At 38.6% G+C, this 144,179-nt stretch overlaps 1 protein-coding gene across 3 annotated transcripts; it reads left to right on the forward strand.

Moving 5' to 3' along the window:
* Positions 1-20,499: 20,499 nt before the first annotated feature.
* Positions 20,500-100,730, forward strand: LOC126269725 (protein SCAI). Of its 3 annotated transcripts, none has more exons than XM_049974014.1 (15): positions 20,500-21,078; positions 21,621-21,716; positions 21,794-21,880; positions 21,970-22,068; positions 22,161-22,257; positions 33,921-34,078; positions 38,674-38,767; positions 38,867-38,986; positions 49,292-49,439; positions 63,564-63,650; positions 71,981-72,071; positions 82,092-82,246; positions 82,329-82,499; positions 82,586-82,686; positions 94,570-100,730. In XM_049974014.1, exons 1-15 carry the CDS (start codon positions 20,948-20,950, stop codon positions 94,711-94,713), a joined length of 1,779 nt encoding a protein of 592 aa, XP_049829971.1. In that variant the 5' UTR covers positions 20,500-20,947; the 3' UTR covers positions 94,714-100,730. The 3 variants fall into 3 exon arrangements, with proteins under 3 accessions (XP_049829971.1, XP_049829970.1, XP_049829972.1); XM_049974013.1 differs by having other exon boundaries at positions 20,528-21,078; positions 22,143-22,257; XM_049974015.1 differs by lacking the exons at positions 82,329-82,499; positions 82,586-82,686; positions 94,570-100,730 and having other exon boundaries at positions 20,528-21,078; positions 22,143-22,257; positions 80,557-82,177.
* The last annotated feature ends 43,449 nt before the right edge of the window (positions 100,731-144,179 follow it).

The following is a 144,179-nucleotide window of genomic DNA, read 5'->3' on the forward strand; positions in this document are numbered from 1 at the left end:
ACTTATTTAGTTTGATAATCGAAAAAAATGTCTTTCACACAAATATTATAGCATCTTTGCAGCCTCACTATGCAGACGTGGAAACTCTACCTGAGGAAAACAATGTAAACATCCTGCTCTGTTTTAACATTAAAGGGATTTGTCTTTGAAATGAGATTTACCTTACAGGTCAGTCAGCTACATTTGGACATGTACAGGGGCACTTTCAACTGAAACTTCAAAAGGTCTGGAAAATATCTCGAAAACAGATGTAAGATTGACAGTGTTCTCGAAACATTTAGGAGACTATCCACGTAATTCTTTCAAGGCCCCAAGGAATTCTTCAAACGTCACGTTTTCTTCCACGGCAACAAGCTTAGAGAGCTGGACTGTGTTTGTCATAATGTAACCGTTCTACAACGCGATTTAATTTCTAAATGCAACCTCATCAAACCAGAAAGAAGTCCTTTCTAACCTTTCAAAGTCTTACTGTGGGCAGTGTGCAGTCAAAATGGTTCAAATGGCTCTGAACATTATGGGACTTAACTTCTGTGCGGAACCGCGAGACTGCTACGGTCGAAGGTTCGAATCCTGCCTAGGGCATGGATGTGTGTGATGTCCTTAGGTTAGTTAGGTTTAAGTAGTTCTAAGTTCTAGGGGACTGATGACCTCAGATGTTGAGTCCCATAGTGCTCAGAGCCATTTGAACCATTTTTGAACTTATCTTCTGAGGTCATCAGTCCCCTAGAACTTGGAACAACTTAAACCTAACTAACCTAAGGACATCACACACATCCATGCCCGAGGCAGGATTCGAACCTGCGACCGTAGCGGTCGCGCGGTTCTAGACCATAGCACCTAGAACCGCTCGGCCACTCCGTCCGGCAGTGTGCAGTCAAGTCCACTTAAAATGTGAGGTCTACAAACCATTCCTGATGTTCTTATTTTCATTCCTGAACTCATTTTTCGTTCATAAATTCGAAAATAGCGAGTTCTAAATCCAAAAATCGCTCCAGGCATGCCCCTTGACTTAATCAACGTACTTTTCAGTAACATATAAAGTCTCTATACTCTTTGTTCAGTTCCATCGAAAACTATTGAAACTGACAGTGGAATAATGGGTGCGATTTCAGGAATTTCACTAGTCTTACCGATAATTTCTTCACGTACTGCATGCCCTCAAATTTAGCACAAAATGCTTCTTGATGAACAGAATAATGAATACCTCCTCTCGATAGTTGTAATTTTTTGAGCTTTCATTGCATACGAAATCTTTAAATTCCTTCTGCATGGTATTGTGATGTCATTTCATAGCAAATCTGCAGTACGCATTGCTTATGCGACTGTATGATACATACCAAGAATTTCATCCTTCTCTTCTTTCATTCCCATTCATTTTTAAAGGCTTGTGACTATATGTCTATAGACTGCCTGTTTTTGTTCAAACAGCTAATAGACCAGTGAACATGCCATGAACAAACAGCGAAGGTTAAACAGCGCTGGCACAACGATTCTACCGAACTAAAGATAGTTGCACCGACCGAAAAATGCCACACCGCAGTATTTAGTGAGATGTCTCGTTATCCTGGGTACTTCCGTCAAGTACCGAGCAAAGCCAAGATAGGCCTAGTCTTGGCCGGCGCAAGGCCTGCACACCTTGCACGCTTGAAGTTTGGTGCGTCATGGGACGAGGAATTGAAAAAGGAGATTGTAAGCAACTACAGACTACGAAAAGAAATGAAAGAGGAACGTGGCTAAGTGAGTTATTCTCGAAGCACAAATTAGTTGTTGCAAACACACTTTTCCAACATCACAAACGAGAAACACCTGGAAGGCCCCGTGAGACTTAAGGAGACAACAAATCGATTGCGTTTTAGTGAAATCATGTTTCAGGAACTCGGAGGATTAAAAGAAGGCTGAGAACAAGCTAAGTCTGGTGTATGTACTGCAACAGAAAAGATACTTGGGAAAGCTAAATCCAAAGACGATAAGAAATGAATTACAGCAGGTGTTATTCAGCACAAATTTTTAGCTAGGTTTTCTGTTTTCTGTGCTTAATGATTGCCAGTCTTTCAGTTTCTGTTTTTCTTTTTACCATGTCTCTTTTACTCTTTTTTTTCTTCAGGCATTTCAATGTAAGTGAACCAGGTTGTTGTCACAGCCTATGTCTGCAGATGGATAGTTTCTACAGTCTTTAACTTGATATCTGAAACGTGATTTCACTAAAATGCAATGCCAGGTGTATTCCGATAGTGATGGAAAAGTGTGTTTGCAGCAGTTAATCGGTGCTTCGAGCAAAACTCAATTATCCGAGCTTCCCTTACATTTCTTCCCCCTAGTACGTAGTTATGTAAAATCGCAATAGACGAACAAGGCAAATTGACTACGTAATAATGGGAAACATATTCAGCAGAGAAGTTAGTAAAGCAAAAGAAAGTTTTCTTGAGGAAATGTGCAGAGAGTGGAAGAAAATATGCGAAATGGAAGAACTGATATCGCCTACAGGACAGCTAACAATTTTTTTCACAAATGCAAAACAACAATTTTGAATAAAGTAGAAGGCAGAGGGGAAAGTGCTGTTTGACAAAGACATGATGAAGAGTTAGAAAGAATACTCTATGGGATTGTATGATGGAACACTTTCATCAGATGATAATGAAGAGGAAGCAGGCGGAGATGACAAAGGAGACAACATTCCGCAAGAAGATATCGAGAAAGCTCTTAAAGATCTAAGGGAGAACAAAGAAACAGGCATTGAAGACATTCCTGAAGAACTAATCAAGAAAGCTGGGGATAACACGAAAATGATGCTATTTCTTAGGTCCATCTACAACACAGTAGAGCTGCCAACATACTTCCAGAAATGGATCACTGTTCACGTACCGAAGAAGGCGTCAACTGCAAACAGAGCCTTAAGCCAAATATCACACATGTCAAAAATTCTCTAAAGACTTAAAGACACGAGGGGCGTTTGAAAAGTCCGATCAAAGTCCGAGAGATGGAACCATCGGCGCATATCGAGGTCATGTTTAGTTAGTAGCATCTTTGGAAACAATACACACCATGTTTCAGCCATATTGATCTATTTCTTTGTGTTTCGCATTCGTGTGAATCAGGGAACTCAGGTGATCGTCAAAAAATGGACGAAAAAGAATTTAGTGTGGTGATTAAACACTACTTTATGAAAGGCAAAAAGGCCCAGGAGACTAAAGAGAAGCTTGATAAACATAACGCTGACTCTACACCTTCGATTAGAACAATTTATAAGTGGTTTCAAAATTTTCGGAGTGGCCATATGGGCACAAGTGATGCTGAACGTTCTGGACGCCCTGTGGAGGTTAATAAAATCCATGATATGGTGATGGATGACAGAAGAAGTTAAGGTGCGTGAGATTGCTAGTGCTGATGGCATCTCCAATGAACGGGCACATAATATTTTGGATAAACATTTGGATATGAAAAAGCTATCCGCAAGATGAGTTACACGATTGCTCACGCTTGATCAAAAACGGAATCGTGTGAAGTGTTGCAGGGATGGTTTGCAGCTGTTCAAGAAGAAACTGCAGGACTTTAAGCGTCGTTCCGTCACTGTGGATGAAACGTGGATACATTACTATACCCCTGAGACCAAACAACAATCTAAACAATGGGTTACCAAGGGAGAATTTGCACCAAAACAGACGAAGACCATTCCTTCGGCTGGAGAGGTTATTGCGACTGTCGTTTGGGATTCATAAGGGATAATCCTCATCGACTATCTGGAAAAGGGTAAAATTATTACAGGTGCATATTATTCATCGTTATTGGACCGCTTGAAAACCGAACTGCAAGAAAAACGTAGGCGATTGGACCGCAGAAAGTCCTTTTCCATCACGACAATGCACCAGCCCACACCTCAGCAGTTGTGGTCGCAAAATTATTGGAAACAGGATTCCAACTCGTTCACACCCTCCCTATTCTCCAGACTTGGCTCCTTCAGACTACTATTTGTTCCCCAATTTGAAGAAATGGCTGGCGGAACAAAGATTTTATTCAGACGAGGAGGTGATTGCAGCAACTAATAGCTATTTTGCAGACTTGGACAATTCCTATTTTTCGGAATGGGTCAACAAATTAGAACGGCATTGAACGAAGTGTATAAGTCTTAAAGGAGACTATTTCGAAAAATAAAAAAAGGTTTACCCCAAACACGTAAGTAGTTTTTATTTTTGCACGGACTTTTCAAACGCCTCTCGTAATTCTGAGGAGAAATGAGGAGAATGTGGAGGATAGGTTGAGTGAAGATCAGTTTGGATTCAGGAGGAGGCTGGAAACAAGGGAACCGATTCTTGCACTGAGGCATCTTATCAAAAAGCAAATATACAAAAGTAAACCAACTTACACTGCCTTTGCAGACGTAGAAAAGGTAACTGATAATGTTATATGGCAAGAGATAGTTACAATGCTGAAGAAAGTGTATCTAAAATACGAATACATGCGGGTGGTACTTGGCTTCTGTAAGAACGAAGTGGCTGTGTTTAAGAATTTTCATCAAGAACAAGACGCAAAATTTGGAAAAGGCACGACGAGAATATTCTCTCTCTCCTATAATATCCAATGCCTACATCCAAAAAACTATAGATCAAGTTCGCGAAACTACTGAGATGGATATCAAAATCAATGCGCTGAAGACAGACAAGCTGTGTTGTGCAGATGATATTGCTGTGGTCACTGAGACGAAAGATCTAGAAAATGTGCTCAGGACAATGGAAATGATTTTCTACAACCAGTACGGTGTGAGAATAAACAACCGAAAGACAAGTAATGGTATGCAGCGCCGAAAAAAATGTGAATCTCGGAGAATAAGAATTGGAAGCCAGCAAGATCACAAGGGATGAAATAAGCCGGAAAGAAATTGTGAGTAGAATACAGCAGTCTAAAATTACATTTTATCTGAGAAAGAACGTACTCGTCTGAAAGAAGATCACTCTTGAAATAGGGTAACGGATCATGAAAGCATTTAGAGAGTGGCCCTACATGGGTGTGAATGATGGATAGTAAGAAAACAAGTGAGAAAAAGGCTAGAAACACTAGAGATTAGGTGCTACAGAAGGCTGCTGAAGATCAGCTGGAGAAACAGAGTTACCAATAAAGAGATACTGCGAAGATTTCAGGAAACCAGAACTCGATGGAGGCACATCCGAACGAGAAAAGAGGAAATCGTAGGACCACATTTAAAGCATAGTAACACCAAGGGAGCGATAGATGAATGTACTACTGAAAAAAGAATCTCCAGGATCGACCAGGGATGCCTTACATGCAGCACATTATGAATCGCTTATGCGCTACATAAGCGCAAATGAAGAAGGGGAATAGCGTACTGCTGCAAACCATCGTCAGAGTTGAACACTAAAGAAGAAGAAGTGCACCATGCAGATCACCGCAGTTACATCGGAGCGGCTGTACAAACCAGGAAAACTATTCTCGGCGTAACGGAGAGTATCTGGCGCCCACCAGCTTGTTCCGGCTCAGAATAAAAATGCCAGTGCGCCTAGCGGACTAACACTTGCGTGTTGTCCCCTTCAGTATTTAGAGTCTGTGATCCGGCTATTGTAATTGCAACTGCGAGGGACTTAGACTTTGCGAGGATTACTATGCTGGCTGGATTCTCTCCTACAGCTTATAAACAACTTCGCCTCGACTTGGCTTCGAATACTGTGTTTGTGTTCTTTATATGCAGTGTACTGTGCTTAATGAACGAGCCGTGTACCGTACTGGCAACAAGACTGTACAAACTAGTGACCTATATATTAATTATAAGCCGAGGTGACAAAAGTCATCGCACAGCGATATGCACAATGCAGATGAGGATAGTACCGCTTACACTAAGTGTAAAAGGGCAATACATTGGCGGAGCTTTCATTTGTACTCGGGTGATCAATGTGAAGAGGTTTCCGACATGATTATGGCCGCACAACGGGAATTAAAAGACTTTGAAAGCGAAATGGTATTTGGAGCTGTACGTATGAGATATCCCATCTCGGAAATCGCCAGGGAATTCAATATCCTGCGATCCACAGAGTCAAGAGTGTGCCGAGAATACCACATTTCAGACATTGTCTCTCACCGCGGACAATGCAATGGCCGACGACTTTCACTTAACCAACAAGAACAGTGGCGTTTGCGTAGAGTTGTCAATGCTAAGAGACAAGCAGCACTGCGTGAAATAACCGCGGAAATCAATGTGGGACTTCGGCGAACATAATTGTTAGGACAGTGTGGCGAAATCTGGTGTTAATGGACTACTGCAGCAGACGCCGATGCGAGTGCCTTTGCTAACAGCACGACATCGCCTGCAGCGCCTCTCCTGGGCTCGTGACCATATTGGTTGGATCCTGGACGACTGCAACACCATGGCCTGGTAAAATGAGTCCCGATTTCAGTTGCTAAGAGCTGACAGTATGGTTCGAATGTGGCGCAGACCACACGAAGCCGTAGACCCAAGTTGTCAACAAGGCACTGTGCAAGTAGGTAGCTCCACTTGGAGTTCATTTGCAGCCATTCATGGACGTTATCGTCCCAAACAACAATGTAACTTGTGACCATGCAGATTTTCCTGGCGTAATAGTATATGAAATTCTTATCGGGTTTCCAGCCGGATCAAACTGTCTTCTGAGCACAATATTTCAGCTGTCCACCTGGCCGCCATCATCACGTCAGAAAAGCTACTCTGCTCTCCGCCCATAACTGATTCCACACGGAAATTACTGCACCTTTAAGTGCATCGGAAGTACAACAGCGCATGCGATCATGGAGCAGAAAGAACAGTCTTAAATCTGTAATAGCTTGCTTTGGTGTTTTATATGCAAATGTTACGGTGGGTAGTACTGTAATTCAATTTCTTTGTTCGATCTCAACATACATCGAGAGGATATCTGCCAACGTTTTATTAAAGCGCTCTCTTAGGATATTCGTCTATAGGTGGCAGGCAGGTGACATTCTGTGAGTGGTGTCGCAACGTGAATTTACCTCAGATAACAATCTGCTCTGTGTTTCAAAATAATGTCTTCTACAAGGAACCTAGCAATTCCCATTGTTTTGGCAGTTGGCACAGCGTTGGTGACAAAGTAGCACAAGAGGTAGTCGGTGCAGATTATTATCTACAGACCTCGTTTTTCAACTTCAGTAACATCCCTAAAACGTCGATTTCAGTCTGGTTTAATAGAGCTGTTGCAGCAGGAATTGGCCCTGAAGATAATTGCAGGACATTCTTCCATTACTGACGTTCCTTATTGTGGTTCATACAGAATCTAACGGATTGGTAGAAACCTACCTCGTGATATTTACATCTTAGTCTGTATATAGTCTTCACTAATCCCAGGTGGACATAAGTTAGAGAGTGGTGGAAATGCTTCAGGTTATCTAGCCATAGATGATGTTGGATGAGGAGCAAACATTTCCTCCCCATTTGATCACACAGTCCCTCCTATACAATGTTCTTTTTATTAACTGGAATTCTCCTATGGTTTTCAACAGTGTTGGAGCTTCCCTCTGGTCAGCAGCAATGTCATTTAATGCAGCGATGACTGTGATTTTATCATCGCTGCTGTATTCTGTCAAAGGATTCCTTGATAGGCAGTCTGCATTTTTGTGTTTGCATCCACTTTTCTTTGCCATTGTGACATCATACTCCTGAAGCCTCAGTCCTCCTCCAGTGTTTATTGTAAGGGACAGAAGTCCTTCATGAATCGCTGGTGGTACAAGCACATTCGGAAGAAATTTCGCACATCACGAATGCTGCAGGGAGTAGACGACCTGTAACTGCTCTCGTTTTCTCTAGATCGGAACAGACTCCATTGTCATTAACCAGGTGCCCGAAGATTTTTATTTTCCTCAGCTGCGAAGAGGCACTTTTTTTGGATTCAGGCAGGCCTGAAGTTTGGACCACACTTCAAAACAGTTGTCAGGTGGCTTAGATGTATTTCAAATGTTTTCAAAAAGGCAACATTATCATCTAGATGACAAAGCCACACCATCCACTTAAGACGTTGAAGCAAATTGTCCATTATATGTTTAAAGGTGGCCAAAACATTACATAGTCCAAACAGCATAACTTTAAACTAACAGTGGTAGTCGGCAGTTATGAAGGCAGTCTTTTCCAGGTAAGCATCCTCAGCACTGATTTGCCAGAAGCCTGTCTCCATATCCACAGTTAATAAATACTTTTTTCCTTTAAAGCAGACCAGGGCATCATCGATATACAGCAATGGATAGAAATCTCTGTTTGTAATTTTGTTCAGTCATTTTTAGTCAATGCAAAAATGCCATAGGAGGTGTGTGAGAAAAGTAATGAGATAGATTTTTTATCTACTGAAGCTTTTTTTCGAACAACAATATTGTCCTTTTCAAAGTAGTTACCCTTGGCAGGTACACACCAGCAGAGTCGTCTTTCCCATTCTTGGTAGCAGCACTGAAAAGCTTCAACTAGTGGAGCTTTTAAAATGTCTGTCACATTCTTTTGAATGTTCTCCAGGGTCCCTAAACGAAATCCTTTTAAGATATTTTAAATTTTTGGGGAAAAAAAGAAAGTTACAAGGATTCAGATAAGATGAATAGGGGTGCTGTGGAACAACAGGAAAACCTTTTGAGGTCACAATTTCCGTTATAGAAATGGTCGTGTGACATGGTACGTTGTCATGATGCACCGTCCACTTGTCTGCAATATCCTGTGCCACTTGATTCACCCTTTTCCTGAGCCTTTCAAGGACATGTTTGTGAAACTCTTTGTTGACAGCTTGTCCTGAAGGAAGCAAATTCTCTATGCACAGTAACCCTGCTGGCAAAACAGCAAATGAGCAATGTTTTGATTTGCTCATATGAGCTTTATTAAATTGAGGAGATGTCTCAGTGTGCCACTCCTCACTTTACCGCTTTGTCACAGGATCATACTCTAATATCTAGGACTCATTATCTGCAATCACAGGACTGAACCACTCATAATCATTGGCAATCCTTTCAACAAGATCAATGCATACATTTCTTCTGTTTTACGTTTAACATGTGTATCTGTTTGTATCATCATAGCTCCCAAATGAAACGTCCGATTTTAATACAGATTTATTAATTATTATTTCAAAACTGATTTAATCAGAATGGTTCTTAGCTATGTTCCATGAAAGACTGATCAGCTGCTTAAATTTCATCAGGTGAATTAAGTAAGAATTTTTTCACTAGCGCACTCTCTTGATGTCGCTGTGTAATACATAATTTCAATACAGATTTCTTATTTGAAAGTTAGTTTAATTGAGATGAAAGCCTAAATTAAGCAAAAATGTTTTCCTCCAGCATGGTTTCTTGATGTACACTATGTAATAAATAAGAGCTACTTCAAGTTATGTACTACTCGATTGTAGCGCTCAAAAACAGCTAAATAAAGCCCGAGGGTTTTTTACAACTGACCAGCAAAGACGATTCTTGGCTTTAGAAGTTGCCTGTTTCAGTACCTACAAAGCCGAGAAAGGTGATTGTCACACATCTACACAAGATAAACATATGCTCTCACAAATATTTTTGCAATTCTTTTTGCGGTCCAGAACTAAATCTAACGATTTTAACCTAATATTTTTGGTAGCCTTTTGCAAGTGAATGCACTGGCAGCTCACTTTCTTTCCACTTGATTTAGAACTATCGCCTCTACTTATTGCTTATGTTACATAAATTAGCTAAATATGTACTCAAACATAGTTAATGAATACATATGTGTGAGTTGAAAAAGAAACATGTAAATCAAATACATGAAAAAGATTTCACTTTGCAATTTCGTATTTCTCAGAAGAAAGCATTTTTGTGAAGGTGTGGATAGTGTGTCGATTGTACCATATCTACTAAAATATGAAGTTTAAAAAGTGTTAAATAAAACTTAGATTAAAAATTTTAAAAACACAAAACTAAAAAAAAATTATATGTATTGCCCCTTTAAGGTTAATATAAATATTAACATTCTGATGTAAGCAGGGGACTGCTAAGTAAGTAAAATAAAAACACAATAAATATAAGCATGATAAAGTATCATATTTCAATACAAGTCCGCTACATCAGCTGTATAAGTAAGTATCAAAACAGCAATATCAAATTGTAGAGTCTAAGTCTTAATTAATTTACTCTGAAAAAATTAGCAATATAGATACAATCATCAATGACACCTGCCCACCTATGACTGCCCATTTGGTTTGCCACACTTCGTCACTTCCTGCATACAGCATAGTGTGTACTGAGCTACTAGTGCTTTGGTTTCATGAAATGTGAGTTTGTATGCTATCATCAGCCTACTGCAAGACACAGGCCCCATAAGATAAATTCATCCATGAAACTAAGTTCATATGTAATTGCGTAAAAATATAATATAAAATAAATAATAGTTCTATTCTTTAACAATGATAAGCTAATTAAAGACTGATTGGTTTCTGTATTTTATATAATAAGTAATTATAGCCTCACTAGCTATTTTGAGATGTGGATGCGTGGTGCCAGGCCTGGAAGAGATAATGCCAAATAAAAGAGACTTATATCCAGAAATAATGAAAGTTTGCTGTTCTAGAAAGTTTGCTGTTAACTTCTATTTCCTTTTTAATTAGCTAGTGTTCTTCTTCGATGAGATTACGCTTGAATCAAAATTTTACTATTTACATTAAACTTAAAGGGGAAATACGTATTATTTTCTACTTTTTACGTGTTTTTTAGTTTTTAATTTAAGCTTTATTGGACAACCTGCTCACATGTGAAACACTTTGGTCAACATTTTATGTATGGTGGAAGTGTTTATCAGATCACCAATCATTCTTATTGTTAAATGTTGATCTGGTCTCACAAGAGTACACACACATTTGGTGTTTTCGTCGATTTTTTAAGCTAAAGGTTTCCCTGAGTAAAGGCTCATCTTCAGCACTTTCTCGGCTTTCCAAAAATGATGTGTGCCAGCGAGAAAGTTGTGCACTTAATAAAGAATGTTCCCCATTTTTTACTGGTCACACTGGCACATTCCCCAGGTTTAACACAAAACCTGATGGCATTTCACTGCTCTAAATTCCACTGTCCCATTTTCGTTATATGCAACAAAAACACAACATCACTGATGGCGCTTCCTAAAATTACATGACGGCTCTGTGGAGCTGAAACTTGGACTGAGCATCTGGAAAGGATGAACACACTGTTCTACACAAGTAGAACAACATGGCGATGCCAGATCGCTTGCGGTGTTATCAGTCTCATTAATTTTCTCACATACATCGTATGCCATCCTTCTTCTTCACAACGAAAACATCAGAATATCAAAGACTCTCTAAAAGTTCCGTGATGTTGTCTGGCAACATCTTGTCCACTTCATCCTCTTTTATGTGTGGTTCAGCCAGCAACAACCTATACAAGTGCTATGTGGTGGATGACCCTCTATGTTAGTACAATGTTTTACCATAGCCTGATTGCCCAGGTCCGCGATAGTATCCGAAAATTGGTGCAGAAAGGTGAACACTTGCTGACATTGATGTCAGATCAGATCCTAATGGCATTTCGATAGTAGCTTTGTCCCGTACATTGTCTGTTGCGGTAGTAGAGCATGAATCTTAGTTGATGGCTAATACCTATTCTAGACTGGTTTGACGAGCCCTGCATACATACCTTTAGGATAAGTTGTGGCTGATCGTAACAACAAGTAACTCAAAGTTTTCCTTGACCAACTGTGTTGTTTATGATCGTCGCTGGTATTTAGACTTCTTTGCAATCAACAAAAGCTTCACGTTTTAACTGAGCATCTAGATTGACCACTGGGACTCGCCTCGTTGTTGACAGCGGGATAACAACGTCTTCAATGGCAAACAGCCACATAGCATAATCTTCTATGTGCGTGCATGTTGGAACAGCTCCATATAACTGTGGTTCTAATTTTCCGTTCTCTATGACTACTTGTGATACCTGCAAGAAGTCCCATTCAAAAATGACATTGTGACTACATTTATTTAAAACGATAGATTCAATGAGATAAGGCTTGTCATTGATAGTTTTTCTTGCAGCATGTGTCCCTGTCGACTGTATGTGCTTCCCGTTTGTGACTTTCATACCACACAACACAGCCTTCTTTAGCTGGCGACCGTAAGCTTTTGACAGTAGAGAAAGAGAAGCCCCTGAGTCGACTGGCACCTGGACAATGGCAAAATCAGATTTCCCAACATCTTTCTGACTGTCGTCCGTGTAAGATTTTCATCTGTGGTGGTCTTGCTTCTATAGGTAGTCACCTAACTTAGTTTTCCTGCATTCAACAGCTAGTCAATCAGTTGGTACAACAGTACAATGCAGGAGCATATTGGGGAGCAATCATGTCAAAGGTACAGTGATGGGCATTGTCCGAGAGATCGACTATAATCATCTGCAGGTGACTAGCGTGAATAGAAGTGTTGTGGCTGTTGAAGTCTGACAGCTTAGTAATCTTCGAACACTCTTCTTAGTTCCCTGTTAGTAGCATACAAAGTGCTCAGAGTGCCCACATCGGAAACATACTAGCATGTTGACCACTGCCATCCAAATGTATGTTCTTCTATAAGGGATTATACTTGGCAGTGGAACAGGTTGTACCTGTAATGGTCAGAAGCAGGGTTATCATTTGATGGCTGTAGCTTAAATCTAACTGACAAATTGTATTTTCCCTGGAGTGTGCAACTGCTAAATATTGCAATACCCCACTGTGTGTAAGACAGTGAAATCTATCAGAGAAGTGGAAATACCCAGACTCCATCATGGTCCCATTAACTGTAAATTACGCAATGGACTCACTATTTTGAAATGCCCTAACATAGAATTATAATGTGGGAAACTGCAATAATCCTTCTATATAACTATCTATTCAATCGGTAGAATAACACAGTGAACTGAAGGGAACCATGTGCTCCTTCAATAAAAATGCAAATCAAGTATAACCTGATTATTTATTATATTAACCAATTACAAAGTATTTGCATCAACATTCTATGAAACAAGCAAAGTTAATTGCTGACAACAACTAACATGATAGGTAAGCAAAGGGATGACTTGGTTACTGTATCCTAGCTGCACATTAAATCATGAAACCACAACAACCCAACGACTAAGTTAGAAACAATGGCTTTTACCACTATGGGACTTAACTTCTAATGTCATCAGTCCCCTAGAACTTAGAACTACTTAAACCTAACTAACCTAAGGACATCACACACATCCATATTCGAAGCAAACCTGTGACCATAGCAGCCACACGGTGCCAAACTGTAGCGCCTAGAACCGCTTGGCCCCTCTGGCCAGCGACTAAGTTAGAAGCTCCAGTGGTCCATTGAATACAATATCAAACGATACTAAGACTTGAGTCTGATTTGCCAGAGCTGTGGCTCTGCCATTGTATACTCTCACTAATCTTGTAAGGGGTTGAGCACCCTGCTGGATCAAATGTAATTTCGATGTATTCCTCATGCGCTGCCTGCGACAGAAAATATCTTTGCTGCAATCGAGTGCAGGTCAGAGAAGTCTCCACAGCAGCTGCAGTCGCTCACTGCTACAGTACAGTTGTAGTCTGTCACTGGTACAGCGCAGTTCAAAGCCATGTATTGTAAGGTAAATTTTATAATTTTTTTGGCATGCTTGTAGTTAAGTCACTTGTATCAGATGCTAATATGAATCTGTCTCAATCTTTTTGTGATTCGTCAGCAGCAGTTGACCCAGATTTGTAATATTGAATTTTTCACATAATGGATTGCAGATCTTTATCAGTAATGTAAAAGATTTTCAGAATATAATCTTTACCAGTCAACAAAAAAAGGAAGGAATAATATTGCCTTAACTCATTAGCAGTCACGATACAGTCATTTATTTAAATTTAAATTTTTCAGAAATTTTCTCAGATTGTAGTCTTGTGTTCCTTAGTAATCAGATGACCAGCTGTGCAGCTATGTCAATAAGGAAAGTGAGTTTTTCTAATAATTCAGCTCTCAGATAAATGTCCAGTATTAGTAGATAGGCCAGCATTGCACGAAGCAGTGCCATTTAAGAGCAGATATATAGACACTGTTATCCGGTGACACCATCATGAGGTAATAATTTGATTGATTTCACAGGGACATGGTGTAGCGCTGCTTACGTCAAAATTTATCAGTTTTCATGAGTTAAAAATATTTAAAAAATTATCATTTTTATTTTTGTATGGGAAGGTTACACACTGCTGTGACGGTAAGTTGGAGGACCTTGGTCGTAGCAGAGAATCAGAATCTCGCTAGCCAGGACTCGGACACCTTCAAGTGCCATGACGTCTCGAACCAGCGACCTGTCTCCATCCACAATCAAACCAAGCTTCCGACTATAATTTGCGCCACAAATCCCAGTCACGGAAAATGTTACTGTTTTCAGCAAACAGCGTGTCTCCGCCACGTTTTACAAATTCCCACCACGGAATGTCGCCAATCATAGGCCAATCAGAGCACATCTTCCTCGCCAGTTTTAACCAGATATTCCTGTGATGGGCGAATCAGAGCATTCATTAACACTTCTGAATTTCTCGAGGCTCCTGTTCCCATCGTGGTTGGCCCCAACATTCAAAAAAGTGTACATTTCCGCCATAAATTGTGGTGTCCCTGCAAGCACTTGAAACTTTTGCCCTCGGCCGTGTTAAGGGGCGAGTCGTGCCGCAGGCCACTAACCCCTACTTAGTGAAAAGGACCCGTAGATTCCGTAAGGTTTCATTGATGACCATTTGACATGCACAAGCCAGCACAAAGCGCTGAGTGTCCACGACACACACGCTGCATGCAGAGTGCAAGTTGTGCATTTCTGACATATTCACTGACTGAAACTATTAGCTTCCTTACTGGCGAATGCTAAAAATTTATAAAATACATTCCCTGTAGTAAACCGATGTAATGAAACTTTAGGTATCTTGACAATCACCAGTAGTGACAAGAAGCAGGTAAATTTAGTATAAATGGAAGGAGGCAAGATAGACAGATTGTAACTTCTAGTATCGATCCATCTCTACTTCAACATTCTCTATTATCTCTAGACATGTAGGGTCTACTTTCATGTCTTCTATCTCTTGGTTATTTGGTCTGACAGATGTGGCTACCATAAACTGTTGCATCTCTTCTATGTGACATATGGGATAGGTAGTGGTCTTCCAAAGCTGTCGAAGTAACCACAACAGGAAGTCAGTCAAACTTCTCTCATCCAATTTTTTTTTTTTTGAATTTTCTCAATGTATTGGCACCACTTGATAAATTGCTCAGTTTTTGTGACATCTTTTACCAAAAGAGTTTGGTACATGCCATCTTCACCCTTTTCATCAAGTGTGATATTTTGTCAGCATCTGTCATATTTGGATTCACAGTGGGTCCAAAACATTCTGTGTGCAACATGGTGTAGTTTTCTCACGACACTGGCCCCTTTTCTTCAATTGTTCTTCCGCTAAGCAGGCTTGCTGCTGGTTGTGTTCAAAATGCTTTCTTCATTTCAGCCTAGAAATTACCCCATGGCAAAAGGTTATCATTTGTCTCACAAACATTTGCATTATAAGAAGATTTAAAAGATGTAATAAATCTAGAAATAAAATAGATAAAGATAAGTGGCTTTCAGATATGATAGCTATAGTGTAATGCTGCCTTCTAAGATATAGTTTGTTGAAATCGCATGAAGAGGATCAATGTGAAAATATTTATTAGCTATATTAATTTCTGTAGTTGTGAAGATATTGAAATACTGTTGTGTCATTGGATGTGCCTTATGTATCTGACATAGCAGATGTATTCATACTTGCTTTAATTCATCTCTGTGAATTATTATAGACTCTTGCAGAGCTGTAAGAAACCATCTTTTACCTTGTCTGACACTCTGTCACTTCTTGGAGCACTGTCTGTCCTCTTAAGCGATCAACACATCATCCAAATTTCCCATACCAAGATTTTCTCATTTGTCACCAAGCGCTCCTTTTCTCTGTACCTGAGCTCATCTGGGGTAGCCATGCGGTATCTTTGTCCCACCGTCTCACAACTAGCCAAGTGAGCAAATTCAGCTCTCATCAGTAACAGACCTAGGTAGACGAATAACTCTGCTACATACTCGTAACATTATATACATTTCCCAATTGGAGTTACATAGGTGTAGAAGTTTTAAATACCCAGTGTCTCCAACAAACACTGACACATTGTAATCATAATAAAATTCAAATCCGAAAGCAGGATCGCCAATGAAGTACAGCACTTAGCACTGAAAGCACATTATTATGAACATTAACACACAGACTGGACAAAACTATGGAGTGAAGAATACCGCTATTTATGCATCAAATGTTCCACAATACGCAATAGTTACAAATGTCATGTCTTGTATTTCGACAACTTTGAAAAAATGATAAATACTGTATAACCAGTAATTTGTGGTGGTTAGGTTTGAACTGGAAACACATCCATGCCAGATAGCGACACTAGCCACTACACTATATAGCATACAGCACATTTCTTTGCAATATGATTTTCATATTTAAATTTTCTGGTAAAACTGGACAGCCAACAGAACAGCAACTTCTGTTTATTCCCTTTTGACTATGATTTTCCATTAAGAAATGCAAGTACTACTTGTAATTAAGTCTTCAAACCAGTTACATATTTCTTTGGATGTACTCTATGGAAATATTTTGTTTACTAAGTAAATGTGTGAAACTGTATCAAAGGCTTCTGGGATGCCATTCCTTGCCTCACTATCTAATGCATTCTGCATCTCAGGAACAAACAGAGCAAGGTGGATTTCATTAGAGCTTTACTTGTGAATACATGCATGGTTTCTGAGAGACGAGCTGTTTACTTTCCAGAAAAGTCATCATATGTGATAACAAAATATGTTCAAATCTTTAAAATATAAGGGTCTATAGTTCTGTGCCATGTTTCTGCACAGCTTCAAGGTCTGAAATGACTAGCACTTTTTTTCCTGCCATGTGGCTAATTTTGTTATTCCATTGTCCTGTGGCAAACTGTTGCTAGAAGTTCTTGTGCAGGTTACTAGATACCTGGAAAATCTCGAACACACTTTAGATTTTAACCTACTGTGTGCCATCAGGGAAGAATTTTATAAAATCTCGAATCTCGTACATTCAGAGGATGGCCTTATGCACAGCAACAAGGATCTTGACAGGATCTTCTTTTTCCTTGATCTCCAATGGCATGAAATAATGAAGCTGTTGTGCTTTCATAACCTAAGATCTGGTGAGTTGTTCTTCAGATTCTCCTCTATTGTTATGGTATGAGATACTTTACTCCCTGCATTGTGAATAATGAATATATCAGCAACTAGGGCACACCTCTACTTTCCTAATTGCTTGGGAGAATCATCATATCTCCTTACATCATTTCTTCATTTCTAATTTTTTAAATGAATGAATTTAAATGAAAAAGTAAGTATGTATGATATTTGAAACTCTATTGAGCTTTGAATGAAAAACGTTATTACAATTGGTGATGTAGTGTGCAGAAACTACTTCTATGTCTTAAATTCGTTTTAGGAGCAAAAATCTAGGATCATCATCAAGAGGAACAGCTCAGATGTTGCAGCAACAGCAAGTTGAATGTTGTACTTCAGAACCACTAACACAGTACCACATGCCCCAGCAGATTAACCAGTATTTTGAAAATAATAACCTAATGCGTCCTACACATTACAGCTTTACATTTACTCTCTCTATTGCGAATACGCTTTACACCATCACAACAGAATTACATAACTCCTTTGAGAATAAATCAGTAACTTGTGCAACACTGCTGGATCGAAGGAAATCTTTTGATACAGTGTCACACAACATCCTATCAAGAAAGTGACAATAGAATGGAATAGGGTACAGTGCGTCCCTTCTATTACAGTCATACCTAGGCAATCGGAGACATTTTGTGTATGTAAACAACAAAAATATAGGTTCTGTACCTCTTACAACAGGTGTGCTGCTAGGCTTCGTTCTTAGGCCCTTTCTGAGGATCGTATGGGCACCAAGTAAAGGAATATGATGGCTGTAGCCACTTGTATATTGGTAGCAGCGTAGTATATACTAAAGAAAAAATGAATAACTGTGATCTTATCATATCAATACATTATCATAACAGAGGAAATAGGCATGCAATTGACAAGCCACAGGCACACTAGCAAAGCTCCACTCCTACAGTCATAAATTCCTTGGCTTCATGTATTTTAACAAAGTAACTAAAAATGGTCACTATCTGTCTCTGAAGGAGTTCAAAAACACAATAGTAAAACTGATAAACAGCAATCCATTTTATGCAGGGAAGATGGTTCAAATGGCTCTGAGCAATATGGGACTTAACATCTATGGTCATCAGTCCCCTAGAACTTAGAACTACTGAAACCTAACTAACCTAAGGACATCATACAACACCCAGCCATCATGAGGCAGAGAAAATCCCTAACCCCACCAGGAATCAAACCCGGGAACCCAGGCGTGGGAAGCGAGAATGCTACCGCACGACCACGAGATGCGGGCTGCAGTGAAGAAATTTGAATCCTGTATGATAGCTGACATGGAGTTTTGAATCAGGAGAAAACAAAATTATGAATTGTAATACTTCACAAAGGTATTAACACATATGAGACTGGTCTCAGTCACCCTGAATGAGGCAGACGGACTATTGTTTTAACACAATTTTTGAAAATCATAGCTTTTAAACTGTTAATGTGATAAGTTTGTGTGATGTTTCATTTGAAATGAAGAAACCTGATTTATCTACTCTTAAAGTCTTATTATAAAATTTTAAAATTAGCTGATATACAAAATGTTTTACTGAATCACGTTTATACTGAAAAAACTTGTACACACCACTTTAATACTTAGTTTACCTGAGTGTGGTCTGTTTTGAAATGCTCAGTCATACAGAGCGGTACATCACAATTTCGGTACCACCAGGATGATTTTTTTTTTGTTGTTGCTAATTTTGTCCCTTCTGGCTCTTACTGACATTGGAACCTTTTTTTTCAGACACATGTTAGCTGTGACTTTTTCTCAGTAAGTGGTATGTTTTGACAAAATGTCACTCACTAAGTCTGCTTGTTCCAAGAACTGCTGAAACACTCACATGTTGTTGCCTTGACTATCTATCATTTCCCAGGTCCAATTTAGAGTCCATTCACAATGTGTTAATGTGTTACATTGATGCATTGTGGTACACTGCATTAGATTTACAAACAATATTCAACATATGTGACAATGATCATTACTAAAGTAGTAGCTTGGGTAAATCCCCACTTGTAACATAATTGTAGCTTCATTAGACAAGCAGGCCTTCAAATATATTGAATTGTTGTAAACATAGATGCACATAAACTGTATATAACACTGACTGATGTAGATATATCTAAAGGTGAATAAATGTTGTGTTCTGTTCAGTTCAGTTGAATTCTAATCCATTCTTCAGCCCAGCCTATAAGGCTGATCAAAGCATTTGGCACAGTGGATAAATGAAAACAATAAAATAAATATAGACTTAGTGAAAGCATTTTAAAACAGTAGCCCACTATGAATTTTTTGATTGTGTTTGTCTAAAAACATTATATGTTAGTGTGCTGCTTTCCTGTACCTCCCAAGTAGGAAAATCGATAAATACTGTCAAATTGAACGAAACAAGTAATACTTCAATCTCGTGCTTTCTATCAGACTCTTTCAGAAAATCTACATTGAAATCCCCTCAACCAATAGTTTGCTCCCCTCTGTCTGACAGACAGCATAATAAAGAACACAAATTTTTCAGAAATAACTGAAAATGTGCCAGTGGAGACCTTTAAGAAAGTTGCTACTTTTCTTCCAATTTTTATTCTGCTGTACATCAGCTACACATTGTTCTGCAGTAAGTGGCTAGTTTCATTTTCACACACTTCCTCTGATACTGAGAAATGGCATGGTGAATCATTCAGAAATAATCAATATAAACAAAATAACCAAAAATAAGGCGAAGGCTAATAAACAGTCTTATTTTAGATTTTTGTTTTAACTTTACTATAATCTTAAAAATTTTCTTTAGATTAATTATCCGGTCTGTCAGGAAGATAATATCGAAACCAGCTGCAGGCAATTCCATAAATTCAATAAATTGCATTATAGTAAGTAATATATGAAGTTGTTGATGTTGAAATTGAGGAAATCGCCTACTTTACTGAAATCTTACATACTTTGCAGTTACGTTGTTTCATATTCGATTATTGGAAATAAGGTATTGTTCAGATTTGTATGTGCCAATAAGCCCTACGGTACGGTTTCTTTTTCATTTTGCATTGGCAAGTGGACTGTTTACTGCTGAATCGTCTAGCCTCCTAGATTACATCCTTCATTAAAATCGTTATGTGCTGTCCCATTTCCTGTATATATTTAACTCCGTATTACAGCTCTGTATTTGTTGAATTGCCGCAAAATTGATGCGCATATGATCCCTGGATGAATGTTATCTGACGATGATGCAAAGAATTTAATATCCGTACACTTTATTGAACATCTTTGAATACAACCTTATGTCAGAGTACTCAAGTGACATCTCGTGGTAAATTATCGCTACAGACTTTTCCCCTAAACGATCCTGTCGCCGGTAGTCCGTAAAGTTAAAGTGATGTCAATATTTGCATTGTGACATAAATAAACATACAGACTATACATTCAGAAGATTCATTGTGTATACGTTTCGTCCACTATAGCACTATGGATGGTTACGGTTACTTTTTCGACATCAGAATATGATACTGCAAAGCAATGAGCAATGTTTCTGTTTCCTCATACAGCTTCTCAAGTAACTGTTCCATATTGATGCCGTGAATTAGATTTCATGAGTTTAAGCTGCGCGTTGAATTAAATTCGACATATGCCAGCCAGCACGGAATAGTCGTTGACGCCAGAGCACATAGTCGATTTGTATGTTTTGGCAACGCTGATGCCCAAAACCACCCTATGTCGTCGGCAGTTAGCAATAGGGAGAGAGAGATGGTCGTTATGGCAGGGTTGGATGACCACGAAAAGAAGATAGTAATAGAATTTTGTCATTTATTAGAAAAATCCAAACAACTGTTTAACGGCCTTAGGTAAAGTACGAGTATTTTAATAACTTGTACACAGCTAATATATGTTAATTATAGTTTTACACACCTAATTGTTTCATGCACAGTACATTCAAATTTCGATACATTTGAAAGTTTTGCAAACTTGAGAATACTTCATGTGGTATTTAAGTCATCAGACGACAGATCAATCTTAAGTCTATTGTCTCTCACCCCTAGAGCCTGGAACTGCTCCATTTGCAACTGCACTGTGCCTTCTTTGTCATATGCATATGTCAGAAGCTTTGTTAAGTAAACAGTATGTTGCAGATTAATTATTTCCGAAAGTATGCAGCCCATGAAAATGTAGCATTATTTTGTGGAACAGGTTAAATGATCTGTGTGGTTAATGTCTACATTTTGTATTGCTTTAAATTGATTTGAAAACTGACTGTTAAATTGACAAATGTTTCCATTGTGCTTGGTGGTACTTAGTTGGATATGTAATTTGCTAACGCTTTCCTCTGGTACATATTTTGGTATTATAAATAGAAACTGATGACCATCTTAGTTTTTGTGTTTTTCAGAGATTTACCCCAGTATGGTCATAAACAATGGCAGGCATACTTTGGAAGAACATTTGACATTTATACAAAGCTGTGGAAATTCCAACAACAGCATAGGTATAATATGTGAAGTTATTTACTTTTCATGTTTTTCTTTTTGTGTAAATCTTAACATTGTATGGTCTTTTTCACAGGCAAATTTTAGATACAAAATATGGTTTAAAAAGATGGCAAATAGGGGAAATTGCTTCCAAAATAGGACAATTATATTATCATTATTAGTAAGTGATTGTTCTGCTTTTTTGTATAAACAATGTCCATAGGTGAATTTGTTGCTTTTTTTTCCTAAAGCATATTTCTTTGTCAACAGTTTACGTACCAGTGAAACAAATTACTTGAATGAAGCATATTCATTTTATGCAGCAATAAGAGGTAGAGCTTATTACTCAAGAGCTTCTAAGGAAGATAGGTAGTTACCAAGTATTTTTGCATGCTCATGAATGATCTGGAGTAAAACAATTATTTATTTTTTATTATTGTAAGTGATGTGCTATGTTGCAGGTCTGATTTGATGGTAAAGAAGCTAAGGTATTATGCACGATTTATTGTGGTTTGTCTCTTGCTCAAAAAGATGAAATTAGTGAGAGATTTGGTAATGGTGAGTGTTTTAGACTCCTTAGAATTCAAATTGTAGTTTTATACAGAACTCATTGAAATGTAGTTGTCAGTAATTTGAATTTAATAGTGCTTACTAGTATAATGTAAATCCACATAAAATTTATTGAAAACCGAACATAATCGCTGTTGTTACACAATTCACATTAAAGAAAACTTTGTTATATGATATAAATGAAGGGTATGTAGATACTATTGTAACTGAATTTAAAGTAGTTGTGCATGATCCTCTCAAAGGTTCCGTGTTCATTTCCATTATTCAGCTGATAAATTTCACTAGTGTGTTTGTTTCATTTGCCTGTAGTGTATACTAACAAACATATGTGTCAGTAAGTTTCTAGGGTTCAAATGCAGATACTTCGGAGTCTATCCCCTGTAGTTTTAGATTTACTATTGGCAGCTAATGTAGCTTTCTCTCATACACCTGCTCTTTGTAGGCTATGTTGCCTACTTAATGGTAACTTGTACTGGTTGTCGTGGTAAAGGATTTGTTACCAATGGTTGCAGAAATAAAGGGCTTAACAAACCAACAACTCTTGACATCACTATCAATCAAAACATTAAGCAGAATAAAATTAATGTGTTCAGAATTATTAAGAACATGAGAATATCAGGCCAAAGAGGAGAAAGTAATGGTTTTCATCAGTACTATAAATGTAACTATGGTAAGCACAACTTATATTTAAAGTAAACTGAAGATTTCCATGAGACATTCATACCCCTTACCAGCTCATAACTAGACTATCACCTTCCAACCTAGACTAGACTTTGAGGTACACTACATTCTGTCACTGCTAAATCATAAAAATCCATATACTTTATAGGTTTAGTTTACAATGCAGTTCAGAACAATGGATATAGGCCTAATAAACTTGCTGAGCAAGGTGGCACACTTTACTCGCATTCAGGAGGGCAGTGGTTCAAACCCATTTCTGACCATCCTGATTTAGGTCTTCTGTGATTTCCCTAAATCACTTCAGGCAAATGCTGGGATGGTTCCTTTGACAGGGCATAGCCGAGTTTCTTCCCCATAAGTCCCTAATCAGAGCTTCTGCTCCATTTCTAATGATCTCATTGGCAATGGAACGTTACACACTAATCTCCTCCTCCTCCTCTAATAAACCTCACAATCTAAGCTACCAGTAACAGTAAGCAATGACTTACTGTAAACAAAACATACAACCAGCATCTACAGCTCAAACACACATGCAAATACAATAGTGTTTATATCAATTTTGAGTTGTTTACTTTAGTTCACAGACAGTAATTAAGAAAGGCTATCTGCTGATAATGGAAACTCTTCTTGTCTTATAGTGACTGCAGATTGCAATTAAATTATTTTGTGGTGTGAATCACTCTCTACAGTAGTGCTCAGTTACATGACAAGTTGTGACAAATAACGTAAAGGATCATTCCATATAAACACTTAGACATTTTAGTGGTTCCTAAGGTGATCATTTCAGAATTCAGTCATATTTGGTATCTTAAAAGTAAAACTGCCAAATAGCATTGTCCTAACTTTAACATATTTGAGAAATTCACATTTGAAGGTTCAAGGGTGTGCACCTGGTCATGAATCTGGCACCAATTTCCTTAGTTTCAGAGAACTGCTACATAGTAATGAGTTGACGTACAGGCCTCAGTTTTTTTATGCATCAGGTGCATAGGTCACTAAGGGTGATATAATGTATAAAAAGTAGGATACATCATTCAGATTGTTTATGAAACATGCTGAAATATGCACTTTTTTCAGGGTGTGTTTCAAATTTGTGATGTACAAGGAAACAGTGCAGATCTCAGCTTATGCACTGTAACTCTATTAAATAATAGTAGTAAAAAGCATGTGGCATTGAAATTAATAGTTCTTACCTTCACTAAAAGATGACTCCACTGGAAAAAAATCAAATTTGACGGACTTTGAAATCCTAGGAGAGGGGAGGGGGCTAGGGTTACATAGACAAATCAGTCTTAACTTACTTTGTTGCTGAAATGTTTACATATCTGATAGCAATCTTAGACCCAAAGAGGAATATCCTAACTTGGTTTATTCATTGGAAAAAAATAATGGAAATACCACTTGCACATACCATCTACTCTCAGCACTACAGGGAACTGGTAATTAAATACATTCCTCCCCGTCCAACAACAATATTCCTACCCTCAGACCACACAGAAGCATCCCCCTTGTCACTCAATATTATCCTGGCCTCGAATACATCAATAAATTACTCCGCCAGGGATATGACTTTCTCAAGTCAATCCCTGAAATGAGATCATCCCTTGACAAAATTCTCCCCACACCACCCAGAGTTGCCTTTCGTCGTCCCCCTAACCTCCGTAACATCCTTGTTAAACCCTGCAATATTCCCAGACTACCTTCTCTACCCAGCAGTTCCTACCCCTGTAACCGACCCCGCTGCAAAACCTGCCCCATGCATCCCCCCACAACCACCTACTCCAGCCCCGCTACTGGGAAAACATACACAATTCAAGGCAGGGCCACGTGTGAGACTACACATGTCATTTATCAGCTGACATGCCTGCACTGCCCAGCCTTTTACATTGGTATGACAACAACTAAACTGGCTGAGCGCATGAACGGACACAGACGAACTGTCCGCCTAGGAGATGTCCAATACCCAGTAGCGGAGCATGCCCTCCAGCATAATTCTAGGGACCTAGGAACCTGCTACACCGTATGTGCCATTTGGCTTCTCCCACCCAACACCAGTCCCTCTGAACTGCGGAGATGGGAACTTGCACTCCAGCACATCCTTTCATCCCGCCATTCCCCTGGACTGAATCTACGTTAAACAACCTCACTCTCATTTACTTTTCAGTCTTCTCCTCTTTCTCTTTCCTCTTCAGCCATTCATGCATCTTTTCATCCTACATCTTTATACTATACACCTCTTTACTTCTGTATGCATCCTCTTTGGTTTGAAGCTGGCACAGTACCTGCAGTAGAATATCTTTGGCTTCCCTCTGACAACCATGCCTCCATCCTTGCTACCTTCCCTGTTTTCCTTTCCCTGTTGCTTCATAACCTGGGTTGTGAGTAACTAAATCCACTTTCCCTTCTTCCCTTTCTTTCCCCTCTCTCTCCTCCCTGATGAAGGAACATTTATTCCGAAAGCTAGGAACTTAAATTTTCGGTTGTTTTTTGTGTTTCTATCGGCTGTACTGAGCTGAGGTAAGTACTGGCCAGCCCCTCTATCTCTTTGTACTAATTTTCGTCGTATCTGGAAGTCACATACTGCCCCACCTGCAGTTGTACCAACAAAGCATTTTCACAAGATGCAAAGTGCATTCGTGTTCCTGGCACTGCCTTAACATTGCTGTACCTGTGTTCCAAAAAAATCTTTGTAATATTTGATCTCCTGAGAAGAAACAAAGGATGTGATAATGTTCTGTATCCTTCAGGTGTCAAAATGTAATTGGATGGTGATGTAGCTTGCAGCTGGCTCTTCTGGCTAAAACTGTTGTATTTGTAGTGTACTACAAATGAATGCAAGGTTGACTGAGAATTATCCCATTGATGGCCCTGTACCTCATGTTGCACCAAGAAACTACAAAACTACGATTTGAGAATGGACCAAATTTACCTTGTAGATATGGAGATGGAGATTATACTTTTGGTATGTAATGGTATACTGCTACAGGTCATCAGCCATCTCAGCTGGATTTTCACAGAATTCGCTCACTGGCAGCTGGAGTGTGATTATGGTGGTTCTGTGGTATGCATCCACTTACAGAAGCTGATGATGTCATGTGCAATGTCCTTGCCAGAGCATTGGATGCACACCCGCATCTTACAGTTTCTGTTGTTGGTATCACATGCAGCATCATTATTTTACAAACCAACACTACATGTGTCCATTTTCTAATTAACAGAAATAAAGATAAGAAATATGACTGACTGAGCATTGTCTGCAACAAACAAGAATATTGAAAGTATTGTTGACAAATATGAAAACCATTTCAAAAGAAGTTTCAGCACCACCTGTTTGTCAGTTATGAAACTGTTGAATAAAAAGCTGATAAAGCGTAATTTGTAAACATCTTCAAACATAGAGGAGGCAGTTTATCCTTTTCATATTGTTATTCAATCCTGGTCTTTCCGTTGCCTGAAACTGGGTGTGAAACACTTTTTATTTTAGGCTTTAAACTTAATATTTCACAAAAACAAATAAATAAAAAGAAAATATAGTCACCTGTCATACCCTTTTGGACTTAGAATGGAACCAGACTTCTTTATATTTGAACTTGTTTACAAAACTGTTCTTTGCACGATTCATACAATTAGAAAAGTAATTGATAACAGAGTTTAGATAACAGAGAGTTTAGATAACAGAGAGTAGATAGGTCATCCAGACATATATTTTAGGAGCAATTTTCAGGGAATACAGATGGTTTATAGCTACCAGTTGCATGTAGTACTGAATGCAGGTGGTATGTGTAAGTGGAATATTCATTTTATTCTTTGATAGCGAATGAAGTGATTTAGGATATTTTTTTTATGTAAGATTGCTATTGCTATCAGACATTTAAACATTTCAGCAAAAAATCAAGTTGAGATTCAATTGTCTACCAAACCCCCCTCCCCCCAGGAATTCAAAATTTGTCAGATTTTACATGTTTTTCCCAATGGAATCATCTTGAGTCAAGGTAAGAACTATTAATTGAAATGCCAAATGCTTTTCACTATTATTCATAGTAACGAGTTAATAAGCACAAGCTCAGGTCTCTACTGTTTTCTTTTACTTACGTATAATTTTGTAAAAATTCACAAATCTTGAGAACAGTCTGAAAAAACTGGTTGTTCCAACATTTTTCTTTAACAGTCTCAATGATATGTTCTATTTTTTATATGTTTTATCAAAATAGTGGTCTACTTACTAAATGCCTAAAAAACTGATGCCTGTAGATCAACTCATTACTAAGTAATAGAGCCCTGAAAATAAGGAAATTGGTAAACACCTTTGAGCCTTCAAACATTCAATATGAAAGTTACTCCAGCATTGGCAGACTATTGTAAGCCGGCCGGTGTGGCCGTGCGGTTCTAGGCGCTTCAGTCTGGAACCGCGTGATCGCTACGGTCGCAGGTTCGAATCCTGCCTCGGGCACGGATGTGTGTGATGTCCTTGGGTTAGTTAGGTTTAAGTAGTTCTAAGTTCTAGGGGACTGATGACCACAGATGTTGAGTCCCATAATGCTCAGAACCATTTGAGCGGACTATTGTAAATAGTGAAGGAGAATATGTTATTGATAGCTGAAGTCCCTCTTATGTGTATCTGTTGTGTTTATTAAGCTTATGGAAGAATGCTATTAATTCACATACCAACCCAATAATATTTGTGTGTAGACCAGTTTAATGTAATCTAACAAATGTTCTATGTAGCTAACAGAAATTTTTGACCCTTGTACCCAGGTAATTTGTGGATGTGGCTAGTAAGTCATGTTTTAATTTTCTTTTGAACTGCTAAGGATTCCCAGTTTTTTACTTTTAGGTTATATGGGAAATTGCTGAATGTGGGTTAATTTGAAACTGTGCTTGTTGAACAGTAAGTCTGTTGTTTGGGTTTTGCTCTCCTAAAGGAGATTACAAATGTAAGGATGTAGGGGTTTATCTCACTAGGGATAAGATAGATACTGCCTACAGGAAAATTAAAGAGACCTTCGGAGGAAAGAGAGCCACTTGTATGAATATCAAGAGCTCAGATGGAAACCCAGTTCTAAGCAAAGAAAGAAAAGCAGAAAGGTGGAAGGAGTATATAGAGGGTCTATACAAGGGCGATGTATTTGAGGAAAATATTATGGAAATGGGAGAGGATGTAGATGAAGATGAAATGGGAGATACTGTACTGCGTGAAAAGTTTGACAGAGCACTGACAGCCCTGAGTTGAAACAAGGCCCTGGGAGTAGACAACATTCCATTAGAACTACTGACGGCCTTGGGAGATCCGTCGTGACAAGACTCCACCATCTGGTGAGCAAGATGTATGAGACAGGTGAAATTCCCTCAGACTTCAAGAAGAATATAATAATTCCAATCCCAAAGAAAGCAGGTGTTGACAGATGTGAAAATTACCGAACTATCAGTTTAATAAGCCATAGCTGCAAAATGCTAACATGAATTCTGTACAGAAGAATGCAAAAACTAGTAGTAGCTGACCTTGGGGAAGATCAGTTTTGATTCCGTAGAAATACTAGAACACGTGAGGCAATACTGACCTTACGACTTATCTTAGAAGAAAGATTAAGGAAAGGCAAACCTACATTTCTAGCATTCGTAGACTTAGAGAAAGCCTTTGACAATGTTGACTGGAATACTCTCTTTCAAATTCAAAAGGTGGCAGGGGTAAAATACAGGGAGCGAAAGGCTATTTACAATTTGTACAGAAACCAGATGGCATTTATAAGAGTCGAGGGACATGAAAGGGAAGCAGTGGTTGGGAAGGGAGTGAGACAGGGTTGTAGCCTCTCCCCGATGTTATTCAATCTGTATCTTGAGCAAGCAGTAAAGGAAACAAAGAAAAATTCGGGGTAGGTATTAAAATCCATGGAGAAGAAATAAAAACTTTGAGGTTCACTGATGACATTGTAATTCTATCAGAGACAGCAAAGGACTTGGAAGAGCAGTTGAACGGAATGGACAGTGTATAGAAAGGAGGATATAAGATGAACATCAACAAAAGCAAAACGAGGATGTCGAATGTAGTCGAATTAAGTCAGGTGATGCTGCGGGAATTAGGTTAGGAAATGAGACGCTTAAAGTAGTAAATCAGTTTTGCTATTTGGGTGGCAAAATAACTGATGATGGTCGAAGTAGAGAGGATTTAAAATGTAAACTGGCAATGGCAAGGAAAGCGTTTCTGAAGAAGAGAAATTTGTTAACATCGAGTTTAGATTTAAGTGTCAATGAAGTCGTTCCTGAAAGTATTTGTATGGAGTGTAGCCATGTATGGAAGTGAAACATGCACCATAAATAATTTGGACAAGAAGAGAATAGAAGCTTTTGACATCTGGTGCTACCGAAGAATGCTGACGATTAGATGGGTAGATCACATAACTAATGAGGAGATGTTGAATAGGATTGGGGAGAAGAGATGTTTGTTGCACAACTTGACCAGAAGAAGGGATTGATTGGTAGGACATGTTCTGAGGCATCAAGGGATCACCAATTTAGTATTGGAGGGCAGCGTGGAGGGTAAAAATTGTAGACAGAGACCAAGAGAATACACTAAGCAGATTCAGAAGGATGTAGGTTGCAGTAAGTACTGGGAGATGAAGAAGCTTGCACAGGATAGAGTGGCACAGAGAGGTGCATCAAATCAGTCCCAGGACTGAAGACAATAACATCATCATCATCATCAACAACAACAACAACAACAACAACCAGAGATGTGTCTTCTGGATCCATTGACTGCATACCAGGTGCCCAGCAAGTAGTCAGTATTCTTCTTGTTTCCACACACTGTGGCTACATATTTCCTTGTACCACCTCTCTGTGAGAACAGATACAATACACACAGTAGGTCTTTCAATATTTGTCCCCTTGCGCCCCCTCTCCCTCTCTCCCACATAAACATCATGTGCATCTTTGTGTTATGCGTCAGTGCTTCTTAGAGCAGAACAGGACCTACACAATGTCCTTTTACACTACATATCCCTGCACTCAAGATAAAAATGTCACTTTATCATTTTCTTTTATATTTTGCAGTCTAGATATATTTCATTGCACATAATTGCCTTCTTATTAAATTTCCTTTTGGCATTCATTTTATTCCTTATTGCATTTCAAGTTGTACTTCGTTAAACTCATCTCTACCATTACAAAAATAGTGGTTGAACTCATTATTTACTACTTGATGTACTGTATTGGGCATGTTTTCTGTGAAACTGTTAACATTTGTGTCAATATCTGTTAACTTTGTTGCCTGCTCTGTTATTAGAACTGTGAAGTCCTCTTTTATTGCTTTAGTTACCTTACTAGTAATAGTTTCTTGTATGATATCCTGTTTTGCATGAAACTTAACATCTCCAATATCTTCTGTTGTAGTATTTTTCCTCTGAGCTCTGTAAGGTCGAAGATAGTAAGGTTGAAGATAACATTTCGAAATTTGTGCTCGAAGTGTCGAATTTAGGGTTTAAAGTTGCAAACAGCTTTTGTTATTATCATTATATTCTTTCTATATATCATTTAAATCTACTGTTATGTGAATACTAGTTCCTTCTAATTTTTTACTAATGCTTTCCATTAACTATTTATTATTATCGGCTAATTGCTGCTTTAGCAACTTAAATATTTCATTCATTTCTGTTGAACACACAGTATGACAAAATTCACTGCTCGCTGCGTTTAGTATCTCATCGACTAATGGCTGCTTCTGCCAGCTGATGGTGGTGTGCCATTGGTGCTCATAGGATGCAACTAGGTGGCTATGTGCCACCAGCAGTCAAAGATTGCCCCGGGTTGTTGTGTTGAGATGCATCTGTGGCGTGCCACAGCACCCATGATTTCTGTGTCTTGAGGATAAGATCTCCATCAAAATTCTTCTTAGTCATAGATTTTTTTTGTGTCAGATGACACTGTAGTATTGCTGATATTGGCACGCAATTTTCAATTTAAATTCGCAGTTAACTGCGTAGTTCTGCATCACTTGTTGTTTATTGCCTATAGCAACTCTATCTTCTTGGTATACATTCTCTTTGTTTATTTGGCAAATTCTGTCGTTAATACTCTTCTTTTTGCAATTTTTCCTCAAGGACATGGTTTCCATATATGACCAAAAAAATCAGTAATATATCCATTTGTGTTTTGGTTGTGTTAGTTGGTTAAGTTTGGTTTCGTATCACTTGTTATTAGTTCACTTGCATCATACATGATGCATCACAATGTTCTGTTAAAGGATTACCTCTTTTTTGATGAATCTGACTTGTATGTAATTCTGGTTGCCGTGCAGAACTTTGTGGACAAACTGTGCTGTGCCACACCTGTGTGGACTTCTCCAAAGTGTCTTCTCCACTGCAAGACATTGCTAAAGCTTTCCGACTAACGACTTATATTGAATTATCAAATGATGACTGAACACACAATTTCAATTTCAACCGTCAATTTCCAAATGTTGTAGTTGTTGTTGTGGTCTTCAGTCCTGAGACTGGTTTGATGCAGCTCTCCATGCTACTCTATCCTGTGCAAGCTTCTTCATCTCCCAGTACCTACTGCAACCTACATCCTTCTGAATCTGTTTAGTGTATTCATCTCTTGGTCTCCCTCTATGATTTTTACCTTCCACGCTCCCCTCCAATACTAAACTGGTGACCCCTCGATGTCTCAGAACATGTCCTACCAACCGATCCCTTCTTCTAGTCAAGTTGTGCCACAAACTCCTCTTCTCCCCAATCCTATTCAATACTTCCTCATTAGTTATGTGATCTACCCATCTAATCTTCAGCATTCTTCTGTAGGACCCCATTTCAAAAGCTTCTATTCTCTTCTTGTCTAAACTATTTATCGTGCACGTTTCACTTCCATACATTGCTACACTCCATACAAATACTTTGAGAAACGACTTCCTGACACTTAAATCAATACTCGATGTTAACAAATTTCTCCCCCACCCACCCACCGCAAGAACCATGGACCTTGCTGTTGGTGGGGAGGCTTGCGTGCCTCAGTGATACAGATAGCCGTATCGTAGGTGCAACCACAACGGAGGGGTATCTGTTGAGAGGCCAGACAAATGTATGGTTCCTGAAGAGAGCAGCAGCCTTTTCAGTAGTTGCAGGGGCAACAGTCTGGATGATTGACTGATCTGGCCTTGTAACATTAACCAAAATGGCCTTGCTGTTCTGGTACTGCGAACGGCTGAAAGCAAGGGGAAACTACAGCCGTAATTTTTCCCGAGGGCATGCAGCTTTACTGCATGATTAAATGATGATGGTGTCCTCTTGGGTAAAATATTCCGGAGGTAAAATAGTCCCCCATTCGGATCTCCGGGCGGTGACTACTCAGGAGGACGTCGTTATCAGGAGAAAGAAAACTGGCATTCTACGGATCGGAGCGTGGAATGTCGGATCCCTTAATCGGGTAGGTAGGTTAGAAAATTTAAAAAGGGAAATGGATAGGTTAAAGTTAGATATAGTGGGAATTAGTGAAGTTCGGTGGCAGGAGGAACAAGACTTTTGGCCAGGTGAATACAGGGTCATAAATACAAAATCAAATAGGGTAATGCAGGAGTGGGTTTAATAATGAATAAAAAATAGGTGTACGGGTAAGCTACTACAAACAACATAGTGAACACATTATTGTGGCCAAGGCAGACACGAAGCCCACACCTACTACAGTAGTACAAGTTTATATGCCAACTAGCTCTGCAGATGACGAAGAAATTGAAGAAATGTATGACGAGATGAAAGAAATTATTCAGGTAGTGAAGGGAGACGAAAATTTAATAGTAATGGGTGACTGGAATTCATCAGTAGGAAAAGGGAGAGAAGGAAACATAGTAGGTGAATATGGATTGGGGCTAAGAAATGAAAGAAGAAGCGGCCTGGTAGAATTTTGCGCAGAGCATAACTTAATTATAGCTAATACTTGGTTTAAGAATAATAAAAAATTTCCAAATGTTTATCGCATAAAGGCATTTCCATTTCAGTCCATTAACATGACGTAAATACGTTTCTTCTTTATGAGAACTCAAACAAGAGCACCGCTGATCTAACAGTAATGCAGAAGGTTTCCTATGTTAAAATCAAAAAACATAATTAGTTTTTCTCCTAAGAGATTCCATAATCCCATTTATTCTGTGTGCATCTTATGGGCCCATAGACAGCATTCTGCTGTCTTCCACGCACTATGCCTACATCTTTTCTCGTATGCGCTCCCTGTAGGAGCAGATATGGTGCACACAGTATGTATGTTGATATTTGACCCAGCTACTTTATTTAAACTTTGCGAACATCTTTAGCTGATACGGCAATTCTTCGTACAGCAGAACTTTGATCCACAACGTCCTGTTACACTACAAATTTTCCTAAAATATATTTCAGTTGCTCATCACACCTAGTACATACTTGTTTTGTTGTTCCATCTGATCCATTTGCCCAAGTAAATTTATATAGAAAAAAGGCTGGTGACTAGTAATCTGATCTCTCTGCCATATGCTGTTGTTTTGTCATTCAAGTTTGCATGTCTGAAAGCATATCTGTATTTGGAACAATCAAAGGATATATGACATATTTATGTTCTCTTTTTCACATTTCATTCTGTCGTTGTAACTGTTATGAATTTTAATAGATGCCTTTGAGGAGAAGGGGTTGCATGAAATTTGGGAATTTATATTGTCTGATTTATACCGAAACTTTTTACAGGAATATGGCTGATCTAATTTCACAACAGAAGGTATTGTGCCATATTTTGTTCATTTTATCTGGAATATTTTTTATGTTGTTTTCTAATTTCATGACTTAGCCTATCACATCATATTGAGTGGATGTTCTGTTCTGTTCATAGTTGTAAGATGTGCTGAGAAAAAGATTTTAACAGCAACAGACCATTGATTACTGAATTACATGTGTAGCACTTTCACACCTTATTCAGTAAAGTAATGTGTGTGTGTGTTTTTTTTTTTCTTTCGGCAGGAATTAGACAAACAAATTATAGATTACACAAGCACCTACGAACCTGATGATCAGTTAGAGTGGTCTCTTGTCTTAGAAGAAATAAAGTCATTTATTAAAGCTGATGGTGTTGTCAGTGTTTTGCATGCAGATTCAAATACCATTGTGCTTTCCCACAGGTATGAAAAGTGAAAGAATATCTATTAACATATTACAAACCTTAAGTAACTTAATTATTTGTGTAAATAGTTATAAAGGAGGATAAATTAGTTGGACCTTTTAGAACATTATGCATGTGTAAAATAAACATTAATTACTGATTTGGTTCACACACATTTAATGTAACATAAAATCTCTTTCCCAGATCTTTTCCAAATAATTTATACTGATTTATTATTAGCATATAGCCCCAATATGTAGGATTACTAGTGTGGTGCTTTCTCAAAAATTCAAACATTTTTGTTTCGAGCATTCACCATATCCACACCCTGCTTTCGGATCGCCACATTGTGTACCGTGATTTGTCACTCCACACAATGTTTTCCTTGTATTCAATCATCCAATGTTTACGCTCCTTACACCAAGTGAGGCGTTGTGTGGCATTTAGCGGCATGATGTGTGACTTATGAGCAACCACTCGACCATGAAATCCAAGTTTTCTCACCTCCTGCCTAACTGTCGTAGTACTTGCAGAGAATCCTGATGTAGTTTCGAATTCCTGTATAATGGTCTAGATAGATATCTACCTATTACACATTATGGCGCTCTTCAACTGTCGGAGGTCTCGGTCAGTCATCAGGTGAGATCATCCTGAACGCTTTTGTGCTGTACTTGTCATCTTTCCACTTCACTATCACATTCGAAACAGTGGACCTAGGGATGTTTAGCAGTGTAGAAATCTCGTGTACAGATGTATGACACAAGTGACACCCACTCAACTGACCGTGTTTGAAGTCCGTGAATTCTGCGGAGCACTCCATTCTGCTCTCTCACCATGTCTAATGACTACTGAGGTTGCTGATATGGAGTACCTGGCAGTAGGTGGCAGCACAATGCACCTAATATGAATAATGTATGTTTTTGTGGGTGTCTGGATACTTTTGATCACATAGTGTGTGTGTTGTACCATAATATAATATTGCAGCCTCATGAAGTGGTACTTGTGAATACCATCTGCAAACTGTGTTCTGAATAGAGTTGGTAGTAAAGAAGTAATAAATTAAAACACTGTATTTGATGCTGAAGTTTTACTGCGTGAACAGTGAAAATGAAAGTGTGGAGAACAGTGAAAATGAAAGTGTGGTAAGGGATAAACTTTTTTTCTTTCATCAGTTTGCTTGGGGGAGGGGGGGTGGGGGGGGAGAGTTTCAGCTCGAAACAGTTTCTGAAAGATTTGAAGTTCTGTGCAAAGTTTGTTGGAAGTTGATAAGTGCTCTCATTCACAAATACTGGCTGCATAAAGTCCAGATATTTGTATGCCATCAGTTAGGCTGCCTCAGGACAAAGACTCAGTTTCTGACTGTAATTCTTGTCTTACTTCATTAACCTTTTAACATAAATAATTCCACATTGTGAGTAGATTATGACAGCATTTTAAATTCTGTCAGTAATTAAGTAAAATATTGGAAATCAAATTTTTGTTCCCCAAGGAAGCTGTTAGGCAGACAACCTGCAAGTAGTATTGTGTTCTGAGATAGTTGCTTAGTAATATAAGTTCCTCCCTAAACTCTTATTGTAGTTCTTTGTTATCACTTAACGATACTGAAGTGCCAAAGAAACTGGTGTAGGCAGAATATGTGCTTTGGTCGGCAACACATATATAAGACAACAAGTGTCTGGTGCAGTTGTTAGATTGGTTACTGGTGCTGCAATGGCAGGTTATCAAGACTTAAGTGAATTCGAACATGGTATTAGAGATGGCACATGAGTGATGGGACACAACATCTCTGAGGTAGCGATGAATGGGGATTTTCCAATACGATCATTTCACAAGTGTACCTTGAATATCAGGAATCCAGTAAAACATCAAATCCACAACATCGCTGTGGCTGGAAAAGGATCCCGCAACAACGGGAGTAATAATGACTGAAGAGAATCATTCAGCGTGACACCCTTCTACAAATTGCTGCAGATTTCAATACTGGGCCATTAACAAGTGTGAGCGTGCAAACCATTCAACCAAACATCATCGATATGGGCTTTTGGAACTGAGGCCCACTCATGTGCTCTTGATCGCCGCCCGACATGAAACTTTACACTTTGTCTGGGCCCCTCTACACCGACAATAGACTCTTGATGACGGGAAACTTGTTGCCTGATCAGACAAGTCTCGTTTCAAATTGTATCGAGCAGGTGGACCTGCATGGGTATGGAGACAATCTCATGAATCCATGGACCCTGCATGTCAGCAGGGGACTGTTCAAGCTGGTGGAGGCTCTGTAATGATGTGGAGTGTGCGCAGTTGGAGTGATATGGGACCCCTGATATGGCTAGATATGGCTAGATATGGCTCTGGCAGGTGACACATACATAAGTGTCCTGTCTGATCACCTGAATCCATTCATGTCCATTGTGCATTTCGACAGACTTGGGAAATTCCAGCAGGACAGTGCGACAATCCTCATGACCAGAGTTACTACAGAGTGGCTCCAGGGACATTTCCGCTGGCTAGCAGACTCCCCGGAAATGAACATTATTGAGCATATCTGAGATGCCTTGCAGTGTGCTGTTCAGGAGAGACCATTGTTACAGATTAATGGACAGTTCTGCAGAAATCTTGGTGTCAGTTCCCTCCAGCTCTACTTCAGACATTAGTCGAATCCATGCCATGTCGTGTTCCGGCTCTTCTGCGTGCTCTTGGGGGACTGCACAATATCAGGGAGGTGTACCAGTTTCTTTTGCTCTTCAGTGCATAATGCTCAAAGATCTGAGTTATTTCCTCTTGTGTATGAAATTACATGTGTAGGTTTCATACTATTTTTTGCAAAAGTGTCTGTAACTGACTGGATGTTTGAGAACCTACCACCAATTTCTGGCAAAATTCGTATGTTTATGTCATGTAAAATGAATGTAGTCTTTCTATAGAACTTGAGTTTTGTCACCGCATGGACAATACATATATGTTATGAGTATTTTCTCACTGGTGTCCCACCATGTGAAGTGATGGGGTGAGTGAGGTGCTGGACTTTTTGTTGAGAAGTGCAGCTTTCATGTCTGTGTAGCCAAGCTGAGTGGTGCAGTTGATAAGACATGCTCTTGAGGAACAAGGTTTAAATCATTAACTGACCATCCAGGTTCAAATTTCCATACTTTCTGGAGATCACTGTAGATGAATGTTGTGACGGTTCCTGCATGAAGTCCATGGTCAGTTCATCTTTGCATCCTTTTTCTGACCAAGCTTGTGCTGTCTTTCATCTTAATGTCACTGGGACACAAGAACTGTATCCTCCCTACCTTTTGCAGATGTCTTGTAGATACTGTTCACCATTTATCACCACCTAAGGTGTCACATGACTAAACTACATTTCTCATTTAACTAGTATATATAAACCAAGTTTTGATGATGTGTTCAGTTGTCTCATGTTATGTTGACAGCATAGTGTGCAAGACAGCTTTGCAAGAGTATGTGTGAGCTAGTTTTACAGCTAGAAAACGTAGTTCCTTGGTTTTGTATTGATTTGTTTACTCTTTGACAGAAAGTTTGTTTTGACATCTGTTATAAATTTGGTGTCAGTATTTTCCTCTCATATAAAGTCACTGTCTGATGTCATCATTTATAATATTTGGCCAGTTTACATGGATACTGAAGATGAGCACCAAACTAAAGTTACCATACAGAACACTTTTATGTGGAGATGATTATGCTTTTTGTCTTGTTACTGTCTGCAAAGCTGTATATTGAGCCAGCTTGCATAGTAGTTAAGGCATTGAAACTCACACTTTGGAGGTTTGGTTCAGTTCCCCCATTTGATTATCAACATACAGGTTTTCTGTGATTTCCTAATTCGCATAAGACCAATGTCTAGATGATTTTTCTATAGATAAAATGGGCAGTTTCCTTCCACATTTTGAGTTAATGCTCCATCTCTAATGACATTGTTCACAATGGGACATTTTAACATATACATTTCTTCTCCCTTGTAACGTCATGAAAGAGGTTGATACTAATGCCCTGCCCTTAGTCAGAAAAATAGTGTATCCCTGTAAAAAAAAAAAAAAAAAAAAAAAAAAAAAAAAAAAAAAAAAAAAAAAAAAGAGAGAGAGAGAGAGAGAGAGAGAGAGAGAGAGAGAGAGAGAGAGAGACAGAGGACAGTGTATTGTATTGGCATTAATATTTTTAAAGTATTGCGATACATTATGATTATAAAGTTAAAATTATTTGGTTCATAGCCACTACAGTTTTATTAATCGGCTAATATTGTGTTGAAGGAGGAGGATGTTACCGGTATTCCCTTGTTTTCTGCAGCTATACAGCTATTCAGTATATGTACAGTGTATTCTAGCATTTTACTTAAATATTGCCAATGTTGCCACTTGTATTTTTTGAACATGATTGTTTAATCTAAAAATCTGAGCTTAGATCAATGAAAAATTGCAAATAATGTGACATGGTGCAAATTGCTTGAAACATATGGACATATGTTTTGCAAGAAGGTGTTACAGCTGAAACAGATACTGAAATCCAAGGTGTTAAGATCAGACTGTGAATATATTTAACTGTAGACATAACAGAATTGTGTAAATACATGTATAAATTTTTATTTAATGTTTCTAGACTCAGTCCATTAACAACTCCGCCCGTTGAGAAGTCTCCCATTATGAACCTCACTCTTCAAGAAATACTCATAATTGGCAACTGCAATGATCAGGTCAGACAATATTATTGGTATAAACCTAAAATATTACTGAAAGTTTACAAAAATCTTCAAATACTTATTGTGCTGTGCTACTTTTTTTAACTTCTACAGGTAAAATTTAGTGAACTGACAATGGATATGTTTCGAATGGTGCAAACCCTTGAAAGAGAACCTCAGGATGAATACAACCATATTTATGATGCATCTCCTGCTCCAGTGCGGGCTTCCATTGTAAGTGTTAACTACCATGTAATGTGTTTGACATAGGACTAGAGATACATTATTATTTTTGTCTGGATGGGCCCCACAATCTCAATATATTTGAAAAATGTCATGATTCCACCAGACTGTATTTTAAATTACTTTATTTACACTGCTAGCTTCAGACAATGTCCGTTTTCATGTGCATCCAAAAAACATGCAACACACTATAATAATAAAAAAGAAGAGCAAAAACATGGAAGTCGTATACAAAAGTTATGGGTTACCTCCTAATATCATGTTGGACCTCCTTTTGCATGGTATAGTTTGGCAATTTGAAGTCATTGAAAAATCCCTACTTGAGCTTCTATAACCATCCATAATTGTGTAAGTGTTGCTGGTGCAGGACTTCGTGCACAAACTGACTCCTTGATTATGTTCCATGAATGTTCGATGGGATTCTTGTTGGGTGATGTGGATGGCCAAAAGATGTACTCTAATGGTCCAGAATTGTCATAACCTGATGGGGGTCACAATATACTTATGTGAACCCCTTAATCAAATAGGAAGCGATGTGGTATTTTTCAGGTCTTCCAACTCTTTGGCACGCGCCACTTCGTGCAAGAGAATAAGTCGGCAATAGGGTCTAGCTCAGGTTTATCAGATGTCTGTGGTTGGAGATTGTACGGAAAGACTCGGGTATCAGCCTAGGGAGGTAGAAATGAAGAAACTAGCTTCTGGGTTGGTACCTTGGTCTGATCATATTGCCTCGTCCCGAGTTTACATGAACATGTCGAAGGTCACAGTATCCAGGTCATAATTTTAATGGGTTTAGAACATAGATGAGGCTTACTACATACTCGAACTACTAGAACAAATAGCCTGCCTGGCCTATCACTTCATCAAAAGGAGCCACTTCCTTATTGCTCTAATCGAACCCTCAGATTCTGTTACATGTCACACTGTAAGTGGCAATCAGTCATAGGTACATGTAAGCCATGATAGACTAACTATCCACAGTCCAGAGGTATCTGTAAGCAAGAATACAATTTCTTCTTAGTGTACAGGTTTAATTGAATAGATTTTTCCACTGACATAATTTTCTGCTTTTGGCTGGCGAGTCACGCGAGGCTTGTCTGCTGGCAGGAACTCTCGAACTGTTGAACTCGGTTTCGCTCGTCAGCTGGTGGCCTCTGTTTGCTTATAGATTTTATGTGAATGAGTCACATTTTTACCTGCAGTTCTCAATCACCTAGCTTGCAATCAGCATGTCTCCTTTTTTTCCAGTCCCTTCATTATTCGGTCACTACAAAATGATATTTGAAACAATCATAGCTCAGTGATGCGTTTGGGAACATGAACTCCATGAATTGCAGAAAGTGGGCTCCTGGTAGCTGAACACAACAATTTCCAGTCAATGATCAGTTCAGTTGGACTAGAGGACCCAGTCAGTTCCAAGTAATCCAGACCATGCCTTTATGGAGCCACACCCCACAAGGTTTCATGATGCCATGTTGACAACTTGGGTCCATGGCTTTGTGGGGTCTGCACCACACTTCAACCATATGATCAGCTCTTACTAACTGAAATCAGTACTCATCTGACCAAGCCGCAGTTCACCATTTGCGTCGAGTCCAGTCTATATGGTCAAACGCTCAGGAAAAGTGCAGGATTCAGGCAGTGTCGTACTGTCAGCAAAGGCACACACATGGGTTGTTTGCTGCCATAGCCTATTAACATGAAATTTTGCCACTCTGTCCTAATGTATATGTTCGCCGTACATCTTACATTGATTTCAGCGTGTATTTGATGCAGTGTTGCTTGTTTGTTAGCACTGACAACTCTGTGCACAAGCCACTGCTTTCGGTTGTTAAGTGAAGTCTGTCAGCCAGTGCTTTGTCCATGGTGAGAGATAATGCCTGAAATTTGCTATTCCCAGCATGCTCTTGACACTGTGGATCTCTGAACATTAAATTTATTAAAGATTTCCAAAATTGAATGTCCCTTGTGTCTAGCTTGAACTACCATTCCACATTCAGAGTATGTTAATTCCATTTGTACAGCCATAATCACATCAGAAACCTTATCACATAGGTACAAAGCACAGCCCTGCCAATGCAATTCCCCTTTGTACCTTGTGTATGTGAGACTGCTGCCATCTGTATATGTGCATCTCACTATTTTGTGACTTGGTCATCTTAGTGTATAACTACATTGGATGTAACATTAAACAAACATAATAGTTACCTGTTGTCAGTGCTGGATTTCTAAGAAGGGAGGTTCCCGTACTGTGACCTTCTGGAGGAGTAGGTGGGGGAGGAGTGTTTTTGAAATTTAGACTTCTTAAATTATTATTTCAGCACTTTTCTGTGCATTTTAAAAGTCTGAATACAACCTTTTTACTGGTAAAAAATAAAGTTCCATCATACCACAACCCAAAATCTACAGTTCTGATTTATTGTTGTCAGAGGGTACTACCGGTGCATACCAACACAGATCAAACACTGTCCTTAGTAACAGATGTGGTCACATCATTGTCAGTTCGTTAAAAAATCACGTGTATTGCATATTTGTGCACACTCTGGTCGTCAGCTACCGTCTTGGCATAAGGAAAATGAACCATGTAATATTTACTACAAATCACACTGTAAGCACCTGTTAAAATGACTGTCACATTTGCATGAATGCATGGCATGTGGTTTTTTAATGAATTAACAACAGTGTGTCCACATCTGTTAGTATAAGTAACTACTACGTTTATTCAATGCTACATTCAATGTACTTACATGACTTTCATGTTTTTAATGTCCGTTTTTATTTTTTGGTGTGTTGTATGTTTTTAGATGCATTTGAAAATATACAATGAAACCAGTAATGCAAATAAAGTTATTTAAAACATAGCCTGGTGGAATTATGTCATGTTTCAGACATGTTATTCTCTTTATGTATAAAGCACACACTTCCATGACACAATTGAAAAATTACTTGCTTGTTGCTATCTGCTACACAGTATGATGGCAAAAAGATAAATTTCAGCTTTCACAAAAGACTTGATTTGATGTCTTCGTATTGCATTGGTTCAATAATTCAAGCAAGGTATGAGTTCTCTGCGACACTGCCCTTCAGTTGATTTCATTACGTTCGTGAGTAATTCTGTTCCATAATGTATTGAGTTTATCTTCTTTTTATTCATTTTTATTTGTCTTATTGTATTATTCATGTTTTGTGCTTCTCATAAATCAAACATTTTCTTAAATTTATTTTCAAATTTCCATTTTTCTATTTTTTTGCCCTATGCTTCAAACTGTTGTACATACCTTGTTATCTGTCTATAGTCAAAACATTGCCAGTTCATTCATTTTAGGTCTTGAAATATTCGTTTTCATCCTAATTGCGGGTTCTTTTGAAATTATTTGTCTCAGCTGGAACATTTCTTCCTTTCTTGTGGCATTTATTTGTGCTATTTTGTGTTGACCTTGTATTCTAGTCTGCTCTGCAGTGTAACATCCCTTTCCTCATTTGTTGGGGGCATTTGCTTTTACCATATGGGCTATTTCTCCTGATACCATTTGTGTTGCTTCAAAAAAATATCATGATGTCTGCTAGTATTGTCCTCTTTTAATACAATTTTACTTCTTATTTGTGTATGTTGGTGGATTATGTAGAATATGCAGTCTGCTTATTTCTCAAAGTGAAATTTTTTAGAGTTATGTTTAGAACTACAGTAGTAGCTGCATCTTTCTAGTCTCTAGATCTTCAAACTTTGTTGTAAGTGTTAGCAACACCATGTTCACATTGTTGCATGCTCTGTTCTGTCATTAATATTTCTTTTTAAGAAAGTATTCTAATACAAGCATTATGTCAGCTTTATTTCTGTAGTCCTATTTTACTTTTTCTCCATATAAATCACCCACTTCCAAATTTCTTTGTATATTTTTTACCCAATCTTACATTTAAACATTGTATCTGTACACAGTCATGCAGTATTATTCTTGTGTTATTGTTATCAGTTGTGACCAAAGTTGTACAGTGGTTAGGATACTGGACTCATATTTGGAAGGAGTAGTGTTCAGATTTCTATTGAGCTATTGTAATAAGGGATTTCTAATTTAATCTTTGAAGGAGAAGTAAAAATTCTATGGTATAACACAAAGGTAGCCTTGATGTTAATTCTTTTCTTTGAACATGTTGCACAGTAGTATAAGTCAAATGAAAACTTGATGTGTGGAAGAGTTTTGTTTCTATGGGATTTTAAAGTAAATGTGTTGTATGTGTGTCATTCAAATGAGTAAAGAATTAAATTTATTCTCCATCAGTGTATGACAGAATAAGGTAACAATGAAAGAAAAGAAACATTTTCCAGATGTCCTGCAACATTTTGTATTTAATCTTTCAGCTTCTTTAGCCTTCATCAGGTGACAGCTGACTGTGGCAACAGCTCAGATAACTCTTGAAACACAGATATAGACGATATGAAGTACAATGCATGGGAAAAAATCACAAAAACGATAGAATGTATGAAGTATGGGGGAAAGGAGGTGAAACCAGAAGGAGTAGGGCTGATAGTGAAGGTGAAAGTGAGCTAAAATGACATGAGAACAATGAAATCAAAGAAAAAAATAAAAGGACCATAATAGTGGGATGCAGATCAGTGGCTGAATATGTCTCAAGAGAAGGGACAGCAGTTGTAAATGGATTAGGTGGGATTCATAAGTGTATGCTAGAATAAGGAAAGAGAAGGGGTGATAAGTTCGAAGTTCAACAAGTTCAAGTGGCACAGGAAGTCACGGGAAACAACATGTGAAAATAGGCAAAAGAGAGAGAGAGAGAGAGAGAGAGAGAGATATTTATATTGATAATTTATGTTGGGGTTGAAGAATGTGGGACATGAGATGCCACAACAACATTTTGCGCTGTCATGTGGCCATGTGTTGAGCACGTACAAGATTGTTGATTCAGTGTGGCTAATAAGTCATAGCTTGTGAAGTTTGGAAGACTAGTCCCTGTCTGCCACCTACCTATCCCCTCCCCTGCTCCCACTCCAATATTATACAACCTTCTGTTCCACCAAAGCATGCACTAATGTTTATCCACTTATCTCCTTTACCACTCCCCCCCCCCCCTCCAAAACCCAAACCCAAATCTTTCAGCTGCACGCAGTACCCCTACCCTGCCCCACTATGTCCCTGCACACTTTCACAAGCAGCACTACATCTTCCACCACCCTTAACCTGCTATCACTCCCCCTCCCCACCCATACTACCCCCTTGCCCCCCACGTTCTACACTGGATTGCTATTACCATCAGGCATAGTTGCTCTGTGTGATGAGTAGGTTGATAGATCTGTAGCTGTAATTATTATTATTATTATAGCCTGTTTGTCACCTTCTTGTGTGGCTGCTGTGTACGGACGCAGGAGGAGCTGGCCACTCTTCGCGAACAGCTGAGCGTGTTGATGGCCGCGGTCAGCCGTCTTCAGGCTGCTGCCTCGGAGTGTAGCGGCAGTGGGGAGTCTGGTGCGTCGCAAGGTACACCCCAGGTGTTACATGCTTCACCCACTGTCCCTGCTGTCGAGACATCTTCTCGGGTACCAGGCACGGTTGGGCCACCCTCTCCCCAAGGGGAGTGGCGGGTTCAGCGGCGTTCGCGGCGCACGAGGTGGATGGTCAATGTGGAGGCTGGCCGTGTGGCATCGCCCGCTCTGCCTGTGAGTGGACATGTGGCCGCTCCTTCAGCAAGGTCCGAGGAGGCACATGGGGGGAGTGGTTTATTAGTTATTGGGAGCTCCAACGTTAGGCGGGTGATGGAGCCCCTTAGGGAAATAGCGGAAAGGTCGGGGAAGAAGGCCAGTGTTCACTCTGTCTGCTTGCCGGGGGGTCTCATCAGAGATGTGGAGGAGGACCTACCAGCAGCGATAGAGAGCACTGGGTGCACCTGACTGCAAATTGTTGCTCATGTCGGCACCAATGACTCCTGCCGTCTGGGTTCAGAGGTCATCCTCAGTTCGTACAGGCGGTTGGCGGAGTTGGTGAAGGCGGAAAGCCTCGCTCGCGGGGTGGAATCAGAGCTAACTATTTGTAGTATCGTTCCCAGAACCGATCGCGGTCCTCTGGTTTGGAGCCGAGTGGAAGGCTTAAACCAGAGGCTCAGACGATTCTGTGGAGAGCTGGGGTGCAAATTTCTCGACCTCCGCTATCGGGTGGAGAAATGTAGGGTCCCCCTGAATAGGTCAGGCGTGCACTACACGCCTGAAGCGGCTACGAGGGTAGCAGAGTACGTGTGGAGTGCACATGGGGTTTTTTTAGGTTAGAGAATTCCCTCCCTAGGCCCGACAAGATGCCTCCTGAGACGCGGCAAGGCAGGAGTAGGCAAAATGCAACAAGGAATAACAATATTAATGTGCTAATAGTAAACTGCAGGAGCGTCTATAGAAAGGTCCCAGAACTGCTCTCATTAATAAACGGTCACAACGCCCATATAGTACTAGGAACAGAAAGTTGGCTGAAACCAGACGTAAACAGTAATGAAATCCTAAACTCTGATTGGAATGTTTACCGCAGAGATAGGCTGGACAGTGAAGGGGGAGGCATGTTTATTGCGATAAGAAGTGCAATAGTATCGAAGGAAATTGACGGAGATTCGAATTGTGAAATGATTTGGGTGAAGGTCACGGTTAAAGCAGGCTCAGACATGGTAATTGGATGTCTCTATAGGCCCCCGGGCTCAGCAGCTGTTGTGGCTCAGCACCTGAAGAATAATTTGGAAAATATTTCGAGTAGATTTCCCCACCATGTTATAGTTCTGGGTGGAGATTTTAATTTGCCGGATATAGACTGGGAGACTCAAACGTTCATACGGGTGGCAGGGACAAAGAATCCAGTGAAATATTTTTAAGTGCTTTATCTGAAAACTACCTTGAGCAGTTAAACAGAAAACCGACTCGTGGCGATAACATATTAGACCTTCTGGTGACAAACAGACCCGAACTATTTGAATCAGTTAATGCAGAACAGGGAATCAGCGATCATAAAGCAGTTACTGCATCGATGATTTCAGCCGTAAATAGAAATATTAAAAAAGGTAGGAAGATTTTTCTGTTTAGCAAAAGTGACAAAAAGCAGATTACAGAGTACCTGACGGCTCAACACAAAAGTTTTGTCTCAAGTGCAGATAGTGTTGAGGATCAGTGGACAAAGTTCAAAACCATGGTACAATATGCGTTAGATGAGTATGTGCCAAGCAAGATCGTAAGAGATGGGGAAGAGCCACCGTGGTACAACAACCGAGTTAGAAAACTGCTGCGGAAGCAAAGGGAACTTCACAGCAAACATAAACATAACCAAAGCCTTGCAGACAAACAAAAATTACGCGAAGCGAAATGTAGTGTGAGGAGGGCAATGCGAGAGGCTTTCAATGAATTTGAAAGTAAAGTTCTATGTACTGACTTGGCAGAAAATACTAAGAAATTTTGGTCCTATGTCAAAGCGGTAGGTGGATCAAAACAAAATGTCCAGACACTCTGTGACCAAAATGGTACTGAAACAGAGGATGACAGACTAAAGGCCGAAATACTAAATGTCTTCTTCCAAAGCTGTTTCACAGAGGAAGACTGCACTGTGCTTCCTTCTCTAGATTGTCGCACAGTTGACAAAATGGTAGATATCGAAGTAGACGACAGAGGGATAGAGAAACAATTAAAATCGCTCAAAAGAGGAAAGGCCGCTGGTCCTGATGGGATACCATTTCGATTTTACACAGAGTACGCGAAGGAACTTGCCCCCCTTCTTGCAGCGGTGTACCGTAGGTCTCTAGAAGAGCGAAGCGTTCCAAAGGATTGGAAAAGGGCACAGGTCATCCCCGTTTTCAAGAAGGGACATCGAACAGATGTGCAGAACTATAGACCTATATCTGTAACGTCGATCAGTTGTAGAATTTTGGAACACGTATAATGTTAGAGTATAATGTCTTTTCTGGAGACTAGAAATCTACTCTGTAGGAATCAGCATGGGTTTCAAAAAAGACGGTCGTGTGAAACCCAGCTCGCGCTATTCGTCCACGAGACTCAGAGGGCCTTAGACACGGGTTCACAGGTAGATGCTGTGTTTCTTGACTTCCGCAAGGCGTTTGACACAGTTCCCACCAGTCGTTTAATGAACAAAGTAAGAGCATACGGACTATCAGATCAATTGTGTAATTGGATTGAGGAGTTCCTAGATAACAGAACGCAGCATGTCATTCTCAATGGAGAGAAGTCTTCCGAAGTAAGAGTGATTTCAGGTGTGCCGCAGGGGAGTGTCATAGGACTGTTGCTATTCACAATATACATAAATGACCTGGTGGATGACATCCGAAGTTCACTGAGGCTTTTTGCAGATGATGCTGTGGTGTATCGAGAGGTTGCAACAATGGAAAATTGTACTGAAATGCAGGAGGATCTGCAGCGAATTGACGCATGGTGCACAGAATGGCAATTGAATCTCAATGTAGACAAGTGTAATGTGACGCGAATACATAGAAAGATAGGTCCCTTATCATTTAGCTATAAAATAGAAGGTCAGCAACTGGAAGCAGTTAATTCCATAAATTATCTGGGAGTACGCATTAGGAGTGATTTAAAATGGAATGATCATATAAAGTTGATCGTCGGTAAAGCAGATGTCAGACTGAGATTCATTGGAAGAATCCTAAGGAAATGCAATCCGACAACAAAGGAAGTAGGTTACAGTACGCTTGTTCGCCCAATGCTTGAATACTGCTCAGCAGTGTGGGATCCGCACCAGATAGGGTTGATAGAAGAGATAGAGAAGATCCAACGGAGAGCAGCGCGCTTCGTTACAGGATCATTTAGTAATTGCGAAAGCGTTATGGAGATGATAGATAAACTCCAGTGGAAGACTCTGCAGGAGAGACACTCAGTAGCTCGGTACGGGCTTTTGTTAAAGTTTCGAGAACATACCTTCACCGAAGAGTCAAGCAGTATATTGCTCCCTCCTACGTATATCTCGCGAAGAGACCATGAGGATGAAATCAGAGAGATTAGAGCCCACACAGAAGCATACCGACAATCCTTCTTTCCACGTACAATACGAGACTGGAATAGAAGGGAGAACCGATTTCTTACGCCCACAATGTTAATTTGTACCTGATTTTACATCAACATATTTATAATTTTCTCGCCATTTATGCATTACAAAAAATTACACTGGCACAATGTTGGCCATCCAGTAGTGTTTACAAATATTACATGGTTAAGTTTCCTGATGCCAGGACACTCTACTCAGTGGATGTGAACTAATAAACATGTAAAAGTTCGAACAATTGATGCGGTATCTTCCGCTGCGTGGTGGCTGATTTGAGTAACTAGATTTGTTTGAATGAAGATATCATGACCAATCACAACCATTTCCAAACTGTCTCTATTGTGCAACCGCAATTTCGTCATTGTAGTGATCATCATGACACCTTTGTCGAACCATATTTAGCATGTTTCAGCGTATGGCCACTTGGAACGCTAGTTGTTACTGTCATTTACTTTGCGTTCCTCAAATGTTTTTAGTTTATTCACAGCGTTGGTTACGAATGTTATTCATGCTGAGCAAAACGTGATTCGAGATTTTATTCTAGTCATCGAGTGCATTATTTAAGTATGTATTTTTTGTGATGTTACACAAACAAACAATGTGAGTGATAGTCTGCGCGCGCATGTGCGCGCGCGTGTGTGTGTGTGTGTGTGTGTGTGTGTGTGTGTGTGTGTGTGGTTTTTTTTTACATTACTGATGAGGCACCGTATCTGATAACCTCAAAAAGATGACTACAGTGCAAGAGACGCAGAATAACACACATTCGAACACCATACAAAATACTTATTTACATATTTCCACTTGACAATGACAAAAAATTCTTGAAACAAATGATGCAGAGTATGAAAAAATATGTAACTAGTGCAGTATTTCATTATTTAAATAATAAATGACACCTGTAGGCTTTCAAAAATATCGATTATGACATGTGGAATTCAAACGTTCCCTCTTCCCAGACAGTTATCAGTTCCAGTTACATCGGTGGTTTTTATTACATAGATAATTACATATTATTAGATAATGAACAAGTCCCTGACAGGTCTTTTGATGCCTATTACATGAAGTGCAAGTGGGTATCCTATACATAACTTTTTCAGCTTAAAACGTTATTTTCCACATTTTACATTTTCCCATGATTTACACCATTTTTTTCGAAGTCCCTTGAAAAGTGAAAAAGTGGAGTTTTCTTATTTTTATTATTTAGTATCTGTTGTTAGATAATAGCTTCTAATAATGATTGTACTTTTTCTTGTAGGAAAAGAACTATGGTATTGGAGGAAGTAAAGGTCCATACCAGTTAGTATGCCAAGAGAATGGGGATCGACCTATGAAACGTGAAAATCCTCACAAATATTTGTTGTACAAACCAACTTTCAGTCAAATTATGGTGTTTCTTTCATCAGGTACAAACTTTTAGGAATTATTTCCTACAGCCTACTTGTGTTCTGAAATAGAGCAAATAATATGCAGAAGTTTTGAGGAATTTTAAAATGCATGTGGTTGCAAACTACCAGTGCAGCATAACTGCAGGATATTCTTTGTGGTCATAATAGTCGCAGTATCTGTGCTAAAGCAATTTGAAGTCTAGTTATATTTTTCAAAAATGATTTTAAATAAGAGTAACTTGTGACTGTAGATATGTGTCGAATACAAATCAATAGATCCAAGGTTCAGTCAAGGATTTGCCTATTAATGTGTAGGTTGCTATACAATTGGTTGAATATACCAATGCTCACATAACAGAAAGTCAAGGTCATTCACCTCCAGCAGTAAAATACTATGTATAACACAGTGATGTTAAAACAATTTATTGGTTTAGTAAATTCTTTAGTTTGGTTTAAATTATTATATTTGCAGTAACCAGATTTTGTGAAACCCATAATTTTGTATCAGTGAAATTATTATTATTATTATTATTATTATTATTATTATTATTATTATTACTACAGCGACTAGTGTCACATAGTTAGGTATCATACAAGGTCTTAAACTGTACACCTGAATATGTCGTTTTCTCCAAAGACCTAAGTATCATGTGTGTCAAAAATATGTTACTGCATGATGGCTGCCTGCGCAAATTTCAGTATGTGAAGCACTTATCTTAGAGCATGTGTTGAAGTGTTTAGTTTACTTTGTAATGCTGTGGAACTGAATGTCTTGTTAGCTTTGATTTTCATTTATATCTACTGGCTGAAAATATTTCACTTTCTATGTGAAGTGCAAATATTACTTCTTAAAAGTGTGATCGACATTGGTACCGTCAGCTAAGTAAGAGTGTGGTCAACATTACACAAATATGGTAAAAGATATAACCTTGGTTCTTTCACAGGCCAATAGAGGTAACCTTTGTTCTTCATGCAATGTCCATGAAGCATTAGTTCACTTTAAATTCTTGACTGAGATGCACATGAAGAGGTATGAGTGCAGCTTGTGTGTCATGTTTTGAGGCTGTATTTCTCCGTAGCTACACCAAATGAGTCATGCAACAGCATCTAAATATATGTGGAAATCAAAGTCATTTGTAAAAAAGAGAGTAACTTCCTATAAATTGGTTAAAAATGTGGATGACTTTTTCTGTTTTTTGGGGGGAGGGGGGGGGGGGAGACTTGGTTTCAAGCATGTGTCAGACAGATGTCAATAATTATTGACACTGGAGGTGACTGGATGTATTATTAATTGTGATTGCACTTTTATTTTGTTTATGTTTGATGTATGCATATGTTTTAGATTGTTATCAAATACATTTTTCTACTGGTTAACCCGACCATGACCTTACTTAGCAGACTGTATATATATTTTGTTGGCCGTCATCGTCTCCAGTACAGTACATTTGTAAAAATACTGCATTTGAACTGGAAAGGAATTAAGTTAATGACCCTAAGCATGCATACAAATTTGGGTATTGTAAGTTTCCCAAAATCACTTGAGGTGAATACTACGATGCTGTATGCTTGATTTCCTTCCTTGTCCTTTGCTTGTGCTCCATCTTTCCATCCTTGTTGATGGCACTTCAAACTTCAGCCTCCCTTCTCTCAATAAATCTGAAAGAGAATTATGTTTGAGGCTTCATAGATATCTAAAAACAAGGAAGGAAAATGTGTTCATAAAGTGATGGTGTCATTGATAGCTAGCATAAAAATGTAAGTAGTGTCTTTCCAACTTTCCATTCATGCTGAGAGGAAAGGGGCTCAAATCCCAGTTCAGCCATTTAGATTTACATTCTCTGCAATTTCTGTAATTCACTTGGCAAATGTTGAGATGGTTTTTCCAGTAATTTGTTTTTTGATTAAGATAAATTGGTTGTCACCTAAAAATTGACATTCACATTTGTGAATTTAGTTGGTTGGACAGTTTAACTATATAAAACAGTCTTCCATTTTCTTCATATGTACAGGATTTGAAGGTCAGTGCCCAAACATCAATTTATGTGTTTTGCAGGACGTTGAATGCGTAGCATGGGCAGGATGCTGAATGCGTAGCATGGGTCACTGGTTCAGTTGTAGCTGACAGCAATTCTCTCTCTGAAAACTGAATGCTATTATGTATATATACAATTTTTTCATTTAACAATAAGAGACTTCATATGTCTGTATCGGTTTTCATGCAATTACTAATTAAAAATAAAATGTTGTTAGTTTTATTAAAGTCTATGGTTCGAGGGGCATGAAAGGGAAGCAGTGGTTGGGAAAGGAGTGAGACAGGGTTGTAGCCTCTCCCCGATGTTATTCAATCTGTATATTGAGCAAGCAGTAAAGGAAACAAAAGAAAATTGGAGTAGGTATTAAAATTCATGGAGACGAAGTAAAAACTTTGAGGTTCGCCGATGACATTGTAATTCTGTCAGAGACGGCAAAGGACTTGGAAGAGCAGTTGAACGGAATGGACAGTGTCTTGAAAGGAGGATATAAGATGAACATTAACAAAAGCAAAACGAGGATAATGGAATGTAGTCAAATTAAATCGGGTGATGCTGAGGAAATTAGATTAGGAAATGAGACACTTAAAGTAGTAAAGGAGTTTTGCTATTTAGGAAGTAAAATAACTGATGATGGTCGAAGTAGAGAGGATATAAAATGTAGACTGGCAATGGCAAGGAAAGCGTTTCTGAAGAAGAGAAATTTGTTAACATCGAATATAGATTTATGTATCAGGAAGTCGTTTCTGAAAGTATTTGTTTGGAGTGTAGCCATGTATGGAAGTGAAACATGGACGATAACTAGTTTGGACAAGAAGAGAATAGAAGCTTTCGAAATGTGGTGCTACAGAAGAATACTGAAGATAAGGTGGATAGATCACGTAACTAATGAGGAGGTATTGAATAGGATTGGGGAGAAGAGAAGTTTGTGGCACAACTTGACTAGAAGAAGGGATCGGTTGGTAGGACATGTTTTGAGGCATCAGGGGATCACAAATTTAGCATTGGAGGGCAGTGTGGAGGGTAAAAATCGTAGAGGGAGACCGAGAGATGAGTACACTAAGCAGATTCAGAAGGATGTAGGTTGCAGTACGTACTGGGAGATGAAGCAGCTTGCACAGGATAGAGTAGCATGGAGAGCTGCATCAAACCAGTCTCAGGACTGAAGACAACAACAACAACATGGTTATATATCTTTAAGTCACATTTGCATTTTATAGTTAATATTAAATTAAATTAAATGTTAAAAGAAAAGTTGCAAGGGGTTCAGTAACTTGGTAAAAGTGAGGCAAGCAAAGGATAGAATGACTCTTTTTAAGAAATAAAGTAGAAAAGTCACATATGACACAAAAATCAAATGTGAAATGCTAGCAACAGATCTAATATAAAAATCTGGAATTTTAGAACTGGCAAAGAAGTTAGTTAACAAGTTAAAATAGAGGAAAGGCTGGCTGAAAATGGAATTAATGTTACTGATAGCCGGCCGGAGTGGCCGAGCGGTTCTAGGCGCTTCAGTCTGGAACCGCGCGACCGCTACGGTCGCAGGTTCGAATCCTGCCTCGGGCATGGATGTGTGTGATGTCGTTAGGTTAGTTAGGTTTAAGTAGTTCTAAGTTCTAGGAGACTGAGACCTCAGAAGTTAAGTCCCATAGTGCTCAGATCCATTTGAACCATGTTGTTATTGATAGATTGAAAGATTGAAGATAGAACAAAAATCAGCAACAACAGAGATAAAAAGAGAAGAGTAAAGTGAAGCAAAATGAATAACTGATGAAGGAAAGAAGTAGACAGTGACACGAATGATCTCAAGTGTAAGCCATACAACAAATCTCCCTTTATGAAGTTCTGAAATATTGATGCTGGAAGGGAGAATCAAAATGACTCGTGCAACAACAAATATGTACCACACAAATAACACCACTAAATGTACAAACTACATTCTGTAACACATGACAGGTACAGGTACAACTGTCAGGATGACACTAGTGATTGTTGTGTCTTCAGATGCTTTCATCTTCCTGCTCTGCATCTCCATACACTCGCTCCACTCACTTTCATATATGCGAATTACACTTGTGGAAACTCCCCTTGCCCAAGCCTTGTTTTTTCTCACTGGCAGTAGATGTCTTGAGTGACCCTCGTACTTGTGCTTCAAATGCAATTTTCACAATATTTCTTCTAATTTGATAGACTCTTCCTGTCCTTCCTTTCACTGTATTTCATAGTACCAATTTCTGCACAAGCACATACAATATCCCTGATTTTTCCATTTGTGTTCCTGTTACTGTTTGTTCTTTTTTCGCATGTTGTACCGCAACCAACTTCTGTTCTCTACAGACTTCAGTTGTACATGAAGCTTCAGTTCCATGAGAAGTAATTATAACTATGATTGAAAAGTAACAAAAAGAGAAATAGTACAGGATAAGAGTAATTTAGTAGAAGACAAGAAGTGGCCAGCTCCAGCCTAAAAGGAGGAAGTGTTGAATTAATAAGAAAATAGTGAATTTAGTAAACACAAGAAGCTGGGATGTGTGAAAGTCATGTGGATGTTTGCTGACTAAAATATATATTGAAAATTGTTACCAGAGTTCAAAGAAAGAAAATTAGTCTGGGAATTTAGTTAGTAATAGGTTGACCAAGCATAATACCTTGGTGAATATTTTCAATCTTCTTACTATTGAATGTACTGAAAATTGGTCGCTCTCAATTTTTCTGGCCTTTGTGTATCTTTGTCAGGACTCAGTCCTTACTCTTGTTAGACAACAGCTGATGATGCACAGCATAACTCCCCACTGAATGGTCGTTTGCTCTTCATCTTTTATATTCTCATATTGGACGCCAGTTGCTCCCATAACAGACCTCAAATGACATACTTTTTTTCTCTTACATTATCTTCACTTGTATGCCTCATAGATTACATATAGAGCAATCAAGTAGAATATTAGGAGGGCCAGAGGTTTCATTGGAATTTGTGTGATATAGCTTTCCAGGATTCTGACTCAGCTGGTAAGTATAGTATTTCATCTTATCTGTGTAGTTGTTGATTGTTTTGTTTCCAGCTTTCGTTAGAGTAAGTAGTAGTTAAAAATTCAGAGCATCACTTAGTTGCCTTATAAATATATTGTGTTAAGCTCGTAAAGCCTATTTTAGTGAACTGCACAGTTTTACATGCCAGCTACTTAATGTAATTTTTGCATGTTTAAGTGTAAAGAAGTGTATCATTTGTTTCTTGTGTTTTTTAAATCACATTTGTTGCTTTTCTTATCAGTTCCGTCTTTTTTTTTTTTATATTTTTCCCAGTGGCTGTGTAGTTCTGAAACGTGAACCAGTAGATTCCCAACCAATGGCAGTTGAGAAGTTCTCTTAGCACTGCAGTTTGAATAATGTGTTAATAAAGAAGAGAATGGCATGCAAACACTGTTTTGTAAGTTTTCGTTACACCTTAATGTGCACACACACACATTAATTTTTATCTCAGGTAGAAATTAAATATTGTGATTGTAACTACAGAAGTATCATGCTTGATTCTCTAGTTATTTTACACAAGCTTGTTATTGCACTTCTAGCATTACCTGGGGCTTTAGAGTTACAAGCTGCCTTCATCATCTCATGTGATACTACCTTAAATAGAAATACGCTGTATAATAACCTTTGTTTCTTAGTGTGTTTCAGTTTTGTTTATTACTTTAAACACAGTTCATTTATTTTTTACAAAGTAAAGGATTAAAAACACCCATTTGTTATCAGAAAGACTTGGATAATATCTCCTTTTAACCATAGGTATTTTCAGCAGGACATTTAACCCCTGTAGACGTTATTAGAGTTTTCTGTTGGTCTGTCCATCATCTACTTTGTTAACTCAGCAAAAATGTGTAGTAGAGCCACGCGTGCCAAGCTTCCCTTTGAAGCCATCAAGTAACAATTTTATAGTGTTGTTAAAACTATTTTTAGGTCTTCATCTTGAGCGGATGGAGTCAGCACGAAAAGGGGCTTCCTGTCGGGTGTTTCTTCTGACCTTGTGGCAACAGAAATGCACAAAATATATTAAAATCATAATTTTATGAGCCCAATTAATAGAGCAACCTTAAATTGACTTGTCAGAGTTTTTATTTCAAGGATATAAATTGTTCATTGCTGGTGACAGCAAAGCAAAAAGAATAACTAATTCCTTTATTGTCTCAGTATGTTTGGTGTTCAGCATCATGAGAATTTTACTGTTCGTCATCCACATGTGTGATAGGACTGTGTATTCAGTGCAGCTTGACACAGCAGTTATGCCTCAGTTGCTGCTGGGAAAACCAATTATTCTTCATATTTTACTGTCCCTGGCAATATCATTAAACTGAATATCAACCAGAGTAATTTGAAATACTCAATCAATTAGGCACATAAAATTATAATTTAGATTTTTACATAATGAGAACCAAAATTGCATTTTGTGTTGGCACTGAGTATCGTATGAAATACACCATTCTAGCCACATGGCCGCCCCCCGTCCCCCTCATCCTACTCGCAACCCCCCAAACACAAGAAGACTTTCATTGAAAATTACAAACTACATTGCTCTAAAAGATGTCCTTAGGCAAGATTGTTGTAAATTAAGATTATTATTATGCCCATTGAAGTAAATCTTCAGTGCTTGGTTTTTGTAGTGTTACATTTCAGTAACTGTTCAGTAGCCCCAAAGTAACTGAATGACTGAACTTTAAATATGTATATGATGCAACACCTTAAATGTACTACCCAATAGACTGACATTAATGCATAATAATGTTTGAGAATGACGTATGAAATACAGCAATTTCCAGGGTATTCTTCAGCTTTAGTTTTCCAACCAACAGTAGCAACTTCTTACACAGCTACAAATGCCATACGTATCTCCAACCATTGTGGTATTGTGCAGATGCCAGAAATATTCAGTTTTTCAATATATTTAACACTTTCACTTTAGTGTTAGAAAACAAGCTCAGGCAGAGTAAAATAAATCAGCAGTGCCATATTCCAGGGCAAACTCAAATTGTCCATATAAGAAGCTAACTTGAGTGATTAAGTCACTTTCCCAAATGCTGCCAATTTTTTAAAAGCACCTTGGAGGTGACTTGTGAATTTATGTCTTTCGAAGTGTGCACGCGCGCACGCACACACACACACACACACACACACACACACACACACACACACACACACACAGAGTCTGTCCATGTAGCAGGTAAAAATGAGAAAACTGCTATGAGTGCTTCAGTTGTGCATTCATAATGCATTGTGAAAGTGATAAAATACTACCAGGACACAGTAGTGTCAGAATGTGGTGAATAGTCCCACACTAGCTATTTATTCATTTTATGTCCTTGAACTTCTTAAAGGTGAGTCAGTTGGGTGGTTCAGCAGATTTGTACACAATTCCAAGCTGAATATCTAAAATCCAATTGACAATAATGTAATGAGACTGGCTGCCTGGCATTGCAAAATATTGTTGGGGCACTATCAGTGGGGGTAGAAAATGTGCAATATACATTTACCAAACAAATATGTAGATCTTATGAGCAGAGCTGTAAACTGCAGGAACCACACCTAATAGCTTGGTGCATGCTGCGCAAATGTTGAATTAGATATGTATGCCACAGTGCTTAAACTTTATATATAGGATTCCACGATCTTATGACCGAGATTTCATGGTCTTCCAACCTAACTTCATGCAAGGTTTCCCTTACATAGTATATGAAAAATCATGTTTTTGTGCCTCCAATACTTCATAATTACATACAGCTAAAATTAAGGCTCATGAGTGCCACCCCTGTTATGAGCCATGCAATTGATGTTTGTTGCATCACAACAGGTAGCCATACTGAGCACTTGTAAGGTACATTTAAAAGTTTGTCAGACTTTTTATATTCATTGACTTTTTTTCCCCTCATTAATGCTTTGGGGCTATATGAGGAACCTCAGAGGTACATTTCAGTGATGTTCTACATTAAAAAGTACCACATTGCTTTATTCAGAAGGCTCATTTTGAATGATATTCTCTGGTTTTGTTTGCATGCAGTCCATCGAAGCTAATCCTACATTCTAAAAAAAGTGGTTTTCAAACCATTGACATTGTGGTGTAAATTAAGGTCCAAGGTATTGTACATATTGTACCCTGTAACCATTGACCATGGTGTGACCTTGTCTGCGAGAAACTGATGAAAAACTTTGGATTTCCTCATGATGCCCCAGAGCTTTAAAAATAGAAACAGTACATAGATAATCATCATGGAATTCTGTCATAAGAAAGTGTGTCTGTTACAGGAAGACACCAAATACAGGATTCTTAAATGGCATCCCATGTCAACACTTAGCAGGAAGACAGAGGTGCCACTAAATAACTCTGTCATCCCGGGTGAACTTTAGAATAATTTATGCCGAAGAGCACCTAAGCCACCCAGATATTAAGATCTCACAAATATATGAGTACACAAAGATGGCGTGCCTCTGAGACCAGTCATCTATATTATCTCTCCTGTATGCAGGCTGACAAAGCTTTTAACTTAATTATTGTCACCTATAGTTACCCACTATAAATACAATGTTAAGAACTCATAAATGTTTGCAGCTATCATAAAACAGGTGACGATAGGCGCCAGGAAACTTACTGCCAGCCTTGACATGTCTCCCTTTTTACAAAGGTGCTAGTAGAAATTATGTTAAAACTGTTGGCTCCTCAGTTTTCCCTTGAAATTTTAAAATTATTTTGACACGCCTTTACAACCACCTATTTTTGGTACATTGGAAATTATGAAATGTCTGAGGTAACTGCCATCAAAAAACAAGCATTAGACAGTCTCCACCCTCAATCTATCCTGCTTCTTCAAATATGTTGACAATACGTTCCTGATGTGGCCACATGGCATTGAGGTACTGCAGGAATTCATCGACCGTATGAATGGTATACATACAAACATTAGATTTACCATGGAGATTGATGGGGCAAGAACTTACCTTCCTTAGATATGTTGGTTGAAAGGAAACCAAATGAACTTGGTCATTTTGTGTATTGAAAGCTTCCATCATCAGGCTCAGAGAAAGCTATGCTGAACACTCTAATACACAAGCCAGGACTCAGGACAATTTTGACCAAGAAGCACCACAGCTCCAAGAGTAATCAGCTGTAAATAGTGTTCAGAAGGAACGAGCATTTGGTGTGCGATATTAGGTCAATGGTATTGAGGAAACCAAGACGCTATGGTGTTCAGCCAAACCAGGAGGACCAACACGTAGTGTTGCTTCCATTCTGTGATGCAACAAAAAGTAAGACAGGTAGATTCCTAACAGTCAAGGAATAAGACCAGTCATCTGGCCAACCAGAAAAATTAAAGAAGTGTTGCAACATTTTTAAGATTATCTTGGTCTGGAGTCCTAGGGATTATAATATTCCTTGTAAGCATAGCAGTAGTTTAAAATGGACAGTCTATAAAGACATCATCTTAAACAGAGGAATTTTGAAAAATTGGTAGTGTTCCAGCATAGCCTGTTACATAAATACAAGATTTTATTTGAAAATTGAGAATTCTGGCTCAGACAGAATGGAGACTGTGTTATTAGGGACAAAGTGGAAATTAGACTCTGTGATAACAACTTTAATAGAAACACTGGCTGTGCGCAGGGCAGTGTGTGGAATAGTGGTGCACTTGATAAAGAAATATCATACAGGAAGACTTCTCCTAGCTTACCGCGTGATGTGATGCTGGTCATTAAGCACCAATGTAGTCTATAGATTTAGAAGACACCAGCTCAGCATGTGCCAGCTCTGTGACATAATCCAGCTGATCGAATGCTGTTCTGTGTGCATAAAAATGGCAGTCTCACCAGTTTCACAACTGTCAGATAGCCCCTTACATGATGATGGAGGCGGTCAATGAAAGCTTGTGATTTTATCCAAATTTGATATGGCTAGTTAAATTAAAACTTTCTCTTCAGTGTTTGATGTTCATGAAGATCTTTTAAGAGCATTACATTGACAGAAATTTAATGAAAAGTAGTTGAGATGCACCTTTATGTTATCCATAAATCCCTGAAAGATGAATAATTTCTTTCTCATTGGAAATGTAACATGTACAGTTGCATATTTCTGACCATTGATACGGTATGGAGGTCAAATGACAATATGAGTTCTCCTTGGAGAACTGCGGCATCAAAGTTCTAGCAATTGAGCGTCAAATTCAAGTAGGCTTTTTGTCGCCACTGATCTTGGAATAGTCATAGATGATAATTAAATACAGAGAGGTTGTAGAAAATGATGGAGTAACATGTGTCTCCAAAATTACATACGAATCCATGGATAATGAGGATGTACTATGTTATCTTTCTAAAATGTATGTTTTAATAAACCACTGCCTAAGAAAGAAGGAAGTAGTGCCCAGAGTTGCTAAAATAAAATTGAAATGTGTACATATTTTTTGACAGCAGCAGTTCCAAGAGAATGCTTGACAGGAACTTCTATTCTGCAGAAAATGTAGTTAAATAATTATGTTGTTATTAATTTTTGCTCTCTATAGAAATCCATCATAAATCCTATGAAATGTTGAAGCAGCTGTGCAATGGAAAATCTTTGCATTAAATTATTCAATTGTTAAATGGTTTACAGGGCTCACCCTCAAAACACATTCCCACACAATGGATGCTGATACTTGTACATGATGGAGTGAGGATTGAGGTCCGTTAGGAAATTCAGCAATTGTACAGGCATATGATGGTGTCCCTCTTACTCATTATTGTAATCAGAAGTGTGTTTCATCATTGCAAAAGCAAAATTGGATACATCAATTCAGTTTGGACTCTGCATGTCCTTCCCATTCACCAACACCAAAGAAAAGCCATGTTAATCTGTTGGAAGGGAAGGCACTTGTTGACCACACCTATTGCTATTCTAGAAAAGAAAGGAGGAGGAAAAGAACTTAGTGGACGACCTTTTCACCTAAGACTGGGAAGAAAAAATTGTGTAGCCTGAAATATTTTGGTTCATTAGTAAATCTTTCAGTCTACATCAGTGTGTGTGCTGTTTTGAAACAGAACCTGGCCTTCAGTGGGCAATGCTTCTACTGAGAGTCATTCAGGCACAATTGATGACATGCCTCACAACTTCAGTTATGCTAGCACCCCTCTTTCAAGATGTGAAAGTGGAGAGAGGTACTGGCAGAATTGAAACTGAGAGACAGATCTGGATAGCTGAGTTAGTATGAACATTGCCCACAAAAGGTTCCAGGTCAAGTCCTACTGTAGCACTCAGCTTTAACACTTTAAGGTCTGGTACTTAGTACGACATTCTAGCACACAAGACTGTGGTTTTTTGTCATTTTTCAAGAAATCATCATTCGGGAACGGTTACAGATAAATCATTGCAGTTTTTTTGTGTTTTACCACTGCACTTTAAACTTTAAAATGAAGTAACACATTGTAGTTACCAACTTCACTTAAATTTACACTGTTATCACAAGGTAAATAAAGTTTTGTAGTAGGATTTATTGTAAGCAGAAAGAATATTACACTTGTTTATGTTTTGTAAAAACAAACTGAAAGGTATTTATAAAGAAAATCACGGTATGCATCTATATTACATTACTATTTTTTATAAATCATTTCTATATGTAATTGGCTTTCGTGTGACATAGTTCAAAGCATTCTGTCATGCAGAAAACAACACACATTGGACAGTAGTATGTCGTTTCTTTCCTTTTCCCCTTTCCAGTTTCTTTTTTAGCCTTGTCACCACACATTTTACACGATCTGCACATCCTCGCTTTGTTGTCAGTTGGAGGAATTTTTCTTCCAAAATGTCACCCAGTTAGTCTGTCGCATACAGTCGAAGGGTTCTGTCCTACTTGTTCCTCCCCTGCCATCATGGCCAGTTATTAGACAACACTGGCCAAAATTGTTTACTTTTATACAGTCTATATTTTATTCGTGATCTGCTGGGCGTGTTTCCCGTTGAGACGTCATGACAATATCCTTCTGAAGCTCTTCTTCTGTAAATAAAGAAGTTGTATGCACAACTGTATAAACTGTATTATTGTTAGAAATCTAAAATATGTTACAGGAAATGTACATAACAAAAGTATACAAGCCGCCAACTTTTTCGTACATATTACAACATGTCACAAAATCGAAATTTCAGTAAATATGTTATACTTACCTGCAATATTTCTGTCATCTTCAGAATCGTCACAAAATTCTTCTTCAGACCCCGAATCATTGAATAAAACCTCCAAAATTTCTTCATCTGTACTGCGACATCTTGCCGGCACTGCTTTCATGTGGGTATGTCAGAAGCTAAAGACGCGAACATTTCTCTTGTGGATTTTTCCCATAACTAAAACATCAAGCTGCATGACGAAGCACACGAACTGCGAGTATAGCCCATAGTATGTTCTCTGTGCATTTTTTACTTCACTGCGAGCATAGCTTGTCACTTGTCAGCAACACATAGTGCAGGGACTGTGAGCATAGCTCGCAGCTAGACCGCAAAGTGTTAATCTAACAGAAAGTATCAGAATATGGTTTCTCTACAGAATATAAGGCTATGCTTTGAGGCATGAAAATTGTACTGTAAAGCTTTTATAATGAAGTACCTAACTTTGCAGTTAAAATCTTCAGTGGAAGGTTTGATAAACAATTTTTTACCATATGGTGAACAAACTACAGTGCTGAAGCTAAACTGAGTGAATGTACGACTTCGGAGCATGTAGGTGTTAACATAGTTTTCAAATTAAATATTCTTGATGAAAGTGATAGGTGATATATAAAGTGAAAGTTCTGAGACAAATGTTGACATTCTTATGGAAGAATTCAAACTAATTTCTGCACATTCTTTTTCACTAAGTGCCAGATTTGTGCAGGTTCTTTTCTGGAAATGAATGTTTAAAACACACTGTCAGCCATCACAGTGAATGGGAATACAGTGATGAAAATAAATTTTTGTTACGTTAACAGTAATTCGAGGTTTGAAACAGTATCCTAAAATTAGGAAAGATGACCACGCAGCTGTAGCTGATTGATACGTAAAAATATGCAACAATAGATAGGTTTTGTTCTTTTTTATGATTTAGGTATGCGCATGCATGCGCACAGGCACACACATGCCTGCCCCCCCCCCCCCTCCCCCCACACACACACCAGACAGACACCCAAAAAGTGACACTGTAACACTACCTAATCACTCAAAGTGTTCTCCCTCCCAACAAATGCAATATTGTAGTGCTCCTCCATTTTGTAGATATCTTCTTTTTTGTGATTTTTATGCTACTGTTGCTAAGAGCCACCTGTCCCTCTTTCCACATGTCTTTCATTGTGTCCCCACCCACGTTTTGCCACATACATCTTTTGCCCTTTTGGTTAACGCAGTATCTTCCTCTCCACCCAATTCTGTTAGTCTGCTCAATTGCTCACAATTAGTCAGCTTTACTGAGGTTGATTTTTGTTTGTTTGTGTGTGTGTGTGGGGGGGGGGGGGGAGCATCAATCAGCTGTAGATAGTGTTGTCCCTCCTCATTTTTGTTAATTAAAAAAAGTTTTTTATTACTGCCTTGTGTAAAAAGCAGCTTAACCAGTCTGAATTTTCCGTGGCGTTGAGTTCACAATTTGTGGGTTAACTTACAGGTATAGGTTGTATCAAAAAATATAAAAAGGAAGAGGCAGCTTAAGTTCTGTGTTAAGCTAGTTTTTGTTTATGAATATATTTAAATGGTTCTTTATGACATTGTACAAATTGCAAAATTTCATTCAATTTGTCATTTGTTTCCAATTTTTAAACTTAAAAATTTGATGTACATTGCTACACATCATCAACTTTTTTTTACTCGTTGTAGCTCCGCCACTCTTTTCTTGTTACAGTAACAGATTTGGACAGAACAATTACTGGAGTGAATGTTAATGGGATGACTGCGGCATTGTTACCACATAATGTGGGTGGGTCTCTTAAAGGATAGGATTGGTCTTCTTAGTTTACACTAATTGCATGTTTCCACACCAGTTAATATACTGATAAACTTTATTACATGCCTTCATCTTTCTATTATGAGTTGGTCTTTAAGGCTGTTTCGTAGTTCATGTCAGGTCATTTAGAAATGGTGTTCTTCCAGGGTTTAAAGAGCTACCACCAAATGGAGCACTGCTGCTGTACATTTCTGCAGATGGATGCTTCTCATCAGTTAAACATCCAGAGGACAGTAAGTAATAATCTAACTATTCTGAGTGATTGTGCTATCTGATGAAGAGTATCTGGACATCTATTAGTGGACATTAATGTAAGGTATATCCACAATCATTGTGACAGCTTGAACTCTACTGAGGATCCTTTCAATGAGAAGCTGAGGTCTGGAGAGAAGTTGATGTTCCAACTCATCCTAAAGCTGCCATTGGCTTCAGATTGGGACTCTGGGCAGGCCATTTAATAGCAGGAATGTTATTGTCCACAAACCATTGCCTCACAGATGCTGTTTTATGACAGGATGCATTGCCATATGATAGAAACAATCATCATCGCCAAACTGTTCCTCTACTGTATGCATTAGACAGTGCTGTGAAATGTGCTCATACCATTCCAAATTTAGTGTTTTCTTAAGGTCAATAAGAGAGCCACACCCTAAGGGCAAAAACAGCTGTGTAGTGTAACATTACCTCCTCTGTACTTCATGCATATGGATAGAAAGTTTTCTAACAGACAGAGAGCAGTATGTCGTCCTGAATAGGGAGACTTTAACAGAAACAAGCGTAACATCAGGTGTGCCCCAGGGCAGTATAATAAGTTTGCTGCTTTTTACGATTTACATAAAACGATCTGGTTGATGGTATTGACAGTGGCATTAGACTGTTTGCTGATGATGCTGTAGTCTACAGGAAAGTAGTAACACATGAAAGTTATTAACAAATAAATGAAGATTTGCAGAAAATAAATGCATGGTGTAATGATTGGCAGTTATCTTTCAATATTAGTAAGAGTATCCTACTGCATATAACAAAGTGAAAATCCCCATTAATATATGAGTACAAAATAAATGCCCAGTCTTTGGAAGCGGTAACATCCGTCAAGTATCCAGATGTGAATATTCGAAATGATCTCAAATGGAACAATCAGATTACACAAGTAATGAGCAAGGCAAACTCTAGATTGTGATTTATTGGTGGAATCCTAAACCGATGCAGTCCTTCAACAAAGGAAATTGCTTACAACACTTTAGTTTGTCCAGCCTTAGAGTATTGTTTGTCTGTATGGGATGCTTACCAGTTGGTCTGATTCAAGATATTGTGAAGATCCAATGGAGAGCAGCAAGATTCGTCACAGGTACATTTAGCCATCTCATACAAAGTTTGATGTGGGACACACTTGCAGACAGATGATGCACTAAATGGAAGGGGCTGCTCACTAAATTCCAAACTCTGACCTACGCCAAGGATGTCGAGCATATGTTATTACCACCAACTTTCAAATCGCGGAATGATCACCACTCAAAGATAATGGAAATTAGAGCTCATACTGAGGCGTTCAGACAGTCGTTCGTTTTTCCCACGTGCAATCCACGAGTGGAACGGGGGGGGGGGGGGGGGGGGGGGGGAATATGACTTTGGTGCAAATAGTGCCCTCTGCCACACACTGCTTGGTGGCTAGTGGAATATGTATGTAGATATGGAGATTGTTGCCACTGTTCTTGATGACAGGCTATGTTCACCATATATTTGCCAAACTGAAACCCACAATCTTCCATTAGATTGCCACAGGGTACAGTGTGAGTCGTCACTCCAAATCACTTGTTTCAAGCCATGTACTGTCTAGTGGTATTGCTCTTTACATTGCCTTAAGTACTGCTTAGCATTGACTGCAGAAATGTGTGGCTTATTAGGAGCTAATCAACCAGTATACTACATTATTTTTAAATGTCTTAACACACATTGTGCTAGCTGGACTGGTGGAACTCTGAGTGATTCCTTCTGGTGATTTAATATGCTTTTTTACAGCCTCCTTCCACAGTGTTTGATGGCCCGTGGTCTGCACAAGGTCTGCCTTTTCTTGGTTTAGCTGTAGTTGTCCTTTTGTGTTTCCACTTCAAGTCACATATCCAGCAGTCAACTTGTACAGCTGTAGAAGGGTTTAAATGTGCCTGATGGATTTGTCATTCAGTTGACATCCAATGACTACCCCATTTTTGAATTCACTGAGCTCTCCTGACTGTCCTAGTTGGCTGTTATGGCTTTTCTACTGAATGCAGAATACATCCCATCTTGTTTTGTGCTGGCAGATCACTTCTCATGACACTTAGTGGTCAATTCCGCATTACATAGGGATGTCCAGATACTTTTGATCACATAATGTGTATGCACAGGTACTATTTGTGTATTATATGTTACACAAGAAATTAAAAATACAGTAGTCTTTTTCAAATTTGTGTTAATATCAAGCCAGTATTAGCAGACAGAAACTACCATCTTACATCATTTCTTTTATTACATCTATCTTTTTTTTCAGACAAAATGTGTATTTCAAGTCATCTTCCTACCCTGTAATTTGAAAAGGTTTATGGTCAGTACTAAAACCTTTCAAAAATTAAGTATACTGAAACAAGAGTGTTTCCATTGCATTAGCAGTAATGTGCTGAGTGTCCTGGTCCATCTTTGTCACGCAAACCAATTGTAGTTGTCCAGTTATTAGATACATGGTGTGAGAAAAATGATGTTCAAAGTCCATATGCTAGTCAGACAGTTCCAGTATTTTTAAGGGGACTTCCTCATTTGTTTGCATATATTATATTATGTTACTTTGTAGAATTTGTTGCATACAAGGGTTGTCCAGAAAGTAATGCACCACCTTTTTTTTTTTTTTCTCAGCCGAAAACAATTCTACAAATGCAAAACGTTACATATGTATTATTTGAAGTCTTGTGAGTGAGCATGTGAAGTTTCTGTAACTTCAGACAGCTGCAGGACAGTTTCAGAATGGCATCTGTAGGTAATGAACATCACAAGCAATGTCCCGTCATTCAATTTCTCAGTGCAAAGAAAGAAACTGTGGGGAATATTCACAAATGCTTCTGCAAAGTCCATGGAGCATCTGCTGCCAACGTTACTTATTTAGCGTATGGCTAATACAGACATATCATAAAATTAAATTACATATACAGATTAACATACTGACACACACAAGAAACTTAAGTTTGTCTTTACAACTGAATATCCAGTCCTATCCAGTGCACTGCATCTGGGAGTTGCTGGCAGGAAGTTCTCTTCAGCACCGTGATAGGCTCGAATCCTGCATTCACTAACAATGTGGTGAACAGCCTGGTATGGAGCCCTGCAGTCACAGGCTGGATTAGGCAGCTTCTTCCACGTAAAGAGAGCATCCGTGCATCGGTCATGGCCGTTGCGGATTCTGTTGAATGTAGTCCAGGACTTGTGTGGTAGGTCAAATCCACTTGGAAGTTTAGCACCTGAGATGATGATACGCAGGCGCACATCTGTCACTACTTCCCACTGACCTTTCCATTCTTCAAGATGTTTAAAATCCTTAGCAATCACAGAGTTGGATGGGGTGATTTCAGTCTTTTACGAATTAATAGTGGTAGGTCGCTATGCACGGGTAGGTTAGAATTCCTGGAGATCTTGTGGAATTCATCTGGGTGGCGACGAGAATTGTATGATGACTGTTCATCCAAACAGGTGCACAATACTCAGCACTTGAATACACTAAGCCCAGAGCTGAAGAATGCAGGGTGGTTGCTGAAGATCCCCAGGTAGTTCCTCACAGCTCATGGAGTATGGTGTTTTGAGTTCTCAACTTTTGAGCTAAGTTAAGATGGTGTTGTTTGATGCATAGTGTATGGACCAAGATGACACCAAGATATTTCGGACTCCAATTATGATGAAGAATTCTGCCTCTGAAACTTACTTCCAGTTTTACGTTCGCCAACCAATTATTTAAATGGAAGCAACACACTTCTGTTTTACTCACACCGGGTTGGAGTCTCCAGATTTTGAAGTAATTATCTAATGCAGACAGGTCATTGGTTAGAATCTCTTCTGTTGTCTTCATTTCCTGATGTCTTAACAGCTAAAGCCAGGACATCAGCACAGCAGTATCTTCTGGACGAAGTGATCAGATAGGTATAGGTTGAACAGTAGTAGTGAGAGAACTGATCCTTGAGGCAATCCGATGTTCAGCTTCCTCTCCTTACTTATGTTGCTTCCAGTGATTACTTGGAACTTCCAAATGCTTAGCATGCTGTTAATCAGTCGAGCCATTGTTCTGCAGGGTATGATGCGGAGAAATTTTTAGATAGGGCCTTCCCTCCACACAGTGTCCAAGGCGGCAGTTAGATCAACAAACACCACAGATGTTTTCTGCTTCATTTGGTACCCTGACTCTATGAAGGATGTGAGAGACAATACTTGGTTGCAGCAGGTCTGAAGCCTGCCTGATCAACTGGAATGTTCTATAGGATAGCGCTACTCATTCTGTTATATAGTAGCCTTTTAAAATGCTTGTAGCAGCAGCTAAGTAGGGCAATGGGGTGATAGCTTTCTACCGTGTTGCAGGGTTTGCCAGGTTTCAGAACAGATATTATCTTCACCTTTTTAAATTCCTGTGGAAGTTGACCGGTCAGCAGGATGTCAGTGAAAAATTCTGCCAGCCATTTATTAGCTTTTCCTCCCATATGGATCAGGAATTCTGGATGGATACCATCGAATCCAGGCGCCTTAAGAGGTCTGAGGTCCTTCACTCCAGAGTCAGTGTCTGAAACTGTGAAGGGATGGATATAATCAGAAAAGGGAGATGCCATGTTTTTCGGGTCATGAAGCTGTCATCTGATATGTTTTGCACTTTTCTTGTCAGGAGGCACTCTTGAGGTTGTAATGATGTGGGAAGCAATTTGGTATGGTGTCACTTCGGAAATTTTTCTGCATGCTGGTGCACTTCCTCCCAGTTTCCTCAGAAGACTCCATGCTTTCCTGCTCGAGTGGGTAAAGTCCATGTTTTTGACTGTTTCTGCCCATTTCTGCCTCTGAGATATATCCAAGCTGGACTGTAGTTGGTACTGTGTTTCACTTTCATCATTCCATCCTGGAACATATTCTTTTCGGTATCCTCTTGGCATATACTTTTTAGCTGCTGCTATTACTGCACCAATGAAGTGTTGTTAGTTCTTATGTGATGGAGGTATCCAGCAAATGGTGTTATCCAGTTCCATTGAAAACTTCGTCAAGTCTGATTTTGGGAAATTCCATCGAGCATACGGGGTTGATCATATCACAGGAACAGTGCAACCAATTCGTATTATTACAGATCTGTGTTGGCTGTGAGGAAAGGCATCCATCACTTTCCTTGTGGCGTTGATGGGAAAGCCACTTTCGTCAACGGAAGTGCAGTTAGTCGCTGGGCACGTAGGGTGAGGTCATCAGAAAGCAGTTTGGCAGAGCTTTATGATTTGCAGCAGTGTGGGAGACCATCTGAGGCTGTCACACCTGACATGTTGCAGCGAGGATATGAGGAGAGACGCATTATGACTTGGCAGTTGGCATTGCATCCATCAGTCGGCAAAGGAATTGTGGATGCAATTATCACACTCTTGGATATTCAAAAGTGTGTGCAAGATCGGTCCTGCGGTGTCTTAACGGTGGATCACAAATCACACAGAAAAAACATTTGTGTTGTTTTGTTGAAACATTTTGAAGTTAGGCAGAGGCCTTCATGTCTCAAATTGTGTCAGGTGATGAAACCTGGGTTCACCATTCAACGGAATGGCGCCATTTCCAGTCCCCACAGAGGAAAATATTTAAAGCAACTGCTTCCGCCTGTAAGGTCATGATCACCATATTCTGGGACTGTGAAGGTGTGATTCTCATTGATGTGGTGCCAAAAGACAGTACCATTAATTCAGAAGGATATGTCAACACATTAAAAAAACTCAAGACACGTTTCCGGCAACTTTGGCACCACAGCGACCCAGGAATGTTTTGCTGCAATACGATAACACCCGGCCCCACACAAGTCTGTTGACTGCTGAACACATCACAAGATAGGAATGGACAGTGTTAGCCCATCCACCCTACAGCTCCCTCTGACTTCCACTTGTTTGGGCTATTAAAGTATGCCATTCATGGAAGACGTTTTGAGGACAATGAGGAAGTGATTCACACAGTATAGCACTGGCTCTGCCACCAGGACAAGGATAGGTACCAACAGGACATACACACCCTTGATTTGTGCTGGAGTAAGGCCATAGAATGAGATGAAGATTGCTTGGAAAAATAGGATGTGTAGATGAAACACCATTCTTTCATGCATGTAATTTTCATTATGTTCAATAAAGGATTGTCGCAGGAAAAAAAAATGTGGTTCATTATTTTCTTGGCAACCCTCGTACATATAATGTGGCTTCCACCAAATCTAGTAATGTCATTGACATGGTAGACATATAACAACAAATTTCATGGTCAGTAATGTAGCACTAATTAATGATACTTATTTTAAGTGGCATTGACAAAACATTATGACTGCTCACTGGAAATTGTGTCATAAAACTGAGTGAACTTCTCTTTGACAGATAATCACCACCGCCTTCCATTTTGGAATAGGCGTTTACATTTTTGTAAGAACCTTGCAAAATTTAACAAAATATTTCAGTTGTACAATGTCTGTTTCTACAATATTGAATCATAATCATTGTCAGTATTTTCATTTTCCAATTTCTTACCTGTGACATACGCAATTTCGCAGCTCCCTCCTGTCTGCATATGTTTGTTACTCTAAAGTTTCTCCATTGCTATGTTGGCAAGTCTAAACACTCCTCCCCCCTTTTCTTTTTCTCTCTCCTCACCTTCCTAACTTTTGCCTCCCCCTCACCTCTCTGTCTACCAACCACTTTCCCTCTCCCTTCCTCCCCCACTTATATATTTTTCAGTAAAGTCACATCAGTTAAATTTATCCAATCCACCAGTAAAGACTGAAATAAAATACACGTTAATTTTGTCCTCTGAAGTACTGTACTGGCATTACCGAACGAGGTGGCACAGTGGTTAGCACACTGGACTTTCATTCGGGAGGACGACGGTTCAATCCCGTCTCCAGCCATCCTGATTTAGGTTTTCCGTGATTTCCCTAAATCGCTTCAGGCAAATGCCGGGATGGTTCCTTTGAAAGGGCACAGCCGAATTCCTTCCCGATCCTTCCCTAACCCGAGTTTGCGCTCTGTCTCTAATGACCTCGTTGTCAACGGGACGTTAAACACTAACCACCACCACCACCACCACCACCACCACCACCACCACCACCACCACCACCACCATCACCATCACCGTACTGGCATTCAACAAGAGTATGTATTGAATGAAGAAATCTGACATTTTCTGCAGCACACTATCTGTGTAGTCTTGGATAAGTTGTTAAAATGCATTTTAAGTAGAAGCCTGATGATAATTTGGTTCTCACTTCAGAGCTGTATCTGATGACCTCTTGTCCTCCATATGTTACATCCTGATGTTCCTTCCTTCTCAGCCTCCAGAAATACTCCAAAATTATTTATTTTCACGTTCTTGTCATTTTCATCCTTCTGTATTAAGTTCAACACTGCCATGAAATAAAGCCTATGATGAGCTTTACATGTGTGTCACATTATGGGCCTGTTCTAAATTGTATGCATCTGTTTAATCATGATTCTGTATGTGTTTCAAATGAAGTCCAACAGCCTTCATAGTCAAGTGTTATATTACTGATTTACAAGTGTTGAACTTGAATTTTTGTGAAGAAGAATGGAAACGTTTCACAGTGTGAGGCATCAAATCACAACTGGAATCTGTGCATGTTTTGATGTCTGTCTATGTGTACTGAAGCAAAGAATCCCAGTCTCTTTCATTGCTTTACTGACGTGTTGATCAAATCAACACCAAGAGACTCATAGTGGAAGAAAGATGAGTTGAAACTCTTTTATGGTACAGTCCTTAACAAGCCTGATTACATCGCATAAACATAATTAAATGTTGATACTTTCAGAAGAGCATGTAAATCAACAATCACCTGTCACTGACAAAAATGTCTCCACAAACTAGTAAGGGAATACTACTGTGCATCCTATAAGCAAATAATTGAGTCCTTCAGTCGGTTCACACTGTTCTGCAGTACGGCATACTAGCGAGAAAGTGCTGTTCTTTGTGTGTATTACTCTTTGACCAGAGGAGCATACGCCATATTGTCTTCATTTGTGAAAACAGATCCAAAAATTCACAAGTACTCCATTTTGTTATGTAAACGCCACTTCATAATTGACAAAAACTGTTTGTGTTTTTAATTTTTCAGCAGTTACCTAAAATTGTCAGAAATATTTCTTTATTGTGGTAGTTTTAGCAATAATTGGTATAGTACTTTTATGTAAACATAGGTGGTTCACTGTCCTATTTAGCTTTGTCCCATGGAAGAGCTACTACAAAGCATTTTGAAATTTTGTAACTATAAAGTTGATGTTTACTTAGTTATAAGAGTTGCTTAGAGTTCAACTTTTTTTTTTATTTTCAGTGGGTTATGACTTAGGAGGAGTTATGACCAACAGCAAGAAGGAAGTGGATCACCCCAATAAAAAGGCAATTCAGTTAAAAGATATGCACTGGTAAGTACATAATAGTCTTGAATTAAACAGCAAGGAATAGTTGCAATGTAGTGATGTTACTTTGCCACATTCTGCCAAAGTGTTTCATGCAAAAAATTGAGAGGATGAAATTATAACTCTGAACTTTTAAAATATGCATTACTTAATATAATCTCCTTAGCTGTATACATGCAATAGATGATTACATTTTTAATATATATATATATATATATATATATATATATATCTTAATTTTATCCATTGTTTACCAGTGTTTCGTCCGCGACTGTTTTACTTTCGTAAAATAAAGAACAAACCGCCTTCAGTCACAAGTTGCATTTATTTATTGCACTATGCATTTCGAGCCCTGGAGGCTCATCTTCAGGTGCTTTTTAGTGACTTTATTTCATGTGTTTTAGTTGTTTGCCTGTTGATATTACATTTTTGGTTACAACATGGTATATTGTAAATATAAGTTTGACAGCGTTAATAATATGAAAGTAACTTACAGTTAACATTGTATACTGTCTGCTTCCGTTGTCCAGTAGGTAAAATTAAAGATGTGTATTGTGTATACCTACTGGACAACGGAAGCAGACAGTATACAATGTTAACTGTAAGTTACTTTCATTCATATATATATATATATATATATATATATATATATATATTAAAAACAAAGATTCCAAGACTTACCAAGCGGGAAAGCGCCGGCAGACAGGCACATGAACAAAACACACAAACACACACACAGAATTACGAGCTTTCGCAACTGGCAGTTGCTTCGTCAGGAAGGAAGGAAGGAGAGGGAAAAATGAAAGGATGTGGGTTTTAAGGGAGAGGGTAAGGAGTCATTCCAATCCCGGGAGCGGAAAGACTTCCCTTAGGGGAAAAAAAAAAGGACAGGTGTACACTCTCACACACCTGTCCTTTTTTTTTTCCCCTAAGGGAAGTCTTTCCGCTCCCGGGATTGGAATGACTCCTTACCCTCTCCCTTAAAACCCACATCCTTTCATTTTTCCCTCTCCTTCCTTCCTTGCTGACGAAGCAACTGCCAGTTGCGAAAGCTCGTAATTCTGTGTGTGTGTTTTGTTCATGTGCCTGTCTGCCGGCGCTTTCCCGCTTGGTAAGTCTTGGAATCTTTGTTTTTAATATATATATATATATAGTACTAATATTATTCACCTGATTGATATTGTGAACTTTTAACATGTGTACAACAACACATATGCCCATCGTCCTGTCTCATATCTTGCAATCGCGATCTCTCAGAAATCAGCAAATGGTGTCAGTGACTGAAATTATTTTTTTATGGAAGAGTCTTATTCTACTGTCACACATAATTTTCATAGATTATATAGTATACTGAAACATCATGTGTACAGAAATTAATCTAATCTGCAACTTAGTTTCCTAGTATTTTATTACTTCCCTTTCTTTCCTTCTTTTTAACCAGATTGTCTGATCATGACCTGGCAGTATATGAAACTGGTAATGATGCCACCGGAGGCAGATATAATAAATCGTTTTTATGAGTCGGTCACTGTGTTTCACGGGGGCAGTATGCCTAATCTGTGCAAAGACTCTCATAAGTTCACAGCCTTACAACTTGTAGAAAGAAATATTTTTTATTTGTTTTATAAATTCAAACATCTTTCTTCTTGCTGCAGTGTATTTAATTTGTTCAAGATGTGTTTTGCCTTTTAGATTAAGGCATCTTTAATGGATGTAACCTGTAAAATACAGTTTTTTTATTATATTGTGGTATCTTCAATTGATTTAATCTGTAATATATAGGTTTTTTTTATATGTGGTACTGTAGATTAGGAAACAGTTCACATCACAGTTTTTACATAAATAAAGTACTGCTGACAGTTGCTCATTTTTCTGGCTGAAATCTTTGTTTTTTATCATCTGCTCATAGGTTAAAGATTGCAGCCACGCTTCTCATATAAAACATTGAGACATAAGATTGTGACTTGAAAATATGTCTATGTTTTATAAATGAAGTGACAGTGCAGTCTGTAACCCATGACCAGATGAGAGGAAATACAGATTTCAGTTGGAAAAATGAATAACTATAAAAAGTAATTTATTTGTGTAAAAATTATGTTGTGAATTGTTTTTTAATCTATACAAGGTGTGGTTCAGAAGTTTCAAGACTGATTCATTTCTGAGTAGTGGAGCATGTGTGGACTGGTTCCGCCAGTTTGGGGAGTAGTAGGGGGTCTCAGGAATGAACTGAGCCGGCCTGACTGGCCAAGCGGTTCTAGGCGCTACAGTGTGGAACCGCGCGACCACTACGGTTGCAGGTTCGAATCCTGCCTCGGCATGGATATGTGTGATTTCCTTAGGCTAGTTAGGTTTAAGTAGTTCTAAGTTCTAGGGTACTAATGACCTCAGAAGTTAAGTCCCATAGTGCTCAGAGCAATTTTTGAAAGGAACAAACTGATGCTGCAGCAGTTACCTCCGGAGAGTGTGCATTGCTTGCAGCATGAGTGCATGTCATTGACCTGGAGCAGCGTTATGTGATTAAGTTTAGCGTGTGACTGAACAAAACTGTCACAGAGACACTCGGTATGATTCAGGAGGCCTTTAAGGAAGAAGCCATGTCCCATGCAATGGTTTTCATATGGCACAAATGTTTCAAAGATGGCCACGGGAATATTGAAGATGATGACCGCTCTCAGAGGCCATCATCAAGCAGAACAGATCAGAATGTGGTGAGAGTGCACAAACTATTAAGCAATGACCATCATCTTAGTACTAGATCAAGACAGGCCTAAAGGGGAAGCAATTCAACGCCATCCAGCAGGCTTCGACGAGAGTTCTTGACAACATGATGCCCGAGGCCTTCAAGAAGGGCTATGAACAGTGGAAGACGGCAGCACTGTGTTGATGCTGAAGGATCATATTTTGAAGAATTTTAGTCCCCTGTTCTTAAATGTCCAATAAATTTCTAGTTCTGAGTTAAGTCTTGAAACTTTTGAATCACACCCTATAAGTATTGCACTTAGAAATGAAATTGTATTGTTCTAGATTAAATCCACTGAACATGCCTAAATATAAAAGAAGAAATGTGTCTGGAGCTTACAGCTTTGAGGGCCAATTAAAATAATAGTAATAATATTTTTAAACAAAAAGGTAGTGGATTTGAAAATTCTATTACTGTTGCCGATATTGACTTCTCAAGAACTCTAAAGTGCCATTATAAAAAGTACATTGTTTCCATCAGAAAAAAACTACTTTTGGTCCCGTTTTTAGTTAGATGAAACATCCTTTTAAATACCAATATTTTTGAGCAATATACTTGTTCATTTGCATTCTACCTTCATCCAAAAATATCCTTTTCGTACGTAATATTATAAAATGTATTTACATACTGCTAATCGCTTTGGCTGTCCATTCACAGCTCACTGCCAGACTCAAACTTCTATGTGTCATAGTGTCTATGTGCCATGGTGGTCACATACAGATCATCTTATTCCCACACAGGGAGAGACATTGTTTTGCTTATCAGATTGCCTTGCTGTGGCATGAATTTGTTGATTCCTGCTGTAGATAAATATGGAATTGGATCTAAGTTTGCATCAAATTGACCCTGAAACAAAATTTAAAAAGTTGTTAATACAGTGTAAACTTTATTGTGACTGACTTGCTTGATAAATTGTTTATAAAAGATGAATGTAATGCTGTCATGTCAGGGATAAAATGTACTTACTGCAGATGGAGTATGATAAAGCTCCATTCCAGCTTTAAAATCAATTGCAACTAAATGAAAGGCTGTTTGTTTTGTGCCAAATGCACTTTGCCATTTTTTTTTAATTTATGAATAGCCTTCAGTGGCCCATAACAAATGTTTATTTTATGTATTTTGTTCACAATTTTGTAGTCTTATTAACCCATATGTGTGGAGCAGTAATTGTACCTAGTCAGCCTGCATGCACCAGAATGTCTGATTTTGGCATTTTCAAACACATTTCTATTGAACACTTCTCTTTCACTTTGTGTTGGTTGTGTGTTTTTACCTTATATAATGTTTCCAGCTGTCATTGTGCATTTTTAATTCATCCTTAGTTTGTGTTACTGTGTATGTATATACTTTGATATTTGTTTGTTACGGCATGCATGTTTTGTGCGATGGGACTTGATCTAGAAAAAATGCCAAAAATTGGACATCCTTATGTACTTAGGTCAATTAAGAACAACTCCAGATTGACACATATCGAATACTAATATTGTAAAATCATGAGAAGAACCAAATAGCAATTTAACTTTTTGAAATTTGTGCTTCTAAAAGTAGTGTCCTTCCTAAAGGTAAGAGAATAACAATCAACTGTAACACAGTTACATACCTGTAATCATTATGTACCACAGTTATTATACACTTAAAACAGTTACATACCTGTAATCATTATGTACCACAGTTATTATACACTTAAAACAGTTACATACCTGTAATCATTATGTACCACAGTTATTATACACTTAAAACAATTATGTATTACAGGCCACTGAGGCTACTTCGTAAATAAAAAGAAGCAAAATGCGTATAGCACAAAACAATCCACCTTTCATTTAGATGTTTAGACAGACATCTCAAAGAGCATAGAAGCAAGTAAGGAAAATAAAAATCTTATATGCTTGCTGCTCCACAGCTTGTAAGTATTTTTTAAAGGATAAAACAATGGAAAATCCAGGATGGTATGTAACAATATTATGAAAAGGGTAGTTGCTACTCACCATATAGCGGAGATGCTGAATCGAGGATAGGCACAACAAAATTAGCTTTAGAACAACCAAGTCCTTTGCCAAAAACAGATCACACACACACCAGTGGGCACGCGCAAATGCAAACGCAAACACAACATTACTGCAGTCTCTGGCAGCTGAAGCCACACTGCGAGCAGCAGCAGCAGTGCATGATGGGAGATGCAACTGGGTGGGGGTAAGGAGGAGGCTGGGGTGGGCGGGGGGAGGTATAGTGGGGTTAGGAGCGGTGGGTCGTGATGTGATATGCTGCTGGGGAGTGGGCAAGGACAAGATGGAGAGAGGGTAGGGCAGCTAGGTGCAGTCGGGAGGTGAAGATGGTTAGATGGTAAGCAGTGGAGAGGTGGCGGAGAGGGGGGCGGGGGTGCGGAAAGACTGCTTGTGTTGGTCAGTGACAATGGTAAGGACAGTGACTAACGAAGGTTGAGGCCAGGAGGATTACGGGAACATAGGATATATTGCAGGGAGAGTTTCCACCTGTGAAAATCAGAAAAACTGGTGTTGGTGGGAAGGATCCAATCCATATGGCACAGGCTGAAGCAGTCATTGAAATGAAAAATGTTGTGCTGGGCAGCATGCTCTGCAACAGGGTGGTCCCGTTGTTTCTTGGCCACAGTTTGTCAGTGGCCATTCATGCGAACATACAGTTTGTTGGTTGTCATACCTACATAGGATGCAGCAATGCTTTGGTGGTATAGGTGATGTTTGTGACTGGACTGGAGTAGGTGGTGGTGGAGGAAGGATGTATGGGACAGGTCTTGTATCTTGGTCTATTACAGGGATATGAGCCATGAGATAAGGGGTTGGGAGCAGGAGTTGTGTAGGGATGGACGAGTATATTGTGTAGGTTCGGTGGATGGCGGAACACCACTATGGAAGGGGTGGGAAGGATAGTGGGTAGGACATTTCTCATTTCAGGGCACAACGAGAGGTAGTCGAAACCCTGGCGGAGAATGTAATTCAGTTGCTCCAGTCCAGGGGGGGGGGGGGGGGGGGGGGGGGTTGCTGAGTTACGAGGAGAATGCTCCTCTGTAGCTGGACGGTGAGACTTAGGGATTTGGTGGAAGACTGGAAAGGTAAGGCACGAGAGATTTGTTTTGTACAAGGTTGGGAGGATAATTATGGTCTGTGAAGATCTCAGTGAGACTCTTGGTATATTTTGAGAAGGACCGCTCTAGACTGCAGGTGCGATGACCACAGGTGGCTAGGCTGTACACAAGGGACTTCTTGGTATGGAACAGGTGGCAGCTGCCGAAGAGGAGGTGTTGCTGGTAGTTAGTAGGTTGGATATGGACAGAGGTACTGATGTAGCCATCTTTGAGGTGAAGGTCAACATCAAGGAAGGTGGCTTGTTGGTTTAACTAGGACCAGATGAAGCAAATGGAGCAGACGGTGTTGAGGTTCTGGAAGAATGTGGATAGATTATCTTCACCCGTGGTTCACACCACAAAGATGTCATCAATGAATCTGAACCAGGTGAGGGGTTTAGGACTCTGGATGATTAGAAAGGATTCCTCTTGATGGCATGTGAATAGGTTGGCATAGTTTGGTGCCGTATAGGGTGTCCATAGCTATGCCCTGAATTTGTTTGTAGGTAATGGAATTTGCCAGGCATTGCGAAAGATAGTGTTCAATAGCGGTAAAGCCAGGGGCATTAGGGACATTAGTATAAAGGGAAATGGCATCAATAGTGACAAGCAGGGCACCATGTGATAAAGAGACAGGAGCTGCAGAGAGTTGGTGAAGGAAATGGTTGGTATCTTTTATATAGGAGGGTAGGTTCCGGGTAATAGGCTGAAGGTGATGGTCTACAAGGGCAGAGATTCTCTCAGTGGGGGCACAATGGGGCATTCTGGGTGGCTGGATTTAGGGACTTTACAAAGCATGTAGAATGTAGGAGTGTGGGGAGTGTTAGGGATGAGCAGAGGGATGGAGTCCAGGGAGAAATTCTGGAATGTGCCAAACAATTTGAGGAGAAACTAGAGATCCTGCTGCATTTCTGGAATGGGGTTACTGTGGCAAGGTCTGTAGGTGGATGTATCTGACAGCAGGCAGAGTTCTGCCAGGTAATCCTTGTGGTTCAAAACAACAGTGATGGAGCCTTTGTCCACAGGTAGGATTATAAGGGTGGGATCAGTTTTTAAGTGGTGGACTGTGATTCTTTATGCAGATGTAAGGTTAGTTTGCATGTTGAGGGATTTAGGGAATGATGATGAGGCAAGATTCGAGGTTACAAAATTCTGGAAAGTTAACAGAGAGTGATTTGGGAGCAGTGGAGGTGGCTCATTGTTGGATGGAGGAGAGAACTAAGTCGGGCAGGGTTCAGCATTGATTTTTTTTTTTTTTTTTTTTTTTTTTTTTTTTTTTTTTTTTTTTTTTTTTGGTCTGATCAGTAGGATTGGTGGCAAGTGTTTCCACAGTAGGGACCAGGGTAAGGAGCGAACGTCTTTAACCAGTTCTGCCTGATTGAATTTGGTAGTGGGACAAAAGGTGAGGTCTTTGGAAAGTGGGAGGGAGTTTGGAGGGTGGGGTAAATGTAGTAGGTTTGTCAGCTATGAGGGGACATGGGGGAGGTTTGGAGGTTGTTGTAGGGCGTTCTCTGTCCTGTAACCAATGTGCAGAACAGAGAACACTGTAGGATATGCATTATACACAACATACATAAGAGTCACACATATAACATGACTGGAGAATATAAAATTTATCACACACAGTGATAAATTTTATTTTGGGCAGTGAGAAACTTCAGAACTAGGCTTAGAGAACGTATTAATTTTAATGAACCCGATACTTCTGCATTTTGTCCTCATTTAAGAGAATGCAAGCACTTTGTTAATGACATCACAAAAAACAGCACCTTTCTTGACATGTAGAAAAATGCTGATCACTGAACATCTTCAAAGAAATTGAGATACATACTCATTTGACAAAACACTCTGACAGTATCCTTGATGAGAAGATATAGAAAATAAGATGTATATGCAGAACATTAACTGTGTTTTAACGAAATGAGTTCAGATTAGAGTTCCCTTTGCTGCCTTTATGGAAAGTTAACTAATTTCACAGGGTATGTTGGTTTATCAGTAGATCTAGGTCCAAATTGACAACCTCATTTTAAGAAAGACACAGATTTTGCATTATGCCCATCTTACTCATTGTGTTGTTTATCACATATAAATTAACTTTTATGTCTTCATATACATTCAAGACTTACATACTTTATGTATTTTAATCCTATCTACTAATTGCCCAAATGGATGTCACAGATATGTCTAAACATGATCTCAGGGATAACGAGAAATCTATAATATAGACCTTATGGTCTATCTGTAGTGCCAGACAAAAGAAACTACTTGAGGCATTGCATCCTCACTGTAGTGGGTCTTCGCAAGCCTAGATTTACTTCTGGAGAAGGCTGAGTACGTATTACGACACACACAAAACATATTAAATCTCTTTATTAAAATGTGCACAATCTGAGCTACTTTACGTGGAAACAATCCATGTCCACTGGAACATCACTTATGTATTTTTACTGTCTCTGTACTCTAACTTATCACTTGATACATACAGAATGAAAGTCGTCTCTCAATATACAATTGACTGTTAACTTTGATATACAATTCTGGTAGCTAATACAACTCATGCTGCTGGATCTGAAGTAAGACGATACTATTTTCGTAAACAATAATGTGGGGCTAAGTGACACTGCACTATGATGTAATTGCTTTTGCAGCAGCGGCGGCATATGGAATCACTTGAGGACGTGTCCACACCGACACCTCTCATTCATTGCTGTATCAGGCAGCGACTGGTCTTACTTGTGGTTCCTTCATGAGATACCAACATTGATGCAGGACCTCTTTCTGTGGATGACACCAACGCTATCCATCAGTTCCACATTTACTTGCTGTGGCAGTAGTGTCCAGTGTGACTGGGAAATGTTACTGTTCAACAATTAATAGCTGTAACATGTACACATGATGACTTGTGTACTGAGAGATAGGACAGACCTTAGATGCTATCATAATCACATAGACATGTTTATAAGTAGATTATAAATATCCACGACATTCTGTGTTTTCTGGATTGACATAAATTTTGACATCAAAGAGAATTTGTAATTTATCTGATATAGAAGTTCATAATATGTAAGAAAATTAATGTTTCTGCTGTCGTGTACAAATTTCATGTTGATGTAGATATAGATATGTATACAACTGTTTGTTTGTCCCCTGTATCAGATGCTACTGATGATGATGGCCTCAATGTCTGAATACCAATCGGGCAATTAAATATTTTACATGCAGCTCATGGTTATAACAGGACGTCTTTATCAACTAAATAATGGCAGTAACATTAAAAGATAACTGATTTCACTATCTTAACCTAATTTCTTAATTAATGGTGTGATTTAAATTCCCGGAACATAAAATACTCGGTGTGCCTATTTTTCATTGCAGACATCCTGGTATACAATGTGGTTGATTACTTAATTTTTAAGCATCTTATCTAATGTGGTCAATAATGATGATAGCCTATTCCATATAAAGATGTGGTTGATTACTTAATTTTTAAGCATCTTATCTAATGTGGTCAATAATGATGATAGCCTATTTCATATAAAGATGTAGTGGTGTGATGTGAGACTGTAAGATGCAAACAAATCAAATTATCTTCCCTCCAACCTCTTCCTTGAGCCAGTATTTTCTTAAAATGTATAAAGACTGCTTGGTGGCCAAAATGTGACTCCCAAAATAATGGTTTTCATTTTCTACATAAAATTAAAACATTTACCAAAAAGCTGACTGTAGTAATACACATTGCTTTGCTTTATTTGTGTAAAATACTTTTTAGAGAGCCTTGACAGATGACACAAACACTTTTAGTATCTGTTTCTCTCCTCCTCTGGCTAATGCGACCTTTCACGCCCAACACGGTTCTGCATATGCCTACAGAACATGGAACATAGTGACCAGGTGGTTGGATTACAGCTGGTCTGCTTAACTCTCTTGAAATGTCAGGCATGAAACTTTTTTAGTTAGAGTATTAGTAGAAAGTCTTTTTTTCTGTAGATAAAATGCTGTATGAGTAGTAAAAGGAACCCTTCAGGTAGTTAGTTACATGTGTTGTATCTTTAAAGTTTCACCCACATAGTGTAGTTAGGAAGACTTGCAGTGTGTTGGGAAGACTTTTGTAAACAGTTTTCTTCCATATCATTATATTTTCCATGAGACAATTTTTTGCAACATATTTTTGTATTTCCTTCAGCTTGTATCCTGGTGACCTCTATCCTTTCACAAGAAAGCCGCTGTTTGTAATTGTGGATTCGGACAACAGTTTTGTGTTTCAACATATCCCACGCTACTTTGGACAGCCTCTTGTAGTGTTGATGTCACCTCAGGACCTGCCACCAGTCTTTCAGGGTAAATTTCTCAAATAATTCTGAGGCCAGATTTTTCATGCCTGCTACACTGTGATATTTTATTTTACTTCTTCTGTTTTCAGATCATCAGCACAATGGAAGTCTCTTCACACTTTTCCTTCACAGTCCACTGACAGCCTTCTGTTTCATTTGCAACATTCTGAATATTCCTATACACTTATGGGAAAGATGCCAGTCATATATTGACAGATTTGTAACAGAAGCAAGTAGACTGTTTACTCGCTGCAGAATTGGTTAGTGAACATGTAATCTCATTTATTATTGTTGCCTAATCATACTGCATACCTCCTCATTTATAAATGCTTTTCTTTTTTTCCAGATTCTGCGTATTTACAGTTCTTTGGAGATGATTTCTTACGATTGCTACTACTGCGGTACATTTTCTGTGATGTAGTGCTTCATCTACACAGATCTTTTAAGGTTTGTGTTTTAGATTTAATTCATTACCAAACAATCCTCTTAGAACTTTTCAGGAATGAAATGAATAGGTAAAAGCTCTGTAGAATAAAGGAGCAAAATTTTGTACCTTTATTGTGATCATGGTATGTACGAGGGGAGGAGAAATCTTCCTTGTACATTAGAGAGAGTGTTGATATTAATGAAATTTCATTTGTACAGGTACATGTTACATAATAATGTACATATGTCAGGTTTCAACTTGTTCATGTGTTGTTGTCAAGTCCCATGTTCTGCGTACATTTCATGGGAAAAATTTGGCCAAGTGCAAGTAGGACTCGCACACTGAGAATTCCATACAGACTTAATTGTGTATGCAGGCAGTTGATCCAGGCTATGAATTGGGCATTTTGGTGGTTTTTGCCAGTTATTGACATTGATACTTGCAAGATATTGGTCCCAGGGACCAGTCTTACTTTCGAGAATGTTTTAATTTCAAATTTGAAGTTGGATAACAAATGACAAAATAAACATTTCTCATGTCATATAGTTAAAAATTAACAACTTTCATATTATTTTCACTTCTTGCCAAATTCTATGATTCTAGGTCAATGGGAAGTATCGTATAGGTTTTGATCAGTGAGTTTGCGAGTATCAAAATATGTGACATAAATGGCCATAGCTCTTGCGTATGTTGATTTAGAATCGTAAATGTATAGACTGCCAAGAGACTATAAATTTGATACATCTACCCATTCCTGGGAAAAGGGGGGCTTAACAGAAGAACAAACAGACAGAACGAGAGTCAGATAACAAATACCATTTTTATTCATATGCTCTGCTTATAAATCCACAACTTTCAGATTTTTTTTCCTTTACTTGTACAGTGAAACATTGCTTCATTCAAAATTTGTGATTTTGGTGAATAGTAGGTTTCGATGAGTGAGTTTATCAGTATATAAAAATGATATAAATGGCCATATTTCTTGATTCCATTGATGTAGAAGCTTCAAATTTTTACACATTCAAGTGACTGTAGACCTTAGTGAATAGTAAATTTCAACCTGGTACTTGTACCCATTCCTGAAGAAAAGGGTTTCCAATAGTTAGACAGATAGACATACAGATGGACAATGAAGTATTCCTATAAGGGCTCTGTTTTTGCTGATACACATACAGAACCCTAAAAAAATGAAAAATATGTTGTCTTAAAATTATTGCTGCCCGAAATTCAACAAGAGGGTTGAATTGTGAAAAAGAAGTCATATTTTATCAGAAAAAGACACTGACTGTAAAAGTGGTGATTGGAAAATTGAAGGATTTAAAGTATCAGTTGTTGGAACATACACCCTACTTACCAGATTTAGCACTCTCCAAGTTCCACTATTCCCACACCTACAGAAATTTGTGGCTGTGAAACCCCTTTTACTTCCTCACATTTCCATGTCTAAAGAAATTTGTTACTGTAAAACATTTTCTGTCCAATGGAGACGATATGGCCGTCATAGATTTGGTTCCTGAGGATTTTCTACAGTCATATTTTAGTGTTGGAAATTACTCATTAGGAGAACCTTGGATAAAAAGTACATTGACTTCATCAAAAAATAAGTGTGTTTTTTCCCTTAAAAACTTCAACTGCCAACCAAGAAAATTTCTCTATATTTTACACATACAATACTGGGAACTGAGTAACCTGCTTTTCTTATATAACCTTGCCAAACCTAACCCTCTCTCCTCCCTGAGGAAGGAACTAATAGTTTCAGAAGCTAAAATAGTGTCTTGTATTTTTATAGGTGTCTATTGGCAATACTAAATACAGGGTGATTATAATTAAAGTTAAACTTTCAAACTGCTGTAGAAATAACACCACTGGTCAGAATGACGTCAAATTGCAATGGAATATTATCGGAGAAGGGGGAAAACGTATGGTAGAAGAAAAATAAAGCAATAGATGGTGCTGTAAGCATCATAATTTATTAGTGGTCGACTACAAATGAATCATACAACAATGCCTAAAGTGTGCATTTGACATTAAACAAACTGTATTACTCAGTGTGCATGGGCGTACAGGTCTGATACTGTTAGTTACGTAAGCCCATCCACCACAGAAAGTTCATACTACATTGGATGGGAAAACTCATTTTTAATTGTCCTGAGGCCAAAAACCATGTAAAAACATCACTCACATCAATTTTTAATTGTCCTGAGGCAAAAAACACATGAAAAGCATCAATCAAAATCAAATCGGATTATTAATTTCCAGGTGACTGGCACAAAACATGTGTAATATGCTGTCCACCATTTTCTGCAACAAGTTGAAATCAAGAAACAGCATGTTCCACAACTGATCAGAGTGTTTCCAGGGTCACGTTCAGCGTATGTTGTGCAATGTGTACCTTCAATGCAGAAAAGTTTGCAATAAGAACACTGAACACAAAGTCTTTCAGATAACCCCACAGCCAGCAGTCACACGGATTAAGATCAGGTGGTAGAGACAACTAGGCTGTAGGGAAATGGTGGCTGATAATTATAGCATTTCTAAAATAGTGCTTCAGCAGGTGCTTAGTTGGATTTGCAATGTGCAGAGGTGCACCATCTTGCATAAAAATGATCCCATCCACACTGTTGAAGAGCTAGAATGACGTGCTTGCACAAAAGACACTCATAGCACTTACCAGTGATGATACTGGTAACAGGAAAAAAATATGGTCCTATGATAAATGATGCCGTAAACCTGCATCACACAGTGACCTTTTCAGGATGAAGTGGTACTCGTTGATTTGTGTGTGGATTTTCCATTGCCCTTATTCAGCAATTCTGTATATTGACATATCCTGTCAGATGGAAGTGGGCTTGTGTCTGTGTATGTGCGGATGGATATGTGTGTGTGTGTGTGTGTGTGTGTGTGTGTGTGTGTGTGTGTGTGTGCGCGCGAGTGTACATCTGTCCTTTTTTTCCCCTAAGGGAAGTCTTTCCACTCCCGGGATTGGAATGACTCCTTACCCTCTCCCTTAAAACCCACATCCTCTCGTCTTTCCCTCTCCTTCCTGAAGAAGCAACCATCGGTTGCGAAAGCTAGCAATTCTGTGTGTGTGTTTGTGTGTTTTGTTCATGTGCCTGTCTGCCGGCGCTTTCCCGCTTGGTAAGTCTTGGATTCTTTGTTATTAATATATTTTTCCCATGTGGAAGTTTCTTTCTATTATATAAACAAGAATTAACTGATGAAATTGTCAATAATGTCTTTCAGAAAATCACTAAGTGGTTCCTTGTAAATGGACTGAATTTTGATAAGACACAGTATATATAGTTCTGTACAGTAAATGGTATGATGCCATTAATAAATATAGACCTTAATCAGAAGCATATAGCTGAGGTAGAATATTCAAAATTTTTAGTTGTGTCCATTGATGAGATTAAATTGGAAGAAACACATTGATAATCTGCTGAAACGTTTGAGTTCAGCTACTTATGCAATAAGGGTCATTGCAAATTTTGGTGATAAACATATTAGTAAATTAGCTTACTATGCCTATTTTCACTCATTGCTTTCATATGGCATCATATTTTGGGGTAATTCATCACTGAGGAATAAAGTATTTATTGCACAAAAGTGTGTAATCAGAATAATAGCTGGAGTCCACCCAAGACCATCCTGCAGACATTTATTTAAGGATCTAGGGATATTCACAGTAGCTTCTCAGTATATATACTCTCCAATGAAATTTGTTATTAACAACCACACCCAATTCAAAAGTAAAAGCAGTGTGCATAACTACACTACTAGGAGAAAGGATAATCTTCACTATTCAAGATTAAATCTAACTTTGGCACAGAAAGGGGTGAATTATACTGCCACTAAAGTCTTTGGTCACTTACCCAATAGTATCAAAAGTCTGACAGATAACCAACAAGTATTTAAGAAGAAATTAAAAGAATTTCTGAATGGCAACTCCTTCTACTCCATAGAGGAATTTTTAGATATAAATTAAGAAAAAAAGAAAAAACAAACAAACAAAAAAATTATATAAAAAAATAAAAGAGTTGTTATATTAACTTAATTATGTTGTTATAAATAATATAGAAAGAAACTTCCACATGGGAAAAAATATGTCTGCTTGTGTCTGTGTATGTATGGATGGATGTGTGTGTGTGTGTGTGTGTGTGTGTGTGTGTGTGTGTGTGTGTGTGTGTGTGTGTGTGTGTGCGTGCGTGTGCGTGTGTGTGTGTGCGCGCGCGCACTTGTATATACCTACCCTTTTTTCCCCATAAGGTAAGTCTTTCCGCTCCCGGTATTGGAATGACTCCTTACCCTCTCTCTTAAAACCCACATCCTTTCATCTTCCCTTTTCCTTCCCTCTTTCCTGACGAAGCAGCCGCCGGTTGCGAAAGCTCGAAATTCTGTGTGTGTGTTTGTGTGTTTTATTTATTGTGCCTATCTACCGGTGCTTTCCCGCTTGGTAAGTCTTGGAATCTTTGTTTTTAATATAATTATGTTGTTAAATTACCTTAATTATGTCATGTATTGGAAAATTTGACTTGTTCCACATCATTACGAAATATCGTATTCATGATCCATGGAACCAGCATTAATCTAATCTAATCTGTTGTTGTTGTCGTTGTTGTTGTTGTTGGTTGTGGTGGTGGTGGTGGTGGTGGTGGTGGTGGTGGTTTCCAGTCTGAAGACTGATTTTGTGCAGCTGTGCTGCTAGTCTATCTTGTGCCGTCCTCTTCATCTTTGCGTAACTACTGCAACCTACATCAGTTTGAGCTTGCTTGTTTATTCAAGATTTGTTCTACTTCCGTATACAATGACAATTCTCTCCATTACCAGAATGAGATTCTTTGATGCGTCATGATGTGTCCTATCAACTGAACCCTTCGTTTATTCAAGATGTGCCATAAATTTCTTTTTTCTTCTCATTAATTATTTGATCTAACATACTGTCAGCAAAGTGAAGGATGTAGCTAATGTGTTAAACAGTTATTTTGCAAACAAAAGACAAAAAGCATGTTGAGCCAAATGTCACCCATAAATATGCCACACACCTGACCCGAAAATTTGAACAAGTAGATACCACAATATTTCTCATGCCAACTACCAGTAATAGGCAGGAAGTACACCATCCCTCCCATCTGCTTCACCTGGGCCCCCTCAATCCAGCTTCCACCTTCCTGGACACTGACCTCTTCTTCTCTGATGGCTCCATCCACCCCTCTGCCCAGATTAAACCCACCAACCACTAACAGTACCGACTTTTCAACAGCTGCCATCCCTTTCACACCAAAAAATCACTCCTATTCACCCTGGCCATCTGGGGACAGTGTATATGCAGTGACAAGGACTCCTTTTCCCAGTATGCTGAAGATCTCAGAAAAGCCTCCACAGACAGTTACTATCCTCCAGACCTAGTCTGAAAACAGATTTCGGGTGCCGTACCCTCCACATCCGCAATCCTCCCACTACAGTCATGTACCATGTACCAAAGCTACTTCATCACACAATATCACCCCGGGTTGGAACAACTGAACCACATCCTTCATCATGCCTTGAAATGAGGGACATCCTACCGACGACCATTCCCTCCTCTCTTCCTCCTAAAATGGTGTTCCGTCACCCATCCACCCTCTACAACACCCTAGTCCACCCCATAGCGCAAAATGCCTGTTCCAATCCCATCCCTTTGCCAGGTATGACTGCCCTGTGGAAGATGCAAGTGAAGGACCTGCCCAGTCCACACACCCAGCACTTTTTGCTCCTGTCCTTTCACAGGTGTATCCTAACCCACTAGAAGCCTGACCACCTGTAAAACTAGCAATATCATATCCACACTCTGCTGCAGTCTTTGCGCAGCGTTTTAGTGACGTGCTGTCCCCACACTTGCTATCAAAGTTTTTGTCCCCTCTGTCCTATTACCTCCTCTCAAGTCATGTTCCCTCAGCTTGATTGTGTGCTACTATCTGCCAACACACCCACCGGTCTTTTCTCCTTATCTGCTCCTCTCCTTATCTGCTCCTCTCCTTTTCTGCTACATGCTCCCTTTTCCACAGCCTCCTGACACTACACCTGGTAGCATTGTCTTGCCACTATCTAGTCCCTGCATGTTCCACCAGGCAATGCTCATTTCTCTCCCTCAACTGTACCCAAGTGAACTCCCCTCCCCCTACCCCTCCCCACACTACTCTGGAATCCTTGTTTCCATTTGGTGCAGTTGCATCCTGGAGCAGCCGGAAATAGTGCTAGTGTGTGTGTGTGTGTGTGTGTGTGTGTGTGTGTGTGTGTGTGTGTGTGTCCTCCCTTCTCTGAAGAATGCCTTGGCTGGAAGTTCAAAGTGTAACAGTCTTCTCATTGTGGCTGTCTGCAATTCAACGTGTTATCTTTACAGTTAGTATCAATCCACAGTTCACCAACTTGATAAAAGGATGAATTAAAAAAGTGAAACTAAGTGGAAGAATGTGGAAACAGGAAAGATGTGATGCTATATACAAATGAATGACACACAATAGCAAAAGGCTTTAAACTACAGCAATGAACTTATGCCCAGAATAGAAAGTGCCACATGAGGAAGCCTTTCAAACATAGTTTACTGTGAATCTGAAGCAATGTATGAATTTATTTCCCAGTGTTCAGGATGAATTTAAGGAAAAGTGCTAGTACTAACTTACAACAGGGTAGTATTCCTTTGGATTTTGGTCTAGCAGTTAAATGCAATGGTCAAATGTACTGCCACCAAACCACACATTATGAATAGTATAGCTTGTATACGAAGATGTAGCTTTCCCACCATCCTGCTCACTAACTTAGTGATATTAGCTGACTTTTGTAAAACTGATTTGATGATGCATAGCAGTGCCAGGGTAAGTGTATTGCTCAAATAATCTGTCCCTTGGTTGCCATATGAAAGTGTAACAGAATCAGTGAACTTCCATATTAATATTCTATGTTTGGTTGGTAATTGTATACCACTTACAACATGTGTTTTGTTACATTTGTTTTGTTTTTTGTTGTAGTATGAAATGAAATTGCATCACAAGTACTTACATTGCTGAACGTTGATCCATTTAGCTGATACTGTGCAGAGGCAGTGTGGAGGAATCGGTTTACCTCTTTTTGCATGACTTGACCTCATCACATGAATAATTTTGACAGCTAAGTTGTAAATCAGTTGGAACTGAGAAGCAAATGTTTTGTTGTTTAAGTCGGCACAAAATTTCAAATCACTTGAATGTTTCCTGACTAATGAATTTTGGAAGTGTTTCATTTTTAAACATGCAGTAGTAAGTACTCTAGAGTCTAGAAGAATGAATATGGTAGATAATAAGTAAGCTGAACATGAGCCTGCTTGGCTAGTCACACGGTCCGCACAATACACAATAACCCTGGCTTCAATGTGGTGGGGCGGAAGTGGGGTGGGTGGTCTTCTGTGGCCTGTTTTGGGGGATCTCTCTCTTTCATTGAAATTTGCCTCAAAAATATCTTCTTACAGATGGAAATTGTATGTGCTGATGTATCTGTCATTTAAATCTATTCAAACATTGTCTTCTATGAGATAGCAGTTGACAAGGCAGAGAAAAAGGGATGTAAGATCATGTATGAGACAAAGTATTCAGTGACAAAGAAAAAGGAATCCTTAATCCATTCGTGTATTTTCTGTCTCTCTATATTGTAAAGAGATCATCTTGGGTTCAAGGTGTGGCAAGCAGACAACATTTCATCATATGTACTGTATCCTGCCCTCACTGAATTTGCAAAGAATGTCTACTTCAGATGGGTGGTGGCCCCAGCTTTGCGTGATGGCACTTCCATACTCATCCCATACATTGTCGATGAGACTGGAAAGGGTATTTAATATTACTTTCTCCATCTTGTCAACCAGTTTGTCAGATAGCCATCAGTTCGTGCCTGAGTTCTTTGCAGGATTTTATTTTATTTTTAATTTTTTACCCCGACCTCATGTATTTCCCAGCTGGCTATGATTCTTGCATTCTCTCTGCATCTGATGCATATGAAGGGTTCAGTATGAGTAAGTAAGTAGGACATGTAATCTTTCTCTCCCACACATCACCATTAAATTTCTCTTAGTCTCTTCGTTATTTTCAAAAGCTTCAAGAGGTGTAAGATATACAAAAGAAAAACATTTTACTTATTTTCATTTTCTCTTCTTGTTGGCACCAAGTCTTGCGTCTAGGGGTACATTCTCGCAGCTGGAATTTTAATTTAATGTTGTGGGTTCCTGATGACTAAATAACTGATGAAGATTTGCCTGTATATGTCTTGAATTTTATTCTTTGTCACATTGTTACATATCACACCGTTTTTACAATTTCCAGTTAATATTCCAAATTACATTGTTAGTTTCGATCATATAAATATGTCTGTTTCCATCAGAGACATGCCTAATCTGCGGTACTCACAATATTCCAAAAAGATTACAAAGCAAAAGAGTTTACAAACTTTCTTGACAAAAGAAGACTCTTAGCCCAGAAATATATGTTATAATTATCATCAGATTGTGCAATTAGTAGTAGGAATTTTAAGTATACCAGAAATTTTGTAATTTCAAATATTTTTAAAAGAAGAGTAATTTTAACTGTACGTCCATACTGTTACCACATTAATTTCTTTTGACACACTTTAGTCTAAAATATTATCCATCGTATACAAAATCAAATGAAATTCTTTCAGTGAAACAGCCGAGAATGTTCACCTACGCCAGATTCAGGATTAATCCTGGTATCGGCTACTTCTACAAAAAAAGGTTATGTTAAAAAAGGGTGTCCCATTACAAACTCTGCACCAAAATTGATTTCAGGCATTCCATCGCAGCCAGCACTGACTCATTTGTAGCAGTACCTACCTTCTTTTTACATGCAGAGGCCCTGTATCCAATGTTGTTCCTGTTGCAGTGCCATTTGAATCTCACGCATAGGTATAAGAGCTGTGCACAATGGTGTAGTGATTAGTTTCACCACACCATGTGAAGTTGTTGCCACACTTCTCTGTTTCTGAGATGAAATGAAACGTGTAGGCTTGTCTTGCTGGGATTTGGATTCAGGTGTTATTAGATGCAGTGTACATCCAGATTCTCTGTCAGTGTCTTTTCTCACTCTGTAAACCTCAAGCTTCTAGCTGCTTCTGCTGTGTCATCAGCAGCATATATGAATTCCTTGGTGTGATTTGGCACTGTACGGTGTTGGTGCCAGGACACTTCAATTTTTCTGCTTCCTGTGTTTCCTACATATGATATTCTTTGCCCAGAGGCTAATGAAGACTGCTCTTGTGCTTAACATCATATGAGGGACCCTTCTTAGATTCAACAGCTTAATCATTAGCTTCCTATGACTGCTGTTGTTAAGTGGCTATCATGATGGTGAAGGAAACTCCTGTAGTCTTCTTTTCCTCAGAGCCATCCACGATAAGTTGTCGCGGTTAGTAAGTGGCCAGTACCTACTTTTTATAGTTGGAATCCTGCTTGTAGTGAGTGAATTTCTCTTACAGGATTTTTGTATTTTGGTGGAGTATCAGTCATTACAGATTCTTACACCAATGCTCTCTCAGGCATTATTTAGAGTGGTCAGCTCAAGATCAGTCATGGTGAATGCATCATTGGGAAAAAGATTTTCACTCTCCAGCTCCTGTGTAAAGTGTTTTTTGAGTTCTCCATTGTTTTTGCTATTAAGCAGCAGTTAGGCAACACTTGGTGTGCAGGTGCTTCTGATACATTATCCTGGGGCATGTGGAATCTCCACTGAAGTTCCTAAGGAACATCTCTGCTACTTACTGTTGACTTTCATGTCAAGACTTTTCACCAGATTGTTCATTTTCATCTTTCAGTAATGATTTGCATCAGCTTGCCTCCTGCTGTATGGTCTTTCCTAGAAAGGATTGCTCTGGTAGAGAGCTTTGAACATAATATTTTAGAGGTCAGGCAACTGCAGCCAAAGTTGCATGTGATGAATAAAATCTTCCACACTGGCTGTTGAATTGATTTTTCTAAAATGCCTTGACAGGTTTCGCACCATTGAACACATCTTCACGTGACAGATTTATTTATTATTTTCTTAAACAGTCATCATGCAGCAAATTAAATGCTTCGAGCCAAGCCCCATCTTGGAAGTTTTAAAGCTAACATTTGTAGTCTTGAACCATATTAGAAAATACTCTGTCAAACCCTCTCTTGATATGGACTTTCATGAAATTTGATAAGGCCAGTGAAGTTGTCGTGTCCTCACTCAAAGCATTTTCAGTTGGATTTACTGAAATTGAATCTCCTCTTAAACAATACCTACTCTGGTTTTGTTCCAAAGCTAAGAAAATGCTCTCTCTCTCTCTCTCTCTCTCTCTCTCTCTCTCTCTCTCTCTCTCTCTCTCTCTCTCTGTGTTGTTTTTTGTTTTGAGCTCACTCACACAGTTCTCCCATTGTGCTGCCATCTCAGAAGAGACAACGAAAGTCAGGATTGTATCTTCACGTCCACCTACCACTGTTAGAGGAGAATCACACTTTGCTGTTGTGAATTAAATGTAGTTAATGTAACTTTATCATGCTTCAATACAGAGCCATGATTTATAGTCACCTGGTAGCCCCATGTACTCCGTGGCAATCATAATCTTCCAACACAAAGTTGATGTCACTATAGTTAAAATTGGAAGTTTCCTGATAGATGTAATCCTTGTCTGGAGGCTCGGACACAAATGAGTGTTACTGTGGAACCCACATGGTAAGCACTACTATGTTGACTCCCTGTTAGTGAGACTAAGACGATGTTGAGACCAAGCCTGGCAAGGATCATGCTACCTATCAGGTTGTCTGGTTACTGGAAGCTAATGTCAGTGCCGTTGATACTGACTGGTCCAGCGCATTGAAGTTCTAGTAAGGGTTTTCATGCACCATAAGTATGTTGCCTGCATATTCTGTGCACATTAGGTATTAAAATTCGTTATCGATGTATGATCTCGCAGAGTTGAGCGATATGATAAGTAGCATTGAAAAAAATTAATTTTTGTTGCTTTGTGTTCCTAATTTGAACATGCTCAGTAGTGGTAAAAAGGAATAACCACTCATGTGAACTAGTGTTTCCCAAGTGTATCTAATGGTTGGTGTTAGCAGTCTTCAGGCATTAACCAAATTTTCTGCCTTCAATCGCCTGTAACCAAAAGTAGTCAGGATGGAAAATTATGGTAACTAGTGACATAGTGATCATGGACCTGTATTATGACTTTAGATCATTTGTTGGCAAATTTCATGAAGTCTCCTTTGCAACCCATGCTGAATGAAGTAGTGGACAATAAAAGATAGTCTCGGGACAACAGGAATTTTGAAACACAAGCAGCAATCCATGGGAAGGAAAATTAAATGAATAAATATGAACAGTAGGAACAAAGAAAATTCTGTGAACATTGAGTGATCATTTGTTTCTTTCCAGAACTGCTATATAATTTTTAACAACGGGTGCTCTTTCTTGTTAGCTGTTCATTTCTGTTGCCACACAAGTTTTTGTTCATTTATATTCTCTCACTGATTTTTATATAACTTTGTGAAACTATAACTAAAGAAGCATTCCAGTCATCTGACTTGTTTGCTGACTGCTGGTCATTCCAGCTGGACATATAGCGCCCCAGTGCTTTGAATATGTTTCTTTTATGCATTTGCCACCATTTAATACAAGTGACACATTGTGATTAACTGCTGTCCATATGCTGCTGTTAATTTGCCAATATTTTGATGGCTTGTGGCAAATGTGTGTGTCCTCTTCTTCCTTCACATAAAATCTGTGAAATAATGTGTTCCCCCAGATGCCACACCCCCTCCCCCCCCCCCCCCCCCCCCACACACACACTACATATCTGTTTCAAAAATCAAGAAATATGTCGTTTTTAAAATTAAAAGTTTTATTTTATTTTCTTCACAGGGGAGGCAGTTAAGGCCTCGTAGCCAGCCACCTTTGCCTGATGGTGATTTACTTGATCACCCTGCATTACATCATCTAGTTTTGGACCTAGCATCTCATTTGGAAGTTCGATCGCACTTCGTAGAAAGTGATGAAGTAGACTGATCGCCGGCCCCCATTGCTGTGACCCAAGATTCCAGCATTGTCACTGCTACAGCTGATAAAAGTGTCATCACCATCTTCATCTGCCACTATATCCTCATCAGCTAACGCCCATATTTTCACTCTGCCGATGATCAATTGGTAAAGGGTGAATGGGAAATGTTAATTCAGTTCCAGAGAAATCATCCTTTTCATAGCTTTAAGAAAAAATAATATATAAAAGTTGACCTTGGTGATGAGTTTGTTGATATTTGTTAAAAGTAATCAAAAGTTACCGAGCTTTGCAAGTTGCATAGAGATATAGCTCTCGCTGGAGGACATCCACTGACTCACAGGAGTTGTACTAGACGCTTTGCTTTGAGGGCAAGTGGGCTCAGTCAAATAGGTTATCCCAATGAAGCACTGCCATAACTGGGAAGTTGGGATTTCCAAGAGGCTGTGAGACTAACTGAGCCCATGCACCACATGTATTGCAGTGATACTAGTCAAATTTACAAAATGCGTGGAAGGTGAGTATGACATTTGTGCCGAAAATCTGTATGTGAATTGTTTCTTATGTTGTATACATAGTCCAGTTCGATTTAGGGGTGTGTTGGTAGTTTGAGAGCAAGTGATTCACTATTAAATTGAGTTAAGCCTTTTTTAAGACTGAGGAATGTTTCACAAGGAGTGGATGTTAACGCTGTACAATATTATTTTGCTAAAGACGTTAATGTAAAATTGAGAACACTTATACAACTACATGTATATATTTTGTATTGTTAGAATAGTAATGTTTAACTTCTTCAGGAACTGTCAAAGTTTTGAAGAACTGTTAAACAATTTCCAGCACACCCCAACATGTAAATACTGTATTTAAAGAGACAGTATTGTTGAGTTTTTGGGAACAAATTTTTGTGGCCCTCTGTGGCTTTTGTAACACTTATCTTCCACATTGGGCTGCTCATTCCTGCAGATATTGTTTTTGAATGAATATTTACTCTATCCTCAAAGATTTCTCTGGTTTTATAATTCAGGGATTAGTGTAAAAATGCAATAACCATTTCATACACATATGTAGATGATTTTATCTTAGTCTGTTCACCATCAGTAATTAACTTTCCTTTCTATGTTTTTATCATTGTAAAATTGTAATTCAATAAACTGTTGCTTTTCTGTGTTGGAGAAATAGAATTTAACTTTCTGTGAGCACTGTAATCCTGAGTCTGTTATATGATTATATTCTTCAGTTCTTTCATATTTTGTGTCATCTTTTAGTTTTGACTGTGAATAAAATACACATTGAGGATCAGCTGGAGAAGCTGGCAGATAGAGAACTACACACAGTATGTTGCAGAAGCTAAATGTTAATTTGTTAGAGGTTGGTCTCATATCAGTTTCTGCTTAGACCAAAGTACCTATACAAATGCCTTGTGCATGTGCAATATTTTGGTATTCATACATGCTACATTCGTGAAGATAATTCTGTTACTGTTTCAAAGGGATTTAATTTTATAATCACCATTCAGTATTATCCTACATCTAGTACACACACACACACACACACACACACACACACACACACACACACACACACACACTGTATTTATAATGCCTAAAATGTGTAGTTATGAGGTTCAGCAGCATTTTGTTGCCGTTTTATTTTACATTGTTATGTCTGCCACATCACTTTCAAATTGAATTTTCTTTTCTTTGTTTAGTAGTCACTTTATTTGGAGAAATCCAAATTTCTGTGTACTGTGCTATTTGGATCTGTAGTGGTCAGTATGACAATTCAAAGAATCATTTTAGGCTAGAAACATTTTCTCATAAGATACCTAGCAGATCTATAAGAATTGCTTTGCATGTGATTCTGTTTTCAGTTTACCTCAGCTACTGTAGTTAAAAAGTTTGCACAAAAGAAATTTTCTCTCTCTTTCAGACATGACAAACATAATAGTAAATAAATCACAGTAGTAGTATTTTGTAGCGTAGGTGAAAAGGTTTGTACCGTGAACACCACCAACATAACACCAGTTTTTATAATGAAGGCACTGGCCTTTTCCTCCTTCCATAATGTGCCTCCGTTATTTATGTACGTGCCGTCTAAATAAAAATATTGTGAAAGATGGGAAAGATTAGCATTCCCAGTAACTCTGTAGTGTTTTGAATACATAAGAGAAAAAATTGTCAGATTGTTACATACTTCAGGAGATAAAATGCTTTTCAAATTGAAAATAACACACAATATAGATACAATTTCTATTAATATATACTGTAATACAGCTGCTATGTGCTGTTTGATCTTTCTTAATTAGATTTCAACATATCATTTTTTGTATCATAACTGACTGACACCATTATGTGCTTAAGAGGTTTCAATAATCATTGCAACATATTAAATCAAATATTTAGCAGATACATTTGAAAAATACAGACACTATATAACAACAATAAATCATCCTTGTATTAACAGTAATGTTCCTTGCAGTATATGTTGCTGGAGGAAAATCTCGCTGAATGTAGATATAATGCACAACTTTGACTAATTGCGGAGTTAGATCTTAGAGATTCCACAGCACCAAATTTCAGTTAATTTACTGAATTCCTAGAAACTGAATTTATTAAAAGCAAGTAAAGATACAAGCATCTTGTTATTTTGGAGACTTATTTTTATAAGATGTAAAACCTAGACACATCTTGTATCTAGGTAATATAATATTGTATGAATAAGTGACACTGTGGAAAAAAATACTAATATAACTGTTCAATATGTGATGATTTCCTGAATGTCATCTAGTACTACTAACATGCATTGAAACTTGTTAATATCTCATATGTGGACCATGTGCCTTTTCAAAGTGCTTTTCCTCATAATTTGTAAGCTATTGTTTCTGGTGCTTTTTCATGCAAAGAGAAGTTCAGCTTAATGGTCCATTGTATGTTGCTGCAGCTTCTCTCCTGTCAGCGTGTGTCCTGCTTTTGACATTTTCCGTTAAGAGAAAGTTGCCCTAAATAACGGGAATATATAAGAGATTCATTTGTCTTTCTATAAAATAGTACAAATGTCTGAAACTCTCCAAATAAAGTGACATACGTTACTTTTTGAAAATTGCATACCTGAACGTAACACAAATCAGAAGGTTCTTTAAAAGTAGTAATATACTCTAAGCAGTAAAGTTTGTTTTATTGTAGTTACAAAATAGTCAGATATTTATTGTGTAACTATTTTGTCATGTCAGCGTGTTTATTTTGCCTTCCTTACAAATTGTAAACTGAAGTGTACAAATAATTGTTGTGCAAAAATAGTATGAAATATCTCCAAACAGAATAAATAACAATTTAACATGAAATTTGTTAGTATATGTATGCATATTTACTAGCTAGTTTTCATCCATTATGTGTATGCATTTACTGGTGGTCTTAGTTTCACCAGATTTTCAGTATTTTGTGGGAAGGTACTGTTTGTTATGCATTTCCTTGCAGCTGAAACGGTGCCAAAGAAGTGGGACCCATTGCTCTGTGTGTGTGTGTGTGTGTGTGTGTGTGTGTGTGTGTGTGTGTGTTTAAAATTAGGTCATTTCCTTGGCAGCTCTTCAGGTGGCTAGTCTGGTACAATAATAGTGCCATGTGCATCTGATGACTAAGTGTTTTTGGTGTTGTGATGCACAAAATACTGTACCACAGAACCTTAACTGATAATGGAAGCAAAATAGTGATTCAGCTCTGAAACTGTTTGATACAAATAGCTCAACATCTCATTAGTGTAGCTATGGGTTTAAAATAGTTGTACTTGAAACTGTTTAGTGGAGAGGTTAGTTAAACAGGTGATTTCCTGAAATAATCTGCATCAGCAAGTTAGCTATTCTGGAGAAGCACTCAGCACACGGTAGCAGACTTTGGTCATGGCAGTCAGTAGGCCAGGTGAGGTTAGCTACTGAAAGCCTTCTAACAACTGGTCTCTCTGTTCACCGTCCCTTTATACATAGCAGTTTATTTTTAGTTATTCTTATTTGCCTCTCAGAAACACACAAATAGAATGAGGGTAGTTCAGGTCATTAACCCTATTGGGCAAGTGGACAGGTGTTGCAGTTTTTCTTTTTTATTCATAATGTTGCATGTTTTATTAAGTAATAAAATAAAATATATTTGAAAGATGTTTAACTGCTAGTTGGCTTGTATTAAGTCATATGTAAATGACTGATAATTCAGTGCTTCTTATTTACTGGACTGAAACTGTATTAAATGGAACATTTGCTGAGGAACTATCACTTTGTTCTGACTTTTTGCTGAGTCTTGTAGCTTGCACATTTTATCCATGGGGAAAACAAAATTGCTTAGGGTGTGTGTTTCTCTTCTTGTTAAACCTGTCTGCAGCAACAGAATCTACAGAATATAACTTGTTATTTTGTGAACATTGTGTAATATAAGTAACATAGAGATTTTCTGGAGTAAATCACAGTACAAATGACATTGATGGTGATTCAGATTTGACCTGTGGAAACTCATTGAAATGTGTTTCATTGTTTTAACTGTTACTGGTTATTTGTCAACAATTATTTATTTCTGTGTTTTTCTTTGTCATTCCAACATGTTTGCAATTAACATTTACATTTTTATGTAGGAAGAACAGTAATGTGTGGAAGTCACACATGATGTTGAAAATCTCAGCTAATTTTGAAATGTTTTTATAACAAGAGAGAGCTTATAATAGACCTTAATGCAAAACTCTTTTCCATAAGCAAAACTGAACAGTAGACATGATGCTGATAGGTACCTAAAATTTCATTTATTTGTTTTGATAACAAGTTGTTACAAATACACACACACCGTATTACACTATTTCATGGCACTTTGCAGGAAAAGTATTTGATGAGGGGAGGGTGTCATTTACATCATGGCATAAATTGCTCCTCTTAAAGTATTTAAGTGGAAAGGGAATGTAGCAACTCATTGATAAATAGTGAAAATTGACATCATTTCTTCCTTTTGTGACTACTGAACACTTTGGGTTGGCTATCATTGCCTTTATCATTGTTCGTGTGCATTCCAACAAACAGAAGAAAGTCAACAAATATAGGTGTCATAGCATAGAAAGTTTAATGTGAATATCGACTTTGCATACATAGATTATGGGCCATACATTGGGCTTCCAGCTGATATATACTCCACAAGAAAGAGCAAAAATAAGAATTCAATAACAAAAAAAATACACAGCTTGTTGCAGTTATTTGCATAAAATACTTTGTACTTTTTGAAGTTACATATTATGTATAGTAAGACTTTACTGACAGCCGGCTGTGTTGGCCGAGCAGTTCTAGTTGCTTCAGTCCAGAACAACGCGGCCGCTATGGTCGCATGTTCAAATCCTGCCTCGGGCATGGATGTATGTGATGTCCTTAGGCTAATTAGGTTTAAGTAGTTCTAAGTCTAGGGGATTGATGACCTAAGAAGTTAAATCCCATAGTGCTTAGAACCATTTGAACCATCTTTACTGACACATAACAATGAGACCATCTCGGAGCTAATGCCTATTCTTATACAATCGTGTAAGTGTACTATGAACTGATTACCTCATGGAGAATTAGTGATGACATAACTAAAATGCATTTCTATGGAAAACATATCTTCATACTCTTAGTACTTACATGTTATTGATTTGTCATTGCTGCTGCTGCTGCTGCTGTTGCTTCTGCTGCTACTACTACTAATGATGATGATGATGATGGTTATTAGTATTATTATTGTTTTTATTTTGAATAGCCTGGTGAATAATTGTCGACATAACACAATATTAGCATTTGAGATAAATTCTTCTTAATCATATTTTGTTGCCTGCAGTTAAAACACACACTCTTCCAGAGCAGGAGAAGATAGTAATCATTTCTGAATTCAGTACTTTGGCGTAAGTCTGTGTGAAATTTGCAGCTCCATGAATGTAGTATGCTAATGATGTGACTCCTGCAGACCATTAAAAATAGTGTATAATGTTAAAAATTGTTAATCTCAGAACACCAATAAATATATGAGTATGCAATGTACTCTGGATGACCATGTTTCTTTGTGGTGTAATGGTTAGTAGAGGACCATTGAAGAGAGTGAATTGTGTGCTAATATTTAATTTGGCTTTTAAATCACTTTGTTTTATCGTACTAAACAATATGGTATTACCAGATTACAGAGTTTTGATGGAAGTTAATGGTTGGCCTTCTTGAATTAGTCAAAAATGTAGTGTGGGCTGCAGTACTGATGCATGTGAGCTAAAGAAAATATAAAATAAATTTGACATCACAAATGACACAAATCTCATCCTCATACTAGTCAAAAGACTGTAGAATAGTTACAAGACTGACACTGTCTGTACTCTTTCGTGTAGTAAGAGGAAAAACTGTCATCACCTGAAGATTAGCTTGAAGAACTCAGTGCTTTATTAACCATGGGCCTAGTGGAAATTTTATGCCCTTACCTTTCTCTGACCTTCACACTGACATAAGTCCAGTTATAGCAGTACATACAATTTTATGTGGATTCCGAACCATGGTGCAACTCAGCATTTTTCACACTAACAAACATTCCTAGATGTGGAAGAAGTGAAAGGCGACAGATTAAAATCATAGGACTCACAGGAATTTGGCTCCCAGACCTTTGGATTAGTTTTCTAGCATGTTACTACTGAGCAAATAAACTATAAAGAAACTGAAGGCCAGTGTGATCCTTCAGTGCAGATCATGGCAAGTCAGTTGATAACCAATGATCATATTCTGTTGTCTGATTCTTATTCAAACTTCAGTGACATATGTGTATATGAGACGCTATAGTCTTTGGCAATATAAAACCTAGTGTCACACATAATGAATCTGTAGCTTGATTGTTTCATGTTCCAGAATTTTTGAGTTGAGCTGCCTGTAATAAATTATAGATACTGTCCATGGCAGTAGTTATACTGCAAAAAGAGCAGCACCCAAAGTTATACCTTTTTTTAAGTATTTGTGGAGCTCTAGTTGAAAGAATGTCCAAGTTAATTTTCTTCACGATACCATATCTTTCTTAGCCTGTCAATTCACTGACTGAACATCTCTTGAGATTTCAGCTGTCAGTGACTGACTGGTTTATGCTTACTCTGTAGCCAATAAAAATTTAGAACTTGGAGCTGTTTGAATTTCATCTCTTGAGTAAATATTCAAAGACTGTTTAATGTCGTTATGTGTAGATATTGTTGTAACAACTTCATCAAATAGAGATTTTGAAAATGTAGTTGTTCCATAATTTGACACGTTTAATCTGTTCTTTGTGTTGCTCATGATCATGCGTGAAGATGATTCCTTCATTTTTCACAAAGAAATATGAGTTTTAAAAGTACTGTAATTTACTAAATGCTGGTTCTTTTATTTTTATGAGACAGCACTGTTAATAGATAAAAAGAGAAGAAAAATAACACTTAACAACAAATTTGAGGTGAAAGTGTGTAAATTGCATGATTTTGAGCTAGTTATGTTTATTTCAGTATGAAATGATACAAAATCATCATCTTCATAAATATTTAGCTCTAGTTTTTAAAAAGTAATCTACATTTTTGTATAAATAACTCACTAACTAAATATTAACTCATGTTCCAAGATTCAACATAACAAATTTTAAGTAATTAATTACTTGAATTATGTTGTGTGTTATGCATTGGTAAATTTCAGTGCCATTCTGGAAGTACAAAAATAAAATTTTAAGAAAAAATGAAGATATTATTACATGAATGAAAATACTTTGTAAGTCTGCTTTGTACCAGAACTGTGTAAAGTACAAAAGAAAATATATAAATTAACTGGTCACAAATGTATATAAAGGATTACAAATGTTAAATGTCCATATGTACAATATATACAATTACATATTTTGTTCAGAGAGAAATTCAGATGACCATTTTTGCTTGGCTTGACGTTTATACAAATACTCGGGAAATTCCCTTATGACAGTCCAGCAGTAATCTGCTAAAATAGTAGGGCTCCATTTTCTGGCAGACCTCTTCTCAAATGTGGCAATATCTTGTTGAAATTGCTCCCCATGTTCATCACTTACTGCACCACATCTTTGGGGAAGATGACTATGTAAGAAATGCATTTTCAATGATGTGTTGCAACCAAGTTTTTCATAAGATGACAACATGTTATCTACAGTCTTCTTCTAATTTATTGCTCCTTTGTTCCCTAAGAACTGTAAACAGACTGTCTTAAAACATTCCCATGCATGCTTCTCATCACCTTGTATGATTCCATGAAAAGTGTGGTCTCCAAAAAGCTCTCAAATCTGTGGGCCTACAAAGATGCCTCCCTTTACTTTGGCATCACTTAACTAAGGGAATTTTTGCCTAAAGTACTTAAACGCATCACCATATTTGTTCATTCCCTTAACAAAGTTTTTCATGAGACCCAACTTGATGTGCAAGGGCAGGAGCAGAATATTTTTAGGGTCTACTAGAGGTTTACTCTTATTGTTCTTTATACCTGGTTGAAGAGATTTTCTGGTGGGCCATTCATGTTTACTGTAATGAGATGCATGAGCTCGTCTATCCCATTCACAGAGAAAGCAGCTATATTTAGTATACCCTAACTGCATACCTAATAGCAGTGCAACCACTTTCAAGTCACCACAAATCTGCCATTGAGAGTCATCCTACTGATAGCTTCTAGTAAAATTTTCATGTTTTGATATGACTCATTTATATGCGCACTATGCCCAACTGCAATAGAAGTGTTGTAACCATGACCGAAACGGTCATGGGGTGGCTGCTAAAGTGCGGTGGACCAAACGGAGAGCGGTCTGCAAACAAACAAATGAACAGAAAGGACGGACACAAAACGACGACGGATGATGGAGAGAGACCTTACGACAACAACATGGAAGAACCAATGGAATGACAGAGACAACCAAACGAATCCAAGACGTCCACTAATAATGAAAACAAAGAATGGTAAACACAATGTCTGTTGTCGAGGCGGTATGTTGAGACTCACACAACGATTAGACTCGCTGGCTGAGCGAGAGGCAGGCGCTTAAATACTCTATCGGGGGCGCCGCTATTGGCCGCCGGAACCACGTGTTCCACTGTGGCGCCCTCACACTAAATACGAGCAAGGAGGCGCACGCCACCACAGCTTATGACATGATGGTGTAGAGACCACTAGGTGTCTTCTACGTCCATGACACCTGGCAGGGATTCAAATTCTGTGGTGTGCGGTACCAGATCCCTCCCTCTGGAAACTTGCATGTAGGGGCGAAAACGCCTTGGGCAGTGCCGAGGTGGGTGGCAGTGGGCAGAGGAGCCGGCCTTATCAACCGCTATTGGCGGGGAGGAAGGGACACCCGAGGTATCCATGACAGCCGATCCAGAGTACAGGGCAAGGGAGGGAGCCGCCAATCCACCCGCAGGTGGAGAGGGCTGGCGGCAGGCCCGCGGAGTGACGGCAACCGGGTGCAGGGACAGTGACACCAGAACCGTGTCCGCACCCAAAGGGGAAGAGGCAGCGGCGTGAGTCCTGCGGGGGCACGCGGGCAGAGCTTATTATAATGGCGGTGCTCCAACCCTTTCGACATCTGCACCGACATCACACGCTGCCCATGGGGCACGACGACTGTGGCGAGTGTCCAACCCCCCTTGCGCCCGTACTCGTGGGCCCACACGGCCGTGCCAGGGGTATACCGCTGCGAGGGCCAGGAGTGAGGGCAAGTGGGGGATGGCATCAGCAAATGGAGTAGGGTCTGCGGCTGTCGCCCATGAAGGAGCTCTGCCGGACTGCGTCCGTCAATTGGCGTAGTGCAGTAGGTGCTCAAAAACAGGGTGAGGGCTGACATGGTTGGAAATGTGTCGACCACCTCGGTCAACTGGTGTTTAAAAGTGCGGACAAGCCTCTCCGCTGCACCATTGGATTGAAGAGTGGAAAGGGGGGCTACGGATATGTTTGGTACCATTGGCACGACAGAAGTCATGGAAGGAGGACACCGTGAATTGGGGACCGGTATCGGAAACCAACGTGTGTGGCAGGGCCTCAGTGGTGAGAACCTTGGCCAGGGCTATGAGTGTAGCCTCCGTGGTGGTGGATACCGTGCGGACAACATATAGTTATTTGGAGTAGGCATCAACGATGAGTAACCACATGGACCCCAAAAACAGGTCCGCAAAATCGATATGGATGCGATCCCAGGGCCGGCAAGGCACAGGCCAGGGTGCAAACAACTGAGAGGAGCTTGCCTTGTCAGCTCACAGAAAGTGCACCCACGGACCAGGCGATCAATATCGCCATCGTTGCCGGACCAATACGCATGCTGGTGAGCCAAAGTTTTCATACGGAACATACCCCAGGTCCCGCGGTGTAACAAACTGAGCACCCGAAGCTGCAATTCCGGAGGGATGTCCACCCAAGGGCAACAGACACCATGGCCAACAGGAGGACATCATTGACCAAGGGGAGCCTGTGGGACAGGTGGCGCCAGAGGCTGAAATCAGACTGCATCCGACAAGTAACATAGAATGGCCACCGGTGGACTACTAGTGGAGAACCTACTGCAAGACAGGGTTGTGGCGGGTAGCCGCAGCAATATGAGCAGCCATGAGAGGCAGACCATCCAGCACATCCCGGCAGGCAGAATCAATATGAAAGCAGAGGACCTCCTGTTTGTCAAAGGCAGGATCGGGGCCTGCTGGGAAATGTGACAAAGCATTTGGATTAACTTGGTCGCCAGTGGGCTTATATTGCGTGGTGTAAGCGTAATTATGTAAAAACAATGCCCAGCACTGGAGATGTTGAGCTGTCTGCTCTGGAAGGTGAGAGTGCGGTCCGAAAAGTGTAACCAAGGGTTTATGGTCTGTCAGGAGGGTGAAGTTTGCCCCAAAGAGATAGGTGTGAAATTTTTGGACGGTGAACACGATCGCCAGGGCCTTCTTTTCAACCTGGGAATAGTTCCGTTGTGTTTGGGTCAACGTCTTGGAGGCATAAGCGATGGGCTGTTCAGAGCCATCAGCATCCTGGTGCGTGAGGACGGCCCCAATGCCGTATGCTGACACATCAGCTGCCACAACCAAGGGGCGGTCCAGAGAGAAGGGCGTAAGGCAAGGGGTGGACTTCAGCATCGCCTTTAAATGAAGAAAAGCCTGGTCACAGGCAGGAGTCCAATCAAAGGGTACCCATTTGTGATGCAAGTGATTGAGGGGTTGAGCAATGGATGCAGCCTGGGGCAAGAACTTTAAGTAATAAGTAACCTTGCCCAAAAACACGTGGAGTTCAGATAAGTCCTAGGGACGAGGAAGGGCCTCAATGGTCACGACATTATGACCCAAAGGGTGAGTGCTATCATTGCTAAGCCAGTGGCCTAAGTATTCCACTTCTGGTTGAAAAAACACTTGTCCAGCCGACAGCATAAACCAGCAGATTGCAGAGCGTGAAATAAGGCACTGAGGTTTTGCAAATGTTCCTGGCAGGAACGCCCGGTGACCAAGGTGCCATCCAGCTAATTCACACACGCGGGGATAGGCTGTGTAAGCCCCTCCAGGAATCGCTGGAAAAATGACCAGCACCGAAGAGACACCAAAGGGAAGGTGTGTTGATAACCATGATGTTCTGAGATTCGACACCCAAGGGCAACTGGTGGTATGCCTCAGCTAGGTCGATCTTTGAAAAATACTCTCCCCCGGCAATTTTGGTCGGGGTACGTGTCAACAAGGGACTGAGCATTGACCGTAGTACCGAAGTCCCCATTCAGCCGAAGGGACCCATTGGGTTTCCGCATGACTACTAATGGCGTTGCCCAGGCACTATAAGTTACAGGCTCCAGAACACCAGCAGCCTAGAGCTGATCAAGTTCCTGCTTGACTACCGGCTGTAAGACCATCGGAAGGGGCCGGGCCTAGAAAGAGCGGGGCTGTGCATCCGGCCATAGGGTGATGTGCACCTGAAAACTGGAAGCACATCTGAGTTCCATTGCAAACAATGACGCAAAAGCGGAGCACAGATCGTCCAAGTCCTGAAAAGGAACAGCCATGCAAACGACCTTAACTTCATCGGAAGTTGAAATGCATCCAGGCAAAAAATATTCAAAGAGGGTAAGGAGGCAGTGAACAAACTTGTACGTCGCCTGGTCGACGAACTGCCCATGAAGGGGAATGGAACCGCGTCCATAGGTGACCAAACGGGGAGAGCGAGGTGACAACTCAGGAGAGCCCAGTCAGGTGTATGTCACCATATTAATCAGGGAGATGGTGGCCCCAGTGTAGACCTGAAAACTGACATCCTCCGTGAAAAGGCAGAGCGTGAGGAAAAGCTTCTGCGCTGATGGGTCATCCTATGGGACGACCAATTGCAGAGCATTGACTGTATCTTGAGGCCCAGGAGAGGCAGGACTGAAACGAGTCGAGCGACTACGACAAACCGATTGGATTTGGCCCTCCTTGTTACACAGCATGCGTGTTTTCCAGTGGTGAGGACAATCGGCTCACGAATGTGCAGTAAAGCACTGTGGGCAAGATGGAAGTTGGCCGCATGACCAACAACGAGGGGCGACCGAAGGCCCCCGATACCGTAGAGTGTTCAGACAACGAGTAGCCCCGAAGGTGCTGGCCTCTGTCAGCTGGGCCACGTTGACATCGCAAGGGTGGAACCCGCCGTGACAACATGATTGCCGCCACCTGCTGTAAATTCTGAAGGTATGGATGTTTTGTGTCTCTCTGAACACCATGTAACCACAGGGACGGAGAAGTTAAATTTAAGGGATTACGGATTAGCATCTTATTCATGTAGAATCAACATGGAAGAAGGAGGAGTTGCTACTTATATAAAAAATGGACACACAGTCAAAAATATTGAAACAAATAGTTTTTGTGTAGATCAGATCCTTGAAGCATGTGCTTATGAGTTGCTACTGGAATATACTTCTGTAGTAATTGTAACAATCTACCTCAAGGTAACTTTCAGCTATTCATGAAAAATCTAGAGGCATTATTGAGCTACCTGTCATAGAAAAAGAAGCAGTTAGTAGTTTGTGGTGATTTTAGTGTAGATTTCTTAAAAGATACGGATAGGAAGAATGAGCTAGAATCTTTGTTTGCTTGTTTCAAACTAGCATCTGTTGTAAATTTTCCAACTCGTGTGCAGCAGGATAGTAGGTCACTTATCGATAACATTTTCACAGAAAGTGCTCAGGTAGAAACAATTAATGTGTACCCAGTTGTTAATGAGCTATCTGATCATGATGCACAATTAATGGAAATAACACATATAGCACCTTACAGGCTTGAGGTAGGTTCATACAAGGCAGAGATGCTTATTGATGCGAACAGGATACAGAGTTTTAAGAGCAGCCTGGAAAAGGGGGAATAGGATGAAGTATACACAGAAAATTATACTGATGCCAAATTCAGTTTATTCCACGGTAAATTTGTCTCAATATTTGAGAGTTTCATCCCTGAACTGTTACCCAAAAAACTATTACAAAGTCAAGTAAGCCATGGATTACTAAAGGAATTAAGATATTGTGTAAGAGGAAGAGGGAAATATGTGTACAGACCAGAATAAGTCAGGATCGGACATTACTTGCTCAGTACAAATGATACTGTAATATTTTAAAGAAAGTCAGTAAGAAGTTGAGAAGCTTGTGTGTTCAGACAAAAATTAATATTGTGGAAAATAAGATTAAAATATGGAATATTGTCAAATGGGAGATGAGGCAGCCTGACAGTGCACAGCATACCATAGCAATAAAGCGAAATGATGATGATGTGAGTGATAATTCACAAGTTGCAAGTATTTTGAACAATCACTTTCTGAATGTAACAGCAAATATAGGATTAAAGGGTCCAGTTGAAGAAGCAAAAAAATATGTTAAAAATGTCATTCCCAGGACTTTTAGGCCTTTAGGAATAGCATCAACATTCCCCACTGAAATTAAGGGAATTATAAATATACTGAAAAGTAAGAGCTCATGTGGTGTTGATGGAGTCTCTAACAGAATTTTGAAGTGTTGTTCTAATTTAATAAGTGGATTCCTTAGTGATACATGTAATGATTCGCTGACACAGGGAATTTTTCCAGACAGATTGAAATATGCAATTTTCAAACCTCTTCATAAGAAAGGGGACAAGAGTGACTTAAATAATTATAGACCAATCTCATTGCTGACTTCATTTTCTAAACTATTCGAAAAAGGAATGTATTCAAGAGTAATCTCCCATTTAAGTGAAAATAATTTACTCAGCATGTCACAGTTCATATTCCGGAAGGGTTACTCGACTGAGAATGCTATCTACACATTTACCCATCAAAAAGTACAAACTCTAACTAACAAATTATCGCCAGCTGGTATTTTTTGTGATCTTTCCAAGGCATTTGACTATGTGGATCATGTTACACTCTTAGAAAAACTCAGGTTTTATGGAATTGAAGGCTACACACACACAGCTGGTTTGAATCACACTTAACGAACAGAAAGCAAAAAGTTGTGCTGAATAACACAAATAATGCTGGGAGGATGGTAAATTCTAGTGAATAGGGAGTTATCACAAAGGGAGTCCCACAGGGTTCAATTTTGGGCCCTCTGCTGTTTCTTATTTATGTGAATGAAAAAATTGTACCTCTAAATGTAGTTGCATGTGTATAACTAAAAATTTCAGTAATATTAATATTAGCACTATTCATGTGTACATATGTATCTCGTAATCTGACTTGTTCCGCATCATATCGATAGAATAATCGTGAAAATGATCTGCAGAACATGACATTACCAAACTAAACAAAAGTAGCAGTCACTGATGTGGTTAGTTGCCTCATGCCAGATCATGTGCACTGCAAAGGGCATTGAACATCCTTTCCCATGCATCCAATTTCTGAGGTTGCTGGCATATGTGTTGCAGATCACATGTGGAGCACACGGTTTATCCTGATCACCTATTTTGCACCCAAAATAACAACTGTAAGGTTTTTTAATCAATGGAGGTATTTGCTGTTTTTGTGAAGCAAAAGTCACTTCTCCACACACACACACACACACACACACACACACACACACACACATAGCAAAATGTGTCAGCATTGTTAATACAGACTCATAGCATTTTTGTTCACTTCAATATCAGTCAACTTGAACAACTGGTAGTTAATCTGGGAACAAATGTGCAAAAATTATTACATGCATTAATAAAGTCACTGAAATTGAAGAGGAGGGAGACAAAAAGATCACAAAAATTGGTCATTAAAATGTTTACATCCAAAATACTGCACACAAGAAAGACCACGAACAATAATATAACCCATTGTTACTAGTTATTATTATTATTATGACGAACCATTATAATATTTGATTTTAAACTTAACATAAAAATCCGTGTATAATTATTTCACCATAATATAACAGTGTAAAATGGACACTAGAGCTAATTTTGAATTGTCTTTGTGGTATTCGCAATCAGCACATTAGAACTGATAGGCCTATTTTCATTCAATTTACATTTTCATTGTTGCACAGTGTAATCATTATAGAATCTGTATATTCTGCCAAGTAACTATCGATCTAATTATAAAAAGAATAAAATTACATCTACAAGTACATGCTGCAAACAGTGACACAGCAGTCTCATTATGTTGTCAACAATACTAAAGGCAGCACTAAGTAGATGCGGTGTGTTGGGGCTTATGGGCACTCAACAATGAGGTCATCAGCGCCCAGCACTAAGTAGAGGTAGAGGTTTTATTATATACACTACTGACCATTAAAATTCCTACACCAATAAGTAACAGCTGCAAATACTAATGCGAATTCTTTACAGACGAATGGAAAAACTGGTAGAAGCCAACCTCGGGGAAGATCAGTTTGGATTTCGTAGAAATATTGGAACAATACTGACCTTACGACTTATCTTAGAAGAAAGATTAAGGAAAGGCAAACCTACATTTCTAGCATTTGTAGACTTAGAGAAAGCTTTTGACAATGTTGACTGGAATTACATTTCTATTCTAAAGGTGGCAGGGGTAAAATACAGGGAGCGAAAGGCTATTTACAATTTGTACAGAAAGCAGATGGCAGTCATAAGAGTCGAGGGGCCTGAAAGGGAAGCAGTTGTTGGGAAAGAAGTGAGACAGAGTTGTAGCCTCTCCCCAATGTTACTCAATCTGTATATTGAGCGAGCAGTAAAGGAAACAAAAGAAAAATTCGGAGTAGTTATTACAATCCATGGAGAAGAAATAAAAACTTTGAGGTTCGCCGATGACATTGTAATTCTGTCAGAGACAGCAAAGGACTTGCAAGAGCAGTTGAACAGAATGGACAGTGTCTTGAAAGGAGGATATAAGATGAACATCATCAAAAACGAAGATAATGGAATGTAGTCGAATTAAGTCGGGTGATGCTGAGGAAATTAGATTAGGAAATGAGACATTTAAAGTAGTAAAGGAGTTTTGCCATTTGGGGAGAAAAATAACTGATGATGGTCGAAGTAGAGAAGATATAAAATGTAGACTGGCAATGGCAAGGAAAGCGTTTCTGAAGAAGAGAAATTTGTTAACATCGAGTACAGATTTAATTGTCAGAAAGTTGCTTCTGAAAGTATTTGTATGGAGTGTAGCCATGTATGGAAGTGAAACATGGACAATAAATAGTTTGGACAGGAAGGGAATAGAAGCTTTTGGAATGTGGTGCTACAGAAGAATGCTGAAGATTAGATGGGTAGATCACGTAACTGATGAGGAGGTATTGAATAGAGTTGGGGAGAAGAGGAGTTTGTGACACAACTTGACGAGAAGAAGGGACCGATTGGTAGGACATATTCTGAGGCATCAAGGAATCACAAATTTAGCATTGGAGGGCAGCGTGGAGGGTAAAAGTCGTAGAGGGAGACCAAGAGATGAATACACTACGCAGATTCAGAAGGATGTAGGTTGCAGTAAGTACTGGGAGATGAAGAAACTTGCACAGGATAGGGTAGCATGGAGAGCTGCATCAAACCAGTCTCAGGACTGAAGACCACAACAACACACACTTTGGGTGCATAGATCCTGCGAAATCAGTACCCAGAACAACCACCTCTGGCCGTAATAACGGCCTTGATACACCCGGGCATTGAGTCAAACAGAGCTTGGATGGCGTGCACAGGTACAGCTGCCCATGCAGCTTCAACACAGTTCATCAAGAGTAGTGACTGACGTATTGTGATGAGCCAGTTGCTCGGCCACCATTGACCGGACGTTTTCAGTTGGTGAGAGATCTGGAGAATGTGCTGGCCAGGGCAGCAGTCGAACATTTTCTGAATGCAGAAAGGCCCATAAAGGACCTGCAACATGTGGCCGTGCATTATCCTGCTGACATGTAGGGTTTCGCAGGGATCAAATGAAGTGCAGAGCCACGGGTCATAACATATCTGAAATGTAAAGTCCACTGTTCAAAGTGCCGTCAATGCGAACAAGAAGTGACCGAGACGTGTAACCAATGGCACCCCATACCATCACGCCGGGTGATACGCCAGTATGGCGATGACGGGTACACGCTTCCAATGTGCGTTCACCATGATGTCACCAAACACGGATGCGACCATCATGATGCTGTAAACAGAACCTGGATTCATCCAAAAAAAATGACGTTTTACCATTCGTGCACCCACGTTCGTCGTTGAGTTCACCATCGCAGGTGCTCCTGTCTGTGATGCAGCACCAAGGGTAATTGCAGCCATGGTCTCCGAGCTGATAGTCCATGCTGCTGCAAACGTCATTGAACTGCTCGTGCAGATGGTTATTGTCTTGGAAATGTCTCCATCTGTTGACTCAGGGATCGAGACTTGGCTGCACGATCTGTTACAGCGTTGTGGATAAGATGCCTGTCATCTCGACTGCTAGTGATACGAGCCCGTTGGGATCCAGCATGACGTTCCGTATTACCCTCCTGAATCCTGCGATTCCATATTCTGCTATCAGTCATTGGATCTCAACCAACGCGAGCAGCAATGTCGTGATGCGATAAACTTCAATCGCGATGGACTACAATCCGACCTTTATCAAAGTCGGAAACATGATGGTACGCATTTCTCCTCCTTACACAAGGAAGTACAACGTTTCACCAGGCAATTGCGGTCTACTGCTGTTTGCGTATGAGAAATTAGTTGGAAACTTTCCTCATGTCAGCATGTTGTAGGTGTCGCCACCAGCGCCAACCTTGTGTGAATGCTCTGAAAAGCTTATCATTTGCATACGCAGCATCATCTTCCTGTTGGTTAAATTTCAGGTCTGTAGCACGTCATCTTCATGGTGTAGCAATTTTAATGGCCAGTAGTGTATATTGCCTATTCATACATGTCTATATTTGTGAAAGGAATCATGATATGATTTGGGGGGGGCAGGGAGGGCGTTCGTTCATGGGCACATGATCATGTGGATACATTTAACAAGCAAATTAGTGGACAAGAGTAACAGTGGAGAGGATAGAACATTAGCTTTTGAGTACTGTCAACTGGATTCCAGGCAATAGGGTCCATCAGGATGGCAGAGTAGTAAAAAGTTAAGTGAGTAGTTTGTTGCAGATGTTGAAACAGGCATTCATGGAGAAATTGTTGTGTATGTTCACCAGCGTATCAGGTTTCTTCCTTCTTTAAACATAAATGTCCACTCCACCTGAAATGTCTAAGGAATGGAGATTTATGTCTCGAGGAGGAAGGAACCTGATAAAGTATTAAACAATATAAGAGTAGATAAATTTGTTAAAAAGTTGTCATAATGTCAAAGGTGAAGTCTGTGATTAAAATATTTACAGTTTTAATGGTTGACAGGTTTGAACCACCACTGGTTGTCCGTCTGAAGATGTAAACAGATGAAAGTGACTGTTCGACAATATTTATTTCCTCATATATAGAAACTGATGAACTCTTAAATGGCAGAATTTAATAGTGAAATGTATAACAACAATATAAAATTGTCTCCCTGTGACAGTTAATTTCTTTAAAAAAAAATTCCAGGGGAATGAATATGTTAAGATCTCATTGGCTTTGGGATATAAGCTACCCCACATTAAGAGCCACTGCTGTCAGTTTGTGCAACTCAGATCAGTATAACAGAATTGACAAACATACAAAACTGTGAAATTATTAACTGACAGTTTTTTCATCAGGGTTGAGTGAAGAGAAGAAATAGAGGTTTAAGTATGTAGTAAAAGAGGAAAACATCACCCAAAATGATAGACAACAAAAAGTGTGAAGGAAATAACAACAGTATGTAAGAATCATAATTCAAATACCATTACAGTAATTATTATCTGAACGTAATTGGACGATAAAATACAATATTTGCTGAATGTTAAAACCAAAGTTTAACGAAGGAAGATGTAAGGAACATAAGCATTAAGGTATTGGTACTTAAGAGGAAGGAACAGTGAAGGTCAAAGGAAACACAAAACTGATTAAAGGATGATGAAGTAATTGATACTATGGATCTAGTGTGGAAGAAAGCCGGTGCTTAGAAGTGTTGATATCTGAAGAAGAATCTAAATTACTAGCAGAACTGACCAGCCCATCATGACATGTCGTGCCATGACCATAAGATGATATTGTATGTTGTTACTATAGCTACTTTGTTGGAGTGACGATTCACCCAAACAGAATGTGACACAAAGTATAGTTAATCCAAAGGTTTATAGCTTGAATCTAGATCAGTGCTAGGACTTCATCACCTATCAGTTTTTTCACACCTAGCAATGATTTGTGTGAAGTGTGCCAAATTCCACTGTGGTTTGAAGTACACATTAAACTATAGATCATTCTTATCTGGCTTAGTGAGTCATTTCACAGATCAGTGAAGGAAAGAGCATACTATTTCCAATAGTACCAGGTGTAGTAAGGCGCTATATTGTTCTAACGAAACTCCGTGTTGAACACAGCCTGACTTTTAATAACTTGGTAGATTATGTGAAAGTATTCCCTGTTGACAAAACTTTCAGATAAAATGAAACTTGTGATATCACAAGTGAACAACTTCATTTTGTTTGTGGTAGATTGAAATACACTGACACGTAGAGGCGGCTTTTTAATGAAATTGCCTACATGACTCTGAAGCCACAGGCAGTGAAGCACATTTGTAAGTGTTACAGATCCAGACATGTATTTTGTCAAGGTTATACTGATAGTACACCAGAAGTGGAGGAGAAAACGGAATGAAACTTCATGGTTTGAGAGGGTATGTGATGTTATTTCACTGCCTACAAAATGGAGTCAAATTTACAAAGCACTTTGCAGCACGAGTCCACTTATCAGTGTGATGTTGCGCCATATTTATCTCGATGCCTACACCGATTTGTTACATCCTCTCATGACTCAAGCTAGCCTACACCTGGGAGAGAGTTGATGTCCAAGGTAGTTCCACACACATTCTATCAGGGACAGTTTAGGTGATCTTGTTGGCCATGGGAGTATCTCACCACCACACAAATAGTTCATAGAGACATGTACCGTGTGTAGATGAGCATTGTCCTGTTGAAAAACAATGTACTGTCACACGAGAGAGAACATAAAGACACTGGATGTCTCTTACGTACCAATGTGCCATCAGGGTTCCCTCAAACACTACCAACCATGATCTCAAGTCATACTCAGTGGCTCCACACACCATGACAGCAGGAGTAACACCACTGTCTCTCTCCAAAATATCGAAAGAATGTGACCTCTCCTCAGGCGATGCCACACTGATGGTATCTGGGTAGCGCAGAACCATGATTTGTCACTGAACACACTGCAGTGCCATTCATCAGTAGTCTATACTTTCTGGGAATGGCACTACTGCAAATGCAGCCTTTAATGTTGTGGTGTTAGTGGCAGCCTATACTACCCTAGTCTGACGAAAGATGAAACAGAAAATTCCAGGGAGTCCATTAGTTGTTCTTGGATGGCAAGCATAGATGTGAAGAGAATAGTGTGTGCTTGGTGCACAGTACAGCAATCCTCCCTTGTGGTGATCAGACATGGTTGACCAGAACCATGACTACAAGTATGCTTGCCCCTCACATTTCCAAGCAGTTCAGCCTCAGGCCACTGTCACATCCAAATGCTCCACAAACCTGGATATTGCATGATTTGACCAGCCAGCCAAATGAAGACTCACAAAAGAGGCGTCTTTCAAACTTTTGTCAGATGCTGATAATGTTGTCTCAGACAAGTATGCGGTATCTCTATCTCCTTCTCAATGATCACTCAATATCCAGTTTCGTTAACGCCCCTTATATACCACACTAGGTGTAGTAGCAACATTACACATGAACATTGCTAATGCTTTCTAATGGCTGTTCTGTCTGTCATGGAGAATAGCAGCTCTATAATTTATTTACACGCCAATGGGGTGTACATGTACAGGGATCCAAGTACACTTGGGTGCTTCACTTTTTATGTCAGGCAGTTTAGAATACAAATCTCATACTTAGGCAGATTAATGATGAATTTAAGTTGAATCAATAAGCCAAAATGTGGTGTTTCATTTCGCAGGTCATTCATGTTATCATATATAGCCAATGAAAAGTCTATGAAGGAATTAAAACAATATGGAAAGGATAGATTGCTACTCACCACACCCTGACTTATAGAAAACTGATTAATGCTTAACTGCAAAATCACTCAGAGCACACAATTTCTGACACAGAGTCTTGTGGAAGCAAAAATGTACTGAGCAAAGAGATAAAATAATCAGTAAAGTTGGGCATTTTACATTCTTAAGACTTACAACAAATGGAAGGCTTTCTTAAAAGTATCACAATCCAGATCTTGTGTAGAAACTAAACTTTACTGTAAAGATAATTTCTACTGTCTCTGCCACTGCAACACGAAGCCTTGTTTACTTTGCATACTTTCACCCTATTATATCCCATACTATCATGTTTTGGGACACTTATGTGTGCACAAAGTATGTTCTTACTCCACAAAAGCAAACCCACTGTCTCTTAACTTTACACAGGCCATTGCTTAAGCATCTCAGTATTCTAATTCCTGTCATCTTTGTAAATACATATCCTCAAAGAATTTGTGATTAATAATATGGATTCATTCAAAAGTATCTGCCAAAATCACTCAGTGAATACCTGACTGAATAAATCATCTTTAACTATTGTGCAGAAAGATGTGCACTGTTCTGCAGATTTAGTTTCAGACCTGCAGCAGATCTGAAAAAAATTGAGCAATAAATCCTAGATTTTTAAATATAATTTGAAAGGCTTTCTTGTCACATATTCCTTTTATGAAGGCTGTTCAAAAAATATCCAACTTTTATTTATAAAATCAATCTTCATTTTGATATATTTGCTTGACACTAGTCACCTTTAAAGTAGTCCCCTTCAGCTTCTACACATCTCTCTCAAAGCTGCTGCCACTGCTGGAAGCATCCAAGGAAAGCCTCTTTTGGTATGGTGAGCAGCTGCTCCTTCGAATTCTGTGTAATGTCTTCCCTATTCCGAAATCTGGTCTCTTTCAGAGTCTTTTTGAATTTAGATAAAGTCCAGAGGTCACTTGTGTTGTGTTTGGCCAAAAAGATACTGTATTAATTGAGAATGATGAATGGGTGCGTTATCGTGGTGAAGATGCCAACTGCCCATTGCCCCATGAGTCTGGCCATTTCCATCTCAGTGCTTCAAGAAGGCAATGCAGAACCTCTTGGTAGTATTCCTTATTGGCATTAGTACATTCTGGGGCGTACTCATGATGGATCAAGCCACTGGAGTAAAAAAAAAAAAAAAAAAAAAAAAAAAAAAAGGTCAGCTTGACTTACACATTGCTGTGGAACTACCTCGCTTCTTTGGGTCTCGGGTGATGTATGCTTCCAATGTAATGACTGAAACTTTGTTTTTGGGTTGTTCCCATAAACTGATGACTCATTGTCCGTGATCATTATATTAAGAAAGTTGGGATTACTGTTCACAGTGTCCAGCGTGTCCTGTGTGATCTCTGAATGAAGTTGCTTCCACTCAGTTGTTAGCAACTCTGGCACAAATTTCCCTGGATCCTCCTGAGGGCCAAATGTTCTGTTAAAATGGAATGAATAGATCCAATACTAATTTTAACTTTGCGTGCAAGTTATCTAATTGTGATTCATGTATCTTGCATCATAAGGGTCCTTATGCGATCAATAACAACGTCATTTGTGGATGTTGACACCTACCTGGATGTACTTCACTCTCAACTGATGAGCAGCCATCTTTGAAGCCATTTCTGTGTAGTACCCTTTGCTTCAAGCCAAACATTTGTTGAATCTTATGGATTGTTTCAGACTGAGAATCTCCAGGCTTTAAAAAAATTGATGTAATAACAATGTTTCACTTTTTTTTCTGCCATGATGCCCACAACGCAAAATCTGGCGACAACTGCTTACAGGTGTTCAGTCATGAATGGCTGATTAGTGATTGCGTATTGCCACAGTCATGAAAAATATCAGGCATATGCGCTTTGTTTGACTACAATTGTAGGGAGTGCACATATGCTGATACCATTGTTGGTTTCAACTATAACAAGATAAGGTCATATTCATTTTGAACAGCCCTCATATTCTGTATGGGATTTCCTCATAGTAGTTTACAGCCTTAAACAGTAATATATTACTTATTGTATATACTGTTGTAAATCTTTTTTTCTTTTTTCGGCATTTATAGTTTTCTTTTCTGATTTATAACTTTTCTTATCACTCTTTCTGTCATTTATGTACTGACTCATTCCATAGCCAAATAGGTTTGGCTCACACAATCTCACAAAACTGCACAACTATTGAACAGTGATGGGGAATAGAATTGGTCACAGTATTTTTATAGTGTCTGTTTCATCATCTATCTTAAGCTCTCAAGTCAAACGGCTCAACTTAGGAAATACTGGGGATGCCTTGAAAAGTTTGTTCATTCCAGAAAGTTAGTCTTCTAAGAAATTGAAATTACTGCACTAATATATATTATATGAGCAAAAATATCATCAGTTGAAGCTGGACATGGGCCTATTTCATGATGTAGCATGTACACTGGAGTCCAGAAATTAAGCATAAGCAGTATAAGATTACAATAGAAAGAGAAACATTTACATTGGCAATCATTGTAAATATCACTGAATTATGTGACGCAAATGAGAAAGAACTGTTCACTGCTCTGAATAGCATAAAATAATTGAAAAGTTAATGGAAAGCAGGGCCATAGACACTAAATATCATGTTCACATTTGTACTTAAATTGTGAGCTGAGTGTAGTCTCTGCTAAAGATTACGATATAATCCCACAAAAATAGTATTTGACTACTGATTTTTGGCTCCTTTGAAATGGGTCAGGGACAGTCAGCAGTCGCAGATGTGTCATTTCAAGACTCTGACAATGGTTCCAAAATACTCTAAATGTTCACGGTAGTCTAGTGGAAGATTAACTAAGAGCAGCAGCAACTCCACAAAAGGGCAAATATCTGGTGTTAATTCCATGACAAAATTGAACAGTGTTTGCAAGGTAATTGTCTGTAGCGTTTAATGCTAGCTTAGAAATTGTCGCTCTCCAGTAAACTCTGTAAAGAAGGCTTGGAGCAGCTGTTCTGCATGGCAGGCAATTAGTAGTTTACTAATGCTCATGACAGTGTAAAGACTGGCCTTCTTATTGTTGAGTTGGCAATGCTTAAACTGGATCATGAATAAATGAAGGGGTATTGTCAGATTAATTCCACTTCAATTTGGAGAGTGCTCCTCAATTCGAATTCATCTGGAGGAAAACTGTTGGTAGTTTGTGTAATAGGAATTTCATTGGAAGATATTAGTTTGGTAGTGGTGGATTCTAGTGTGGGATGACACCAAAATGTCCACAACACTTTTAAGAAGTGCAATTGGTTCAGGTTCAGGTCATTATTCTGAACAGGAAAGCTTATAATCAGCGTGTTTTGCACTGAGATCTCATTTCCTTGTGAATAATACTGCAAAAATGAGTGTTCAGTCATGCTGATAGTCATATGGTTGTGGTTTATCAAAAACTGTCTGATCTTGGAAATCAAATTTTGTGTCACATTGTCTTGGTACCACAAACAGCTTCTAATTCAGTGGCAATATTTGATGAGAATGGTGTTAAAAGATCATTAAATTTCCAGAGCAGTTTTGTCTTAACTTTACAACCTCTAAGCTGTGGGCATTCTACTATACTGCCCCTTTACTTTACAATATAGGACAGTGAGTATGCTTTGATGACGTGCTGAAACCTTTTGCACTAACTGGACTCCTGTGCTGTGTTGGTGTGACTGTGAATGCTATTCATTTAGCACAACCAGTAAATGACAGGAAAGTCAAAATTCATACCTAAAAATGTCATATTTGTTACACATTCTGCAGAACTGCCATCCACATTTAATTTGAAACAGTATTTTTCCTCTTTAACCTTAAGTTTATGATGTTTCTTTTATATTTGGTTCAGTTTTACTTACATATTTGATTTCAGGATTAAAAGTGTAGTAAGCTATCACTTTAGCTACCTGATGGAAGAAATCATCTTAAACTGTGAGGACTGGGAAGGTTGTGCACTTGATCCCAAATAAAGTTCTTGAATGGCAGAACAAAATGAAAAATAGATCCCAAAAATCTCATGGAGGAACACTGAGGTACTTGGTAAAAATAAAAGGTTCTTGCAGAATTACTTATTTGATGTTGACCTGATTTTTTTTGTTTCAATATGATAAATGAGCACAATATCAAATTTGAACAATGTTCAAATAGATTATTGAGTTTAATCTCACTTACAGCACCCAGTAATGAAATAAAGTGCTCAAAAAAGTTTTCACCAGCAGCATGACTGTGAATGGGTATGAGTTTAAATTCAGGGGAACTAGGCACTTAAATAATAAACCTTATGAAACTAAAATATAATAGCTCTGTGAAATTAAAAGAAAACAATAATTGTAATAAAGACAAAATCTTTTACCCCACCAATGCATTATAACATACTGCAATCCTCCTTGGGCTGCTGTCCACAAGTTGGTCAAGGTATCAATGCTCATGTCTTTGCCACCCTTCAACAGGCTCTCCTGAGGACATCCAGTCTCCTTGTGATGACGCTCCAAAAGTGTAGACTCATCTCAGGCATCCTCAATCAGTTTATCAGATACCAAAGGCCGTGCCATTCATTTGATTCTTGCCTCCTGAAGGAAAACATTAATGGCTTGCATATGGTGTTCTCGTGTATTATTGTGTCAAAAGGAAAGGTGAATGTATCACCAAAATGTTGCCTGTAGAAACTTTTGTTGTGCGATCCTGTCCTGGCACATCAATCTTGAACAAATAATTGCCCATGATTTCTACTAAATGCCTAAGTCATCAGCTGACTAGTGTCACCAAAGTGAATGTAATCGTCATATCAGTGCATGTAAGTAGATCATTGTAATTGCAGTTTAAGTGAAACTTGGTCAATGAAACCATCTTCAAAGAAACAATCATATCCCCTTCTTCACTTAACAGCCATCATCAAAAAATTGTAGCAGAAAGGCTGACAATTCAATGCAGCAAGCAAAGGTCTAGTGTTGCCTTGATACTCAACAAACTGTTTACTCATATTACCAAAAGATGAAACTGCCTCCTTGAAACGTGTTAACTTAAAATTCAAATTGTTTTATCCTTTGTAATCTCTTTTACCATCCCACACCTGAGTGAGTTTTGGTGCTAAGGGGATAGTTTTTATGTATCCAGAAAATGTAGTTATAACTTTTGAATTGTTTTGTATTACCATAACAACATAGTAAGACAAATATTTCTATAAAACTTGAGTTTTAAGGAAGTGAATAATATGCAACTATAAAGCAGGTGTGAAGAGTACTTGTTATATTTTGGTAAACTCCACATATGCTTGTTGCTACCATCTGAGAATGGAATTTTATAACTATGAAATCAAACCTACTGATGGGTTTTGTAATAATAATAATAATAATAATAATAATAATAATAATAATAATAATAAAACAGTTTATTCCTCACTAGTGCCACATCTTGATTAGCATTTGTATTTCTGTAAAATTTTTACCTAAGTTGACAGTTGATACCATACTTAACATATGTTTTATTGCAAGTGACAGTGGGCATTATTTCACCAGTTTTAATTACTGTTGGATGAATTATTAATTGTGTTGACTGGAAATGTGTAATAACACTTTTCCCATTACTATTACAGGAAGAAATGTTGGCAGGAACAAATGATGACAGTAGCTGAAACATGTCAACAATGTAATAAATTTTAAAAAATACATTAAGCAATCTAGAATAATTCATAATGTAAGTAATTTATTTCCTTCATTAATGAGAAATATGTGACATACAGAACACTAAAAGATTTAAAAGGAAGGTACACCACAAGTACTAAACAAAGACACAAGAAACTAACTAAGGGAGACATAAACATTCAGCTAAACAAGGTTCAGTCTGGCCAATAGTTGTAATGTCTGCAACTGATATGTCTTTTGCTCCTGGTAAAAAGACAGGAAAAATCCAAGATGGTCAAAATAACCAACTTGTGTGAAGTAAAAACCAAGGTGGCAGAAATATGATCCTAGTCCTAAGTAAAAATGGTGGGAAAATTTTAAAAAAATGCCAGTTATGCTAAGTTAAAATGGCTTTACACTCATGATGGATACATGACTTTTTCTCCTCCTCTGTCAAGCACCAAAGTTTCACGTTTAGTGCTGGAGTTGATGTTGTTCCACAATTATTGTTAAATTCATCCATTTTCATGAGTTCTGCACTTTATAGCATTATATATGTGTGTCCCCCCAGATTTGCAAATCGCATTACTCGGACCACATGAGTTTCAGCCTTACGGACAGTAATGTTTTGCAACTGTTGATCATGTTGTTGTTCCAAAACGTTGTTTGCAGATATCTCATTAAGTTTCATATATTTATTTATTAGCCGTTCAGCATGTTTACCACACAATTGGGTTCATCAAAATACATTTTACATATTTCATATAAGTATAGTCATTACTAATTTTTACATTATATATTATGCATACATATACATACATCTTTTTAGTAGTTAATAATTTGTATGTTTTACTCACATCATCATTTTACATATACATAAATACGTAAACTTCTTACTAATCAGACAATTTCAGCAATAATCATTATACAGTTTACATTCAAGAATTAATTATACAGTTTGACACATTTATTTAATGATAGTTACATTATTTCATTGTTTATACATTCCTTTCCAATTACTTTCAAGATATGCTTCAATTGGGTAATATGCTGTATTTTTTAGCCATGTGTCTAATACCTCCTTAAATTTAAAGTGGGGGAGGGTTTTGACAGATTGTGGCAGTTTATTATATAACTTTAGACTCACGTGTTTGTAATTTGTGTGTCAGTGACAGCCTAGAATACGGTATACCAAGCATGCACTTGTTTCGAGTGCTGTGCAAATGTAAATTCTTTCTCTGTGTAAACTGCTGCATATTTTCTTTTGCGTATATTAAGCAGTTATACATATAGAGACTTGGGAGTGTTATTATGTTTAATATACTGAAGTGCTCCTTACAGCTTTCTCTTGGACCCAATCCTTGTAAACATCTGATTGCTCTTTTTTTCCATTCGAAGGATACACAGTTTGTGCCTGGTGAATTACCCCATGACAGAATCCCATATTGTAGCTGTGACTGAAAGAATGCACAGTGGCAAAGCATCAATAAACTTTTACTGACAGAATTTCTTAGTTTATACAGCAGGAATATTACGCCTGCAAGTTTGCCTGTCAGATAGCTTATATGGTCATCCCATGAGAGACTTTGCTCTATTTTTAGTCCCATAGTTTGACACTGTGACTCTCTGCTTTCCGTACCTTCAGATTAAAGTAAATTTCCTCTGTTTTTGTGTTGTTTGTACATAACTCATTAGCAATACACTACACCCTACATTTTTCAAAAAGTTCATTACTTTTGTTTACCACCTCTTGCATACTCTCACCTGTGGAGATCATGGTCATATCATCAGCATATAAAACATTTTTGCAGGCTATATAGTCTGAGAAGTCATTAACATAAATAATAAAGAGGAAGGGTCCAAGAACTGAGCCCTGTGGAATTCCTCGCTTAATTTTCACTAAATCTGACCTTCCATTGTTCACATACACTGACTGTTGTCTGTTATTTAGGTATGACTTAATCAAATTAAATGGTTTGTCTGCAATACCATAGTATTCTAATTTTTAACAATTATCTCTTGTGATACTGAATCGAATGCTTTGCTTAAGTCTGTGAGTTTTGCACAGGTGGTCAGTTTCCTTTAAAAAGTGTTGTGTATTTCAGTTATCAGGCTTTCAATAGCTTTTATGTTTGACTGATTAGTTCTAAATCCAAACTGCCTGTCATTAAGTAATTTATTGCTCTCAGAATACATGTAAATCTGTGTGTGTGAGCAACTCTTTATGATTTTGGCGAGTATGGGGACAATTGATATTGGTCTATAGTTATCTGGCATTTCTCTGTCACCGTTTTTGTATATGGTGAGTGTAACCGCAATTTTAAGACAATCAGGGAAAATGCCATCATTAAGGATTTTATTTGCAAGGTAGAGTAGAGGAGTTCTAATTTCCTTAATTAAAGCCCTTATTACAAAGTTACTGAATCCATAGTAGTCTTCTGTTCTAGAGTTGTTCAACTTGTTTCCAGAGTTATTTATATCTGTATGAGTTATTCTACTCCAGTTAAATCTTTTATCTGTTTTATTATGTGCTTGTGCAAGAAAAGCTTCCACATCAATTAAATCATCACTTTTTCGTACCTGGGCATTTACTGAATTTATGAAGTATTCATTGAGAGTGTTGCAATTAATTGGGTTATTGATTTCTTCTTTCCCCATGTGTATCTCTTTTTTAACTATGTTCCAGGCAGCATTACATTTGTTTTTATAATTTAAAATATACTCCTCATTTTCTTTCATTTTTGCTGCTTTAATTTCAGACTTGTTTATTTTTCTTAAGTTTATGTATCTATTCTTGTTTTCTTGATTGCCTTCAATTTTGTCCTTCAGCATGAGTAGAAGGATTCTAATTTTACTGACATGCATAGTGTACCACTTTTTTGTATGTTGTGGTTTATGCATATTGCTACGGTTACATCTCTTAGTAATAAGAGGGCAGTTACTGTCTAATGTATTTTTTATATTGGATATGAATGCAGAAAAGCTTTCATTTATATCTTTGCCAATGGTTAGTATTCTAGCCCATTCTATTCTACTCAGTTCATTTCTCATTACTTCAATGTTCTCTTCCTTGAGTAGTTAGCACCCTGGTATCATCAAGTGTCAGATTTCTAATTTTAAGCCATATGCCATCATGGTCAGACAGTCCTAATTTGATGGTATCCCATTCTACTTGATTCCTACACACATTGCTAATTATATTGTCAAGTCATGCCTCCATTCTGGTGGGTTTTTCATTTAAGCAGTAGTAATTAATAGATCTTAAGATATTTAGAATGTATACCACAGTTTTTCTTTTTACTCTTACATCTATATTAATGTCTCCTGTGATAAATGTTTTGTACTGCTTATATTTGGTAGTCATTAAGATTAATTCAGAGAGTTTTTCCGTGAATATCTCCTCATCAGAAGCTGGTGGTTGCTAAACTGTTGCAATTATGAGTTTCTGAGTGTGTATAACCAAGGCAGATGCTTTGAATAGCCCTTCAACAGACAGGCTTGTGAAGTCTATGACTGAATATTTTAGATTCAAGTTTTTGTTGATAAAAAATTGACGTTCCACCATGGGCATTGTTTGGTTCGCATTAGATTGTTGCCAGTGAGTAGCCAAATGGTACAAATAGGCTTATTTCCTCACTTTTAATCCATTGTTCATTCACACAGAGAATGCCACACTGAATTTCCTCCAGCCAGTACTGTAGTTCACTGTTTCTTATGGACTGTACATTTATATGTAACAAAAGTAATTCATTTTTGCTGCAAGGTGATACATTGCTTACATTCGGCTTAGTTTGATTATTTACTTTAAGTGTGTTTTTTTGTATTAAGATATAAAGCTCTTTGTTTTGACCAAGTCTGACACATTTCAGGCTTGGTCAGCTTAATATATTTCCCTAATCTGGTTCTGAGTTTCAAGACATATGTTTCAAATTGCTGATGCAAGACAATTTGTTATTTATCATAATAAGTAGTTTTTGGGCCAGCAGTGTCTTTCCTAAACCACTTAGGCCATGACCATGTCGTGTATGACAAATTCTTGAGCAGTAACAATTGTCAGAGGGTTGATGGTTACAACTTATACATTCCTTACTATCTAAAAGCATTACATTTTTAAACTGTTTGCAAATTATTTCAAAATACTGGTTAGCTTTGACTATTTCTCTGTTTACACGTGATGTTTCAATTAAATCATAATGATAAGGTATTTTAAATAATAAACATTTGTGTTTATTAACGTGCCCACTGTTGGCTTCAAGCTGTTGTTGCTACAGCTGTTTCATTATAGTATACGTCATTGGAACCACCTATAAGAACTACAAAGTCACTCCTTATCAAATTACTACAATCATCAGTGTTGGTGAGGATCTGGTTGAATCTTGCTCCAGATTTCACTATGCCTTCAATTTTGATGTTTTTTTGGGTTGTCAGGGTCATCGTTTTTGTAGCCATCCCTCTTCCAAAATCATCAGAGTATATTCTGATGTATGTTGTCTTTTCTATGGTATTTCTTGACTCTGTGTTCCATCTTATTCTTTAGCTGTTGCATTTGATACAATGTTTCATTTATTCAATTAATTCATAGACTCATGACTTTTTATTAATTGCTATTATGATCAATATGTATTTGATGACAGATGCAGTTCACAAAACTGTATTATCTCATTCATTTTTGTGGCACTTACCTGGATATTTTTATTCTGTGTTGGATCCACTGGATAGTCTGTAGTTGTTAATGTTGATCATAGTTCAGATGAAATACACTGAGGCAACAAAAAAACATAGGATAGCGATATGTACTTATGCAGGCAGCAGTAGTACACAAACATCAGGTATAAAAGGGCTGTGCATTGGTGGAGCTGTCATTTGTAGTCAGGTGATTCAAGTCAAAATATTTTTGACATGATTATAGCTATGTAACTGGAATTAACTAACTTTGAATGCGGAATGATAGTTGAAGCTAGATGCATGGGACATTCTGTTTTGGAAATCATTAGGGAATTCAATATTCTGAGAACCACAGTGGCAACAGTGTATTGAGAATACATAATTTCAGGCTTTACCTCTCATGCAGTGACCGATGGCCTTCACTTAATGACCGAGACAGCAATACTGTGTGAAATAATCACAGATATCAATTGGAACATATGAGAATCATATCCATTTGGACAGTGTAGCAAAATTTGGCATTAATGTGCTATGGCAGGAGGTGATTGACATGAGTGCTTTGCTAACAGCACATGGCCTGCAGTGCCTCTCTTGTCCTTACGACCATATCAATTGGATATACACTCCTGGAAATGGAAAAAAGAACACATTGACACTGGTGTGTCAGACCCACCATACTTGCTCCGGACACTGCGAGAGGGCTGTACAAGCAATGATCACACGCACGGCACAGAGAACACACCAGGAACCGCCGTGTTGGCCGTCGAATGGCGCTAGCTGCGCAGCATTTGTGCACCGCCGCCGTCAGTGTCAGCCAGTTTGCCGTGGCATACGGAGCTCCATCGCAGTTTTTAACACTGGTAGCATGCCGCGACAGCGTGGACGTGAACCGTATGTGCAGTTGACGGACTTTGAGCGAGGGCGTATAGTGGGCATGCGGGAGGCCGGGTGGACGTACCGCCAAATTGCTCAACACGTGGGGCGTGAGGTCTCCACAGTACATCGATGTCGCCAGTGGTCGGCGGAAGGTGCACGTGCCCGTCGACCTGGGACCGGACCGCAGCGGCGCACGGATGCACGCCAAGACCGTAGGATCCTACGCAGTGCCGCAGGGGACCGCACCGCCACTTCCCAGCAAATTAGGGACACTGTTGCTCCTTGGGTATCGGCGAGGACTATTCGCAACCATCTCCATGAAGCTGGGCTATGGTCCCGCACACCGTTAGGCCGTGTTCCGCTCACGCCCCAACATCGTGCAGCCTGCCTCCAGTGGTGTTGTGACAGGTGTGAATGGAGGGACGAATGGAGACGTGTCGTCTTCAGCGATGAGAGTCGCTTCTGCCTTGGTGCCAATGATGGTCGTATGCGTGTTTGGCGCCGTGCAAGTGAGCGCCACAATCAGGACTGCATACGACCGAGGCACACAGGGCCAACACCCGGCATCATGGTGTGGGGAGCGATCTCCTACACTGGCCGTACACCTCTGGTGATCGTCGAGGGGACACTGAATAGTGCACGGTACATCCAAACCATCATCGAACCCATCGTTCTACCATTCCTAGACCGGCAAGGGAACTTGCTGTTCCAACAGGACAATGCACGTCCGCATGTATCCCGTGCCACCCAACGTGCTCTAGAAGGTGTAAGTCAACTACCCTGGCCAGCAAGATCTCCGAATCTGTCCCCCATTGAGCATGTTGGGGACTGGATGAAGCGTCGTCTCACGCGGTCTGCACGTCCAGCACGAATGCTGGTCCAACTGAGGCGCCAGGTGGAAATGGCATGGCAAGCCGTTCCAAAGGACTACATCCAGCATCTCTACGATCGTCTCCATGGGAGAATAGCAGCCTGCATTGCTGCGAAAGGTGGATATACACTGTACTAGTGCCGACATTGTGCATGCTCTGTTGCCTGTGTCTATGTGCCTGTGGTTCTGTCAGTGTGATCATGTGATGTATCTGACCCCAGGAATGTGTCAATAAAGTTTCCCCTTCCTGGGACAATGAATTCACGGTGTTCTTATTTCAATTTCCAGGAGTGTAGATGACCAGAAAATTGTGGCCTGGTCAGATGAGAACTGATTTCAGTTGGTGAGAGCTGATGGTAGGTTCAAGTGTGGTGCAGATCCCATGAATCCATGGACCCAAGTTGTCAACAAGGCACTGTGCAAGCTGGTGGTGGCTCCATAATGTTGTGTGCTGTGTTTACATGTAATGGACTGGGTCCTCTGGTCCAACTGAACCAATCATTGACTGGAAATGCATATATTTGGGTACTTGGGGACCATTTGCAGTCATGATCTTCATGTTCCAAAAATAACAATGTCACTGGGCCACAAATGTTCACAATTGGTTTGAAGAACATTCTGGACAATTTGAACATATGATTAAGCCACCCAAATGGCTTGACATGAATACGATTACATTTATGGGACATAATTGAAAGGTCAGTTTATGCACAAAATCCTGCAGTGGGAGCACCTTGCAATTATGGACAAATATAGAGCCAACTTTTATTACCTCAGTATAGGTTATGGGTGAACAATTGGATGTCAGTGTCCAGTAGAATCAATATTTCAGCAAGTGATTGTGTTGTCATCATCAGTTACAGAGATGAGCTGACTCCCACCAACTTGTCCCACCATCGGCAGTTCACACATGGAGAGACCTACTCCTGATGTCAGTTTGGGATATCTTCTTGCCCTTCTTAATCAAACTAAATGTGCATTCCCAAGCCTTACTAAGGATGTAACTAGTATCATGACTGATCAGTAGGAGCCGGCTTTTAATTACTTAAAAATCAGTAAAACTCTGTGCAACGCATGTGCAAGGTAAGTGGCGTCCACCATACTGGAGTAGAGAATCTGAAGCCCTTTGGCTGCTGTAGCCGTATAAGAAGCACCATCTGTTACAAGCAGCAAAATGCTGTCTCTTTTCACACCATCCCGTTACAGTAGCTTCAGAGAGTTGTCAAACAAAATAGCAATCGTAGAATTGTTTAGTCTGTCGAGAGCTTCACTTGTTAGTAGGAACATATCTCCAGGGCCATCAACTTTTAGAACACCAACAACAACATTTGCAATATATCATCCACTAATATCTGTAGTTTCATCTATTGAGAGCCAGATCTTTTGCTCAGCAATAGTAATTAGTATTTTGTTGAGCAGATCATTATAGCATTTGGATAAATAGTTCTTTCTCAGTGTAGATTCACCTGGAACTGTATGTGTTTTGTACTTCTCCAAGAACAGTTTGAAGTGTGGATTCTTCAGCTTTTCCAATGAGATGTTGTAGGACACCATTATCTCACACAAATCCTTGCAGAATGATTGCATGGTTGACGATTGACCTATCTATTCAAATAACAGTGTTTGATTGCTGTTATTTTCAGCACTTTTTTCACACAGCTGCTGTGTTTAGCATTATTACAATGTTGTTGCACATTAAAGCACTTTTATTACAAAATAATATTTGCCCATCAGTACTAAAGAACCTCTCTCCAAATTCTCAAACATATCCTCGCGACTTCATGCTGTCGGAGCACTTTGCTTTAGGCATGTTGTACAAGGCAAAGGCTGTATTCAAACTGGTCGCTGGGAACACCTGTGCGACTGTGATGATTATTACAGCAGAAGCCACCTTTGTTGACTCTGAGAGCGTATTGTCGACTCTGCGCAACAATGTTTTGTGTTCGGGAAATGACTGTTGTGGTACCACCGATTTTCTGCTACAGTCCTGGGAAATAAAGCTGTGTACTAATTTATCTGTTTATCTTTCATAATAGCACATTAAATGTTGTCTCGTGAGCAACATATTCATTTTCTTATTCGTGTGTCCCATAAGATACGAGAAAAACGGTATATGCATTTTTGGCAAAAGTTGATGGAAAATGACCTATTATATTAAAAGTTAGTCGCAATATGACCTGTTACTAAAATTTGTTGAAATATGACTCTATACACACAATCAAAATGCATTTTTCGACACTAAAATACCTAGATTTGTGTATAAATTGTTCTAAAATTCACCCTATAGTTCAGAAAAAAACATGACTTGTCATTAAAATCCTGGCCCTACTGATCAGCTATATCAACTCTTCAAATTTTGCACTCTATGAAGCTGTTCTTTGGGAACACCATCCTCAAATGTTCAAGCTCTTAGTTGAGCCCTATGTATCAATGTTTTGAGCACCATGTTCCACTTTGCATATAATGACAGCTGTCCATATAGACATATAGGCCAGTGTACATTTTCTTATGGTACATACTGTGACCCAACATTACATCAGCTCTTTTTTTACCAGGACATTCAGAAAGGATAGCATTCCATCCACTTTGACCTCTATGGTATACTTGATGTCAAGGAAGTCATTCATCTTGTCTCTTACATGTGATGGTATAAAGAAGGTGCCATCAACATAACGGAAAAATTCCTGTTCCATAAGTTCCAAGAATAAAGGCACTTTGGTGAAATGAGGGATAATGTCAAAGCTCAAAAAGGTGTCACAATCTTTTTGCTTAAGGCACTTATGGCAAGAAACTGGACATAGAGATGACTAACCTTTTTAGGTACGTCTTGGCATGGCTACTTTGAGCAGATGGAAGGAGTAGCCATGAAGAATCCTCTTTCATCAATCATCGCCAACATGTATGAGGTGTGTTCAAAAAGTAAGGTAACATTATATTTTTATGAAAAAATATTTATTTATTCAACAATATTCATGTTGTCCCCTTCAAAGTAATCCCCCTCAGATACAATTCACCTGTGCCAACACTTCTTTCAGTCCTCAAAGCACTTCTCATAAGCATTTTGTGGTACAGCCTTGAGTACTTCCAGGGATTTCCTCAGTCATTGAAAATCTTCGACTTTTCGTAGATCTCTTCAGTTTTGGAAACAGGAAAAAGTCATAGTGGGCCAAATCCAGTGAATATGGTGGCTGAGGCAGGATTGTCATTTTGTTTTTGGCCAAAAAATCTCTCACAAGCAACAATGAATGAGCAGGTGCATTGTCATGATGCAAAAGTCATGAACTGTTTTTCCACAATTCTGGATGTTTTTTTGCATATTGCTTCTTGCATAACATCAGGATAATGCTCCTTATTGACAATACGACCTTGAGTGGAGGGGGGGGGGGGGGGAGGGGGGGAGGAGTTAAACCGACATTTGATCCAACTTAGTGTGATCTTTTTGGTCTTGGCTCTCTACGATGCTTCCATTGGGACAATTGGGCTTTGGTTTTCATGTTATAACTGTAAAACCATGTTTCAGTGCAATTTTTGACCCTTTTGAGCAAATAAGGAGCTGAATGATGATCATGTGACGGTTCTTCTGATCAAAATTGAGAAGTTTTGGAACAAACTATGCTGACACATATCTCATGCCAAAAACATCCAATAAAATTGCATAACACGAGCTGACTTCTATGCCTACATCCTCAGAAACTTCTCTTATGGTAAACTGACAATTTTCCAAAACAATTTTCTTCACAGCTTCGACATTATCATCTGTTGTTGGCGTGCTAGGACGTACAGAATGAGGTTCGTCATTGGCATCTTCTTGGTCATCTTGAAAGTGCTTGTACCATTTGTAAAGATTTTTTTTTATTTAGAGCTGACTCACCATATGCCACTGTCGACATTTCAAGTGTTTTAGCGCACTTGATTCCATTTTTCACACGAAACTTGATGCAAATTCTTTATTCCATTTTTTATAATAATCAAAAATTGCCGAACACTCTAAAACATGTCTAATATTTCTATCTGTCAAAAACAAAGTACGCTGTATGCTTGAAACTGTGAACATATGTTCGAGACGTGTGAACCAACATAACAAAAAGAAAGATCGATAATTGAATATATGTTGCCCGTGCAATTTGGAAAGTCAGCTTACTTTTTGAACAATCCTCAAATAAGTCATATTTCAAGGAAGAAGCTATGGAATCAGCCCAGTGGAAACCAAACTGTTTTCTTTCCAGTATGTTGATGACACTTCATCATATGGATATAATGGTCCCCTTTCTGGGTGTTGTAGTAAAAAGAAGAGCTGGTAGCATTTTGAGACACAGTATGCACCACACCTAGACATGGAGAACTGCTGCCACCTGGCACAAAGGAACATGATACTTAAAACACAGGTATGTAGGGCCCGTATGCTCTCTGACAATCAGTGACTCAATAAAGAATTTTAGCATGTGAGAATGGTGCTCCAGAAAAGACCTTCACAGAATGGCAGTGTTGGAGACAGTATAGCCTACACCAAGAGTACAACCAGTGGAAACAAAAGAGAAACCTCAAGACAGTAAGGACTTGTGTTTATTCCATTTTTTGGTTCATTATCTGGAATGACATGATCAGTTCTGTGGAAATACCAACTGAAGACTCTCCTTCGCCCACTAGCTAAAACAGGGGCACTGCTTGGTAGTGTCAAGAATCATCTTAGTCTATGGAAGTCTGGAGTCTACCACATACCTTGCCAATGTGTCATGATGTAGCCTAACAAGTCACCACTCTTGGATACTACCTATCAGACTTACACAGAATGAATTACAACCATACTAAGGTTGAGATACAGATGAACCTATTGAAGTTTGAGTAAGAGAACAACTGATCAGTCATGATAGTGGCTACATCCTTAATAAGACCTCAGAAACCACTTATTTTGATCAATAATGGAAGGATCAACTGAACTGAACTGACTATGGGGCAGGCAGAGCAACAGCAGAGGTGCAGCCAGCATGAGTCTCTGTGCATGAACCACGGATGAAACAGTGAGTCGGTGTAATGAAGATGGGGAGCAGATGCTGGCTGCATGCTTACACCCCGGGGCTTAGAGCATGCATGGCGTGGCAGATCAGAGGAGGGGGTGAGATAAAAGTGCCACATTAGCCCCAGGCAGTCATTTCATTTGTGCACCTATTAATGATAATGTGGTCACTTGCTGAAATATTGTGCCTCTTCTCTCTCTCTCTCTCTCTCAACACACACACACACACACACACACACACACACACACACACACACACAATCAGGGTGTAGGTTAGTCCCACTATAATTAACTGTCCTTTTCCCCAAAACATTTCACACTTTCTGGTTTATGAATGTGATGTAGGATGAAGGCCAGTGTCACGATTATAACATGGGGTGAGTAAACTTGGACTATTCTGTGAGTACAGTGAAAGTCTCGATACTCCAAAGACTGATAGTTAGGGGTAAGACAGACCTATGTTTATAGTGCTAACTGCCATAGTCCTTGTTCACACAGGCATACATATTTTTGTGAATAATTTATGATATAGTATGTTTTTGCCAAAATAACTAATCTATGCTACTAAATAACTATCCTGGAACCTGGGGACTAAGTATCCAGACCCATTTGCAGGTTGCCTGTGTATTTATTGACCGAATTTAAATATTTAAAATGCTGTCATAATCTGCTCATTAAGAGGTATAATTATATGTTAAAAGTTTAACACAATAAACCAAGTACTACAGTTTGAAACTGTGCATTTGTCTTGGGGCAACATGACTGACAGAGCGCAAATGCCTAGACTTTATTCATTCAGTATTTGAGAATGAGAGCACTTAGCGACTTCTAACAAACTTTCTACATAGTTTCAAACCTTTATGAAACTTTTTCTTGCTGACATTGTCATAAAATAATGAAAGAGAAAAATTTTTTTTCTTACTCAATTTCCGCTATTCATGCGGTTAAAATGGTAGCATCATGCATGATGTTTAAATTTATTACTTCTTTATTATATATTCTATTCACAACACACTTTTCAGACAGTATGTATATTTATAGCTGAATGTACCTGCAACATTGTATCAATGTATGACACACAGTTCAGGAGATAAAATTTCATAAACACTGAGCTGCATGAGAAAGTAGCTTTTGCTTTGAATGGCGCACAGTACATCTCCTACATCAGGCATGATGTTTCAGCTTATTACTCCTTTACTGGACATCATAAACATCATTATGTGTGAAACACTAATCGCTAAATATGAAGTACAATTGATGTGTTTATCAAAGAGTTTACATAACTATTCATTCGTAACACCACTGTTTTTTGTATGGTCTGTTGGTAAAGTTAGACTGTTTCAGTCATTCCTGTAAGTGAATGCACTGTAGAGATTTATAACATTCTACATTATATTGGCAGTGCAGTTACTTAAGTCTGTGACGGTTCTGAAATCTTATTTATGTTAACCATACAATGATAATGAGAACATTATCATGTGTGATCTAATTGTGCATACTTTGCCATGACATTCCTGTAGATCTATCAAACTGAATCACATTCAGGAGTCCCACAACATCTCTATGAAAGTTTGGAAAATGAATGTGAACTATCAAGTCTGTTCTGATGACTATTGATGCCCGATAAGAATTCTCTACTTGATCACGGTATGTTATGTATAGTGGTATATTTGTTGACCATGGCATTTTTAGCTCTGGAACAGTACTTTAACCTAATATGTCATGATAACAATCCCAACCAGGTTTTTCTGCCTGCAGAAGACAACCATTGGATATATATACTCTTTTCACACAGCTTCTGTGAGTATGAAGTACACTTGCACATCTTGATAGTAAAAAAGCTTCCCTTCAGACATGAAAAACTAAGTGGTTTCTGTATGTAGTATATGAGTAATTACACAGTGTCTGGAAAGTAACTCAGTTGTGAAAAAGATGAATAAATTTCATATTAATGAGGCTGATTTATTGAAAGTAATATAATGCATACATTGTTATGTAAGATGGGGATGCACACTTTAAAATTCAATGTAGCTGTCCGAGACATCAGTCAATTATCTCAAATGGCTGGGTATGGAATCCACAGTCCTATGGAGGAAGTTTCATGGGATACTGCTCCTAATGACACAAATCCATGCTTCCAATTCTTTCAGTGTGTGAGGTTTTGTCCAGTACAACTTATATTTTGATCAACCCCATAAAAAAATCTGGACTTCTTGCAGGCCACTCAAGAGGTCTGCCTCTTCCCAGCTTACATCCTGGAAACTTCTCATCCAACCACACACTCACAAACCATTATTAAGTGAGGGATTGTGCCATCATGCATAAAAATAACGTATTTAGTGTTACCTCTTATAGATACTGTTGGCCAAACATAATTTTCAAGTATCTGCAGATAGCATTGGCAGTCATTGTATCATGCAGTTTATATGGCCTGATAACATTTGTGGCTGTCATTCCACACTACATAGTCACTTTTAGCTGAGGCTGTATGTTCTCCACCATAACACCACAATCCTGTTCTGTCCAATAATGACAATGTGTTGTCTGATAAAACCTCCCATGTGGAATATGGCCTCATTATTCCAGAGGGTGTTATTAAACAGTTCAGGCCATTCTTCATGACAACCCAGCATCGGCTCCTTGTACTCCATTCAGCAATCCCAGTCTTCTGCTATCAGTTGTTGAACATGACGAGGTTTCCACATTCGATAATTCAGTTCTTTATGCAAGATCTTACATGTTGTGTAGCTTGGGAGTCCACTTTCACGTCTTGCCTCACTTGTTCATATCAAAGAACTATGTACAAACATTTCCTGCACAGTTGCCTCTTTCTCATCAGATTGAGATGTGGATGGAAGACCAATTTTTGTGTTATCTTTTGCCAAGCCCGTGGCCATTAACTTCCTGTGACAACTCTTTGTTGTCTCTGGATGAATTGAGGCATTCAGTCCGTTCATAGTAGGCCACCATTTTTGCACCAGGAGAATACAACTGCACACTTCACAACATGCTCCAATCTGTACTCGCTATTGAACAGTCAGGCGACCAGCCATCTTTTCAGTTCCTGTGTGCAGCTCCTTTCACAGCAACAATCTATACTGCAGAAAACGTAAAAACAAGTGCTCACTGAGGGGGAAAAAAGAGTAAGAGGAGGGAGTGAGGGAGATGGAACAAATGCCGAGTGTGGACCGAAATCTGGCCTGGCAGCTAGATGTCTGCAGCTGTATTGGTGCCAGTTTGGCAATATGACACTGGAGCCAGGTGTCACATGCCTGCACCATGGCTGCAGAGATCCAGACCTTATTTAATTATCTATACACACTATTTTGATTTTGATTCATCAATGTCAAAACTTCTACAACTATTTTATAATACTTATTTATTTTCAGACACCTTGTAGTGTGTAGAGAATTTTAGTATTTATTGTAAGTAAAATAGTATAGAGTCCTCTTTCAGTTAATGTGTAGTACAGATGTTTTTACTGACTGCAGAATTCTCAAGCATTTCTGGGAATGATTTACAGTGATTATTGTAAACTCCACGTTTGGCCTATTTTGGTGTTATGCAAGTTAAGTGTGAATGAGAATACTGTAGTTATATCAACCAGTATATAACTTAGCTTTGTTTGGCAGTCACACTGTTCAAGGTGAATTACTCCCTTTCCTTTGGCTCCTTTCCTACAATGCAAACAGATGCAAACTTTTGCAGAATATTTCCAACATAGAGTTCTCAAATCATCTCTGTACATGTCCTTATCAATCTGCAGACATAGACTGCCATGTGATATAGCAGGTGTGCTTCTCTGTACTTCAGCTATCAACTTTAATGCATCAGTCAAATGTATAACATGCTATTTACCATGCTAGAAGTGGGAGAGGGAATAATAATAATAACTTGATAAAAGTGTTACAAGTTTAAAAAAGTGTCATGTCCAGGAGTTGAGGCATTCTCTATTTCAAAAAGGTGATCACCGTTCATACAGCAGAAACAGAATTACAAATTTGGCAATCTGTAATTATAGCTGCACAACAGTATAACAGACTGGAGATATGAGGGCTGACTTGGTCTATACTAGGCTGGTAAGGGTTGGAATCTTCTACAACTTGAGTGTGATCTTAGGAGGTTTATTACTTTCATCTAAACAAATCCTGGGTCTGGGTTTGCTTTAACTAACAACCTGAAACCTGTAATGCAAGGATTCCATATGAGAAAATAAGATAACTTCTGGCTCTGCAGAGCTCATGCACTTATTCTTCAGTATTTCACTATATATTTATTGCCCAGGCCTACTTCATTAAGCAATCATAGACTTCAGAGTATTGTTTGATTTATAATCATTCTTTGATGCAACAGACCTGTCCAAGATAAAGTATCTCAGATGACTGACTATATATATTATTCAGTTCACGTTCTTTTTCATACATCATTGTTACTTTTGATCTGAGTAAGGCTTCTGTATGAAGAAGTATTCCTTGGAGTGACATATGGCACTGTGTTCTCTGTTCTACACCTGTACTGATGTCAAAACATTGAATGCTCTGCCCACAACACCATTCACACAGCTCAGTGAATACTCCTAACAGAAATTATAAAATACAAGCTGATACATAACCTAGTGTGAGTTAAACAAATAAATCATTGATGTAAAAATCAATATCTTGTTTAATGTTAACTAGTGTCATTTCAGTATGACAGTATAGTATGTTTGTTCATTCATAATTAACACCAAGAGTACAGAAATCTTAAACTGAGAAAAAATATTCATTAGATCAGCCATACTAAAACTTCAAAATTTGTGCACCCTATCAGTAGCTCTCAACATATGTTACTTCAACTTTAATTATGCTACTCAGTGTTAAAAAATAGATTATGTGTAAATTATGCAAAGGATCCTGTAATGTGATCAGATTTGTAGCTTAGTAAGCAAACAAAGGACTTGGTATTGAGCAAACAAAGGATTTTACAGAACTACTTTAACAATCTTTGGGAAAGGGATGGTTGGGGAGGGAAGGGGACAGATGGGTGGGGGAGGTTCCTCACAACAAAAGAATAAAAAATTTCATAAAAACAAACAGTTTAAAAAGTTCTTCATTGCATTTTTCATAATTTTAAAGACACAATATTATAACAATTGTTCAACATTTTCTACATGTGGAAGTATGCATGTATGCACTCATCAGACAATAAATCGTGGTACACTTTCAAATACTTAAATAGTTTTATGGGATTCCTTGACATTCTGATGAAGTGTCTGCTGGATAAACCACTTGGCAGATAATACTTTAAATAGGAGAATGTGCAGGCCATGGAAATAATCCTCCTTTACCCATCCATCTATTATCAATGACATTATTGAGTGGATCTCAAGAAAAAAGAAAAGAAAAGAAAGGAGCTAAGGTGTTGGATCCACATAATTTGAAATCATTTATTTTCTCTTATTTTCAGGGGCTCATTCTGTAATAAGTCTGGAAGAATTTTTTGAAAAGTCCTTGTCAACAGCACCTTGCAGGCTGTCAGCTACATTTCCAACCAACACACTGGTGATTGTGTCTACCCTGAATTATAACATGGAGATTTTCATTCACCTACAAAGAATGACTGTCGAAATTTGTGATTCCATTTCTTCCAAATGTTGGCTCATCTGGAAACAACAATGATGATATAAAGAATGGATTTGTAGTTTGAGCAGCAAACCATCAGCAAGAGTTGATCTCTGTTTTGCACTTGTCAGGCCTTTGGCCCTGCACATATTGAAGATGATACAGATATCTGAACTGTCTGCAAAGTAAACTCTTATGGTACTATGCGACATATCTGTGCTACAGTGTGCTTGACCTGGATCTTCTTCAGCTTCACATAGATTGTGTTGTTTTTCATCAGGCATAAAAACAGATCTAGGTCTACATTGGTCAATTTTTTTGTTGGTACGGACCCTGTAAAAGCAATGTTGTGAGAAACAGCAGCAAACGTTAGATTAGTTACAGGTCTTATTCCCAGAAACACATTTTTATATAGCCTTGCATGCATTACTATTTGTGTGGTGATATATAAAAATCACATCTATCTGTTCATGAAATGAGTAGCCATCACCAATCAGAATCCCTATTATGTCACTCACGATGGAAAAAAACATGTGAAACATTCACATTACTGTCAAATTTATTCATATGTCAAATACAAATGTGTGTACACAACAGTGCATCACCACTGATGATCAACATTAGCAGACTGACTTATATAAATATTATCACTAGATTATCTAATAAAACAAATTTTAAGTATTGATTACAAATTTAAATTGAATGAATTGATCATTAACTTTCAAACATTTTTGGAAAGGTAGGCCCTATTTATACTGACTTTTCTTAACTGTTTTTGAGTGAGGAATGTGACACTACAGTTTGTTAAAATATTCTGCTAACTACTGTGAAGTGGATGACAGGGTTATACACCAATGCATGATTTACTGTTTTCATCAGTTCCTTTCATGTCTGGAGCTCAAAAAGAAAGATTGCTGAAATGGGTCTGTGTAAACTCTAATTAGTCTAAACTTGTCTTCGAGGATACTATGGGGGTGACGTGTAGGATTGAAGTGTATTTCTAGAGTCTTTACTTAATACTGTTTCTTGAAACTTTGGATGCAGGCTTTCATGAAATAACTGACATCTTTCTGCATGCATTGTCAGCTGAGGTTGTTCAGCATCTCAGTAATGCTCTGCTCTGATTCAAACAAACCTGTGACCATTTGTGACACCTTTCCTTGAATACTTTCAGTGTTCTCTGTTAGTCAAAATTGGTATAGTGTCCATACTGAGCAATAGTCTAGGATGGGTCAGATGAATGTTTTGAAAGCAAACACCTTTGTACACTCATCACATTTCCCCTGTGTCCTACCAATGAAATGAAGTCTCTCACCTGATTTACCTACAGCTAAGCTCACATGATGATTGCAATTTATGTTCCTACAAATTTTTATATCCAGGTAGCCTCTTTGAATGAACTGACTGACTCCAAGGGTGATTCATTGATATTTTATGTATTTATTTAATCATGTTCTGTAGATCCAGTAACCAAAAAAAAAAAAAGTATGGATGTGGAATGAGTCATAATCACACATGAGAACAGTAGATTACTTATGGATGCTAATAGATACAAATTGCAATATGCATAAAGGAACAAAATATGTTAACAATTACCAGGTTAGCCACTTCCTAAAGTAAAACAGAGCTATAAAAAAACACTATAATAAATAACAATTATTCCATATTAATTTTTCCAGAGGTGAAGTACATTGTTATTCTGACATAGGTCATCATGTTCAGTTGCAAAGTGGAAAGCAAATATTACAAGTCAATGTGCCATATCTGACTTACAACATAGAAGTGTTTATGTCAAAGAACTCATCAAGAGAGTAAAAAGTGTGTTCCAGAAGATATTCTTTTAATTTACTTTTAAATTGTGGTATTACACTAGTAAGACTTTTGTTGTCCATAGGAAGTGCATTAAATACCTTTTTGCTTGAGTAGTGAACACCATTTTGTACTAGTCTCAAGTTTTTCCATCCTCATGCAAGTCGTGTTTTCATCTTGTGTCATAGTCATGATAGTCACTATTGGTTTTGTGCACAGGTAGGTTCCTAACTAAAAAGGACATGAGGGATAGGATATATTGTGAAGTCACTGTTAATATTTTGTGTGTTTTAAAAAGATTTCTGCATAAATGATTTCTACTCACTCTACTTAGATTTTGGATTTCTTTTTCCTGAGTGACAAATACTTTATTTGTCATTGGTTGAATTCCCCAAAACATAATTCCACATGACAACAATAAGCAAAAATAGCCAAAACAAGCAGCCTTAACAGTGTCAGTATTTGCAGCCACTGCTATATTACACAGAGCATAAGTTGCAGAACTAAAACTTTTTCTCAAGTTGGCAGATGTTGGAATGCCACTATCAGGTGTTTTTTCATCTAAAAGAGATGTGTCATTTGCAAAGAGAGTAAATTTGGTAGGATCTTTTGTACAGTGTAGAAGGTCATTAATAAAAACAAGAAAGACCAAGGGGCCCAGCAGAGAACCTTGTGGCACTCCTGTACTTACTGTTCCACAACCAGATGAGGTTATTGTGCCACCTCCATGATTAAGTGATACCCTCTGCTTTCTAAGACATTCCCATTGTGCCACTTAAGCCATAATTGACAGTTTTTGACAAGAGGATTTCATGGTTCACACAATCAAGGGTCTTGGATAAATCACAAAATATACCAACTGAAGCTAACCTATTGTTCAGTTCTTCTAAAACATTGTTGGTAAATGAAAATATAGCATAATCAGTAGACAGGCCTGCTTGGAATCTGTACTGACAATGGATAAGTGCCTTGTGAATGTGCAGATGCTCCACAATTCTATTCTATATAAGTTCCTCAAGATCTTCAGAGAAACTTGTTAAAAAGGATATCATACAGTAGTTAGAAGCATCAGTTTTATGCCTTTACTTGAATAGTAGTTTCACATTTACATACTTTATTTTGTCTGGTACGATACCTTGCTGAAGGGATTATTGTCGTCAACGCCATATGTAGGATATATGGCCCTTAGGCTGAACCTGTATTGTGGATACCACCAGTGGAAAAATTTGTGGTTACTGTCAAAAATAGCATTTTAGAGCAGTTCTTGAATTAATGCCTGTAACTCTAATTGTATACAATTTTACTATACAATTTATCATTTAATAAATTTGTGATGTTAAAAATCTGAAAATAATTTTAATCATTAAAGTATTCAACTTGATTTATGAAATTTGATAGGAAAAACTACTTTCAAACAAGAAGCCTTGATTCGTTTCTGTGCAAAGATCAGGATTTCTTTTTTAAAAACATCATGTTGTAACCATAAGCAGATGTCTTTCTTAGACATTTGCAAGATATCAAAAGGAATGTATCAATAAACAAAATTTTACTTATATTTCATTGTAATAGAATAATTTCTCAAACAATCAGCAATAAAATAAAAATTTTAAGTGATTGAATTGTTTTGTGTGTACTTTATGTGCAAATGAAGATAAAATATCTTTATAACTTAATTGTCTTAAAATGTCATGTTCAATATTGGATAAGCCAAAATGTCTTCCAATGTGGTTGTCTGAATCCTGTTTTTTATCAACTTGAATTTTAAAACGGACCGTTTCCATTGCCGTTTGTGACAAGCACATTCTTAGAGTGACTTCATATTAAGGAAACAGTCTTTGACACACTGTTGGTTCTGGTTTGGAGACATGAGGTATGGAAGAAGTCCGTTTTTCATGATATTATGGAGCAAGGGGCTCGAGAGATGAATGCCGACTTAATTCTTGTCAGCTACCAGTATGCACTGAAAACTTCAGCTGAATAAGCTCATTCAAAATAATTAAATCTACATCTTTTATCATTATAAGGAGCTCCACACCACTTTATTAAACCAAAGACCTTTTTATTTTAAATTTCTTTGTTGTACATGGAATGTTGTGAAATGCAAAATTTTACATTTCAGGCAAGTTTCCAGTCTTTACGCCACACCAAAATCTTCTAAGGTCAGACTGAATATTCTTGTACCTTATTCCAGACAGTATTTCATTATATACAGGACTGCAGATTTCTCAGTCATCAATCCATGAAACAATGAGAAAAAGAAACTCTCAAATAGTAATGTAAGATATCTTTATTAAGAACAAAAACAAAAAATATAAACAAAATGTATACATTTGTATATTTGTTGTATCTTTACGAGGAATATATGTTTATGGCACCAAAAACAATGAGCACAGAAATAATGTCGCATATCTTACAACCTAATAACAGTAACACAGAAATTAATCTGAAATTTTATTTCTTTCCTTTGTACTTGTGCATTTGACTTGTACTTTTTTAATAGAGCGTTGTTAATTAATAAGCAATCATTCATTTCATAACAATCAAAATATTAATTTTACAAACATTACAGAATACTTTCTATAGTATGCATTGACATTTTATTCATCTTATCAGTCAGTTGTGTTTCTGTCATCATTGTGGCCTCATGAGGAAAAAAATATACTTGCACATGCAATATAAATCTCTGTACTGTTTTTGAAATTCTGTTTCTAGTTTGGAAAAAAACTACCATTTTTTGGCAGCTGCTTTGTTTTTCCAGTTTGGACATTAGTTGACTGGTTGGAATGGTTTCTACGGTGGTGATTTGGCTAAAGACAAATGTGTCATTTATGCAGTCCCATCACATTAACATGACCACCACCTATGCTTGACATCAATGTGCAGAAACCACTTACAGATGACAGGTGGCAGCACTAGCAGTAGATGTTACATAAAGTGTTTCAGGGTGATGTAGAAAACAATGTTGTAGTTGAAATGAGGAAATGAAGCAATTTATCTGATGTCCAAAAGACATGGTCATTGGCTTTTGGGCCAAGGGTGGAAGACATTTCAAAATGGCTAAGTTCATAAACTATTTGCATATTATTATGGTTGAAGTATACTATAAACTGTAGTTACTTTGGCCCAATGTTTGCCTGCCTTTTTGTATGTGGCAAGAAAACAAAGGATAGTGGCAAAGAGAAAATTTCAAATACATTTTTATAGTATTGCCAATGACTTGTACTATCAATTGAGAAAGATATTAAATAAAATACATCACATCTGCGACTGTGGTATCATAAAAAAATATTCCGATGTCACCTGTACTCAGAGCTACTTTGGCCCACTCATTCATATATTCACGAAAAAGTTCTAACATAGTATTGGGGTCAAAATAAACTCAATGAATATCTCTGGTGTAGACATTCAATAACATGAGGAACAAATAACATAATAAATTTTGAAGGGAAGTACAGGGAACATTGAGCTTTACTCATAAAG

The sequence above is a fragment of the Schistocerca gregaria genome, chromosome 1 (genome assembly GCF_023897955.1).
Source record: "Schistocerca gregaria isolate iqSchGreg1 chromosome 1, iqSchGreg1.2, whole genome shotgun sequence".
NCBI classification, from domain to species: Eukaryota; Metazoa; Arthropoda; class Insecta; order Orthoptera; family Acrididae; genus Schistocerca; species Schistocerca gregaria.

Excerpts from the sequence above, each read along its gene's own strand:
- LOC126269725 (XM_049974013.1), top strand. The coding sequence starts at position 20,948 with ATGTCGTCGGCAGTTAGCAATAGGGAGAGAGAGATGGTCGTTATGGCA. Across the intron at positions 38,768-38,866 it reads TTGGCAACTGCAATGATCAG|GTAAAATTTAGTGAACTGAC; the intron begins GTCAGACAATAT and ends TAACTTCTACAG. Across the intron at positions 38,987-49,291 it reads CTCCAGTGCGGGCTTCCATT|GAAAAGAACTATGGTATTGG; the intron begins GTAAGTGTTAAC and ends TTTTTCTTGTAG.